This window comes from Pan troglodytes, chromosome 6, assembly GCF_028858775.2.
Source record: "Pan troglodytes isolate AG18354 chromosome 6, NHGRI_mPanTro3-v2.0_pri, whole genome shotgun sequence".
Classification (NCBI taxonomy): domain Eukaryota; kingdom Metazoa; phylum Chordata; class Mammalia; order Primates; family Hominidae; genus Pan; species Pan troglodytes.
The window spans coordinates 62,723,084-62,867,262 of NC_072404.2; the positions used below are offsets into that span (position 1 = coordinate 62,723,084).

At 41.2% G+C, this 144,179-nt stretch overlaps 2 protein-coding genes, 2 long non-coding RNA genes and 5 pseudogenes across 5 annotated transcripts; 4 read left to right on the plus strand and 5 right to left on the minus strand.

Moving 5' to 3' along the window:
* The window catches only part of LOC134810612 (phosphorylase b kinase gamma catalytic chain, skeletal muscle/heart isoform-like), an 8,335-nt pseudogene extending 4,166 nt beyond the window's left edge, over nt 1-4,169 (minus strand).
* Nucleotides 4,170-24,119: 19,950 nt separating this feature from the next.
* LOC107973059 (gem-associated protein 7-like) lies at nt 24,120-24,517 on the plus strand (annotated as a pseudogene).
* Nucleotides 24,518-49,022: 24,505 nt separating this feature from the next.
* On the minus strand, nt 49,023-68,007 carry LOC736971 (zinc finger protein 479). The gene is made up of 5 exons (XM_001135826.7): nt 67,828-68,007; nt 60,568-60,620; nt 54,877-55,003; nt 54,300-54,395; nt 49,023-50,501 (listed from the first exon to the last, which is right to left on the minus strand). Exons 2-5 carry the CDS (start codon nt 60,604-60,606, stop codon nt 49,273-49,275), a joined length of 1,491 nt encoding a protein of 496 aa, XP_001135826.4. The 5' UTR covers nt 60,607-60,620; nt 67,828-68,007; the 3' UTR covers nt 49,023-49,272.
* A 247-nt stretch (nt 68,008-68,254) lies between these two features.
* On the plus strand, nt 68,255-82,018 carry LOC129144568 (uncharacterized). Of its 2 annotated transcripts, XR_008549004.2 has the most exons (5): nt 68,255-68,919; nt 69,281-69,393; nt 71,592-71,685; nt 76,523-76,645; nt 81,793-82,018. It is a non-coding gene; the product is annotated as an uncharacterized LOC129144568 (long non-coding RNA). The 2 variants fall into 2 exon arrangements; XR_008549005.2 differs by lacking the exon at nt 71,592-71,685.
* LOC107975627 (glycerophosphocholine phosphodiesterase GPCPD1-like) lies at nt 75,980-78,521 on the minus strand (annotated as a pseudogene).
* An 11,833-nt stretch (nt 82,019-93,851) lies between the features above and the next one.
* LOC100610730 (beta-glucuronidase-like) lies at nt 93,852-108,327 on the minus strand. The gene is made up of 4 exons (XM_003318430.3): nt 108,040-108,327; nt 106,374-106,559; nt 105,547-105,700; nt 93,852-94,202 (listed from the first exon to the last, which is right to left on the minus strand). The coding sequence occupies exons 1-4, from the start codon at nt 108,166-108,168 to the stop codon at nt 94,066-94,068; spliced, it is 606 nt and encodes a 201-aa protein (XP_003318478.3). The 5' UTR covers nt 108,169-108,327; the 3' UTR covers nt 93,852-94,065.
* Nucleotides 95,380-96,060, plus strand: LOC129135582 (ATP synthase subunit a-like; annotated as a pseudogene).
* Nucleotides 108,328-118,319: 9,992 nt separating the features above from the next.
* On the plus strand, nt 118,320-119,000 carry LOC112209762 (ATP synthase subunit a-like; annotated as a pseudogene).
* A 17,706-nt stretch (nt 119,001-136,706) lies between these two features.
* On the minus strand, nt 136,707-143,466 carry LOC107971823 (uncharacterized). Its single transcript, XR_001714668.4, has 2 exons — nt 142,824-143,466; nt 136,707-142,381 (listed from the first exon to the last, which is right to left on the minus strand). It is a non-coding gene; the product is annotated as an uncharacterized LOC107971823 (long non-coding RNA).
* Between the last annotated feature and the right edge of the window lie 713 nt (nt 143,467-144,179).

Sequence of the window (144,179 nt, forward strand, 5' to 3'; positions counted from 1 at the left end):
AGAGATGGCCCTTCTCTTATTGGGGATCACTTCCTTTAAGAGATCAGCAATCTGGATATGACCAACTCTTCTGCCCTTTCCTTTACCAACCCTTGCTGAATTTTCTTTGATTTCAGAGGTTACCGTTTCTGTGGCTTCCAACCATCCACTAACCTCCATACAGGGATGCGAGATACATTCTCTAAGGATATAAGAAGCACTTAGATGGCTCCATACTTTCTTTGTCAGAAACAGGTAATTACTGGATAGCTGCTAAGAATAGCATCCACTTCTCTAGATCTAACCTTGAGATGAATTATAGCTGACTGGACAAGTTCATCTAGTCTTCAGATTTAAACCACACAATCTAATTCTTCAGATTTAAACCACACAATCTAATTCTTGTTTTAAGTCCCTCTAAAATAGAATTGTTCTAGGGCTCTTGACATAACAGAAAGGCACATTTTCAGACATCTACACTTATATTTTTAATTTTAATTTTAATTTTTTATCTTTTTTATTATACTTTAAGTTCTAGGGTACATGTGCACAATGTGCAGGTTAGTTACATATGTATACATGTGCCATGTTGGTGTGCTGCACCCATTAACTCGTCATTTAACATTAGGTATATCTCCTAATGCTATCCCTCCCCACTCCCCCCACCCCACAACAGGCCCCGGTGTGTGATGTTCCCCTTCCTGTGTCCATGTGTTCTCATTGTTCAATTCCCACCTATGAGTGAGAATATGCGGTGTTTGGTTTTTTATTTCATGTTTCAATAGACTCTACAGTTTGCCCAAAACTACCTCAGAAAATTTAAATATAAGATAAATTGATCTACAGTCATGCATTGCTTAAAAATTGGGATACATGCTGAGAAATTAATTTGTCATTGCGCGAACAACACAGAGTGTACTTACACAACCCTAGATAGTATAGCCTACTACACACTTAGGCTCTATGGTATGACATGATAATATTATGGGAATTTGTCGTATATGCAGTCAGTCATTGACCAAAACATCGTTATGTGGCACATGAATGTATTTTACTATTCAATGTCTAACATCTTTAAAAAGTTTGGCTTATATTTTAAAACCAAAGTGTGATTAGCACTTTGTGAAGTATATATTGCCAAAGATCAATTTAACTATAAATTTTCAATAGGTTCACCTTCCATGCCAAAATTCTTGCAACTCTCAACCCCTCCTCACTACCACTATCAAAGAATACATTGCTATGGAGAGTCACGTGAGAGCAATACAAAAAGAACATTAAAAGAAGCCTAAACTCACACCTGCTTACTTCACTTATTTAAACATTAGTCTTTCTTTTCAGTTATTCATGGATATGTACTGAGCTATGAGGAAAAGCACCTTACATCAGCTAAAGAACCATAAGTTGTTAATGATTTTTAAAGAAAAATTTAACAAAAATATTTTTTGAAATTGCTAACATTTTCAAGACAATGTAAGATACAACCAATCGATAAAACTTCTAAGTGATTTCTTTCAGATTCAGTATGTGTTATTCAATGAAGTAGTAACAATCTAATTTATCAAATCGTATCAAATATCTATTCCAATTACAGCCATTCCCCAGTTGGCTTTATTTTCTAAAATGTTTATTTTCCTACTTATTATTAACATAAAATATTATGCTAGCTCCTGGAGCAATTTGCGTTTTAGCAATGCAAACATTTTTTATATTTACATAGGCAAAGTATGGTCATCATTAGTCTCTTTAAGAGATATATTTCCAGTAGAATTCTACTATTTATGCTTTCACCTGGGATATAGTTTAACTCATGTATCCACACAGTAGAATTTTGTATATTTAGAAAAAAACTTCATGATACTGTAAAGTTTACAATTTTTCTCTGAATTATCTTACCTGCATCCAACAGCACTACTTTAAAAAGCCTTATATGGCCAAGCGCAGTGGCTCATGCCTGTAATCCCAGCACTTTGGAAGGCCGAGGCAGGCGGATCACGAGGTCAGCAGATCGAGACCATCCTGGCTAACATGGTGAAACCCCGTCTCCACTAAACAAAATACAATAAATTAGCTGGGCGTGGTGGCAGGCGCCTGTATTCCAAGCTATTCGGGAGGCTGAGGCAGGAGAATGGCGTGAACCCGGAGGTGGAGGTTGCAGTGAGCTAAGATCGCACCACTGCACTCCAGCCTGGGCAACAGCGTGAGACTCTGTCTCAAAAAAAAAAAAAAAGCCTTATATTTGCGACATGGGGACAAATAAACAATTCCTTATATCTACAACATAACAAACATTTTAAAAATATATTGAATAAGTACATATATTTAACAAAAAATACGTACTGGTAGTATTTTAACATACAAAATTATCAGTAGCTTTGTGTATGTGTTTCTTTTAATGAGTTAAAAAGTTCATCGTTAATGATAATGAGTTTAAAGTGAATTAGGATTTTATGAACAATATTCACTATGATGGATCCTTACATTTTTTGCCAAAGTTGTTCAATAAACATTTTGCTCAAAAGAGACAAAAAGCCTTCCTTTTGTTCACGTACGGAGGCTTACCTCAAGCAGAATCTCGTATTTTAAATATTTAAGAAGGGACATTTTTCTATTCCATTATAAGGCATGTTAACCACTATGGAAAACACTATAGCTACTTTCAGAACTTGTCTTTCGTATTCATATAGTTGATCCTTTAGGATTTTCCTCTAATGGTAGCTAACACCTAGCTACAAATGCCCATTATTTAAAATGGTTTTGTAATACAGCTATGCACTGCATAACGACATTTCAGTCAACAAGGGACTGCATATATGATGGTGGCCCCTAGGAACTGAAAAATTCCTACTGCCCGGTAGCATCTTGATGATCTTGACCCTGAGTAGGCCTAGGCTAATGTGTAAGTTTATGTCTTCGTTTTTAACAAAAAAAAAAGTTTGAAGTGAAAAAAGAAAGAACTTTTAAAATAGAAAAAAGCTTATAGAATAAAAATTATAAAGATCATATTTTTGTACATCTGTTCAATGTGTTTGTGTTTTAAGCTAAGTGTTACTACAAAAGAATCAAAAAGTTTTTTAAAATTTAAGTTATAAAAGTTACAGCAAAATAAGATTATTAAAGACAAATTTAAAAAATAAATTTAGTATAGCCCAAGTGTACAGTGTTAATAAAGTCCACAGTAGTGTACAGTAATGTCCTAGGCCTTCACATTCACTCACCACTCACTCACTGACTCATCCAGAGCAAGCTCCTGTCCTGCAAGCTCCATTCACAGCAAGTGCCCTATACACATATCCCATTTTTAATCTTTTATACTGTATTTTTACTGCACCTTTTCTATGTTTAGATACACAAATACTTAACATTATGTTACAACTGTCTATGACATTCAGTACAGTAACACGCTATATAGATTTATAGCCTACAAGCAATAGCTAGAGCACATAACCTAGGTGTGTAGAAGGCTCTACCATCTAGGTTTGTGTAGGTACACTCTATGATGTTTACAGAATGATGAAATAGCCCAATGACACATTTCTCAGAATATCCCCATTGTTAAGTGACATATGGTGTAATTATGATCTTCAATAATGACAAATTTTTTAAAAGGAGGGCACAGACATGGTTACCAGCTTCCTCACACATCTCTTTTTTTGACCCCCACATAAAAACACCACAGCTTGAGATACAAGCTCAATAGGACAAAGCTACACAATTCGTAGTCACTTACACCACTCTAATAACCAAAAGAAGAAACCAAAACTCCAGCTAATTTACTCCCTGGAATAGGATTAGAGAAGGTAAGCAAGAATAAATTCATCTACCTATTCCTTTTATTAAAGACTGCCCTTTGTTTCCACACAATCTGTAAGTGAAAACTCCATCAAAATGGTTCATTCAAAAAAGTGTCTACTATTAACAAAGCATAACAATATACATTTATGCTGTTGTGCATAGAGAACATTATCCAAATTTTCTACTGAGGAGCCAGGAGAAATTTAATGAAAATGAAACAATATGATTATTGACTACAGAAAGAATACCTTTTTTGGAGAAAAAATATATACTTACTTAGTCAGCTGCCCTTTATTCTTGTTGTTATCAACTCCATTGTAAGTCACAGCTGCCAGTTTTCTGCTTCCATAGTTCTCGTAGTGGACATTGTTAGTAACATCTTTCAAGTCCTGCATGTGTGTTCTGTCATAAATAAACAGCAAGAGTTTGCTTCTATTAATAGCTAGGGGGTATAAAGCTAAAAAAGCTTTAATATAAATTCAAAATTTTACCAAAACAAAAATTTCAGATTTAAAATTAACAAAAGACTATTGTTAAGGAAGGTAGCATTCATCTGTTTTCATTTACACTCAAAGTAGACCAATAAAAAATAAGCTAACTTGACACCAAATTTAGATTCCATAGAGATTTTAAGACCCATAGCAAGGACTTCATGACTAAAACACCGAAAGCAATGGAAACAAAAGCCAAAATTGACAAATGGGATCTAATTAAACTAAAGAGCTTCTGCACAGCAAAAGAAACTACCATCAGAGTGAACAGGCAACCTACAGAATGGGAGAAAATTTTTGCAATCTACCCACCTGACAAAGGGCTAATATCCAGTATCTACAAAGAACTCAAACAAATTTACAAGAAAAAAACAACTCCATCAAAAAGTAGGCAAAGGATATGAACAGACACTTTTCAAAAGAAGACACCTATGCAGCCAACAGACACATGAAAAAATGCTCATCATCACTGGTCATCAGGGAAATGCAAATCAAAACCACAATGAGATACCATCTCACATCAGTTAGAATGGCAATCATTAAAGTCAGGAAACAGCAGATGCTAGAGAGGGTGTGGAGAAATAGGAACAGTTTTACACTGTTGGTGGGAGTGTAAATTAGTTCAACCATTGTGGAAGACAGTGTGGCGATTCCTCAAGTATCTAGAACTAGAAATACCCTTTGACCCAGCCATCCCATTACTGGGTATATACCCAAAGGATTATAAATCATGCTACTATAAATCATGCACACGTATGTTTATTGTGGCACTATTCACAATAGCAAAGACTTGGAACCAACCCAAATGTCCATCAATGATAGACTGGATTAAGAAAATGTGGCACATATACACCATGAAATACTATGCAGCCATAAAAAAGGATGAGTTCATGTCCTTTGCAGGGACATGGATGAAGCTGGAAACCATCATTCTCAGCAAACTATCACAAGGACAGAAAACCAAACACTGTATATTCTCACTCATAGGTGAGAAGTGAACAATGAGATCACTTGGACACAAGGCGGGGAACATCACACACGGGGGCCTGACAAGAGGTGGAGGGCTGGGGAAGGGATAGCATTAGGAGAAATACCTAATGTAAATGATGAGTTGATGGGTGCAGCAAACCAACATGGCACATGTATACCTATGTATCAAACCTGCACATGTATCCTAGAACTTAAAAGTATAATAAAAAAAAGAAAAGAGAAAGAGAAATGGGCATAGGAGGGAAGACTTTCTTCTAGGGCATTTGAGATTGTCAAGCCCAGATGACAGGCACCACCTTTCCACCTTATGCCTCATTAATGGAAATAATGCAAAGCCCAGATCTAAGGCAGAGCTTCCCAACTATGGGCCTGCATCTCAATCTTCACCTTCCAGGAACCAGGCAGTGTCTTCTGGGCTGATTACTTCTAGTTTACCACATTATGATATCCAAATATTATAGCTCCCCTCTCCCTTGTGATGATCATGGAAAATATCAGTGGCTCCAAATTCCAATTATTTCACCTTAGAAAACAAATCTGAGAATACCCCTACCACCAAGCACAGTACCTGGATACAACAGGCACTCAATAAATATTTGCTCAGCCAATGCAAGGATAAATGAATGAAATTCCTCATCCCCGTATTCATTTCTGAATACGTGCTGGTGAAAATCTAGCTCTAAACATCTTTCAGATTTAGTACATTGAGGTATGAAAAAGAAAAAAAAAAAAGACGATGCAAATGAAGTCAGGAGCTGGCACAGAAAGTGCAATCAGATTCTGCTTCCCCTGTAATTAAGAGTGCCCAATGCCGCTGACTTAGGCGATGACAGCGTGCAGCTTGCTTGCCTGCCCTGGGCGCCTGGGAGGGCGGGCAGCCCTCAGGATGCCGCTGCACAACACGTTCGCCACCTTATCAAGAATTCCACAGCCACAGGAAGATTTCTCACCCCGCCATAACCCCCGAGGGCTGCCCTGTGCTGTCACATGTCCCCGCTGCTCAGAGAGGGAAAGCCACTAGGGAGGCCCTCAATGGAAATATTACCCCCTGTCCAGGGTAGCATGGGCTTGATCGCCCCTGATTATTTCTGATCACTGTCACTGGGCCAAGAGCACAGCGAAGTCAAGAAAGAAATGGCCTTATTAGTGAGAGCGCAGCGGTGTGGGTAGGCAGCAGTGGCGTGGAGGACCTGCTTTTGTGAGGGCAGTGAAGAGAGGGGAAGGAGTGGTGTCTTCATATTGAGATATTTTGAGATTCCTGCTTTCTCCACTCACTTCAACTGCCCAAATAGGTTCTGCAGGTTCCGGAAGGTTCTAGAACTTGTACAGGATCGAACCTACAGCTTCTCATGGAACAAACCCAGAACCAAGAAAATCTGGTGGAAATCACCTGTTTTAACTCCTTTGAGGTCTAGACCAGAAATTAAATAGTGCTTAATCTGTTACTTTAAAGAAGCCTAGTTCTAACTTTACCTCAGCTCGCTCCCTCTTTTGCCTAGGATAGGAAGGGTGGGTGCAAATGGCCAGCTCCCTGTAGGTCAGTCTCTTGGAGCCCTAAGTTTCCTGCCACTTCTATGCGCTACAGGCTTTGCCCAGGGTGGGATCCTCAGCCCAGGGACCTTGTTTGTCCTCCGCCTCTTGATGCTGGTGCCTGCTGCCCAGCCACATACCCTCAGATTCATTTTTAAAGAAACGTCAACAGCTGTTAAATGGCAAATGAGCCTTTCAAAGAGGTGGGATGACTTTGAAAAAGGGCTTGAGGACAGCAGTCGACCTCTGACAGTCTTCCCTCAGATGCCCTCTCCATCCCACCCCCTCTCCCTGTCCCCGACCTCCGCTTTCCCAGCGAGCCTGCCTGCTCTTCAGCGCTCCTCCCTGCCCGCTTGTGCTGTCTTAACACCTCCCATGTTGCTTGATTCCTAAAATAACATAGAGGAAAACATTATTTTTTTTTTGAGATGGAGTCTCCCTCTGTCGCCAGGCTGGAGTGCAGTGGTGCAATCTCGGCTCCCTACAACCTCTGCCTCCTGGGTTCAAGTGATTCTCCTGCCTCGGCCTCCTGAATAGCTGGGACTACAGGAGCGTGTCACCACACCTGGCTACTTTTTGTATTTTTTTTTTTTTTGAGACGGAGTCTCGCTCTGTCGCCCAGCCTGGAGTGCAGTGGCATGATCTCAGCTCACTGCAAGCTCCGCCTCCGGGTTCGCCTCCGGGTTCACGCCATTCTCCTGCCTCAGCCTCCCGAGTAGCTGGGACTACAGGCGCCCGCCACCACGCCCTGCTAATTTTTTGTATTTTTAGTAGAGACGGGGTTTCGCCGTGTTAGCTAGGATGGTCTCTATCTCTTGACCTTGTGATCCACCCGCCTCGGCCTCCCAAAGTGCTGGGATTACAGGCGTGAGCCATCGCACCCGGCCAAAAATATTTTTTTAAATAAAGAAAATAAATCCTCAGCTGGGTGCGGTAGCTCACGCCTGTAATCCCAGCACTTTGGGAGGTGGAAGCGGGCAGATCACAAGGTCAGGAGATCGAGACCATCCTGACTAACACGGTGAAACCCCGTCTCTACTAAAGATAAAAAAATTAGCCCGGCATGGCGGCATGCGCCTGTAAGTCCCAGCTGCTGGGGAGGCTGAGGCAGGAGAATGGCGTGAACCCGGGAGGCGGAGCTTGCAGTGAACCGAGATTGTGCCACTGCGCTCCAGCCTGGGCGACCGGGCAAGACTCTGTTTCAAAAAAAATAAAACCCCATAAATCTCCCAAAGCAGTTACTGAAGGATGACCTTTCTATGAAAGAGTGTTCATCTTTATATTATCTTTTTAAATACTAGACAAGAAACTGTAGATTAGCTACTACTGAAGCTCATAAAATCTAAAAGAAACTGCCTTTTAGCAATATTACTAAGGTAATATGTGAGTTTTTATTAATACATAATAATATATTTCAGATCACATATCAAGTTGTTTTTAAACTAGGGAATTTTAGAATAAATTTCTGTTTCTTCAAATTGTCTAGGTGAATGTGGTATTTTGGTTAAACAAATTTTTGTTTATAGCATTTCTATCATATATAAAATCAATACATATGAGATAAATCCACAATACATATGGGATGATGTCATCATTATTAATAATTCAAGACACTGAAGGTACCCTTAGCTCCTCTATGGATATCCTTTACCAATGCAGTGTTCTTGGATATACATGGGGTGGCAATACTCTGTATTGTCAGTCCTCCCTCTTCTCATCATCTATTCTATTTCAAACTTCCTATATCTGCCATCATTCATCTTCACCACGTTACTAAAACTCCCTTCTGGGAGACAAACATAAAGGTGTATTGTTGGCTGGGTGTGGTGGCTCACGCCTGTAATCCCAGCACTTTGGGATGCCAAGGCGTGTGGATTACATGAGCTGAGGAATTTGAGACCAGCCTGGCCAACATGGTGGAACCCCATCTCTATTAAAATACAAAAATCAGCCAGGTGTGGTGGTGGGCACCTGTAATCCCAGCTACTTGGGAGGCTGAGGCAGGAGAATTGCTTGAACCCAGGAGGTGGAGGTTGCAGTAAGCCAAGATCGTGCACTGCACTCCAGCCTGGGTAAAAGAATGAGACTCCATCTCAAAAAAAAAGTGTATTATTGTACATTTCTATCATTCCTTACATCCAGAAAACCCTTACTGTTACTTTACAATCCAGCTTCTTGAATCTCCCCCTTTGTGAATAAAATGTGATATTCAATTACTCTGATTCATATCGTACTGACATTTCCATGCAATTCTCTGATAGTTCACTCCCCTTAGTCCTAAGTCTGGGTTTTCCAAAAATCTCATCTCCCAGACTCTGTCCCTTGATAAATTCATGTTCTCTTATAGCCACAACAGTTACTTCTAAAGCTCTACCACTCCACTTCGGGCACGTCAGGCAAAATAAATAAGCAGGTAGGATCAAGATTTTACAGCATAATTTTGCAGGTAATTTTAAATCTCAAGTCCTGTGAAGGTTACCAAAAAAATCCTATAATAGAGAGGAACATTAAAAAGGAGAAATAAGATATTCACTTCGCAAAATTACTCCTTTGGGATTCTAGTTACTAAACTCCATCTTGCAGTTTGATATGTATGAGTTACTGCCCAGAATATACAGACAGTCCTTCCATCCTGTGCACTGGGATGATCACTTCCACTTCTTCAAATCCAGCTAAAAGCATCACTGCCTCAATGAAGCCTACTCCAGCCAGAACTGTTCACTTGCCTCCTCTCTGCTCATGTCCTATATATTACACAAGCAGAGGTCACCAACAGTATTTTTCATCAACAGTTTAGAGCAGTGCTGCCAAATAAAAATACCATGTCAATCATATAAGCAATTTAAAATTTTCTTAGTAGCCATTTTTAAAATAGGAAAAAGGTTAAATTAATCAATTTTATTTAACCTGATACATCCAAAATATGATCACTGCAGTATACAATCAATATAAAAAAATTATGGAGATTTTTTCCATGCTCAGTCTTAGAAATCGGTGGTATATTTTATATTTGCAGAACATCACAATTCAGACTACCCACATTTCAAAGATTAATAGCCATATGTGGCTACAGGCTGCTGTACTATTTAATAAAAAGTGCATATCTAGAGTCTAGCCCCTTGCTCTATAAAGTGTGATCTACCATCCAGCAGCATCAGCACCACCTGGGATCTTGTTAGAAATGTAGAAACACAGCCCATCTCAGAACTACTAGAAGAACTAAATTTAACAGGATGCCCAGGATTGGAATGCATAGCGAAGACTGAGAAGCAGTCAATTAGATTACATATACCTTGGGAGTCTTACAGAATAGCTATTGCCATTCAACTATGATATGGTATTACCCCACTGACTAATATAGAACACTGTATTTAAATAACAATAGCTTTTCTATGAATCATGTTTTCTCTACACTGTCCAATGCAATTTTCTGAAATGATGAAAATCTTTATATATGTGCTGCATAGAATGGCAGCCACTTGCCACATGTGGCTGTTGAGCACTTGAAATGTATCTGGAGCAAAAGAGAAATTGCATTTTTAATTTAATTAATTTAACTGATGTAAACATTTGGCAAATGACTATCATACTAGATAGTACAACTCCAGGAGAATTGGTTACTATGTCACAGTTTCATCTCTAGGAGAGTCTTAGGACAAATTTGGAAAGTTCTAGTCAAGATAATTCTTCTGATTAACTGTACTTCTTCTTTTTTTAAATTTTATGAAGTCATATTTACCATCTTACACTGGCTAAGGGCAAATTCGCATCTTACCTCTAAGGAAGCATAATAAAAGTTACAACATGTGCTTTGTATGTATTAATATTATTCCAGCTTATCATCAATTAACAATACTAATATCCATACCTGTACAGTCTTTTTAATTCTATGAGAAGGACCTGGGTACTCTGGAGAATACAAATCTGTGAGGAATAATGAGTTGATTAATGTCGACTTTCCCAATCCAGATTCCCCTAAAAGAAATAAGGGAAAATATCTGTTAAACTCACCCATTTTACCCAACCTTAAATATTCAACAGATGCTATAATCCAACTTGCTTTATGCAAGTACTTCTTGGTGAGACAATGAAATGACATTAGAAAATATGCTACAAAGAGTATCTTGTCCTCAGTTTCTTAGCTATCAAATTAGACTCATGTTTCCAAGGATTCTTTTCAGCCTTCTAATTATACCACTTATATTCATTAAAACTAATGTATCTAATAATTTACGTTTTTAACAGTAATGTATTCCCAAGGAAAAAATTCAGTCATTTAAAAAAAATCCAAGATGGATTATGTATCACTGCTTCAGTGAAATAAAGTTTTTCTTTATTAATAGACAATAATGGATGACCAAAAGAAATCATGCAGCTACAAAAAGCAAAAATCTGCTAATACAAAGAATAATTAATCACAATGAACATCTCCATATAAAATTCTAAATCACAAAAAATACTTTCTAATTTAGCCACCCATCAGCCTAAACATAAGGGTGCTTCTCCACAAACCAGAATCCAGAAAAATCTTAGGTAATTACTTTTTCTACTGCTTCTACTCGAGGTAGACACGAAGGAAGCTACGGCATGATTTCCACTCTGATCACATACTCTTTTTTGACTCTCCATGTCTAGTCCAATATACATAGTCTAGTGTATAGTAACTATTATAAGTATAACAAAATATAAATGGCTTCAAGGTATATATAACCTAAGGTTAAAACAAATTAGAAATCATATTATGATAATTAACATGGCACAGAGTTAAAGTATTTATTGTTAATAATTCACTTAGAATAATAAGCATGTTTAGCCTAAGTAACTGATGTCACAATATTTATATGTCTAGGAGGAATTCTTTTTATATTAGCTTTCAAAAGAGATAATAAGATCCTTTCCACATGGTTTGGGCTTACCCCTTTGACTGAGAGCATGCCACTTTTTACTAGATGTAAAAATGCCATAAAGGTCTAAGTCACAGGAAAGTAACACGGGTTGGCCACACCTGATTCTTTCTTAACTCTTACACCTTGAAGGCAGAAAGACTAGAATAAAACCCAAGCATTTGGATGTTACCAGAAATATCTATAATATTTCCTTTTAGAAATATAAATGAAAATTTTAGTATATACAACAATGTTTGGGAAATTAAAAACAAAAGTATGCTAATTAAAATATTAACACTGTACTCAATAAATCATGTTTAGAGGGCTTTTTTCAGTTTTTTCCCTTTTTATTGGTGGTGAGGAGTGGGGGAATAAGACGACGCAGGACAAAGGGAAAAGAGAGAGGAAGAAAAATAAAAGTCTGAAACGTAACACAGTAAAATGTAAAACGGTGGCTACTCTGGGGAGAGTACAATGAGGGTGAGATTTTTTTCTTGGTTTGTTATACTTCTGGGGGCTGCAAACTTTCTTCAACATGATTCTATTATTTTCATAATTTAAAAAGCATTATCGAGTGGCATCAGAAAACAGCAAATTAAAAAGCTCGTAGACTCATTCCCTCACAGAAACACCAGAAACAACCAGAAACTAGTTGAATTAACCTTACAGGACCTGTGAAAAACAGTCAAATGTCTATAGCAACAAAGCAAATGCCCAATTAAGAAAAAAAAAAACATGTAAAACTTTTGTGACATTTTTCTGTGATCTTGTCCCACCCCTTCTGCAGTTTATCTGGGTCCGGAGGAGGCAGCAAACCAACTCCCAATTCATTCCCTTCAAATGGGCGGGAAGAGTGCAGACCTAACTCGTAACATTTTACCCTCTCTGGTTGGCCAGAAGGACTGATTCCTGTCTACCTAACTGGGACCTCATCCGGTGAGAGAAGCAATGGGCGCCATTTAAGAAAGCTGCAAGGCTACACAATATGTTTACACTATAAGGAACTAGAAGAAGAAGAGCAAACTAAACTCAAAGCTAGCAAAAACAAGAAAAAAATAAAGATTAGAGCAGAGATAAATAGAAGAGATTTTAAGAGTAGAAATCGGGCTGGGCATGGCGGATCACGCCTGTAATCCCAGCATTTTGGGAGGCTGAGGAGGGTGGATCACCTGAGGTCAGGAGTTCAAGACCAGCCTGACCAACATGGTGAAACCCTGTCTCTACTAAAAATACAAAATTAGCTGGGTGTGGTGGTGCGTGCCTGTAATCTCAGCTACTTGGGAGGCTAAGGCAGAAGAATCGCTTGAACCCAGGAGGCGGAGGTTGCAGTGAGCCGAGATAGCGTCACTGCCACTCCAGCCTGGGCAACAAGAGTAAAACACTGTCTCAAAAAAAAAAAAAAAAAGAAAGAAAGAAAAGAATAGAAATCAGCCGGGCTCAGTGGCTCATGCCTGTAATCCCAGCACTTCGGGAGGCTGAGATGGGCAGATCACGGGGTCAGGAGATTGAGACCATCCTGCCCACCGTGGTGAAACCCCGTCTCTACTAAAAATACAAAAATTAGCTGGGCGTGGCGGCGCGTGCCTATAATCCCAGCTACTCAGGAGGCTGAGGCAGGAGAATTGCTTGAACCCGGGAGGCGGAGGTTGCAGTGAGCCGGGATCGCGCCACTGCACGCACTCCAGCCTGGCGACAGGGCTAGACTCCGTCTCAAAAAAAAAACAAAAAAACAAAAAAATAGCAATCAACAAAACCAATTGTTAGTTCTTCAAAAGAATAAACGAAATTGACCACTCATAAACTAGATTGAGAATAAAAGAGAGACTCAAATTACTAAAATCAGAAATAAAAGTGGGGGCTGGGCATGGTGGCTGACGCCTGTAATCTTAGAATTTTGGGAGGCCGAGGTGGGGGAACCTTTTCAGCTCAGGAGTTCAAGACCGGCCTGGGCAACGTGGCAAAACCCTGTCTCTACTAAAAATACAAAAAAATTACCCGGTCGTGGTGGCACATGTCTGTAATCCCAGCTACTCAGGAGGCTGAAGCAAGAGAATTGCTTGAACCCGGGCGGCGGAGGCTGCAGTGAGCCGAGATCGCACCACTGCACTCCAGCCTGGGTGACAGAGCGAGACTCTGTCTCAAAAAAAAGAAATAAAAGTGGTTCATGATTTTCCTAGTTAAGGACTGGACTGTTTGCCATCGCCCCACCCCCTGCTTTTTTGAGTAACTTCCCTTTTTGGAAACAGTGATGAAGGTTTCTCCCTTTATTCTAAACAGTGTGTACCTTGTAGTACTATCTGCCATCAAATTTCTAAATGCTTTCTGCTTTTTTAATACTCTTTAAAAATTAGCAAATACATAGTTATACTTTCAGTTAAGATTATATTTTTTCCCATTGGATTTTTTCTTTATTTTTTAAATTCTTAACATTGACTATGTGAAGTAATATACTGTATACCCTGAACTCAGCTATGAGGTATTTAACATATCATGGGATATATAAATAAATTAACTTCCATCAATTCCTAGACTACTTACACTGAAATTATGGACCAAAGCTTTCTAATTCAATTCCCAAGTGGTATTAAAACCAAACTGTATTGTATTTCAAGAAACTTTATCCACGGTTACAAAAGTTTAAAAAGTTATCAAACGTGTGGGAAAACTGCAATTTAAAGATAAATGATTAGGTTTCCTATTTTTTTAAGACCAACTACAATGTGAACCATAACTACACTAACTGGGTGTTCTCTATCAAAGTCAACACTGCAAACAACAAAGGGTATCATCTGGCCAAGAAAAAGATAATTTCTGATTCCAATTCAACACAGCTCCTGTGTAACAGGTGTTTCTCTAGTTCTCAGCTCCACGTTTATGCTTGAGTTATTTCTATGCTAGTTGTAGTTTTCTTTTTAAGTTGCCTCTGGGCAAAGTAAACCTTTCATAACAGATTGAGAACTGTTCCATTTCCTCAACTCTAAGATACAATTTTGCCCCCCAATATTTCTAAAAACAAATGTCTCATAATCAAAATGTAATTGACTGTACTATTTAACCTCCCTCAAATCAAATTTGATGATATGTTTCAGAGTAGATCTTATCTTAGAATCAAGGAAGCAGGAAAATCAAAGCACTTCTTCCCCTAGAATTGAATTCAATTAGAAAAGCCAAATCAATAAGACCTTAATTATTTTGTCCTATAATTGAGAACTTTATATTTAATTCTTAGAACAATTTATTATGAACTAAAGGGATTTCTATTTCCTTGTAAATTGGAAGACCCAAAGAAACAGAAGCCTTTAACACAAACTTGGATGAGAAATGAGGAAAGTAACCAAGACCATCTCCCACCTTGAGGCTCATGAGGTGAAACAAAAGCTCCCGCTTGAGAGAGTTATATGCCACAGGAGAAATGATCCTCAAAGAGGCAAGTTTCATTCAGTGTAAGGAGGCAGAAAAAATGAGTACCAAAAAGTAGTTGAGAACTCAGTCTGCTTTTTCTGGTTCTGTACATAAGGAGCTTGGAAGTTGCCACTCCATTCTAAGAAGTAAAAAACTGAACAGATCTCATCTTTAAGAGCAGGATCCGATCTTTAAGAGCAGTAAGGACACAAGGCAATGATCCAGCAATTGCTCTTCTTGATGTTTACCCAGCTAAGTTAAAAACTTAGATCCACAGAAAGTCTTGCACACAGGTATTTGCAGCAGCTTTATTTATAATTGCCAAGATATGGAAGCAATCACAATGTCCTTCAGTAGTCGAATGGATAAATACACTGTGGTACATCCAGAAAATGGAATATCACTCAGCACCAAAAAGAAATTAGCTAACAAGCCATGAAAAGACATGGACCAATGTATACTGGTAAGTGAAAGAAGCCAGTCCAGAAAGAATACATACTGTATAATTCCGTTATTATAATTCCATAATTATAGTGAGCAACATACTTGCATTTTTGGTTTTCTTACACATCGAATTACTATAAGAGTAAGAACTATGAGGAATAAATTAGATAATATATGTGAAATCTAAGCACAGTGCCTGGTACACATTAAGTGCTCAATAAGTAGTTGCATTATTTCTGTGATTCATTTAAGGAAATTAGAAAGACATGAAAGTTTGATATGACAGAGGCAAGAATATAAATAACAAAAATTTTAAAAATACTTAAGGTAAAAACTTGGAAACAATGGGAAGTCAGCAAATTCCACGTTAAAAGACTAATAGGTCTTTTGGATATGGATAAATCGAGTGCTTAAAAAGTAAAAGTGATTTAAATAATATGCTTAATTGTCAAATATATACACAGAAATTTCTACCCAGAGAATAAACATATTTTTGAAACCTATGGAATACTTAAATAAGCTGATCCTATGTAAGGCTACACAGAAAAATAAATCAATACTGGAACCTACAGATCATATTCTCTGAAGGTAGTGAAATTAAAAATTAACAAAAAATAATGTAATCCATCTGCCTACTTACATATCTCTCTAACTCTTCTTATGTTAAAATTACTCAAATACAAACAAAATGAGTATTACACATAAAAAACTAAGATATGTGACTAAAGTATTCAGAGAAAAACCCATGCTTAAAATAAGCCTAAAGAAAATAACTCAACCATCAGTGTGGTTCTTGGTGAAACTGTAAACTGGTACAGCTTTTCTGAAGAATAATTTGGCAATCTATCAAAATTTAAATCTACATGCCTTTTGACCCAGGGTTTCACTTTCAGAAATGTATATTACAGAAGCATTTATATGTATGCCTAGAAATCCAAGGAACCTAAGCACTGTTTATAACTATACGCATCCATCTTCATTAATAGCTGACTGTATAAATCATGATAAAGATATTTTAGAATACCACATAATTGCAAAGAATATGCAGACAGGAATATATGTACAGTATATTCAGTGACAGGGAAAAAACAGTCACAGAACAGTACTTATAGCACGGCACTGTTTACACACACAAAAAAATTGACATGGGAATGCGTATATAAAAGTATTAAAAAAATGGCAAAAGACTTGCACCAGTTTAATGCTTATCTCTAGAGACAGGACTGGAAATGAAGGCAGGAGAAAAAAGGAAACTCACCTTTTACTAAATGTCTTTAGAATTTAGTTTTTAAAAAATAAAAATGTATATTTTATAAACTTTTCTTTCTTTGGGAGGCTGAGGGGAGGGTAATAATAAAAGGGAATATACCAAGTTTCTAATAGTGTTTATTTCTAGATGGAAAAGGTAGTGAAACATTTAAATTTTCTCTCTTTGTATATCAGTTTTTTTACAAGAACCATAAATTATATAATATTTAATTTTTACTTTTAACTCTTTAAAGGGGTTGATAATATGTTATACTACAAAGAGGTCAAGAAGAATGCCTGAGAACAGGCTACCTGCAAATATAATGATTGGGAGTACTGGGATAAGAGTTAAGAGAAAAATGAGTATTGAGTCCAGTAAGATACTACAGAGCAAATGAAAGGGAAGCATCAGGCGCAGGTTACTGCAGATGCTGACCACTACAGATCCAGACAGCTGTACTGCAGGAATTCTCAATCTTGGCACTACTGACATTTTGGGTTGGACAATTCTTTACTGTGAGGAGTGTCTTGTTCGTTGAAGGATGCTTGGCAGCATCCCTGGCCTTTACCCATTAGATGCCAGTTAGCCTCTCTCCTCCCCAGCTGTGACAACCAAAAATGCTTCCAGACATTGACAAATGTCCCCTGGGGGGCATTTTTCAAATTTTGAATCCCCAAATCATCTAGCACTGATACCACTATGCATGGAAAATAATGACAATGACAGCCAGTAAGTTGTAAATTATTCTGTGTGCCAGTATTTTACAAGCATTGACTTAATTAACCTTTATAATCCCATGAGATTGATACTACAGGTTGTGTATCACTTATCCAAAATGCTTGGGACCAGAAGCGTTTTGGATTTGGGGCTTTTTCAAATTTTAGAATATTTGCATTGCTCATCAGTTCAGCAGCCCTAATCTGAAAATCCAAAATCCAAAAATTGGTTCAATGAGCATTTCCTTTGAGCATCATGTCAGCATTCAAAGTTTCAAACTTCGGAGTATTTGAGATTTCAGATTTTTGGATTAGGGATATTCAATCTGTATCATTATTGTTACCGTTTGGAAACAAAATGAAATAACTTGCTAGTGCCAAATAGTTAATAAGGGGTAATGTCAGTATTTGACACTAGGCAGCATGTTCTACTGCCTTTCTAAATACCCACTCTCATTTATCCATTAAAGACTCTGTCCCCAAATTCCCAAGTACCTTCCTAATCTGGTTAACCAGGTTGGACCATATCTGACATGGGATATTTTACCAGTATCTTCATTAATAATAATACTTAATATTTTTATTCAATAACTATAAGAAAGACACTGAGCTAGGCACTTTACATGCATTCAATGACTGCAATAATTACAAAACTCTGCATAAGATTCTTTACACAATTTTACAGATAAGTAAACAAAACCTCTGAGAAGTAACTTGCCAATGACAAATATCTCTACCAAGTAGCAGAGCTACAGCTCAATCTGAATGGCAAATCTCATGTCCTTAATCATACTATACTTCTCAGACTCTGAGCAGATGAAAGGAACATGCTTCTTGACCTCTTTGTCCTGGCCCACTTAGTCTTTTTTTTTTTTTTTTTTTTTTTTTTTTTTTTTTGAGAAGAGTCTCACTCTGTCGCCCAGGTTGAAGTAAGTGGCACAATCACAGCTTACTGCAACTTCTGCCTGCTGGGCTCAAGTGATCCTCCCACCTCAGCCTCCCAAGTAGCTGAGACTACAGGTGCATGCCACCATGTCCAGCTAATACATTTTTAGGAGATGAGGTCTCACTATGTTGTCCAGGCTGGTCTCAAACTCATGGATTCAAGCAATCCTCCTGCCTCAACCTCCCAAAGTGCTGGGATTACATGTGTGAGCACCAGGGCCACTGTTTTTACTGCACTACCCACAATGAGTTTCAAATGGAAAAGTAAAGGATAAAGCAATTCAAAATTTAGAAGAGGAAGAAGAGAGAAACTAAGTTCAATAGCCTTTAATCTTGTCAGACTGAGTACTTCTACCTACCCCTAGTATCAAATCCCCCATCTGTCCTGAAACTAAATCCTAACCTCTTTAGCAGGCTGAGAAAGATGGAAAAAATAACCTTTTACAAGATATGATAATAGATCTATGTCCTTTCAAGAATAACACTGATTCAGTGAACATTTTTCTAAAGTACTCAGTCAAAACCCATTGAGCAAGCTCATACAGATGAGATATTTGTAGGCTATTATATTGTCTTAATGATTCTAGTATCATAACACAGAGGTTATCAAAATGTCATTCAAATAAGCCTGATAAAATACAGTTTATTTCCCATAAGCAAAGTCACCTTACTCAAATCACTGTGACTGTATGACATTGCTATGGGAGCTCTAAAAGCAAACTATTGTGTAATGAGTGAGCAGTCCTTTTACTTGGTAGCACAGTAAAATATAGCACCTGAGAAATATGAAAATTGTTTGGTAATACTATTCTTCCCTGGAAATTTTTCCTAAGAAGTACCCTGAAGGTGTAAATTAAGTGTATTCCCAATTTTTCTGTGCTTCCTTAAGTATCACATACCCTTAATCTATCTCATTTTTTTTTCAAAAGTACCAATAATTGTGAGAAAGTAGTTGTGTAACTTTGAAAGAGTCTAGGGGCAAAGGTTATAGTAGTCCATTAGAGCTTAAAATTTCCTTGAAATCTCTTATCTCAGTTCCATCAATAAATTCATCTTGTGACCTTGGGCAAACCATAACTTCTGTGTGTCAGCACCCTTATCTATGAAATGCAGATAACAGCAGTACCTACAACAACACAGAGTGGTTGTGAGGAATAAGTGATCTCATTAGAATCATACCTTGGTACAGTGAACACTTCAATATCAATAATAGGTAGTTGCAATGGAATGTATTTTATTACTATTCATGTTTTCTCACAGAAAAAGAAAGGACCCTAGTGTAACTACTAAGAATAAGGGTCAAAGGTGAAGTAGACAGCCTTAAGAAGGGAATAAACATTTGAAACAGGGATGCAGGGGGATGGAGTAGAAGAGTAAGGTTGGCAATTTATTGACACTAAAGGGTACTGGCCTCAAAATAAATAAAAAGGAATGTTGAAAGCAGTGAGGCTCTGCTTGAGTTTGGACATTAATATTAATTTCTACTCACATTTAGTAGATAATATTTACTTCCATAGCAAAATGTCAGATGGCCTATAATTACAAGACAAAATATAGCAGCCTTGTTCTAATAACCTCAAAGTGACTGATTACTACAATTGATCCTTGCTCATTGGCCTTACTAAAGGGAAGGAAGTAGTGTCATTAATGCAAAACAATAGAGAACTATAATCAGTCCTATCAAATCAAACTCTACTTAAACACAAAATCTGTGGAAACAACCCAAATCCAGTGTACTTCTGCATTATTAAGAAAACATTTAAGAATAATAGAGTTCAGAATAATATATATACTGGCTTAAGAAAAAACTACTCAAGATAAAAAGACTATCTGTAACATTTCATATTTCTTCAAACTAATATTTTAATAAACACAATATTTTTTAATGTTCCAAATTAATGTCTATTTTACATTTATTTTGACTTTGAAATGCACTATACATGTTTTGCAACAATGTCATTATCATTCCCTCATTTTACTGCAGCTTAAGGGTAAATAACTGGATTAAAAATTTCTTTGTTCTCGTTAAAACAAAATATAATATTTACAATTTAAGGTGTTACTCTATGAAAATAATGAAACAAGAGTAACTAGAGTCAGTACTACAACACTGTACATTAACCTAATAAGCAGGTTAAAATAACACATCTTTCTTATCTTTGAGGTCTCACTGATGAAAGCCATGTATTTCGTCACTCTTCATGAATGTTAAATTTCAAGCCTAACAATAAAATATTCATCAAATATTTGTTCATAAGGTTTTGAAGAAAGTCACAATAATATCTGTTTATAATAGCTAATGTCAGGTTTCTTCAGGTCTTTGGGATTGGGCTCCTACAGTATTTATAATAAAAGATAATTTTATTATAAATAAAATTTAAAGATAATTGCTTATCTTTGCTTTACTCAGCATCTCAACTTTGTATCCGTTTCTTATTAATCTCTAGATTTTCTGAGACTAAAAGTAGTAGTATCTGACACTTTATAAGTGATCATTAAATTTTTATCAAATAAATGAATGAGGAATGCAAAGATAAGATGTAGTCTTTGCCCTTACAAAGTTTAGTATGGTAGAAGTAAGATATGCAAACAAACAACGAACAAATAAACAAGGCAGAATTTTATCAAGACCATGAATGAGATACCCCAAAGAGAAAGAATTTCAGGAAACTGAGAAATCACACCAGCCTGGAAAGGAGGTCACATTTCAATGAGGCTTTGAAAGATGGAGTATCATTTCAATAAGCATTTCAACTTTCTGGGATATCTGCAGATACAAGGGGCCACTTTTACCATTTTGTAGCAATTGTATAGAAAAGAAAGCAAAGGATTTTTAGAAACAGAATCTTTAAGTCCTTTCAGAATGTTTTACCATGTTAGGGTTGAGGCAAGAGGAAAGCCTCAGAGGAGCTGGTGATAACATTGTGGAGCTATTCTATCTTGTTCCTCTAACTCCTTCCTTCATTTTTCTCCTGGGTTTTGAAATCAATTTTGTTCAAATTCAAATCCTAGTTCAATCACATACAAGTATGTGACCTTGATCAAGATACTTACTCTATTAATTAAATGCACAGGGCTTGACATTTTAAAAAGCACCTCAAATGAAACCTATTATTAAGAGATGAGACAGCAGCAAACTATGGTTCTTAACTAAAATACATATTAGTGTCATCCCAGGAGCTACTTCAAAATAGATGAATATTCCATCCTTGACCCAAAGCCCAGAATATCTAGGCAAGTGTTTCCAGGAATACTTTGAAGAAGCTTCCCAAAATGATTTGAAAGGTAGATAAAATTAAGAAATTCTTATATTCATGTTGTCCTCTCCATAAAAAGAAAATTAAGAAATTCTAGTAAATAAAGGATGACATAGGGCAATATGCCAGATTACATCAACATTTAAAGGTGGCCCATAGGAAAGGATCCTAATAAAGCAGCTTCAACACAACCAGGTAAACCAGGAGGCAGCAGCACAAAAAGTGAGGAAGAGTTTCAAGGAAAAATGGTCAATAATGCCAAATAAGTTAAAGAAAAATACAATCAGAATGCCTTTTACTGACCTTTAATAAAAGTAGTTTTGCATTAAGGGGAGAAGCCAAATGGTGATAAATGAAGTACTGGATGGGAAATTTAAAAGTAGAGGTTTATTTTTTCTTTGCATCTGGCTATAAAATGACGAAAAGATACCACACCAAGATGTTTTGCCAAGGGAGGGCGCTATTCTTTGTTTTACTTTTTAATAAGCTTAATATGGTGAAGATTTAATCTGTGAAGAACAATCCAGATCAGGCGTCCCCAACCCCCAGTCCGTGGCCTGTTAGGAACCGGGCCACACAGTAGGAGGTGAGTGGTGGTGAGCTTTACTGCTGGAGCTCCGCCTCCTGTCAGATCAGCGGCAGCATCAGACTCTCAAAGGAATGCAAACCCTGCTGTGCACTGTGCATGTGAGGGATCTAGGTTGCGTCCTCCTTATAAGAATCTAATGCCTCATGATCAGTTTCATCCTGAAACCATCCATCACCCATCCCCCGCCCCCCCACACACACCCACACACACCCTGGCAGAAAAATTGTCTTCCATAAAACCAGTCCCTGGTGCCAAAAAACTGGGAGCCGCTGGTCTAGACTACATTAGATACCAATCATTTTCAAGGCATCCCATACATATATTGATCTGGAGTTTGCTATAAGACAATTTCATCTCCTCAAAATCTATTGGTATATCCTTTAACATACACACTGATGTGCATGCTAACACTAAAAGGCAAGCTAAATAGGCTCTATATAACCTGGCCCTGCAATTATCTTAAAAGAAGTTTACTTTTTCTAATTACTGTAATTGCACCAGTACTAAGAACTAAGTAACAATTGTGCTGTGTAGCTAGTAGCAAACATTCCAACCAGCTGCTCAATAATTACCTCATTTGCCAATTCAAACAGCTTTCACTTGCTACATGTCGGAGGCTGGGAGGCGCTAAGAGGTATGTTATGATCTTTCTTGCTATACTCAGAAATAAAAGCATTCCTTATACAACCCAGTTCAAGGGGACAGCTTCGTTTTTAAATCATGATGTTACCAGAGAAATCCTTGCAGCCTACTCAGAACATTTTCTTCATGATTTAGAAAATGATTATCCCAATTTTGTAGTAAAAGGTATTGCCTGACCTAGGTTAGGGTCTGCAGCGTTTCATAAGATATATACCAAGTTTCTGTAAGTTCTTTTGCTAAACTGAAAAGAGTTCAAATTGACAGTTTAGATACTGTCTCTGAGCTGTCCCTCAATGTTCCTCGAAATTCTTCCCATTACCTGAAATTCTAATTGATCATTCAATACACATTCCCCCTTAAAAATCAAGTATTTTTGTGAATACTGTTAGTCTTTCAGATCCTGGAATAAGACTTTCCCTCTAATTTCTATTTTGGGCCAGCATTAACTAAGAAAGAAAGAGTTTTAATTTGGAAGAAAATAGGGCTAGTTTTGAATTACATGAATCAGAAAAAGTAGATTTTGCAGAAACATAGCAAAGGGCTCTCTAAAAGTAGAGGGCAACCTACAGCTGGCCATAGGGCACGCTAGAGCGTAAGTAAAGGAGAAATATCAGGAAAAGAGATATTATTTTACCTGGATATCTAATGGATAGAAGAGGGGAAGCAAGGTGTTGATTTATTCTTGATCAGGTAGCATGTTCTATAGAGTGGTTCTAAGATCAGTGTCAAAGATCAGAGGGTTGTAGATATGCAGCATTATTTCTGAGGGCTCTGTTCTGTTCCATTGGTCTATATCTCTGTTTTGGTACCAGTACCATGCTGTTTTGTTTACTGTAGGCTTGTAGTATAGTTTGAAGTCAGGTAGCATCTCACTGATATTTCTTTAAAAATAAATGAGTACTGCACTCATTTATTTTTAAGTTACAACATTCACAAGAAATATAACAATGAAACTGTCATTAGTGTTGTGACTATACTTAATAAAAAGCTGGGCAAAAAAAGTTTTGAAAAGAAGACTTCTGACACTAAAAAAGTTGCAAGTACAAAATTTCAGAATAAAGAACAGTACTTTTTAAAAAATTTCAAATAAGTAATCAAAGGCACATAAATTAAAATGTAATATCTTTGTCTAATACTGAATTAGTAAATACCAAATTTGACATTTAAAAGAGATTTCCGAGCAGCTGCGGACCTCGCCAAGACAATGCAGACTCCACTGACTATTCCTGTGCCCATGCTCCAGTTACCCTGGGGCCCTGATGGCCTCAGCCTTGGCTTTGCCCCGATGGATGCTGGGGCAGTTGAAGCCAGAGGTTCCTGAAATCCAAGAGTGTCCCATACTCAAGAATCGCAGGAATCCCAGGAGCAGTGGGCTCAAGCTGCCCTTCAGGAACGTTACCTCCACAGCATGCTGGCCATGGAGTATCAACAAGTGAGCTTCATTCACATTGTACAACTATGTGCACATGGCTGCCCATTTCAGAACCACCAATCTGGACATGGCCAGCTTCTACGTGTCATAGCTCAGCTGCAGATTCCCATAGGTGAGTAGAGGTGCTGCTCTAATGTAGTGACATAATTTCATACACCTTCAAGCCATAAAGATCTGTGTTCATCTTTCAGCTTGGGTCTAAGCCACAGTATCCCAGGCCTCCCAATTTTCCTGAGCCAGGAAATCTGGCCCTCATGGAGTTACGGGCCCCCTTGGAATTCTGAGCCAAGCTCCAATCAACTCTGGACTCCTGAGACCTCCTGGGTCTAGTCAGTAAAATTCTGCAACTCAAGGAATTCTAGGTCCCATTGGAAGGAATGATTTACCTCAAAGAACTCTGAACTCTCCAGACGTATAGGCCTGATGCCATTTCCTAAAGTCTGAGGCTTGGGGGTGGGGTAATACAGGTGGGCAAATTACAGAGTGGGAAGTTATTTATTGAAGAGGTTGCAAAGTTCAGCCACCCTGAAGATACTCCCCCAATGCTTCTCTCCTCCTAAAGAACCAACTTCTCCAGGAAAATAAAAGAGATTTCCACTCAATACTGGCAAGGATGAGATACATATGGGCATTCACACACTATAGAAACTGTATTAGTTGGTATGACATTTTCAGTTAAGATCCTTTACCATGCCATCTACTTCTAGGAATGAAACACACAGAGAAAAACACTGCAGTAATATTTTAACAATAAAGAAGTGTGTGTGTGGTGGCAGGGGGAGACTTTCCAGGTGCAACAATGGGAGGTAGGCTAAGCTTATGATGATACACCTATAAAAATATTATTCAGCCATTGAAAATTAGTTTTTAAAGTTCTGACACACAGAAATGCTTGCCATAGCATTAGATGAAGAAAGTATACAAAATGAATATGCTATTACAACTATGCCTAAGATGCAGAAAATATAACAAAATTTAACGATGGTGATGTCCTCTTAAAATGCCATATACTCCTTCATATTCCTTTTTTTTTTTTTTTTTTTTTTGAGATGGAGTCTCGCTGTCTCCCAGTCTGGAGTGCAGTGGTGCGATCTTGGCTTACTGCAGGCTCTGCCCCCCGGGGTTCACGCCATTCTGCTGCCTCAGCCTCCCGAGTAGCTGGGACTACAGGCGCCCGCCACCTCGCCTGGCTAATTTTTTGTATTTTTAGTAGAGACGGGGTTTCACCGTGTTAGCCAGGATGGTCTCGATCTCCTGACCTCGTGATCCGCCCGCCTCGGCCTCCCAAAGTGCTGGGATTACAGGCATGAACCACCGTGCCCGGCCTCATATTACTTTTCTAATCAAAAAACATTTTGTAACAAGTCCTAGTTTTTATAGGAAGAAAATTTCAAGCCATATATCTGAATATCTGTTACATCAAAAAACAGGAGTTATCTAAATATCCAACTACATTTCAAACAAATATATAATTCATGTTGATTCAACAAGAAAAGCAAACATCCACATATAAAAAATCAGGCTCAAAATTTCAAACTAAAACTTTTTTTAAAGTTTATTAACTTTTAATAAAAGCAATCCCTAAGATTCTTTCTATCACTGATATTAAATACCTGACACAGTCAAGGGAAAGCAATATACTCAAAAGGTTTGCAAGGAGTAGCATTAATATTCAGCAACTACAAAGCAAGTGCACCCTTCAGACTAAATAGTCATGTGACATAAAAAACTTGAGCACAATATTTACCTGCACAGAATTTAAGAACCCAAGCTACACATCTAAACCATGTTTTAAAAAGGAAAAGAATAAGTTATCAACCATCTTTTAAATCTGACTCTCAGCAGAAAAGAGCTTTGCCCAGCAATCTGTACTGAATTACAAAGAGCACACATTTGCCCCAGATGTTTGTAACCAAAAGAGTTCAACCAAAGCAGAAGTCCAAAGTAAGGATTAATAAAATATTTAGCTTATTAATTGTACATCATTGACTACCATCCCTGCTTTCCTTTTCTTCATTCCTCGTTTTGGATCTTAAAACTAAGTCATGAAAATGCACAAATAAAAATATGTTTAAAATTAACATTTATACAATTTACAGATTTACTAGGTATTTTACATATGTAATATATATACTAAGTACATTCATATACACAATTATCTCAAGCCCTCTGTGAGGCAGGGGTAGTCACTCATAGTGCACAGCATTCCTGTGTAAGTATCTCCACTCTACCACCTTCCCACACCCACAGGTTCTTAGGGAACCCTACCACAGCTCTTATTTATTTATTTATTTATTTATTTATTTATTTATTTAATGAGACGGAGTTTCGCTCTGTCGCCCAGGCTGGAGTGCAGCGGCGGATCTCTGCTCAATGCAAGCTCCGCCTCTCGAGTTCACGCCATTCTCCTGCCTCAGCCTCTCGAGTAGCTGGGACTGCAGGGGCCTGCCGCCACGCCCGGCAAATTTTTTTGTAATTTTAGTAGAGACGGGGTTTCACTGTGTTAGCCAGGATAGTCTCCATCTCCTGACCTCGTGATCTGCCCGCCTCGGCCTTCCAAAGTGTTTTATTTTTATTTTTAATAATTTTTTAGAAATGGGGTCTCACTCTGTTGCCAAGGCTCATCTCGAACTCCTAGGCTCAAGCAATCCTCCTGCCTGGGCCTTCCAAAGTGCTGGAATTACATACATGAATGAACCTGGCCTTCTTTTACTTTTTTGTAATCAAAGTGCAGTGTTTGGCTTAGAAAAGACTAGGTAAGGCTCAGAGCGATAGCTCATGCCTGTAATCCCAGCCAAGGTGGGCAGATCACTTGAAGTCAGGAGTTCAAGATCAACCTGGCCAACATGGTGAAACCCTGTCTCTACTATAAATACAAAAATTAGCCTGTTGTGGTGGTGCACGCCTGTAGTCCCAGCTACTTGAGAGGCTGAGGCAGGAGAATCGCTTGAACCTAGGGGGGCGGAGGTTGCAGTGAGCCGAGATCATGCCATTGCCCTCTAGCCTGGGCAACAAACCGAGACTCCATCTCAAAAAAAAAAAAAAACAATGGCTAGGTAAATATTTGTTGAGAAAAGGAAAGAGATTCGGCCAGGCACGGTGGCTCACGCCTGTAATCCCAGTACTTTGGGAGGCCGAAGCAGGTGGATCACCTGAGGTCAGGAGTTCGAGAGCAGCCTGGCCAATGTGGTGAAACCCTGTCTCTACTAAAAATACAAAAATTAGCCGGGCATGGTGGTGGGCGCCTGTAATCCCAGCTACTTGGGAGGCTGAGGCAGGAGAATTGCTTGAACCTGGGAGGTGGAGGTTGCAGCGAGCTGAGATCATGCCATTGCACTCCAACCTGGGTGACAAGAGTGAGAATCCATCTCAAAAAAAAAAAAAAGAAAAAAAGTTTGAGTAAAATTATCAAGGTTGGCAAATTTACCACTACAAAGGTCTTTCATGGGAGACAGGTTATACCTTCCCAATCTTTAAAATAATTCTAAGGTTCTGTAGCTCAATAGTGAAACAAATAATGATATCCTGGCATAAAACTATCTTTCAGACAAAATCCACCTGCTGTGTATAAAAAAATGTAATAATTGAAAACTTCCTGCCTTGGGAGAGAATAAACCTGATTCGTAATACAAAAACCACTCAATCTACAAACGCGTTGCACAGAAAGATGGACTAAATATAAAGAGGGAACTTCTGACCTCCTTTGGTGCTAGACTGCCTGTAGTCATAGCTAGGCAGGAGGTGATATTATTATCTCATATTTAAAATTATATTTCAGGCATATGTGATACAGTCACCTAAGAAAAAGATGGACCCACTTGACCCACAGTAGTATTTGGCCTCCATGCCCTAGGCTAGGAAAGATTTAGAAATTACCCATTGTGCATAAAGAAAGAGCAGTCTTCCTTGCCAAGATGAAAACTACATAATAAATGAGTCTCCTATGTGAGAATTACATTTCCACCTGTAAAGAAGTTGCATTAACATGTATTCCCTTGATGTCCTTGTCTTCTATTCAGTGCTCAGTTCTTTTAAAATTTAATGTTGACAGACTATGTAGCCTTCACATTTCTGTCCCAACATCTAGCTAATTAAAATTAACTAATGTGATATCGTTTTTACTTCAGTACACCTATCCAATCAATCTTGAGTATATTCAAAACCAAGAGAAAAATTTCTGTAGGTCTGACAAGCATGACTATCCTTACCTCTCTGGGTAAGGTGGCTCACATCTGTAATCCTAGCACTTTGTGAGGCCGAAGCAGGTAGATTGTTTCAGCTCAGGATTCCCAGACCATCCTGTGCAATAAAGTGAGACCGTGTCTCTAAAAAAAATACAAAAATTAGCTGGGCATGGTGGCGCCTATAGTCCCAGCCACTCTAGAAATAGCTACTCTAGAAAATATTTGCAAATTATGTATCTGATAAGGCATATCTGATAAGGCTTTTTCTTTCCATTGCAAGGGTAATGGTGAGGTGGGAGGCTCTGGTGGGAGGATTGTTTGAGTGTGGGTGGCAGAGGTTGCTGTGAGCTGAGATCGTGCCACTGTGCTCCAGCCTAGGCCCTGTGCCCCCCCCACAAAAAAATTGTAACTCTATGCTTAACCTTTTCCATTAGCAGTTTCTACCAGCAAAATAAATCTCTTTTCCATCATCACCAAAGATTTTTCCACATCTTTGCCAACACTTATTCTGGCTGTCTTTTTAAATTGCAGCCACTCTGGTAGGTGTGGCATGGTATCTCATTGTGGTTTTGATTTTCATGTCCCTGATGGCAAATGGTGCTGAGCATCGTTTCATGTGCTTATTGGCCGTATGTTTATCTGCCTTGGCAAAATGTTCATTCAGACCCTTTGCTAACTGTTTTAATTGGGTCATTTTTTAAATAAAATTATTAACTTGTAAGAGTTTAACAGATATGTCTTATCAGAAATGTAATTTGCAAATATTTTCTCCCATTTTATGGGTTGTCTTTTTACTTTCTTATGGTGTCCTGTGAAGGACATACACATATGCTCGTGCTCTCTCTCTCTCTCGCTCTCAAAACTTTTGGACCAAAGAGGGAAGTATAACTGTGATTTATTAAGCAGCCCCATTGAGGGCTAACAGCACATTTCTGACCACTTTGTATGCTGGTGCCAGCCGGGGGTGCCCCAGCGGGTGCTCCCTGGGGTGTCTGCTTCAGGGCTGCTGCAAGGGTGCAGGGCAGGGCTCCTCCAGCTGGGAAACCATGGAATAGTTGGCAGCTGCTTTGTACGTCTTGAGAGACAAAAGAAAGCTCAAAATCAAGAGCAAACACTGGGTTTGCACTGAAAAGAAATATATCATTTCCTTGAAGAGAAAAATTCAAGATGTGAAAAATGGAAGCAAGGAAAGAAAAACTAGAAGAGAAGAGAGATTAGAATACCAACTGCTGTAGATCATTTCGTGTTCCAATTATCTCCAAGTTCCTCCACCTTCTGGGATCACCAGCTGTTTTAACACCCAAAATACATGAAAGCTATGTGTTGTAATCTGTAGGGTAACCGTTAAAAGAACAGGATCTATAACTTGGCAAGAGAGGAAAAAGCCAGGATAGTAAAATATCAATCCAAAAGGCAAGAAAAAAGAGAAAAAGAAACATGCTGGCATATTATTATAATTATTGTATTATTCGTTATTCCTGTTAATTTTTTTACCATGCCTAATTTATATATTAAACTTTATCACAGCTATGTATGTATAGAGAAAAATACATCTGTGGTTTCAGGCATCCACTGAGGGTCTTGGAACATAATCCTTCCCCCAGATAAGGAGGTACTACTGTAATTATATTGTATGTCATATTAAGTATATATTAATTCTACTAGGTAGCAGCCACATTATATATTAATTATATTAAATGTATATCATACAGATTTATTTTAAGGAATTGACCCGTAATAGAAGAGGCTGGCAGGCTGGAGATTCAGGAAAGAGTTGCAATTCGAGTCCAAAGGCAATCTGCCAGAGAATTTCCTCTTGCTTGGGGGAGGTCGGCCTTTTGTTCTATTCAAATTTTTGACGAAAATAGAAAGCAAAGAGTATATTAACTATATTATGCAAACTAAATGCTCCAATTAAAATACAAAAATTATAAAACCTAATAATAAAAAAACCTCAATTATACACTGTTTAAAAGAGACATTTTTAAGCTTAAGGATATAGAAAATTTGAAAATAAAAGAATAGAATAAAATAGGCCATTAAAATACTAGTGTAACACTGATGTGAAAATCTGACAAAGCACACAAAAAAGAAAATAATTTTAACTGCAAAATTTTAAAATCCAAGCAAAGAGAAAGCAGCATATGTTATAATTATATCACAACATGATCAAGTAAGGCATACTTCAAATAAATAACAAAAAAATTTAAACATGGCCCATTATTAGGAAACATACTAATAAATATCCTCACAAAAATAATTCAAAATCTAAAAAGCCATATGATAAGCTTGATGAATGTTGGTTTACAGAACTGATTTTCTAGAAAACAGGTTTATAAAACTGGTTTTCTTTAAAAAGGCAATCTTGAGGAAATAACCCATTTACTCAATTTTTTTCTTTTTTTGAGATGGAGTTTTACTCTTGTTGCCCAGGCTGGAGTGCAATGGTGCGATCTCGGCTCACTGCAACCTTTGTTTCCCAGGTTCAACAGAGTCTCCTACCTCAGCCTCCCGAGTAGCTGGGATTACAGGCACCTACCACCATCACGCCCAGCTAATTTTTTTGTATTTTTCGTAGAAATGGGGTTTCACTATGTTGGCCAGGCTGGTCTCGAACTCCTGACCTCATGATCTGCCCAACTCAGCCTCCCAAAGTGCTGGGATTACAGGCGTGAGCCACCTTTGGGAAGATATCCAGTAGTGAGATTGCTGTTTGAAAGGCAGTTCTGTTTTTATTTCTTTGAGAAATCTCCATAATGTTTTCTGTAATGGTTGTAATAATTTACATTCCCACCAACAGTGTATAAGCATTCCCTTTTCTCTGCATCCTCACCAATATCTGCGGTTTTCTGACTTTCAATTATATACTTATTTTTTATTTTTGTAGATATGTGGGTCTGATGTTGCCTAGGTGGGTCTCGAACTCCTGACGTCAAGTGATCTGCCCACCTCAGCCTCCCAAAGTGCAGAATTATAGGTGCAAATCACCACACCTGACTGTTTTCTGACTTTTTACTAATAGCATGTGCTGGGTGTGGTGGCTCACACCTGTAATCCCTGCACTTTGGGAGGCTGAGGCAGGTGGATCACTTGAGGTCAGGAGTTTGAGACCAGCCTGGCCAACATGGTGAAACTCCGTCTCTACTAAAAGTACAAAATTTAGCTGGGTGTCGTATCAGGCGCCTGTAATCCCAGCTACTCAGGAGGCTGAGGCAGAAGAATCGCTTGAACCCAGGAGGCGGAAGTTGCAATGAGTCGAGATTGCATCACTGTACTCCAGCCTTCGTGACAGAGCAAGACTCCCTAATAAAATAATAATAATAATAATAATAATAATAATAATAATAATAGCACATGCTGTTCTGCAGCATGACCTTAACATTGCTCCCATGGTGAGGTTAGGTCTGTGCTCCCTCCCCTTGAATTCAAGAAGGTCTGTGACTGGCAGAAGTGATTCAAGGTAGGTCATGAAAGGTGACACCATTTCTCTGTGGTCCTCCTGGGATGCTTGCTCTTTGAACCCAGCCACCATGCTGTGAGGAAGCCCAGATCACCGGGAGAGGCCACATTTTGATGTTCCAATCAACAGTCCCAGCGCAGGTTTCAGATGACAGCCAACATCAGTTGCCAGACATGGGACTGAAGAAGGCTTTGCGAAGACTCCAGCCCCAGCCACTGCAACAGCATGAGAGACCCCTAATGACAATCACCTACCTGAACCCATCAACTCTCAGAACCACAAAAAAAAACCTTTTTTTTTTTTTTTTTGAGAGGGAGTCTTTCTCTGTCCCCCAGGCTGGAGTGCAGTGGCACAATCTCGGCTCACTGCAAGCTCCGCCTCCCAGGTTCTTGCCATTCTCCTGCCTCAGCCTCCTGAGTAGCTGGGACTACAGGAGCCGACCACCACCCAGCTAATTTTTTGTAGTTTTAGTAGAGACAGGGTTTCACCGTGTTAGCCAGGATGGTTTCGATCTCCTGACCTCGTGATCTGCCCGCCTCAGCCTCCCAAAGTGCTGGGATTACAGGTGTGAGCCACCATGCCTGGCCTTTTTTTTTTTTTTTTTTTTTTTATAACAAAAAAAGGAGTTTCACTCTTGTTGTCCAGGCTGGGGTGCAATGGTGTGATCTCGGCTCATGGCAATCTCCGCCTCCAAGGTTCAAGTGATTCTCCTGCCTCAGCCTCCTGAGTAGCTGCAATTACAGGCATGTGCCACCACGCCCGGCTAATTTTGTATTTTTAATAGAGACAGGATTTCTTCATGTTGGTCAGGCTGGTCTCGAACTCCTGACCTCAGGTGATCCACCCGCCTCGGCCTCCCAAAGTGCTGAGATTACAGATGTGAGCCACTGCGCCCAGCAAGATTGCTATTTTAAGCGCCTAAAGTTTTGGGGTTATATATTATGCAGTTAGGGTAACTTAAACATCCTCCTTTCCTTCTAGCTTTTTGAATCTCTTACTCACCAAACTTAGTCTCTCTCTGAAGACCTGGTCTGCTTTAATCAATGTTTTCCCCATAGACCCAGCGAGAGGTAGGTAGAGTTATCTTCCTACTCTTCATGGCTGCTCAGAACCCACCACCCGGGTTCTTGCCATTCTCCTGCCTCAGCCTCCTGAGTAGCTGGGACTACAGGCGCACACCACTATGCCCGGCTAATATTTTGTATTTTTAGTAGATACTGGGTTTTGCCATGTTGGCCAGGCTGGTCTCGAACTCCTGATCTTGAGTGATCTGCCCCCCTCAGCCTTCCAATGTGCTGGGATTACAGGCGTGAGCCACTGTGCCCTGTTAGTTTTCATAATTTTTTTTACTTCCCACTGTGGTGGGAGAACTGGTTTCAGAGAAAGCCATCCTGGACAGGTGAGGTGGCCCCACCAGGAACATGTTTCAATCAGGTGTTTTGGAGGCAGTGATGCCCGTGCACCCTGGTGAGAAGGGGCATGGCGTGAACATCAGGAACCAGACTTCACCCTGAAGAAGGAGAGGACACAGGTGGGGCTGAAGGAGCAGTTCTCACAAGTGATCCTGTGGGCACTGGGGCCACACCACGCACCTTGGTGCACAAGTGTCAGTGTGGCTCAGAGTGGGGTGGAGGACTCAGGGTATTAAAAGCATCAAGGAATCCAGGGGAGAGCCACCGCATCCAACTTTACTTTCACCCACAGGCTGATGCAGCCCGAGGAAATGTTACTCCACAACGACCTCAATGATACACACAGAACCTGTTTGCCAGGCCCTTGCCACAAAATGGGGGCTGCCAAGCCTTGTTAGAATACCTGAGACTCAGAGGAAAATAATTTTTTTTTTGAGACAAGGTCTTGCTCTGTCACCCAGGCTGGAGTGTAGTGGTATGATCATAGCTCACTGCAGCCTCTATCTCCCAGGCTCAAGCCATCCTCCTACCTCAGCCCCGCAAATAGCCAGAACCACAGGTGCATACCACTATGCCCAGCTAAGAAAATAATTTAAACACTTAATTAGTTTGTTTATTTATTATTAGTTTTTTTTTTTTTTTTTTTTTTACACAGAGTTCCTCTCTGTCATCCAGGCTGGAGTGCAGTGGCACAATCTTAGCTCACAGCAACTTCTGTCTCCTGGGTTCAAGCGATTCTCCTGCCTCAGCCTCCCGAGTAGCTGGGATTACAGGCGTGTGCCACAACACCCGGATCATTTCTGTAGTTTCAGTAGAGACAGAGTTTCAGCATGTTGGCCAGGCTGATCTCGAACTCCTGACCTCAGGTAATCCACCTGCCTTGGCCTCTTAAATTGCAGGATTATAGGCATGAGCCACTGCACTCAGCCTAATTTAAACATTTTAAAATCTTGTTTAAATTTTGAAATAAAATCTCAAGTTGGTTTTTTAAAAACTCTGTCCGGGTTGTGATGACTCACATTTGTAACTTCAGCACTTTGGGAGGCTGAGGTGGGAGGATCGCCCGGGAGTTCAAGACAGCCTGGCCAACATAGGGATACCCAGTATCTCTAAAAATAATAATAATAATACAAAAATTAGCCAGGTGTAATGGCAGGTGTCTGTGATCCTAGCTACTTTGGAGGCTGAGGCAGAAGGATTGCTTGAGCCTGGAAGGTCAAGGTTGCAGTGAGCCGAGATTGCACAACTGCACTCCAGTCCGGGCAACAGAGTGAGACCTTGACTCAAAAAAAAAAAAAATAGTGCTTAGTGCCACATGCCAGGAACCACAATGACGACAAATCAGAAGGCTGTTGAGTCAGGGCCTACCAAGAGCTAGTGGGGAGTCTGACTGTGGGGACCCTGCCCTTTTCCAAAAGGTGGAGGTGCAGAGAAGCTCATAAGGATCACGGCTTCTCACCTTGGCCCTGAATCCACTCACATCAGCAGCTCTCTGCACAGCCAACTGGACAGCTCACACCAATAAATTAAACCTTCTTATTTCTTGCTGGGCACAGTGGCTCACACCTGTAATCCCAGCACTTTGGAAGGCTGAAGTGAGAAGATTACTTGAGGCCAGAAGTTCAAGACCAGCCTAGGCAACATAGTGAGACCCTGCCTCTACAGAAAATTAGGTGAGAGTGGTGGCATGTGTCTGTGGTCTCAGTTACCCAGGAGGCTGAGGCAGGAGGATCTCTTGAGCTCAGGAGGCTGCAGTGAACTATTGCACTATTGCACTCCAGCATGGAGGACAAAGCAAGATCTTGTCTCATAAAAAAAAAAGAAGCAAGCCAGCAGGTCTAATCCAGACGTAAGAGGAGGGTATTGGCCAGGCACGGTGGCTCACGCCTGTGATCCCAGCACTTTGAGAGGCCGAGGTTGGAGGATCACGTGAGACCAGGAGTGCAAGACCAGCCTGGCCAAATGGTGAAACCCCATCTCTACTAAAAATACAAAAATTAGCTGGGCATGGTGGCACACACCTGTAATCCCAGCTACTCGGGAGGCTGAGGCATAAGAATCACTTGAACCTGGGAGACGGTGGTGGCAGTGAGCCAAGATCACACCACTGCACTCCAGCCTGGGCAACAGAGCAAGACTCCATCTAAAAAAAAAATACAAAAATTAGCCAGATGTGGTGGCACATGTCTGTGATCCCAGCTAGATGGGAGGCTGAGACAGGAGAATTGCTTGAACCCAGGAGGCAGAAGTTGCAGTGAGCCAAGAGCACACTGCTGCACTCCAGCCTGTGTGACAGAGTGAGACTCTAAAAAAAATAAAATAAATTGAATTAAAAAGTTTTATTAATTTGCAATACTGAGTTTGCAAGAAGAGTGAACTGTGGTATGGTGACCAGCACACAGTATTTTAGAGTTCACAGCGTGCTCTCTGGGAAACTGTTTTAGCCAGAGTTGTGGCATCATCTCTGACCACTCACTTTATTCAAAAGACCTAGCTCAAAATGACTATTTATGGAAATCAATTCTAGCCTTGAAATACAAAACCAATGTAGTTCTTAAAGATATTCAAATGAAGGTAATTAAGTTTATTAAAAAGCAATGAAGGGCCAGGCACAATGTCTCAAGCCTGCAATCCCAGCACTTTGGGAGGCTGAGGCAGCAGAAGGATCAATTGAGGCCAGGAGTTTGAGACCAGCCTGGGCAACATAGTAAGACCCTGTCTCTACAAAATAATTTTATTTTATTTTTATTTTTATTTTTGGTTTTTGTTTGTTTGTTTGTTTTGTTTTGTTTTGTTGAGATGGAGTTTCACTCTTGTTGCCCAGGCTGGAGTGCAGTGGTGTGATCTTAGCTCACTGAAACCTCCACCTCCTGGGTTCAAGTGATTCTCCTGCCTCAGCCTGCAAAGCAGCTGGGATTACAGGCGTGCACCACCACACCTGGCTAATTTTTTGTATTTTTAGTAGAGCTGGGTTTCACCATGTTAGCCAGGCTGGTTTCGAACTCCTGACCTCAGGTGATCTGCCTGCCTCGGCCTCCCAAAGTACTGGGATTACAGGCATGAGCCACCGCCCCCAGCCCAAAATAATTTTTAAAATTAGCTGGGCATGGTGTTGTATGCCTGTTGTCCCAGCTACTCTAGAGGCTGGGATGGGAGGATCGCTTGAGGCCAGAAGTTTGAGGTTGCAGTGAGACAGGATTGCACCACTGCTCCCCAGCATGGGTGACAGGGAGAGATTTTGTTTCTAAAATGGAAATAAAGGAAGCAAGGAAGGGCTTCTCCTCCAAACACTACCACTTCATCTTGGGCAGTTACATGATTCCAGGAAACATGGAAAATCTACCTTGAGTACCTTTTTGGATGTATGCTAATGGGAAAACAAATCTCATTAATTAACTCATAGAACGGCTAAGAGGAAAGAATCTGAGGGGATGTGTGGTTTCACTCCCTGATTTTAAACATGAGGAAATCGGGTACGAAAGAGATGAAGTAACTCACCAGGTAGAGAGAGAAGAGCCTCTCTTACCACAAGGGGTCTCTCATTGGAAAATGGGCAAAACTCGTTCCCTCAGCCTTAGAGTTGGTATTTTATAAAGAATAGAAGTTTACATAGCTCACAATTTTAGATTATGGAAGTCCAAGAGCACGCCATTGACATCTGATGAGAATCAGATTTCCACATCACAAAATGGCCAAAGGCATAAGGATGACAGAAAGTGAACATAAGAGAGCTTACTTTTATAATAGACCCAATTTCCTGCCAGCTAACCCACTCTGGAAACAATGACATTAATTCATTCATGAGACTAGATCCCTCAGAACCTAGTATCTTCTTAAAGGTCTAATTTATAATTTTATAACGATGGCAGTTAAATTTCAACATGAATTTTGAAGGGGGCATTCAAACCATAGTGATGTGTTTTTATTATATAATTAAATTATTTGATATTTTAAAAATTATTGATTTGCCATGACTTTTAATGGCAAAAACCGCAATTACTTTTGCACCAACAAAATAATGTCTTTGGTTTTCTTTTCATGCTCTCTTTTCTTGTGTTTTCTTGTTTTGTTTTGTTTGCTTTTGTTGTTATATGCTTTGATTCCCATTTCTTTTCTTTCTTTTGTTTTCTTTTTTCTTTTTTTCTTTTTGAGATAGAGTTTCACTCTCATTTTCCAGGCTAGAGTGCAATGGCACCAACTCAACCTCCATCTCCCAAGTTCAAGCAATTCTCCTTCCTCAGCCTCCCGAATAGCTGGGATTACAGGCACTTGCCACCACATCTGACTAATTTTGTATTTTAGTAGAGACGGATTTTCTCCATGTTGGTCATGCTGGTCTCGAAATCCCGGCCTCAGGAGATCTGTCCCTCTCCGCCTCCCAAAGTGCTGGGATTACAGGAATAAGCCACCGTGCCCGGCCGCTTGATTCCTTTTTCTTTTGTGTGTATAGTACAAATTTTCATTTAGTTACCAAGAGATTTACATAACACATCTCATAGATATAACACTCTAGCTTACGATAATAACAATTCTACTTCGATACATAGAAAGACTCAACAGGTTTACTCTCTTCAATACATGATTTATGTTACACTTTACATTTTTTATATTGTGTATCTCATAATAAATTATTTAAGCTATATGTATTTTGGATACTTTTGTCTTGTAGCTTTTATCCCTAAGTTAAAAGTAATTCATGCACCACCATCACAGGTGTCATTAGTATTTTATTAATTTTTCTTCACCTATACCTAAATGATGATATAATTTAATTCCAATATTTATTTTATATATAATCTCACAGTATTCTAAAAAATTATATTGTTTTTTCTTTGGAATATTATTTTCTTGTGTTCATATGGTTGTATTGCAGATCTTATATTTTGTGTAATAGCAATAATATATTAATAACATAAATAACTTTACCTAGTATCTTTTAAATACTTTAAAAGGTTCTATTTTCATTAGACTTTTACTAATTCTTCTAATGTATTTTTTTGTGGAAATTTACTAATATACATTGCATGCCAATAATTAAAAATGCCAGATTTTCATAAGTTCATAGTCATATTTGAAAACTGTAGTTATTTAAAGAATTATTTTCTGATACATCTATGCTAATATTCCATATTTTATAAGTCAACATGTTTTATTTTTGTTTTTAAGTCCATTATACTGCATTTTTTTCGTACAGGTTTCTTTTGATTATTAAATTGTATTTTTGTTTTTAACATTACATTTATGATGTGGAAGGTAATTTTCACTCTGTATTATTTATAAAAATGTGGTGTTTAACAGGGCCAGGCACGGTGGCTTACGCCTGTAACCCCAGCACTTTGGGAGGCTGAGGCAGGCAGATCACCTGAGGTTGGGAGTTTGATACCAGCCTGACCGACATGCAGAAACCCAGTCTCTACTAAAAATACAAAATTAGCTGGGCGTGGTGGTGCATGCCTGTAATCCCAGCTCCTCGGGAGGCTGAGGCAGGAGAATTGCTTGAACCTGGGAGGTGGAGGTTGCAGTGAGCCAAGATCATGCCATTGCACTCCAGCCTGGGCAAGAAGAGTGAATCTCCGTCTTAAGAAAAAAAAAATGTGATGTTTAACTCAAATATAAATCCCTGGGTTTCACTTGGAGCAAATTTTAAAAAACAAGTATAAGTCAGATATTTCTTATTTTTGTTTGTTTGGATACGGAGTCTCGCTCTGTCACCCAGGCTGGAGTGCAGTGGCAGGATCCAGGCTCACTGCCACCTCTGCCTCCAGGTTCAAGCAATTCTCCTGCCTCAGCCTCCTGAGTAGCTGGGACTACAGGTGCACACCACCATGCCTGGCTAATTTTTTGTATTTTTAGTAGAGATGGCATTTCACCATGCTGGCCAGGCTGGTCTTGAACTCCTGACCTCATGATCCACCTGGCTCAATCTTCCAAAGTGCTGGGATTACAGGCGTGAGCCACCACGCCCAGCCCCGTAAGTCAGACATTTCTATTGCCTATAAAAGTTACTTATGTGATATTTGCGTGTATAAATATTGATCCATTTTCTTTATTAATTATCTTGTTTATTTCTTTTCTCAGGTGGTTGTCAGTGTTCTATTGTCTGGATGAGTAGTCAGAAAGGCAGTCTAAAATTACTGTCTATTTATTGTTTGAATCTATGTTATTGTGTGAGAAAAACACTTGGTATTTGAAGTAATTTTTGAAAAATGCAACTTTTTTTTAGAGTTGTAAATATTTGTGATTAAAAACATAAAATTACCATCTTAAACATTTTAAAGTTATATACTTAAGCTATATGTTTAGTACTTTTAAGTATATTTACATTATATGAAACATATCTAGATAATTTTATCTTTAAAAAGTACAATCTAATGTTCAATAAACTGTCTTCTCCTTCTCTCTTTTCCGCGTCTGAAGAACATCATTTTACTTTCTGTTTTGTCTGTCTCTTTTTGGCTATCTTATTTTAGTCAACATATTTTTTCCTGTGTCTTTAATTTTAACAAATAAGTTATTCTCCTCTCAGTTCAGATTCATCAGGAAATTGAATCATATCCAGAAGAATTAAAACTAAAAGACTAATATGTTTGTTAAAGCAATGCAGGTTGTCATACTAATAAACCCTACAATTTCAAAGGCTTAGCAAAATAATACATTTTCTGCACACACCACCTTCCCCTTTGGTTTACTTCTGGTTAAGAAAACTTCTTCATGATTATTTGGAGATTAGATTTTTTTCTAAATTTTATATCCACATTCTCCTCTTTCTAAAGCCAATAGATCAAAAAAGATGCAAAGAAGACACATTTGCTTTTTATCCACACATCACTTCCAGTCACTATGCTGAGCAGAGTCAAAGTGAGCAGAGCTCAGAATAGCAGTTTTCTGGCAGGACAGCCACTTCTTGGCAAAAAATGACACAATAAAAGCATAAATCTTTCATGGAAAGCTAACATGTTTTTAGCAAATTAAGCATATGCACGAATAAAATTCTTGTGGTAAAATAAAGATTCATTTTGTTGATTCTTATTGAGCTCAGGTAATAGCAAATAAAAAGGCAGCAAATATAGAGCAAAAAAAATTATTTGAAATAGAAATAATGTGGATTAAGATATTCTGTCAATTAAAGTAAAATATTTTTATCTCATACTAATCATCTTACCTATAGTTGTATAATATCAAATGCTACCTTTTATTAACAATTGTACTTCATATAAGTATTCCATTTATTTCACCCTTCTTCACTGTTTCAATGCCTTCTGCACTTCATATCAGTGAAAAACAGGCTGGCTGGTACCAGGAAATGGATGTGGTGCTATTGCTACTTTAAGAGTAATGATGAAGAGCACTTGTCTGAATTGTTCCCATGTGGCAAACACTGTTATATGGTCTAAAGTAAACACATTTATTATTTTCTTCTAAATTTACTGATGAAATACAATTCTCAGCTAAGGAAGACTTGATCTCATTCAAATACATTTTGTGAAATTTGGTTGACATTTCAGTGTCTTTGACTTAAATGGCGTATTGAAAATTTCTATGAATCCAAATAGAGTGTTATACATGAACAGTCTTTTATTAAAAACCTTTCTGGGTTGGGTGCAGTGGCTCATGCCTGTAATCCCAGCACTTTGGGAGGCCGAGGCGGGCGGATCAACTGAGGTCGGGAGTTCGAGACCAGCCTGACCAACGTGGAGAAACCCCGTCTCTACTAAAAATACAAAATTAGCTAGGCGTGGTGGCACATGCCTATAATCCCAGCTACTCGGAAGGCTGAGGCAGAAGACTGACTTGAACCCGAGAGGCAGAGGTTGAGTTGAGCCGAGATCACACCATTGCACTCCAGCCTGGGCAACAAGAGTGAAACTCGGTCTCAAAAAAAAAAAAAGAAAAAAAAAAGCCTTTCTCTTAAGATTCATAAAATTTCTTCATAATCTAGAAGAAATGTGTTAACTATGTTCCCAGTAATCAACTCTGAACACTGAGCATTCTTAGTTCCCAGTATTCACTCTGAGTCATTCAGAAGTATCTTTGTAAGGAGTCAGAAAAACGTGTTTGGGGAAGGGTCACAACATTGCACATAAATGCTTTCTACATGCACCTGTTAGGATCTTAATCTAATTGGTCTATCATTTGCATGGCTAGATAGTTACTGGATCTAGTCATACTATTTTGTGTTTTGCAGATAATGACATCTGTTACCTATAAGTTTCATACAACAATTTGCTCAGCTGAAACATGAATCTTTTGCTAATTTACCCGAAACTGAGGGACTAGATTTGCAATTTCTAATCTTTCAATGTTAGAGCAAAGTAGAGAAGAGTAATGTGTGTATGTGGTATGCATTTTCTTACTTAACTATTAAAATTCTTCTCATATTGCCTTGGACACTTTAGACAGCCACTCAAAAAATATTCCCCACTGTTTTTTTTTAGCCAGGATATTAGATTTCAAAAGGTCAAGGACTTAATAATTGGGCTAAGCCAAAATCTTGTCTTTGCTTCTTTCAAAGAGCATGGCAATTATGCCAAGCCATTGAAAGATGTGGATCTGATGACTTTTATTTGATTTCAAATGTTTTTTCTAATTGCTCTAATTGTCTTATTGTGTTAATCTAAAAGAGAACCTATCTACATAACAACTTATGCATTCACGAAATGTTCATGTTACGATGATCAAAGTTCAATATTGTATTATAGAATAGTAGAATAGTCTAAAATTAGAAAGCCAGATTATTATTAATAAATTCATTATTTTTTTCAACATTTCCAAATGTTGAAATTAAAGAATTGGCAAGGCTTTTTCATGATAAGTTCAATTCTAGGATAGTACTCACTGGTCTGCATGGTATTTTTTTCCTTTTTTTTTGGCAGGAGGGGATGGAGTTTTGCTCCTGTTGCCCAGGCTGGAGTGCAATGGCATGATCTTGGCTCACTGAAACCTTCGCCTCCAGGGTTCAAGCTAGTCTCCTGCCTCAGCCTCTTGAGTAGCTGAGATTACAGGCATGCACCACCATGCCCGGCTAATTTTATATTTTTAGTAGAGATGGGGTTTCTCCATGTTGATCAGGCTGGTCTTGAACTCACAATCTCAGGTGATCCACCCACCTCGCCCTCCCAAAATTCTAGGATAACAGGCATGAGCCACTGCACCCTGCAGGTATCTTTGTCATGAATTATGTAAATCCGAGTTACCAGGATGGTGCAGAAGTTCTAATGCAATCAGAATGAAAATGAATACGGCCTTGTTGGTAGACTATTGGTATCCCAGAGGCTGATCATTGACTTCAGCTGTGTAGACATTGCTTCATAATGCCAGGGAGCCCTTTCAACCAAGTTGCCTTTATTTCCCATTGATGAGGTCATGTTCTGGTCTCTGTTTTTCTTAAGCTGTCCCAGATGAGGGGTGATTATTTCTTGCATAAATGAGATCCCTCCTTTTTCCTCTGCAATGAGATCCTCCTATTCTCCTTACTGAAAGCAATATGTTGAAGGCAGAAATGGAGACAATATACAAATATATACCTTGCCATCTGGCCACCATAAACACTTTACGACATTGCTTACCAAGAAGTTTGATTAATTTCAGGGAAGCAGGGATATTTTTCTATGATGTGCTCTTTCTCTTAAAGCACCTCTGATTAAGTTTAGCCTAATCAAGATAATCTCTCATATGATAAAAAGGAAGCCAATACATTAGTAATATAAATACATGAATACGGTTTTGCCACAGTCACACACATTTTGTGATGCTCAAGAGAAAAGGATTACACAGCAGGTGTGCACTGAAGTGGGAACCTGAGGGTCATCTGAGAATTTTCCCTACCCACCTGAATAGATTTCTAAAATCACCTTTCAGTTGTTTTTGCTGTCTTTCTAAGTAAACAAAGATATCATCTGCAAATAATAATTAATTGAATTGCTTTTCAATTGTATTCATTAAAATAATTATCTTTTTCTGGCTTATATGAAATATTTCTTATTTGTAACATACATTCACATATATACAAATATATAGCAATACAAATGTATCCATTTTCATTTTTGTTAAATTTTTAAAATGGATGTTAAAGGTAATTTCTTTTCTGCTTGAAGTGTTTTTATTGTTTTATTCAAGAGTATTATCTCTGGAGTGAAAGTTGATACTGTTTTAATACTGGCTCTGCTATTGTGAGCAAGTTATTTCTCTCTCTGTCTCTTTTCTTTTTTTTTGTAAATTGAGGATAATAGTGACACCTTTGTTATTAAGTTACTTTGTCTATTAGTGCATTCTCACACTGCTGAAGAACACACCAAAGACTAGGTAAATTATAAAGGAAAGAGGTTTATTTGACTCACAGTTCAGCATGGCTGGGGAGGCCTCAAGAACCTTACAATAATGGGAGAAGGTGAAGGAGAAGCAGGTATCCTTTTCACTAGGTGATGGAGAGCAGGAAAAATTACCACTTATAAAACCATCTAAACTCATGAGAACTCACTCACTATCAAAAGAAGAGCATGAGTATCATTCTGCCTCTGGCCTCTTCCAAATCTCGTGCCCTTTTTATATTTCAAAACCAAACATGCTTTCCCAACAGTCCCCCAAGTATTAACTCAAGTTAGCATTAACCCAAAAGTCTAAGTCCAAAGTCTCATCTGAGACAAGGCAAATCCCTGGTACCTATGAGCCTGTAAATCAAAAGCAAGTTAGTAACTTCCAAGATACAATGGAGGTACAGGCATTAGATAAATTCTCCCATTACAAATGGGAGAAATTGGCCAAAACCAAAGAGCTACAGGCCCCATGCAAGTTTGAATTCCAATGGGGCAGTCATTAAGTCTTAAAGCTCTGAGATGTTCTCATTTGACTCCATGTCTCACATGTGGATCATGCTGATGCAATGGGTGGGCCCTCCTGGCCTTGGGAAGCTCCTTTATGGACTGGATTGTGTGCCTGTGGCTTTTCTAAGTGCACAGTGCAAGCTCATGGTGAATCTGTTATTTAGGGGTCTGGAGTATAGTGGCCTTCTCACAGCTCCAGTAGGCAGCTTCAGTGGGGACTCTGCATGAGGGCTCCAACCCCACATTTCCCTTCTGCATTGCCCTATCACAGGTTATCCATGAGGGCTCTGCCCCTGTGGAAGACTTCTGCCTGAACATCCAGGCATTTTTATACATCCTCTGAAATCTAGGCAGAGGTTTCTAGAGCTCAACTCTTGTCTTCTGTGCACATGCATGGCCAGTACCACATGGAAGCCACCAAGGCTTGAGGATTGCACTTTCTGAAGAAACAACCCAAGCTGTACTTTGGCCCCTTTTAGCCACAGCTGGATCTGGAGCAGCTGGGATGCAGGGCACCCAGCCCCAAGGCTTCATAAAGCAGTGGGGCCCTCCCTGGGCCTCGACCATGAAACCGTTTTTTCCTCCTAGGGTTCCTGGCCTGTGATAGAAGAACCTGTCTCAGATCTTTGACATGACCTGAAGACATTTTCCCCATTGTCTTGGCTGTTAACATTCAGCTTCTCTTTTCTTTTGTAAATTTCTGCAGTGGCTTGATTTTCTTTCAAAAAAAATGGGGTTTTATATTCTACCTCATGGTCAGGTGCAAACTTTCCAAACTTTTATGTTCTGCTTCCATTTTAAAAATAAGTTTCTCATCTCCATCTGAGACAACCTCAGCCTGGACTTTATCATCTATATCACTATTAGCATTTGGGTCAAAAGCATTCAACAAGTCTCTAGGAAGTTCCAAACTTTCCCACATTTTTCTATTTTTTTCTGAGTTCTCTAAACTGTTTCAACCTCTGCCTATTACCCAGTTCCAAAGTCACTTCCACATTTTCAACTGTCTTTATAGCAGTGCCCCACACTACCTGTATTAATTTTCTGTATTAGTTTGTTTTCACACTACTATAAAGTTACTACCAGAGAATGGGTAATTTATACAGAAAGGAAGTTTAATTTACTCACAATTCTGCATTTCTGGGGAGGTCTCAGGAAACCTACAGTTATGGTGGAAGGCAAAGGAGAAGCAAGTACCTTCTTTACTAGGCAGCAAGAGAGAGGCAGAGCAGAAAAAAACACCACATATAAAATCACCAGATCCTTTGAGAACTCACTTACTATCATGAGAACAGCATGGGGGAAAATTACCCCCATATTCCAGTCACCTCCCACCAAGTCCCTCCCTTGAAACATGGGGATTACAATTTGAGATAAGATTTGGGTGGGATAAAATTTTACAGTAACAAATTCAATACAAGTCACAGAATATAGATTTTTTTGAGAATCTCTGAGGTTTCCAGGTTTCTCTTTAATTATCCACCTTATTAAAATAATATTTTTTGTTTCAATATTGTTCTTCTGAAAATGCATGCAAACACACACAAACACACTCACTTGCTACATAACTTTCACATATATATATATATAATTTTTTTTTAATGGTGTCTCACTCTGTCATCCTGGCTGGAGTGCAGGTCTTCCACCTTGGCTCACTGCAACCTCTGCCTCCCGGGACCAAGCGATTCTCCTGCCCCAGGCTCCCTAGTCGCTGGGAATACAGGCACGTACCACCACACCCAGCTAATTTTTTGTATTTTTAGTAGAGATGGGGTTTCATCATGTTGGCCAGGCTGGTCTTGAACTCCTGACCTCAAATTATCTGCCCCACTCAGCCTCCCAAAGTGCTGAGATTACAGGCATGAGCCACAGTGCCTGGCTGATATATCTTTAGAGTAATATATTTATATATATAAGTCTCTGTAAATCAAAACAAAATGTCTGTTTTTGTTTGTCAGCAGAGAGGCCACATGTACAAAAAATATACAAAACAATTTTTAAAAAATATTTAATCAAGACTCAGAAATGTATATTAATTATACTCATGCAATTTTTATGACCATAAAATGACCCTATGGTTAGTAATAATTCAATTGCACATATTAAAATAAAACTGTATAATGAGATTGTAATACAAAGGATAAATACGTGCTCGAGTTGAGGAATACCTCATATACGCTGCTGTGATAATTAACTAATGTATGCCTGTGTTAAAATATCTCATATATGCCATAAGTGTGTATGCACACTATCCACCCACAAAAATTTTTAAAAAATCTAAATAGGGTAAAAAAGAATACAAATTTGATCTATGAGAAAAAAATTATTCTACTTATTTGCAGTTTAAACCACTGGCAGGACAGGCATGGTGACCCACGCCTGTAACCCCACCAATTTGGGGCACTGAGGCGGGTGGACCACCTGAGATCAGGAGTTAAAGACCAGCCTGTCCAACATGGTGAAACCCCATCTCTACTAAAAATACAAAAGTAGCCAGGCGTGGTGGAATGTGCATGTAATCCCTGCTACTCGGCAGACTGAAGGCAGGAGAATCGCTTGGACCCAGGAGGTAAAGTTTGCAGTGAGCCGACATCATGCCACTGCACTCCAGCCTAAGCAACAGAGCAAGACTCCATTTCAAAACAAACAAACAAACAAACAAACAAACAAACAAACAAACAACAAACACTGGCAAAAAAGAGATTACTAGAGATGTCATTCCGCTACATTAACAAATAGTACATTGTTACCATCTTTTACTTAGAACCTTAAAATGGGACCCATTAAATTTGATGACAAATTAACACTTCATTCAAAGCACAATAGTTTTAACACATTAAAAACAACTTTGTTTAATGAAAAAATCAAGTTGACACATAATCTTTAAAAATTTTTTAAATTTATTGCATTTTATTACATAAACGTACAATTGATAAAAAACAATCTCTGCTATCTCTGATGAAACAACTGATCAAATACTTTCACAAACAATGGGAAGAGACAACATGACGGAATCTGAGACTTGAGTTACATTATTATTTGCTTTTCAGAAACTATTTTTTTTATAGAAGAAAGAAGCATACCTCGAAGGTAATTAGAAATCTCCAAAAAATCTACTTCTTTAACATGTATATGGTGCTAGCTTTGGATCTCTTTTACACTCAACCCTCTGATTTCGTGTAATGTATGAAGTTTCAGTGCCTTCATTCTTTCTACTGTGACTCCTCAGATGTTTATATAGACTTAATTTTTGATTTAATATGTTTTCCCCATTTACTGGTTCTGCAAAAATATTTAGTACAAACTGGTGTTTTCTAAGCTGTAGGTTTTGAACAAATGTTTTTCACATTCATTACGTTTAGACTTTCTCTCCAATATAAATTCTCTAATGTTCAACAAAGTTTGAGCATCTTCTTCAGATCTTCAAATTTTTCCTTTAATATAAAATGTGTACAATAAAATCTGTAATGGAAGTAAAGGTACAGCAATCCTCTTTAAGTTTGTATGTTTGTCTTCAGAAAAACTAGTCTTTACTTTAAAGGCCTATATTTTCCAAAAGGTCTTTTTACAGTAATCACATTTATATATATTTTTTTGAGACAGAGTCTTGCTCTGTCACCCAGGCTGTAGTGTAGTGGCTCTATCTCAGCTCACTGCAACCTCTGCCTCCCTGGTTCAAGCAATTCTCCTACCTTGGCCTGCCGAGTAGCTGGGATTACAGGTGCACGCCACCACACCCGGCTAGTTTTTCTATTTTTAGTAGAGATGGAGTTTCACCATGTTGGACAGGCTGGTCTTGAACTCCTGACCTCAAGATCCACCGACCTTGGCCTCCCAAAGTGCTGGAATTATAGGCATGAGCCAACACACCTGACCTATAATCCCTTTATTAAGTATAAACTTTCTGATATTGAGTAAGATGTGACCTGATATTAATGGCTTTTCACATTCTTTGTATTTGTACAATTTTTCTCTAGCATAAATGCTTTCCTGTACCATAAGGTGTGAGAATTTGTTAAAAGTTTTGCCACATTCTTCATATTTGTAGGAGTTTTCTTCAGTATAAATTATCTTACTTACCATAACGTGTGACTACCATTTAAAGGCCTTGCCACATTTAACACATTTCTAGAGTTTCTCACCAGTATGATTTCTCTTTTTTAGAAAAGTTTGAGGTGTGCTTAAATGCTCTGTCACATTTTTATGTATGCAGAGTTTCTCTCCAGTATAAAATTTTTTAGTGAGTAAGCATGGAGAACCAGTTAAAGGGTTTGCCACATTTTTTTCTACAATTGCAGGGTTTCTCTCCAATATCAATTATCTTACATTTATTCAGGTTTGAGGACTTTTTAAAGACATTATCATATTCCTTATTGTGGGGTTTCTCTTCAGTATTAATTCTCTTATGTATAATAAGGGTTCAAGACTAGTTAACAGCTTTACCACATTCTTTGCTTTTGTAGAGTTTCTCTCTAGAATGAATGATCAGACATTATGTAAGGCCTGAGATGTGCTTAAAGGTTTTGTCACTTTTTTTTAATGTTTCTTGGGTCTCTCTAAGTTCTCTTAGGCTTTGGGAGGCTGACAAAGGTGGATCACCTGAGGTCAGGAGTTCAAGACCAGCCTGGCCAACATGGTGAAACTCTATCTCTACTAAAAATACAAAAATCAGCCAGTGTGGTGGCACACGCCTATAATCCCAGCTACTCAGGAGGCTGAGGCAGGAGAATCGCTTGAACCTGGAAGGCAGAGGTTACAGTGAGCTGAGATCATGCCACTGCACTCCAGCCTGGGTGACACAGGGAGACTCCAACTCAAAAAAAATTTTTTAAAATAAATTCTCTTAGGTTCATTAAGGTTTGAGGGTTGGTTAAAGGCTTTGTTACATTTTTTTACATTTATAAAATTTTTGTCCAATATGAATTCTCTTACGTTCAATTAAGGTTTGGAACTGGTTAAATGCTTGGGCACATTCTCTACACTTGTAGTGTTTTTTTCCAGTATGAATTATTTTATGTATTATAAGGCCTGAGGGTGGACTTTGCCACATTATTCACATTTGTAGGGTTTCTCTCCAGTGTGAATTATCTTATGTTTAGCAAGACTTGAATGCCACTTAAAAGCGTGGTCACATTCTTCACATTTGTAGGGTTTCTCTCCAGTATGAATTCTTTTATGTTGCATAAGGTTTGAGGAGCAGTTAAAGGCTTTGCCACATTCTTCACATGTGTAGGGTCTCTCTCCAGTATGAATTCTCTTGTGGTCAGTGAGGGTTGAGGATAAGCTAAAGGATTTGCCACATTCTTCACATTTGTAGGGTCTCTCTCCAGTATGAATTCTCTTGTGGATAGTAAGTGCTGAGGAGCGCCTAAAGTCTTGGCCACATTCTTCACATGTGTAGGGTCTCTCTCCAGTATGAATTCTCTTGTGGTCAGTGAGGGTTGAGGATAAGCTAAAGGCTTTGCCACATTCTTCACATTTGTAGGGTCTCTCTCCAGTATGAATTCTCTTGTGGTCAGTGAGGGTTGACGATAAGCTAAAGGATTTGCCACATTCTTCACATTTGTAGGGTCTCTCTCCAGTATGAACTCTCTTGTGGTTAGTAAGTGCTGAGGAGCGCCTAAAATCTTGGCCACATTCTTCACATGTGTAGGGTTTCTCTCCAGTATGAATTCTCTTGTGGTCAGTGAGGGTTGAGGATACGCTAAAGGCTTTGCCACATTCTTCACATTTGTAGGGTCTCTCTCCAGTATGAGTTCTCTTATGTCTAGTAAGGTTTGCGGACCAGCTAAAGGCTTTGCCACATTCCTCACATCTATATGGTTTCTCTCCAGTATGAATTATTTTATGTGTAGTATGGTTTGAGGAGCAGTTAAAGGATTTGCCACATTCTTTGCATTTGTAGGACTTCTCCCTAGTATGAATTACCTGATGTTGATTTAGGTGTGAAAGCATGCAAAATGATTTGCCATAGTTTTTACATTTGAAATGTTTCTTTCCAGTATATCTTGTTTTATGTCTATTGGAATTTGAAAATTTACCAAAGACTTTGACATATTTATGAGTCTTAAATATTTTGTTTTGGGTAGTTGACAAACATTGGTTAACTTCATTATAACCTCCTTTGTGCACCTCACATTCACCCACACTTTTACAGCATTTTTTAAATTGTAATTTCTCATGTCCACATTTTCCATATGTTCTTGGCATTACTTTTTGGAGTGAATCTTTGATGCCCTGCTCTGGCTGAAGGTCTTGGGTGAAATGGGAATGCATAACTGAAAGACATAAAAAGCACAAGTTACTCCACTTTCTGGACTCATATAAATATATTCTACATGTGAAATATATAAAATTATACAAGGTACATTAGCAAAATGCCATTTCAAAATACCACAGGCCATAATTCCTTCACAGATGTATAAATGTAACAAAATCATAGTGATCAAAATACCTTTGTTGGAAATTTATAAATAAAGTAAGTGTGTGCACCATGTGAGCACAATGTCCAGAGCCATATAGAGAGAAAAGAAAAGTCTGCTACATTTACCCAACACAGCCCTTCCTCATGCCCAGTAGAAGAACATGGTGCCTTTAATAACAGCTTTAAGTCTTCTGAGCTCAAAAGTGAATGTTACAACCACAGAAAGACTGCAGTATGATGGGCAGATGATAGGTGTAGAACGTAGTTACTGACCACTAAGAAGAAATATGAAGAAGTCTTTTAATGGAAAAATAAATACAAATTGCAGACAAAACACATCCTGAGAACATGTTTGTGAGAATCCCAGAATCTCTACCAAAGACAATTGGTGTCATGCTATGACAGGAAGGAGCTGCATTATAAAGATCATGAAAGGTAGTTTTATGTTAGTGTCTAAATCTCAAACAAAGATTACAATGTATATAAAACATGAGGACAACATGGTCCAATCAAAAAAATCAAAAATTTTGAAAAAGCAACTATAAAAATAAAGATGTATATCTTGATTTTTAAAATTTAAGATAATCCATATTATGCTCAATGAGAAAAATGGAAAATCAGACACCTAAATAAAATAAGAAAAATAAGAATACCAACAAAACTTGCAATAATAAAAATAAACAATGTGGAGGTAAAAAAGAATAACTGAAAAAATTTAAAAGTAAGAAAAAAGTATGTAAAAAATGAAGAAGCTAAACAAACAAACTAGGATATACACAAAAAGATCTGCAACACAAATTTAAGCAAAGTTTCAAAAGTCAAAAACCAGAAGATAATCTTGGGAGCTGCAAGATAAAAGTGAGGTATTATTTATAAGCATAGTCCTCTGAGACAACCAGTGAATTTGTAAACAGAAACCTTGCAGGTAAGAAAAGAACTGTGTAAAACGGTCAAAGGCTGCAAAAAATTTTCATGGTGAGAATAATAAAACCAGAAAAAATGTACTACAACATAAAGAAAAATAAAACTCTTCCAGAATGAATAAATGCTGGAAAAGCATATAATCATTGTATGTGCCCTAAATAAAATGCTGAAAAGAGGTCTTTCCACTTAAAATAACATGATGAAAAATATATGTAATCATATGAAAATACATAACTTTCTGAAAAACATATGCATATACAAAAAGTAAAATTCTGTGGCATTATTGTGATGGTGCAGAAAATACTTTTAGTTATTCTTTAAAATTTGAAAAATATAAGCATAAAAATAATCATAAAACACAAAAAGATATAATTAGCAACATCAATAAGAAGTATAGGGTAGATATAATGAGGACAAATTTTTCTATGCAACCGAAGTCATTTTTTACCAGTTTAAAATATACTGTTGTAACATTTAAGATGTTTTACAGAATCTCCAATATAGCACAAAGAAAAAATCTTTATAGACACACAAAAGCAAATGAGTCAATTACTAGCATGAGACAAAGATTGATATTATATAATGGTAAAATGAGTCCATTTACTAGGAATCTATAATTATTATGTCTATCTATATGTACATGCATACATAACATCAGGGCTTCAAAATATATAAAGCAAATATTGACAGAAATGAAGAAAGAAAGAAAATAGCAACACAAAATTATAAACATTAAGACCTCCTTTTCAATAATAAATAAAAAATTTAAATAAAAATCAATTAAAAAAACTGAAAACCTGAAGAATATTATATTGTGTATGAATTTATTTTGCATTGCTATAGAAAATAACCTCAGACTGGGTAACTTATAAAGTAAAAGATTTTTTTGATTCACAGTTCAGTAGACTGTAGAAGAAGTATATGCCAGCATCTGCTTCTGGTGAGGATATGAGGAAGCTTACAATTATAGTGGAAGGCAAAGAAGAACCAAACATGTCACATAATGAAAGATGATGCGAGTGTGAGGTGGAGGAGCCAGGTTCCTTTAAGCAACCAGCTCTCATGTGAATTAATAGAGTGAGAACTCTGTGATTACCAAGGGGATTGTGCCAAGGCATTTATGAGGGATTTGTCTCCATGATGCAAACAGCTCTCATTAAGCCCCACATCCAACAGTGGAGATTACATTTCAACATGCGATTTGGAGGGCATCTACACCATATCACAAACCAAATAGGCTAAACAGACATGTACAGAACTCTCCAGTCAAAAGTAAGTGGATACACAATATTCTTATTTGCACCTGGCGCATTCTGTTAGAACACATAAGTCTTGGTAAATTTCAAAAGATCAGCCAGGTGCAGCGGCTCACAGGTGTAATCCCAGCAGTTTGGGAGGCCAAGGTGGAAGAATCACTTGGGGCAAGAAGTTTGATACTAGCCTTGGGAACACAATGAGACTCCTAGAACTAGACAACAATAATTGAATTACTTGATTTAGAAATGGACAAATGAGCTGGGTGCGGTGGCTCACACATGTGATCCCAGAACTTTGGGAGGCTGAGGTGGGCAGATCACCTGAGGTCAGGAATTCGAGACCAGCCTGACCAACATGGCGAAACCCATCCCTACTATAAATACAAAATTAGCTGGGTGTGGTGGCACATCCCTGATCCCAGCTACTCAGGAGGCTGAGGCAGGAGAATCATTTGAATCCAGGAGGCAGAGGTTGCTGTGAGCTGAAATCACGCCATTGCTCTTGTTGCCTGGGAAACAAGAGCGAAACTCCGTCTCAAAAAAAAGAAAGAAAGAAATGGAAAAATGATTAAACTAAATTTTAATAAAAAAGATATACAAATGGGAAGAAGCATTTGAAAGGTTGCACAAAATTAATAATTTACAGAAAAATGCAAAACATAATCACAATACAAAACAAAATTACCTTACATCAATTAGGATGGCCACTATAAATTTTTTTAAAACACCAACTGTTGATGATGTAAAGAAATTGAAACCTATGTAAGTTGTTTTTTATGAGAAAAAAGACACAGCCATCATAAAAATATCATAAACGTTCTTTAAATAATTTAAAATGAAATTATTATATAATACAGCAATACCATTTATGAGTCTTTATCTAAAATATGCAACACAGTAAAATGAAAACATAAAAGATACCCTGCTTGCATATCCCCCCACAGCAAGTGGGGGGATAACCAAGCCTCTAAATAAATAAATACATATAAAAAATTTTTAAAAACTTTAAAATATATTTCAAGGCTATAGTAATAAAAACAGAATGGCATGTGCAGAAAAATGGATGACCACCAATGAAAGAGAAACTACTATTCTCACACATTTTAGACATGATGCAAAAAAGAAATTTTAATGGTTTAGAGTTTTTCAAAAATATGCAGATATTAGTGTGTCCCCAAAAGCAATGGCAAAGCAGTCAGTTTGCGCAGTCCCTGATAACCTTTAAAGAAAACTTTGGCTCACACTGCGAACTTGAAGAAAGATTATTGAAGCAAAAGTGGAATCCTTAGAGAATTTAACAGCATGAGGCAGGAGGTGTCCCTATGTGAGAGCAAAAGAAAAAAAATGACTTGAGCTTCTCAGAAACTCTTTTCATCAAAGCACAGCTCCCCAGACCACATTTTAAGGACTGGCTGCCTCCTTGATTTGTGTACCTCTCATCTGTCTCATCTGCTTCATTCGCTCTCACCTACCTGGGTGTTTGGCTACCATCTTATTTCTCTTTATATTCTGGGACTCTTTATTTTGCTCCAGACAGGTGATCAAATCTGGCTTAGAGACAGCAATACCTGTTTTATTAAGAAAAAAAAGTAACATAGATCATGCTGAATTCTTTAATTACCAAATTAGTATTATGCTTAGAGGATATAATAGAAAATTCTAGAAAATTAATATTGATCCATAATAGAACTTTCTAAATATTCAGAAAATATTTTAAATTTGTAGGTCCTTAATTTCACTACTCAGTAAGTACTACTGAATCAAAAATTGGTGGCAGCAACTGAATTCTAATGTGTGGGCAACGATATTTTATGCCATGGCATTTTTGGAATTGCCACTAACCTAGAGCAAAAGATACATAAGCTCAGGAAAGGCAAAAGTTCTGGTCAAGATAAAACATCTTGAAGAATTTGTTCTACAGGAATGAATCCCAAGATTTCCTTAAAATTGGAGCTCTAAAATTCATTCATGCAAAGCAGAAATTACCAAAAACATCTTAGAAAAGAGAAAAGAAATACATTAGGAATTATGTATTGAAGTTATCCTCACCCAGGGAGACCAGGTTTCTGTAGTTCTCTAACATCACATCTCTATATAAATTCCGCTGAGCACAATCCAGGCATTGCCACTCCTCCAGAGAGAATTCTATAGCTATGTCTCTGAATGTCAACAGTCCCTGGAAAACAAACAAACAAACAAAACCACTCATGAACACACAAGCACTTACCACATGGCCATAGGCAGAGATTTTTATTTGACTCAAGTTAAAAAAGAGAGTAAAAAGAAGTGGTTCTCACTTATAAGAGTGACTAAAATTATTCAATAAGAAAATTTTTAACACTGAAGTATTCTCTAAATCTGAGAAAAGAGGATAGCATAAGATCCACAATACCACTGTAGATTTGATACTTTTCTGGATGATACATTATAAAATTAAGGGCATCAACATGGACATGTCTTTTTCTTTTCTGTTTTTCTTTTCTTTTCTTTTTTTTTTTTGAGACCGAGTCTCACTCTGTTGCCCAGGCTGGAGTGCAGTGGTATGATCTTGGCTCAGTGCAACCTCCACCTCCCGGGTTCAATCAATTCTCCTGCCTCAGCCTCCTGAGTAGCTGGGACTACAGGCATGAGCCACCATGACTGGCTAATTTTTGTATTTTTAGTAGAGACGGGGTTTCTCCATGTGGACCTGGCAGGTCTTGCACTCCTCACCTCAGGTGATCCACCCACCTCAGCCTCCCAAAGTGCTGGGACGGCAGGCATGAGCCACTGCGCCTGGCTGGACATGTCTATTTTTGAGTGCTATATTTACATCATATAGAATAAGTTGTGTATATTTCTCAGATAGAACAGTCATGATGAGTTGGAAGATACCTCTCAAGTCTTAGTATGTGCAATAAACTAAAGATCTTGTGAGATTTTGTTTCAGGAGATTTCGGAGGAAGTCTGAATTTCTGAATTTTTAGCAAGCTCACCAATGTTTCTAGCCTAGTAAGAATATTTTGTCAAATATCCAATAAACGGCAGAGTCTGGGTTTTTCCCAGTTTCTCTCACCTGTAAATAAAGATAAGAGACTTCATTTTTAAAGACAAATATAAGCAAAAGTCATCTAAAAGGAAAGGACAGCTTCCAGATTAAATGTGATGGTTTATGCACTTCAGCTAGTAAATCTCCTAAGTGTCCTTAATAATTAAGAGAATAAGAATTAACTCTAGAGTAGAAAAAAATGTCATAGAGATCTTGAACCAAGTGAATAAAATTGTTATCAATTTTATTAGGGCACATTTTTATTATGTGCTGATGCACACACAACACAACATCACTGCTGTGGCATTTCTCTCCTCTCAGAAAAGTAAATTATAATCTACATTTAATTTTATTTTATATATATATATATATTTTCTTTTTGAGACAGAGTCTCGCTGTGTCACCCAGGCTGGAGTTTAGTGGTGCCATCTCATCTCACTGCAACCTCAACTTCCTGAGTTCAAGCAATTCTCCTGCCTCAACCTCCCAAGTAGCTGGGATTACAGGTGCATGCACCATGCCTGGCTAATTTTTGTATTTTTTTTTTTTTAGTAGAGATGGTGTTCCACCATGTTGGTCAGGCTGGCCTTGAACTCCTGACCTCACGTAATCCACCTGCCTCGGCCTCCCAATGTGCTGGGATTACAAGCCAAAGCCATTGCGCCTGGCCTAAATTTAATCATAAAGAAACATCAGTTTTATGCAAAGTTGAAGGTGCAGATAACTTCCCTGTTCTGTAATTTTTATTAGTAATTTTAAGTAGTCTTTCTTTAGCACCCTGGAAAGCAAGTATGTCCTAACAGTTTTTTCAGAACTTTCTGTGTAATAAATGCCACCCTGTTTAAATGAGCATTTTCTAAATGCTGTCCTGCATGGAACTAATAGAGCACACAGATGAAACCTCAATATAACATGTTTCATTTTTCACTAATATCCAAAGACAACGGTATTTCCCCAATAGAAATCTTGAGTATCCACACCTTCTAATGTTCAACATCTACAATGGGAACATTTTAAATATCGTAGGTCATAAATTTGTGGTAAGAATTCTGCATGATATACAAGAATCCAAGATGAAGAGAAATGTATAGAATGCTATGGCACATAGAAAAATATTTTTTTCAGAACCCCTTGACTATCATAAAAATCACAAAAAATAGTTGAAACAAACTCATTAGGGATGAACAGCACAAGTACAGAAGTAAAAATTTGCAAGTTCTGAACACAAGGCATTCCAAAAGGCAACAGTGGACACTGCGCTTGATCTAAGACATGCTCACCTGAGAAAAAGTGATTTGTTTCTTTTCCTCCTCTTTCTCTGAAATGTATTTTCAGATAAGATGCTCTGGACATATCAAACCTGCATCTTGAGAATATGACTTTAAAGCACAACCTATTCACCTGCTACCACCACACACACCCACGGGCAGAAAGACTGAGACTTGCAGAAAACATTCACCCATTTTTGTTGTTTATAACTGAAAAGATTTAAGAGCAATGAGAGAACAATGAGCTTCTCCACAACTATTAAAATATAAGTTTCTTTGTCCCTGCCCTCCCCTATCAGACACCAGCAATGTTCTTTACAGTAATGGGAGCATGAACCGCACTGACCTCTTCCTACCAAACTGAAACAGGGCAGGCAGTGCAGACTTCCTTTGTTGCAAAGGTTGAACTAAACTATCCTGAAAGTATCTTGAACCCCTCAAGTTTATAAATCACTTGGTAATCTTGGCCCCGCTCTATGCAACGTGATTCTGCAGGATCCAAAAGGGTCCAGGAATGGGCTTTTACAACAAGTCCCCTGTAAATGCTGATTGCGCTTTCGCAGACACATTATTAGCATTAGCAAGAGAAAGCAGGCACAGCAGAGTCCCTTACACACACCACATTTGTCACAATACTAATACTTCTGCTACAAATAAAAACAACCAATTTCCACCCTGAAATGCTATATTTTTGTTGGCTTTTTTAAGTTTACAGGGACAACAGAAGACAGCAATGTCTGAGTGAATCTGCACCTGGGCAACCTGTACACATGTACTAATAAAATGTTTATTAAGCAGGTACTGTGTGCTCAGGAGCATGTCACAGAACACTGTGCTGGGAATAACACATTTTGTAATTTAATTTTCATAGCACGCTGGGAGTTGGTACTAAGTGCTGAATAATTTTTAGCGTTTGGATTAAGAGCACAGCATTTTTATTTCTTCTTATCTTTCTCATTAATTTTAAAAAGAAAATGTATAGAATAATTCAATATAAAAAAACATGTGAAAGGATGCAATTACATAAAAATGGAATAATCAGCTTCCAAATGGCTATTTTGGAAATAATGAAATTAAGGCAGAAATAAAATTTTTGAAACTAATTACAACCGAAATACAACATACCAGAATCTCAGGGTTAGAGCTAAGGCAGTGTTAAGAATAAAATGCATATCACTAAACATCCACATCAAAAAGTTAGAAAGATCTCAATTTAAAAATCTAATGTTACAATTAAAAGAATTTCAAAAGTAAGAGCAAACCAACTTCAGAGCTCACAAAAGTCAAGAAATAACCAAAATCAGAGCTGAAATGAAGAAGTTTGAGACATAAATGACTATAAAAAGTTCAATGGGCCACTCATGGGCTGTGGCTCGCTCCTGTAATCCCAGCACTTTGGGAGGCCAGGGCGGGAAGATCACGAATTCAGGAGTTTGAGACCAGCCTAGCCAACATGGTGAAAGCCAATCTCTACTAAAAACACAAAAATTAGCTGGCTGTGGTGGCACATGCCTGTAATCCCAGCTACTCGGGAGGCTGAGGCAGGAGAATGGCTTGAAACTGGAAGGCAGAGGTTGTAGTGAGCTGAGACCGCACCGCTGCACTCCAGCCTGGGTGTAAGAGTGAAACTCTGTCTTAAAAAAAAAAAAATTCAAAGGAACCAGAAGTTGATTCTATGTAAACATAATAAGATAGATAAAACACTAGACTAATGGGAAAAAAAGAAATAATTCAAATAAAAACAATTAGAATAAAAAGTAAAAACAAAAACAAAAACAGACGCTTGTGAGGTTGTGGAGAAATTGAATGCTTATATGCTGCTGGTGAGAGTATAAATTTATTTAACCATTGAGAAAAGCAGCTTGCATTTTGACAAAAACCTGAAAACAGAATTACCATTCTCAATCCCGCAATTGGGAATATACCCAGTGAATGTAAGTTTTTCTACCATGAAGACACATGCACGCATATGTTTATTACAGCATGATTCACAATAGCAAAAACAAGAAATAATCCTGTATGTCTTCAATGGTAGACTGGATGAAGAAAACGTGGTATGTAAACACCACGAAATATGATGCACTAAAAGAAAGAACAACATCATGTCCTTTGCAGCAATGTCGATTGAACTGGAGACCGTTATTTTTAGAAAACTAGTGCTGGAACAGAAAATAAAAAAACTGTATGTTGTCACTTATAAGTGGGAGCAAAATAATGAGAACACGTGGACACAAATAAGAGAACAACAGACACTGAGGGTAGAGGTCTGTTCAGGGTAGAGGATCAGAGGATGAAGAAAATCAGAAAACAAATCTGTTGGGTACTATGCTTAGTACCTGAGTGATAACATAATCTGTACACAAAAACTTCATGATGTGATTTTACCTATACAACAAACCTGCACATGTACCCCTGAACCTAAAATAAAAGGTAAAAAAAAAAATCAGCTGGGTGCGGTGGCTCACACCTGTAACCCCAGCCCACTGGGAGGCTGAGGCAGGCAGATCACCTGAGGCCAAAAGTTGGAGACCAACCTGGCCAACATGGTGAAATCCCGTCTCTACTAAAAATACAAAAATTAGTCGGGCCTGGTGGCACACACCTGTAATTCCAGCCACTCGGGAGGCTAAGGCAGGACAATTACTTGAACCTGGGAGGCAGAGGTTGTAATGAGGTGAGATCGCACCACTGCACTCCAGCCTGGAGGACAGAGCGAGACTCCCTCTCAAAAAAAAAAAAAAAAAAAAAAAAAAAGCATTTCTTGGAAATTACTATCTTGAAGAAAATATTCAGGCCTAGGCAACCACAGACTGCCAATTAATCTCTGATGACATAACCAAGAAATTTTCACCTGGATCTCACAAATAAGGAAACTACATAACTGTACCAAACCAATTATTGAATCTGGTTTGCTTCATCATGCCACTTATAACAGACTTTTCTTCAAGTCTCTCCCATGGATCACAACCCACAAACCATAGCTGGGCGCTCTATGATTCTTGAATCACACTTTGATCAGATTCTCATTTTTACAGTGACTCCCATACATCTCTAAAAGGAAAAATGAGGAACTAAGGACCCCAGGACCACAGCTCTTTCCACTCATGAATCTTGCACCCTGAGTCAGGATTCTCCCCTGATGACTTTCCTATCCCTGTACAATCTGGGTGAGATGAGGCGCTGGGAGTGCAGAGCAAACCAGAGAAGCATCCAGTCCAGGGTAAAGCCACTGCAGAGGAAAAAGACAGAAATCCCAGGGTCCCAGGCGCTGGCCCAGGCACCATCTTGCGGCTGGAGGGGACGAGAGCCGAGCTGTGCCAAAGAGGATTTGGGTCGTCAGGCTCTGGAACTGACTGCGAGAAAGTCTGGGACCTGCTACAGCCACTTTCTACCGGTTCCAACCAGCCCCCACCCCTCTCTCACGACGACAAACCCGGCACTCACCATTTCTCGGCTTCCAGGGGGTCCTGGTCTTTTAGCCATAAATCTGCAGATACCTGCAGGACACAAAGACACATAGGCTTGGCCTCTAGGAGCAGAGGACACAGGGCAGTGAAGAGGAGAACTGCAGCTCTGGACGCAGAGAAACACAAAGGACCCGCAAAATTACGGAAGTAGCCTGTTCTTTCCAGCTGCAAGCCTGATTGGACAGTTTCTAGTCCACGGCTCCTGATTGGATAAGGTTTCAGGCCCCACCCTTCATGACCTGAGTGAGGGAATATTTGATCAGACACTGGGCTGAGCGAAGCAAAAATAACAGCCTAGGCTGCAGCCTTCACAGGCAGGGCTTCTTCCTCGATCTGAGCCAGGCCAACTTCAGAGGATATTTGCATTTAACCTTGTGTATAATGTCATATGCATTTATAAATGATACATAATATTTATTCATAAATTGAAATAATGACAATTATTTTAAAATGTAGGATTTTATGACCTTCCTTGCTGCGGATCCTTTGCAGTGATATGGTGTGTCTTTCTGGCTCCACCCAAATCTAATCTCAAATTGTAATTCTCGTCCGTGTGCGGTGGCTCACACCTATAATCCCAGCACTTTGGGAGGCCGAGGTGGGCAGGTCACTAGTTCAGGAGTTCGAGACAGGCCTGGCAAATATGGTGAAACCCCGTCTCTACTAAAAATACAAAAATTAGCCCGGCGTGGCAGCGTGCCTGTAGTCCCGGCTACTCGGGAGACTGAGGCAGGAGAATTGCTTGAACCCAGGGGGTGGAGGTTGCAGTGAGCCGAGATGGCACCATTGCACTGCAGCCTGGGTGACACAGAGAGACTTCCTCTGAAAGAAAAAAAAAATTGTAATTCCCATTTGTCAGGGCAGGGACCGGGCAGGAGGTGATTGGATCATTGGTGTGGATTATCCTCATGCTGTTCTGGTGGTAGTAAGGGAGCTCTCAAGACACCTGACGGTTTAAAAATGTGGCACGTCCTCCCCGGTTCTCTCTCTTTTTCCACCATGTAAGATGTGCCTTGCTTTCCCTTCACCTTCTGTCATGGTCATGAATTTAAGTTTCCCAAGGATTCTGCAGCCATGTAGGACTATGATTCAATTTACTTAAAAAGAAATTACACAGTTTGAGGTATTTGTCTGTAGCAGTGTGAAAATGGACTAATACATGCGGGCAGCCTGAGATTTCAGAAGGGAGGCAATCCTCTGCAGTAAAATATGAGCCACATGTAAATTTTGAATTTTCTAGTAGCCAAATGTTAAAAAGTAAAAAGAAAAAGGTGGAGCCGGGCGCAGTGGCTCACACCTGTAATCCCAGCACTTTGAGAGGCTGAGGTGGTGAACCATCTGAAGTCAGGAGTTCGAGACCAGCCTGGCTTACATGATGAAACCCCTGCTCTACCAAAAGTAGAAAAATTAGCTGCTCTACCAAAATTAGCTGGTGACAGGCATCTGCAATCCCAGCTACTAGGGAGGCTGAGACAGGAGAATTGCTTGAACCCAAGAGGCAGAGGTTGCAGTGAGCCGAGATCACACCACAGCACCCCAGCCTGGCAACAGAGCGACTCTGTCTCAAAATAAAAAAGAAAGAACAGGTGGAAAAACAGTTGGAATTGATTGCAACAACTTAATCAGCCCAATATATCCAAATTATTATTATTTTAATATGTGATTAGCATGTAATGGTTAATAAAGCATATACATTTTTGAAGCTAAATCTTTGAATGTAATCTTGTATTTTACCTTTCTAGCACATTGCAGTTCACACTAGCCACATTCCAGCACCCTGTAGCTATGTCAGACACATCTGAAGCAGAGAAACTGCATCTGGGATAGGTGCTGGGTAAAATGGGGCTGAAACCTACAGGACTGCATTTCCATGAGGCCTGGCTTTCTAAGTCACAGGATAAATGGAAGATTGGCACGAGATCCATTTTACAAAGACCTTGCTGATAAAACAGTTTGCAGTAAAGAAGCCACAAAAATCCACCAAAACCAAGGTGGGAATGAAAGGGACCTCTGATTGTCCTCAGGAATCATTACACACTAATTATAATGCATTAGCACGTGAAAGACATTCCCACCAGCGCCATGACAGTTAACGAATGCCATGGCAACATCAGAGAGTTACCTTACATGGTCTAAAAAGAAGAGAAACACTCAGTTCTGGAAATTGCCCATGCCTTTCTTGTAAAACTCATGAATAATCCACCCCTTGGTTAGCATATAATCAAGAAATAACTGTTAAATATCCTTAGTTGAGTGGCCCACATTGCTGCTCTGCCTAGAGAGTAGCTATTCTTTTATTCCTCTACTTTCCTAATAAATTTGCTTTTGCTTTGCACTGCAGACTCACCCAAAATTCTTTCTTCTATCTTTTTTTTTTTTTTTGTCTTTGAGACAGCATCCTGCTCTGTCACCCAGGCTGGAGTGCAGTGGCACCATCTCGGCTCACTACAACATCTGCCTCCTGAGTTCAAGAGATTCTCCTGCCTCAGCCTCTGGAGTAGCTGGGATTACAGGCATGCGCCACCATGCCCGGCTAATTTTTTTATTTTTAGTAGAGATGGAGTTTCACCATGTTGGCCAGGCTGGTCTTGAACTCCTGACCTCAAGTGATCCTCCCGCCTCTGCCTCCCAAATTGCTGGGGTTACAGGCATAAGCCGGGGTTATAGGCATAAGGCTCTAAATTATTTCTTGTACGAGATCCAAGAACCCAATCTTCGTTTCTGAATTGGGGCCATTTCTGGAAGCTTCTTTTCAGTGAATTACAAAAGGATGATACTAAGGAAACCCGCAACTCAAAGGAAATAGACTGAATTACCAATTGGCTAACTTTTTGAAAGTGGTGGCATACCTGGGTAAAGAATGGGATCGGGTTAGTAGCTCAATTTAGTGGCGTTAGAGTGTCTCCTAAGACAGATAAGATAAAAGGTCCCTTTTAATAAAAGGCAAGAACACTTGAAAAACTTGTGTTTGAGGCGCAACTTAGAAAAGTTAGAGTCTTTCCTAAGATTTAGGGGGTTAGAGGCCCCTCTCAGTAAAGTCCCTCTCGGCTAAAATTAGATTGGGCATTATGGAATGTTAACCATTGCTGTCTTTGTGTTTGTTTTTTTGTTTGTTTTGAGATAGAGTCTCACTCTTGTCGCTCAGGCTGGAGTGCAGCAGTGAGATCTTGGCTCACTGCAACCTCCACCTCCCAGGTTCAAGCGATTCTCCTTCCTCAGCTTCCCAAGTAGCTGGGATTACAGGCGCCCACCACCACACCTGGCTAATTTTTGTATTTTTAGTAGAGACAGGGTTTCACCATGTTGGCCAGGCTGATCTCGAACTCCTGACCTCAGCTGATCCACCTGTCTCAGCCTCCCAAAGTGCTGGGATTACAGGCATGAGCCACTGAACCAGGACTTGTCTTTGTATTAATTTGCCTTGCACTTTTTGCTAATGGCTGTGACTGACAGAATTAGGTGAGTACAGAATCATGGAACATGTGGAGATTTTTCCTCCCTAAAGTGGGAAACTTGAGAGCAGATGGGACTGCAAAAAAGATTCTTTCACAACCAACAAGCAGCCACCTAAACTTTTGATTCAGTGCAATGCTTGGGTCTTTCTCTGGCTTTCCTGAGCTCCTCACCTTTCCTGCCCTGCCATAGGCAATCTCTCTCTCAATCTCTCTCTCTCTCTCTCTCTCTCTCTTTCCTTTCCTATCTTTTCTGTTACTCTGGGCCACCATCTTGCGCAGAGATCACATGTTGAAACTTCTAGTCAGAAGTCCCTGAAACAGGCCAGGCATGGTGACTCACGCCTGTAATCTCAGCACTTTGGGAGGCCGAGGTGGGCGGATCACCTGAGGTCAGGAGTTGAAGACCAGCCCGGCCAACATGGCGAAACCTCGTCTCTACAAAAAATACAAAAATTAGCCAGGGTGGTGGCAGACACTTGCAGTTTCAGCTACTCAGGAGGCTGAGGCAGGGAGAATTGCTTGAACCTGGGAGGCAGAGGTTGCAGTGAGCTGAGTTCACGCTACTGCACTCCAGCCTGGGAGACAGAGCAAGACTCCATCTCAAAAAAAAAAATACCCCCAAAGAAACAAAAAAGAAGTCCCTGAAACAAACAACAACAACAACAACAAAATAATGGATGAAATTTCCCTCTTGTTTTATGTTCTTGGGAGCTTGACCTTGTAGCCATGTGGCAGTATTTTCTCTTGGTTTCTACCATCTGGCATACATAAATTTTGAAATTTATGTTATACTTAACTCTAAAAATGATCTTGAGCAGTTAAAAACCTTTGCAAGCTCAAAATTGGCTGCTGGAGGCTTCTTCTGGGAGACTCCAATGGAGACTGCTCTGTGCTGTAGCTCAGTAGCTGGGCTTTGCTGTCTCACAGTGGCAGCCCGGGTTCAGGGTTCAATTTCTGGCTTAGGAAATGAGTCCTTTCTGATTTGATATCTGTGTGAACATTTGTTGATTCTCTTCCCCTCCACCAACCATCTTGGATTTTCCTTTTTCTGAGCTACCTTTGAAGATTCTAGATTTGTAAAACTGCTTGCCACCTTCTTGAAAATACCTTGTACACTTGTCGTTACCTTCATAACCTTAGTTAAAGCTTATTGGTTTCAGGAGATGCAGGTTGCAGTGAGCCAAGTTTGGCCACTGCACTCCAGCCTGGGTGACAGAGGGAGACACTGTCTCAAAAAAAAAAAAAAAAAAAAGGCTCATTGGTTTCACTTGGGAGGTTATGGTAGTGAAGTTCAAAAGTCAGAAATATTGGCACTTTACATGGCTAAAGTCAAGTAGTAAGAGAATTAAATAATTTTTTTAAAAAAGAGCATCATGGTTAAAAGTCACCTTAATTGTATTATTTTTTAAGATGGAATGCAGCAGCACAATCTTTGCTCACTACAACTCTGCCTCGCAAGACCAAGAAATTCTCCTGCCACAGGCTTCCGAGTAGCTGGGATTACAGGCATCCACCACTACACCTGGCTGATATTTGTATTTTTTGTATTTAGTGGGGTTTCACTATGTTGGTCAGGTTGGTCTTGAACTCCTGACCTCAGGTGATCCACCCTCCTCGGACTCCCAAAGTGCTACGATTACAGGCATGAGCCACCACACCTGGCCCTAAAGTTGGCTTAATTAATTGTGGATATTCAAGCTCTAACAGCCTGGAACTCCTTTGAAAAAACAGAGGAGGTGCCACAATAGGCATTTTCGGTGCAACTCAAAGGAAGTATTGACTCTGATCCTGAAGCTGGGGCATGTGAGAGACTGTAAATTTTATCTCTGAACCTTTTCACAGGTGTGATTGTGTCATATAGTTTCACTCAGTATCTGACTGATTTTTCTCTTTTGCCTAGGCCCGGCCTGCAGTTTAAATTGTGAAATATTCTTAGGTTGAGCACCTAGATAATGTGACTTTCCTGCTTGGGCTCTGCCCTCCCAGGGTGTTGTGACATATCTCTGGGCCAATCACCTAGGTGATGTGACTCTCCCTTTCTGCCTGGGCCAGTCCACAGGGGTTACTGCGAGATATCTTTGGGACCATCACCTATGTTATGTGACTCTTTTTTGCCTTGAATCTGTTTGCAGGAGGAATGGTTACATTTCACTAGGCCCATCACCTAGGTGAGGTGACTGTCTTCTACCTGGAACATGTTTACAGGGTGGATGGTGACATATTGCTTTTCCTAGCACTCAGGAGATGTGACTTTTATTGACAGGACCCTGCCCATAGTAAAAATATTGACATATTGCTGGCCCAGCACCTAGTTGATGTGATTCTCCCTCCTAGTCTCTGCCCACAGGTGGGTGTGACCCAGCTCACAGGTATAACGAAGACTCACATATGTGAACCCAGCCAGTAGAAGAGATTTTAACTCTTCTAGCTAGGCTTAGAAAAACAAGTAAGGATCTGGGCCTTCTAAATGTAGAAAGATCACACAATATATCACACTCATGTATATTCTATAAAGTCTTTGGGTGATGTAAAGAGGGTTAAAACAGGGTCCAGCACTGAGGTAAAATTGTGACTCTTATAGGCACACTTAGTTGACAATTTAAATTGTCTCCCTCACACATTGACAAAACTTATTGGTGAAGTCTTGACTCTCATATGAGGACACGATACACATTAGAATATTGACCATCCAATGTGGATCTGGCCAAAGGTCAGATGGTGAGTCATAGCTGGACTCAGCCTACAGGCGCAGCGATGACTCTTATACCCGGACCCAGCCAGTAGGAGAGGTATTGACTTTCATAGCTGGGCTTAGGCCAAAAAATATAGTTCTGGGTTCTCTAAGAAAACTCACAGGCGATTACCACACACATGCATGTTGTGTAAAGCCCTCAGATGGTACAGAGAGTGTCATAATAAGACCCAGCACAACACTGAGGTTGTGACTATTGGATGCACACTCAGCTGACTGTTAAAATTGTCACCTTTATATAGGAGAGAGCAAAATAGTTCCTGAATCTCACTGACAGATACTGTCCACAGTTGGATCATGTCGGTGTGGATTGAGCCACAGGAGGGATGTTGACCAATTTCTGTAACCAGATCACAGGAACAAAAATGACTCTCCTACCTGGAACCAAAAATAGGAGAGATGTTGACTCTCATGCTTGGGCTTAGGGCAATGGGCGTGATCCTACATTTGGGATTGTAACAAATGCCTGGGCAAGCACAAATGTCTCAAAGCAGATTGTGAATCTCACATGTGCCATATAAAACCCTCAGGTGGTACAGACAGTGTCATAACAGGGAGCAGCAAACAGGTGAGATTGTGACTCTCATATGCACACCTGGCTAACAGTATGAATTGTCACCCTCCCACCTGAACACAGCCTCCTTACAACGTCCTCAATCTCATACTCAGAGGCAGTGAAAGTTGGAATTATGACTCTCATATGTGAACGCAGTCCACAGGTAGCATGGTGATTCCCACACCAACATTCAGCAGCCCTGTGAGGCTGTGGCTCTGCTACTGGGACACTGTAAGTGGGGTTCAGGCTCTCATGCACACAGCCAGTCCACTGTTGAGGTTGTGAGTCAAATACTTAACCATATCTCGCAAGATATGTTGACTGTCATAAGTGAAGCCAGGACATTTGTGGGGTTTTAAATCTTATCTTTAAACCTTTCTGCAGGTGTAATTGTGACATATACATTTTCCCAGCCTCTGATTAATGTTACTCTGTTGCCTGGGCCCAGTGTACAGTTGAGATTGTCACATATACCTGGGCCATGCAGTATATTCAGTTCCTCTTCTGCATGAGAGCTGTCCTCAGGGGAAATTGTAATGTATCTCTGGACCAGTCATCAAAGGAAGTGACTCTCCTTTTCTGCCTGGGTCCTGCCCTTAGTTGGGATTGTGACATATCACAAGACCTTTAACCCAAATGATATAACTCTTTATTCTGGGTTCTAATTACAGAAGGCATTGTGAAATATCTCTAGGCCCATCACCTAGGTGATGTGACTCTTCTTTCCTGCCTGAACCCTGCCCCCAAGAGACATTGTGACATATCACTGGGTCCAGCTTCCAGGTAATGTAACAGTCCTGCCTTGGCCCTGCCCACAAGGGGCATTGTGACATATTGCTGAGCCCAGTACCTAGGTGATATGACTCTCCTGAATTGCCCCTGCACTCAGGGGAGACTTTTGACCCTGCCCAAAGTGGCAATTGTGACATATCTTTGGCCAGCACCCAGGAGATCCAAACTTTGTGCCTGGTCTCTCTCCACAATTGGAATTGGGAAATACACATGGGCACAGCTTACAGGTGGAATGATGACTCATACCTGAAGATATTTTGACCTTTGTCATCTTAGGGCAAAAACTAAGGTCCTGTGTCTTCAACTTGTAGGATGGTCACAGAATATTACAACTTGCATGCACGTTGTATGAAGCCCTCAAGTGCTACAAAGAGTGCCAAAATAGAGCCCAGCTAAAACTGTGGTAAAACTGTGGCTGTTGTATGCAAACTCAAATAAAAGTAAGGATTATCACCCTTCCACATTAACAGAACCCACTGTTGAGGTTCTGAATCGCACACCAAGAGGCAATCAAGTTGGAATTGTGAATCTTATGCATCAATCCAATCGACAGATGAGATGATAACACCAAGTCCAGGATTTAGAACACCTGGGGGCTGTGCTTCCCCTATCAAAACACAGTCTGTTGGTGAGATTTGGGCTTTTGTGCATCGATTTAGTCCACTGTTGTGATTGACTTGCATACTTGAACTCAACCCACAAGAGGTGTTGACTCTTATACCTTTAGCAGGAAAATGTCCCGGCTTGTGAATTTCTGCTATTGACTGGGTCCAGGTATGAGTTTCATTGCTGTTTCTGTGAGCTGGGTTCAAAAATGAGTCACTATCTCACCTGTAGCTGCATCTATATATGACAGTCACAATTCCAAGTCTGGATTGCACTTGAGTGTGAGATTTAGGACCTCACCAGTGAGAACTGTCTATGTGTGAGGGTGACAATTCTATCAGATGGATGTGCATATGAGAGTCACAATCTCACCTTCGTTCTGGGTCCTGTTATGACACTGTATCATTTGAGGACTTTACACAGTATGCCTTGGTATCATAATACACTATGACCTTTATTTAAGTAGGAGACCCAGGACCTTATCTGTTGCCCTAAGCCTAGATATCAGAGTCAAAATCTGTTCTCTTAGCTGGATCCAGGTATGAGAGTCATCATCTCACCTGTGAGCTGTGACCATGTATATGTCGCAATTTCACCTGTCAGCAGGAAGCAGACATGAGAGTCCTATCACCTGGGTGCTGGGTAAGTGATATGCCACAATTCTTACTTGGGCAGGGTCCAGGCAACAGAGGAGAGAGACACATCACCTATATGACTGGCCCAGCAATGAGTGGAAATCCTCTTTCAGTGCAGGGCCTATTCAGGAGAGTCATATCACCTAGTTGCTTGGCCAAGCAATATATCACAATGCCCCCTTTGCACAGGGCCAAGACAGGACAGTTACATCACCAGGGAGCTGGGTCCAGCTACGTGTCACAATTCCTTTTGTGGAAAGTGTCCAGGCAGAAGAGCAGAGTCACATCACCTAGGTGATGGGCGCAGAGAGACGCCACAATGCCATTTGTGGGCTGGGCCCTGGGAGAAGAATAACATCACCCAGTGCTGGGCCCAGCAATATGTTGTGATCCCAACTAGAAAAAGGTTCCAGACAAGAGAGGAGAATCACATCATCATGTTGATAAGCCAAGAGATATTTACAATCCCCCCTGTGCACATGTCCCAGGCAGAAGACTTGAATTACCTTTTTACTTAGACCAGTAATGTCACAGTGCTTCTTCAGGGCAGGGCACAAACAAGATAGGACAGTCACATCATTAAGTGCCAGGCTTAGTGATATGTCATAACTTTACCTGTGGGCAGGGTCCAGGCAGGAGAAGATTTACTTCACCTAGGTGCTCAGTAAAGAGATACATTACAATACCTTTCAGGGAAGTAGCCAGGCAATATAGTCACATCACCTCGGTACTTGGCCTAGTTATAACTCATAAGATATCTGTGTGTTGAGCCCAGAAGGACTATCAAATTACTAAGGTTCTAGGTAGAAGTGCGTGTCACAATTAAACTTGCAGGAAGGCCCAGGAATGAGACTCCCAATTCCACACATTTCCCCACTCCAGGTGTAAGAGTCAACCATTCCTGAGACTTAGGTCCAAGTACATGAGTCACAATCTCAACAGTGGATTGCATCCTCTCATGAGAGCCCCAATTTCTTCTCCAAGCTGTGTCCCAGTAGGGGAGTCACAACCTCAGTGCTGTGCTGAATCCTGGTTGGAGAGTCCCCACTTCACCTGTGGACTGGATCCGTATATGAGAGTCACAATTCCAACTCTTGACTGCCCCTGGGTGTGAGATTCAGAACCTCAATTGTGACTTGTGTACACTTGGATATGTGACGATTTCTACTTTTGGCTGTGTGTTCATACAGGACTCTCAATCTCACCTGTGTTCTGGGCCCTGTTATGAGACTTTCTCTACCACCCACGGGGTTTATTCAATATGCATGGGTGTCATAATCATCTGTGATTTTCATACGAGTAGAAGACCCAGGACCTTACCCATGGCCCTAGTCCTATCTATGAGAGTCAAAATCTCTCTCTTTGGCTGTGCCTATGTGTAAGAGTTATTACAATGCCTGTAAGCTGGGTCAAAGTATATGTCACCATCTCAGCTGTGGGGATGCACGGGCAGGTGCAGTGAGAGTTGAGATGGGAGGAGGGTTGTGATGTCCTCTGTCAGAATGTAATTGTTATTGTTTTGGGGCTGTTTTTAGATATTGTCAAATAAAATAAATTTAGATGTAGGTGAGAAGTAACTTTATCCTAAAGTAATGTTGTGGCTGGGCACGGTGTCCCACGCCTGTAATCTTAGCACTTCGGGAGGCCAAGGCAGGTGGATCACTTGAGGTCAGGAGTTCAAGACCAGCCTGGTCAACATGGTGAAACCCTGTCTCTACTAAGAATACAAAAATTAGCTGGGTGTAGTTGCGGGCACCTGTAATACCAGCTACTTGGGAGGCGGAGGCAGGAATATCACTTGAACCTGGGAGGCGGAAGTTGCAGTGAGCCGATATCACACCACTGCACTCCAGCCTAGGTGACAGAGTGAGACTCTGTCTCAAATAAAATTAATAAATAGTGTTGCAATGGGGGAAGCACCAAATATAATATCTGCAAACGTCTCAAAAGTTAGGCTGAAAAGGGCTGTCATTCATATGCAGGAGCAAGCAAGATTAGAAAGAAGGTGGGAGAGGAGGGCAGAATGGAGGGTGGCAAAATCAACGCAAGATTAGAGAATGTTGCACCCTGAAGTCAGCCTGTTCTTGGGAGGGACATCTTGTATGTTTGCTCAGACTGGAGGTGGGGCAGAGTCCAGGGGTCTGGGGGAAAGAGAGAAACTTAAGCAAAGTTTCCTTAACAAATATTTTATTCTGAATCCTGAAGACAAAATTATTTAATTGTGTGTGAAGAACAATGGGAATGTGGAGTCTGTGAATCTGTGATATCTAAAAGCGGGCATATCATCTCAGTCATAATGGTAAGGATCTTTCTTTGCAGTAAGCTGTTCTTACAGAACACAAAACATTAGGGAGTTTTCTTAATTGTAACTATTTACCAGGACTCACTACCCACCCCGTCTTTCTCTCCCACTTTTCTGTGCTCTATACATTTTTTTCCAGTTGTCATTACCTGAATTGTATTCTTTATAGTAACCTAGTAAACATAGGTAGAGTGTTTTGCCAAGTTCTGTGAGTAGTTTTCTCAAATTATTAAACTTCAGGGAGAAATTTATGAAATCCCATGATTTATAGATACCTGCTTAGGGGTATAGATGGGCCCCTGGTGCTTGTCCCTGGCATGGGCATTGGGGACTATATTGAGGAACTGAGTCCTGAAGTGGTCGGGTCATGGTGACTCTGGATTCTGTCAGAATTGAGTTGTTGAACATCCAGTTGGTGTTGAAGAGTTGGCTGGTGTTCAGCAAATGCCGGATATTTGGTGTGAGAACAAAGACATCACAGCAGCCTTGGCTGGAGGGAGACTGTGGGTCTTTTGGGGAATGGAGACTCTATTCTTCTGCACACAAGCTGTTGCGCTGTGAATTGTCCTGTGATTCCAGGTCTCATCCGGGTTCAGAGGAAACTGAGAACTCAAAGGAAAGCAACTCTGAGGACAGGCTCCTGTCCCCACCCTGTTGCTAGAAAGTGATTCCTGCACACTCACACCCATGCACACTGGGCAGTGATGTAGCCACACTCCTCCCATGACAAGGCTTCACCCTCAGAAATTGTGCTGAGAGAACTTCTCCTTCTAGAGTTTTCTGCCAATAGGCTATGTAAGTGCCGAGAGGACTCATGGCTTATTTTTATGCCCAGATCTTGAATCTGCACCAGTGACCCATTTTCTCCACTAGCCTAGGCTTCTGGGTCATCCATCCCTCCCATCTGCCTGCATGCACACATTTATAAGTCAGAGCTACCCTGTCTGGACCAGTGTCTGTAGCACTAGCCAGTCTTTTCACCAACTGGGTACTGTTCCCTACCCATAGGTTTTTTTCCTTTCCTTTCATTTCCTTCCCTTCCCTTCCCTTCCTTTCCTTTTCCCTTTCCCTTTTCTTTCTTTCTTTTCCTTTATTTCCTTTCTTTCTTTCCCTCCCTTTCTTTTCCTTTCTTTCCCTCCCTCTTTCTTTCTTTCTCTTTCTTTCTTTCTCTTTCTTTCTTTCCCTCCCTCTTTCTTTCTTTCTCTTTCTTTTTCTCTTTCTTTCTTTTTTTTTCTTTCTTTCCGTCCTTCCTTTTCTTTCTTTCTTTCCTTTTCTTTCTTTCTTTTTTTATTTTTTTGAAACAGAGTTTTGTTGTTTTCACCTAGGATGGAGTGCAGTGGCAGGATCTCGGCTCACTGCAGGCTCTTCCTCCCAAGTTCAAAAGATCCTCTTGCATCAGCCTCCCAAGTAGCTGGGATTACAGGCGCCACCACCATGCCCAGCTCATTTTTGTATTTTTAGTAGAGATGAGATTTCACCATGCTGGATAAGCTGGTCTCGAACTCTTGACCTTAGGTGATCCACCCGCCTCGGCCTCCACAAAGTGCTGGGATTACAGGAATAAGCCACCGCGCCCAGCCCCCATAGGTTTTTTTTTTTATAACACCTTCTCTTATTCTGTCTTCTTCTTTTCCACAAACACTCTTTCACAAACACAAGGCCACACCTCTGATGCCTAAATACAAACCCTACTGGAAATCATATGTCCATGAGTTCAGGATAAATTTTTTGGACCTGCTTATTGTAAGCATAAATACAAAATAAAGACAAGACACTTAATCATTCAACTAAAAAATAAAAATGGGAATTTACTTTTCTTTTTTTCTTAAAATGTTAAATACCTTTTACATGTAAATTCTTTCTCTGCTTTTTATCTTTTTTCTTGTCTTTTCCATATCTATGAAATCTATTTCTGTTCTAATTTTATTATTTTTTCTTTTTCTTTTATTTATTTTTATTATTTATTTATTTATTTATTTTGAGATGGAGTTTTGCTTTTGACACCCAGGCTGGAGTGCAGTGGTGCAATCTCGGCTCATGGCCACCTCCGCCTCCTGGGTTCAAACGATGCTTCTGCCTCAGCCTCCTGAGTAGCTGGAATTACAGGCGCCTGCCACCACACCTGGCTAATTTTTGCATTTTTAGTAGAGACGGGGTTTTACCATGTTACCAGGCTGGTCTCGAACTCCTGACTTCAGGTGATCTGCCCACCTCAGCCTCCCAAAGTGCTGGGATTACCGGCTTGAGCCACTGAGCCCGGCCTGTTATTTTCCTTATTTTGCTAACATTGGGATTATTTATTTGTTCTTTTTCAAGTATTTTGTGAATTAAAGTTATGTTTTCTATTTGACATCTTTTCCTTTTTGTTAATATAGAAATATAGCATTATAAACTTCTGATTTAGAACGGTTTTGTGGGTTTTTTTTATTGTATGTTGTTTCTATTTTCTTTTTTCTCATTATACTTTCTGATTTCCCTTTGCTTTTTCTCTTTGACCCATTGGTTGTCCAGGAACATGTTGTTTACTGCCCACATATTTGTGAGTTTTAAAATTTTTCTTGGGCTACTGATTTCTAGTTTTATTAAATTGTAATTTTAAAAACTGATATGGCTGGGTGCAGTGACTCCTGCCTGTAATCCCAGCACTTTGGGAGGCCTAGGCAGTTGGATTACCTGAGGTCAGGAGATTGAGACCAGACTGACCAACATGGTGAAGCCCCGTCTTTACTAAAAATAGAAAATTAGCTGGGCATGGTGTTGCATGCCTGTAATCTCAGCTACTTGGGAGGCTGAGGCAGGAGAATTGCTTGAATCCGGGAGGTGGAGGTTGTAATGAGCTCGGATCACAACATTGCACTCCGGCCTGGTTGACAGAGCGAGACTCCATCTCAAAAACAAAAAAAAAAGAAGTTGCTATAATTTTAATCTTTTTAAATTTGAATAGAGTTTGTTGTTTTTGTTGGCCCAAGATATGATCTATCATGGATAATGTTCCATTTGTGCTCGATAAGAATGTGTATTCTCATACTGCTACATGAAATAGTCTACATATGTCTGGGGTTTGCAGTGTTCCTCAGCGCTATCCAAGCACATTGTTTTCTTTCTAGCTTTCTGTCTGAATAATCTATTGTTTTCAGTAGAGTAACAAAGTCCTCTATTATTGTCATATTTGTTTTTTCTAAAGTTCTGTTTATATATGTTTATATATTTATGTTCTCCAATATTGGGTGCATATATTTTTTAATTGTTAGATCCTCTTGACAAATTATCCTCTTTTTTTCATTTTGTAATGAAAACAAAATCTGTATTATTTTATTTAATATTCATTCTTAAGTTACAGTTAACACAATCTGCTTCTAATCCAAGAAATCCTAGTATAATGTGAAACACATGCATATACATTTAGTAAGACCTTCTACATTTCTAAATAAATTACATGCATGATATACAATAAAGAATACTAATATGAGAATTCAGTACATTAATTTTTCTGCATGGAAATTTAACTACTGTTCCAGACACACATATACAAAAAAACCCACAAAGCAACAGTGTGTAATAGGTAGTGAGAGACACACAAAATAAGCATATTTAAAATGCCTACAGCCATTTTTTTTAAGGCAACAAAATATGTCCAGTCCTTGACATCTTCTCATACTCATTTAGCACCATGGATGCAAGGACCTAACAGTAAACATGTACAACCTCATGCTTAACACTTAAAGCATGCACTGAATTGAATTTATATGTTGTGATCTATTCTACTAAGTATGCAATACATACTTTTTCTTACTAATATTTTATACATTAAATTACCCTGCAGCATCTTGAAATTTTAATATCGATGTAAAACAACTTTTGAAAGATTTATGAAACAAGTTTCAAGGTTCACCTTCAGGCTGGTTTGATTAAGTGGAAAAATGGCAGCAGCCTCAAGGTTCATACTGAAAGAAAATGCTGTTATGTGCATGTCAACCCATGTAAAAAATACCTATATACAAGAAGGCACAAAGATTTGTGCAGTTGGAATCACCAGTGCAAATGCATGCATTTGAGGTACTTATTTTTTCCATGGTCAGGTATAATTATAAACAGTGCTAAAGATTTCAGACCTGATCAAACGAAAAGCTGTAAGTGTAATATGAGCTATTTATATATTTAATTTCAAAGTGCTATGCTTTTAATGAACATTTAACATTATAGATTTATATATTTAGTTTAAAATATTTATATTACCAACCAATACATTTTCTCACTGTAAAGAGACTGACTGGCAATTACACCTGGCTAAGTAATTTAAATAGCATACTTGCAAGAACTGTAGTGAAAGAGTTAAATACTTAATTATTGCTTCGTTGAAATGAGAAGCCCAAAAGGCATAGATCAACGATGCTCAATGATGAAAAATGAATACCCAGAACAGCGGTGCATGCCCCCAAAATGACCTCTGTGCAATAAAAACTAAGTATTCTCCACATTATCAATGCCATTGGCATCCACATGGGTATCAGGCTCCTCACACAAAGATGAGGGAACAAAGTGGCTAACAGTGGGACACAAACAGCCCTTACACTCTGGCAATTCTTGCTTCAGGCATTCCAGTTGCTCCACTTGGTTGTTCAGGCATCCAATCATATATCCTATCATAAAATAGACCATTAACTCCAAGTTCCTTCAATTTTCTTCTCTTTTCGGGATCACTGCTGTCATCACCCCAGCAGAATATGATTAGTCCCTTAGCTTTTGCCTCTTGAATGTAGGATGGGTTTCTGAGCAAGTCTTCAGTATGTGCATTTATCTCCAGTAGATTTTCTTTTCTTTCTTTTTTTTTTAGACGAAGTTTCGCTCTTGTTTCCCAGGCCGGAGCACAATGGCGTGATCTCGACTCACCGCAACCTCCGCCTCCCGGATTCAAGCGATTCTCCTGCCTCAGCCTGCCGAGTAGCTGGGATTACAGGTGCCCACCACGGTGCCCGGCTAATTTTTGTATATTTAGTAGAGACTGGGTTTCACCATGTTGACTAAGCTGATCTTGAACTTCTGACCTCAGGTGATCCACCCTCCTCGGCCTCCCAAAGTGCTGGGGTTACAGGCGCGAGCCGCCGCACCCAGCCTATCCCTAGTAGATTTTCAAACTGTGCAAAGCTCATTGCAATGGGGGTTGTCGGAGATCTGAGGTCCATGAGTTCAGGATAAATCTCAGATTTTCCTTCAGTTAAAAATAATATGGGATATTTGTTCTGCTTTTGCCAAACCATTGTGCAAATATCTGCATCAAATGAAGAAAACACTATTCTCTCTTCCCAGAATTTTCTAAAACAGTTTTTAAAGTTATATCCAAAAACAGATTCATGCCAAAATATGTTGATAAGTTACCATCCCACATTCCATCCCTTTGCTGGCAGATCCATTTTATTTCAATGTTAAACCCTACATCTTCTGGCAAACACTCTAAAACCATCTTACGAGAAGGAAATGCCTGATTTTCTGAAAAGGAATTTTCCTCCTGGACCACAGATTGTTTCCAATCCTTAGATTTCAGTGCAGTCACATGAGTGAGCTTTAACAACTGGAGATGGTCAAATGTTAATTTTTTTTACTGGAATTTCAAATAATTCAAGTGGATCAGCATCAAATTTCTTTTTCATAGTCAAACAACAGGTAAGATCATGATATACCATGGGCACAAAGTCCTTTGAAAGGTGTACATCAAATTCTACAAAGGCTGCACCGTGACTAGCAGCATTTCTTAAAGAAGCAATAGTATTTTCTTTAGCCAGCTGGGCAGTTGTAGTGTTTCCCACACCTCGATGGCCAACATCCAGTGGTATTCTTGGCTTCCAATACTGGAAAATGAAGATTTCATGTCACAACTGTATCCTGGCAATGGCTTAATAATTATATAGTCGACTCTCACTTTGCCTATTGTTTTCCTGGAATTTCTGCTCATGTAGGGAAGAGTAAGAATTCCAGCACTCTTTCCACTCTCAGCAATGGTGGATAATAAGAGACAAGCTGTACCCACACGTCCAGGGAGGGCATCACCTTGAACTATGTGCTCACTGAGATCTTCTTCAAAAAAATCAAAGATTAGTTCCAGGTTATCTGGTCCCATTGTCTGTATGCTGTACTCTGTCCAACGATCAGACTGTAAGCCATAACCACACTCCAGCTGTGAATGCCTGCACTGGAACTCATTGTCACATATTAAGGATATCTCCATGCTATTGGACATTTTGTGAAGTACAGTGGGAGATACCCTATCATCGTCATCTTCCTCCAGGCCCTCTAGTGTCAGCTTCACCCTAAATCTAGATTTTTAAATTTTTTTCTTGGTTATTGACACAGGAGGTTTTTCAGAATAATGCAAACGTAATCTTATTTCAGTCTGACATGCCAGCCATGCAGAATCCAGAGTTTCAACACCACTGTGGATTCCAAATTGTCCATGGTCAATAACAATTTCACTTTCTGACGGGGTTATTGATCGTGGTTGTAGATGAATCTCCCACTTGTGAACTATCACTTGACATGGACCACCGATAGTCTTTGGTTCTAAAAAGTACCCTTTGAAGTAGCAATGCTGAACTGATACTCCTCTACTGAGTAAAATGGTTGCTTTCCATAACATGCTGGCTCTGCTAAGACAGGTTTTAGGGCATTGCCCTCATTCTGATACAATCTTAGCTTCTTCCACCTGTCTCATTCTCTGGAAGAAGAGCCACAGCATTTTGAGGATTCCAGTTTCCCAAAGCATCACAGCTTCCACATATTGCAAAAACTTCTGGTAAAAGAGTTCCTCTTATTTCAAAGGTAACCTGAGAAGGTGTCATTCTGATGGGTTTATTTTATGATGTCGTGCTGCCGGGGTCGCTAGTCCACGGGTCCGCGTCGCCGCCCCGCCCGAGAGAGAGGACCGCGGGCAGAGGTACCGGACCCCCGCTGTCGGTGCCTCGCCAGCGCTCCCCAGGGCGGCCAGTCGCAGCAGGAAGCGGCTACGTTCAAACCAGTTTCAGCTGCTCCAGACCAAACTGCGAGGCCACCCTGTGGGGTGGGGCCGGAGGGCCAAATTATCCTCTTTTTATTATAGAGTGATCTTTGTCTCTTGGGACAGATTTTTTTCTAAAAGCCTGTTTTTTTCTGATATAAATATAGCCACACTTACACTCGTTCAATTATTATTGGTATGGGTTTTTAAAATTCTTTAACCATTAACCTATGTGTGCCCTTAAATCTAAAATAAGTCACCTGTGTGAAGCATACTGTTGATTCTTAAAATCTATTTAGACATTCTGTGAATCTTTTCATTTTCTGCTTTAATAACAGAATATTCTAGAGTTGGTATTTTATAAAGAATAGAAGTTTACTTAGCTCACAATTTTAGATTATGGAAGTCCAAGACCACCCCACTGACATCTGATGAGAATCATATTTCCACATCACAAAATGGCCAAAGGCATAAGAATTACAGAAGGTGTACACCAGAGAGCCAGAGAGCTTACTTTTTTTTTTTTTTTTTTTTTTTTTTGAGACAGAGTCTTGCTCTGTTGCCCAGGCTGGAGTGCAGTGTCACGATCTCGGCTCACTGCAAGCTCTGCCTCCCGGGTTCATGACATTCTCCTGCCTCAGCCTCCCGAGTAGCTGGAACTACAGGCGCCCGCCACCACACCCTGCTAATTTTTTTTGTGTTTTTAGTAGAGATGGGGTTTCACCATGTTAGCCACAATGGTCTCGATCTCCTGACCTCGTGATCCACCCACCTCGGCCTCCCAAAGTGCTAGAATTACAGGCGTGAGCCACCACGCCCGGCCTTTTTTTATTTTGAGTTGTTGCCCAGGCTGGAGTGCAATGGCGTGATCTCTGCTCACTGTAATCTTTGCCTCTTGTGTTCAAGCGATTCTCCTGCCTCAGCCTCCCGTGTGGCTGGAATTACAGGCCTGCGCCACCACGCATGGCTAATGTGGTGGATAATTTTGTTTTTTTAGTAGAGATGGGGTTTCTCCATGTTTGTCAGGCTGGTCTCGAACTCCCGACCTCAGGTGATCTGCCCGCCTCAGCCTCCCCAAGTGTTGGGATTACAGGCGTGAGCCACGACTCCCAGCCTCTTGATTCCTTTTTGTGTATATACTACAAATTTTCTTTTAATTACCAAGAGACTTACATAAAACATCTCATAACAGTCTAGCTTAAGATAATAACAATTGAGCCTCTATGTATAGAGACTCAACGATTTTACTCTCTTCAATACATGATTTATATCACTTTACATTTTTATACTGTGTATCTAATAACAAATTATTTCAATTACATGTATTTTTAATACTTTTGTCTTGTAGCTTTTATCCCTGAGTTAAAAGCAATTCATCCACCACCATTACACGTATCACTAGTATTTTACTCATTTTTCTCCACCTGTAACTAAATAATGATGTAATTTAATACCAATATTTATTTTATATATAATCTCACAGTATTATAAAAATTAGATATTTTTTGCTTTGCAATATTATTTTCTTGTTCATATGGCTGTATTATAGATCTTATATTTTGTGTAATAGCACCCATATATTAATAACATAACATTACCTAGTATCTTTTAAATACTTATTAATTAAAAGGTTCCACTTTCATCAGTCTTTTATTAATTCTTATAATGCATTTTTTGTGAAATTTTACTGCTATACATTGCATGCCAATAATTAAACATGCCAAAGTTCACATTTGAAAACTTAGTTATTTAAAGAATTATTTTTCTGATACATCTATGCTAATATTCAGTATTTTGTAGGTCAACATGTTTCATTTTTTAACTCCATTTTACTGCATTTTTTTCATATAGGTGTCCTTTGATTAATAAATTGTATTTTTGTTTTTAACATTATATTTATGATTTGGATGGTAATTTTTCACTCTGTATTATTTATAAAAATGTGGTGTTTAATTAAAATATAAATTGCTGGGTTTCACTTGGGGCAAATTTAAAGAAACAAGTATAAGTCAGACATTTCTTTCTTTTTTTTTTTTTTGAGATGGAGTCTCACTCAGTCATGCCCAGGCTGGAGTGCAGTGGTGAGATCTCAGCTCACTGCAACCTCTGCTTTCTGGGTTCAAGCAATTCTCCTGCCTCAGCCTCCTGAGTAGCTAGGGCTACAGGGTGGGCCACCATGCCTGGCTAATTTTTGTATTTTTAGTAGAGACAGTGTTTCACCATGCTGGCCAGGCTGGTCTCGAACTCCTGACCTCGTGATCCACCCGCCTCAGTCTCCCGAAGTGCTGAGATTACAGGCGTGAACCACCACGCCTGGCCCCATAAGTCAGACATGTCTATTGCCTATAAAAGTTACTTATGTGATATTTGCCTGTACAAATATTGCCCCATTTTATTAATTATCTTGTTTATTTCTTTTCTCAGGTGGTTGTGTTTCATTGCCTAGATGAGTAGTAAAAAAGGCAGTCTAAAATTACCGTCTATTTATTGTTTGAATATACGTTGTGTGAGAAAAACACTTGTTATTTGAAGTAATTTTTGAAAAATGTAACGTTTTGATACATATAAATATTTGTGATTAAAAACATAAAATTACTATCTTAAACATTTTAAAGTTGTACATTTCAACTATATGTTTAGTACTTTTAAGTATATTTACATTTTTTGAAAGAGATCTCTGGATCAATTTTATCTTTAAAAAGTACAATTTAATGTCCAATAAACTGTCTTCTCTTTCTCTTTTTTGCTTCTGGAGAACATCATTTTACTTTCTGTTTTGTCTGTCTCTTTTTGACTATTTTATTTTAGTCAACATATTTTTTCCCACATCTTTAATTCTTAAAAATAAGTTATTCTGCTCTCAGTTCAGATTCATCAGGAAATTGAATCATATCCAGAAGAATTAAAACTGAAAGACTAATATGTTTGTTAAAGCAATGCAGATTGCCATAGTAATACACCCTAAAATTTCAAAGGCTTAGCAAAATAATACATTTTCTGCTTACATAGACATCCCCTTTGGTTTATTTCTGGTTAAGAAAACTTCTTTGTGATTATTCGGAGATTAGATTTGTAAAAATATTCTAACTGCATTTTCCTCTTCCTTCACCCAATAGATGAAAAAAGATGCAAAGAAGACATATTTGCTTTTTATCCACACATCATTTCCAATCACTATGCTGAGCAAAGTCAATGTGAGCAGAGCTGAGAATAGCAGTTTTCTGGCAGGACGGCCACTTCTGAGCAAAAAATGACACAATAAAAGTATAAATATTTAATAGTAAGCTAATATATTTTCAGCACATTAAGCATATGCATGAATAAAATTATTGTGGTATAATATTCATTTTGTTGATTCCTATTGCGCTCAGGTAATATCAGATAAAAAAACAGCAAATATAGAGCAAAAATAGTTATTTGAAATGGAAATATTGTGAATAAAGTTATTCTGTCAATTAAAGTAAAAATATTTTTATCTCCTACTAATCGTCTTACCTATAGTTGTACAGTATCAAATGCTTTTTATTAACAACTGTACTTCATATAAGTATTCCATTTATATCACCCTTCTTCATGGTTTCAATGCCTTCTGCACTTCATATCAGTGAAAAACAGGCGAGCTGGTACCAGGAAATTGATGTGGTGCTATTACTACTTTAAGAGTGATGACGTGTAACCCTAGCACTTTGGGAGGCCGAGGCAGGTGGATCACGAGGTCAAGAGATCCAGACCATTCTGGCCAACATGGTGAAACCCCATCTCTACCAAAAATACAAAAAGTAACTGGGCATGGTGGCATGCACCTGTAGTCCCAGCTATTAGGGAGGTTGAGGCAGGAGAATCGCTTCAATCTGGGAGGTGGAGGCTGCAGTGAGCCAAGATCGTGCCACTGCATTCCAGCCTGGTGACAGAGTGAGACTCCTTCTCAAAAAAAAAAAAAAAAAAAAAGTGATGTTGAAGAGCACTTGTCTGAATTGTTCCCATGTCGCAAACACTGTGATTTGGCCCAGAGTACACACATTTCTTATTTTCCTCTAAATTTACTGATGAAATAAAATTCTTAGCTAAGAAAGGTTTGATCTCATTCAAACATGTTTTATGAAATTTGGTTGACATTTCAGTGTCTCTGACTTAAATGGAATATTGAAAATTTCCATGAATCCAAATAGAGTGTCATACATGAACAATCTTTTATAAAAACCCATTCTGAGGCAGAGTAATATTCATAAAATTTCTTTATAATATAGAAGAAATGTGTTAACTCTGTTCCCAGTAATCAACTCTGAACACTGAGCATTCTCATTCCCCAGTATTCACCCTGAGTCATTCAGGAAAAATTGGTATCTCTGTAAGGAGACAGGTGTTTGGGGGAAGGTCACAACATTGCACATAAATGCTCTCTACATGCACCTGTTAGGATCTTAATCTAATTGGTCTATCATTTGCCTGGCTAGACAATTACTGAATCTAGTCACACTATTTTGTTTTTTGCAGCTAATGACATCTATTACCTATAAGTTTCATACAATAACTTGCTCAGCTGAAACATGAGTCTTTTGTTAATTTACCCTAAATTGAGGGACTACATTTGCAATTTCCAATCTCTCAGTGTTAAGGCAAATCAGAGAAGAGTAATATGTGTATGTAATATGCATTTTCTTGCATATTAAAATTCTTCTCACATTGCATTGGACACTCTAGGCAGCCACCTAAAAAACAGTCCCTCCTAACTTTTTAGCCAGGATATCAGATTTCAAAAGCTCAAGGACTTAATAATTGGCAAAGCCAAACTCTTGTCTTTGCTTCTTGACCATTTCAAAGAGCATGGCAATTATGCCAAGCCTTTGAAAGATGTGGTTCTGATGACTTTTATTTCAAATGTTTTCTCTGATTGTCTTATTGCATTAATCTAAGAGGAACTATCTACATAAAAATTTATGCATTCAAGAAATATTCATGTTAAGGTGTTCAAAGTTCAATATTCTATTACAGAATAGTAGAATTCTCTAAAATTATAACGTCAGATTATTATTAATAAATTGTTTTTTCAACATTTTCCAATGTGGAAATTAAAGAATTGGGTATGTTTTTTCATGATAAGTTCAATTCTAGGAGGGCACTCACTTGTCTGCATGGCATTTTTGTCATGAATTATGTAAAACTGAGTTATCAGAATGGTGCAGAAATGCTAATTTAATCAGAATGAGAAAGAATTCAGCCTTGTTGGTAGACTGTTGGTATCCCAGAGGCTGACCATTTACTTCGGCTGTGTAGACATTGCTTCATAATGCCAGGGAGCCCTTGCAACCAAGTTGCCTTTATTTCCCATTCATGTGATCATGTTCTGGTCTCTGTTTTTCGTAAGCTGTCCCAGATGAGGGGTGATTATTTCTTGCATAAATGAGATCCCTTCTTTTTTCCCTGCCAGGAGATCCTCCTATTCTCCCTACTGAAAGCAACGTGTTGAAGACAGAAATGGAGACAATATAAAAATATATCCTTTGCCATGTGGCCACCATAAGCAGCTTACAATCTGGCTTACCTGGAAGTTTGACTAATTTCAGGGAAGCAGGGTTGTTTTTCTATAATGTGCTCTTTCTCTTAAAAGCACCTCTGATTAAGTTTAGTCTAATCAAGATAATCTCTCTTATGATAAACAGGAAGCCAATTGATTAGTAACCTAATTACATGAATAATGTCCCGCCACAGTCACACATTTTCTCACACTAAGAGAAAAGGATTACACAGCAGGTGTGCACTGAAGTGGGAACCTGAGGGTCTTCTGAGAATTTTGCCTACCCACCTGGATAGATTTCTAAAATAGTCTTTTAGTTGCTTTTGTTGTCTTTCTAAGTAAACGAAGATATCATCTGCAAATAATAATTAATTTCACTGCTTTTCAATTTTATTCATTAAAATAATGATTTTTTTTCTGGCTTATATGAAGGTATTTCTCATTTATATTATACATTCACATACATACATATATAACAACACAAATGTGTCCATTTTTAATTTTTGTTAAATTTTTAAGAATGGATGTTAAAGATAACTTATTTTCTGTTTGAAAGTGTTTTTATTGTTGTATTCAACAGTATTATCTCTGGAGTCAAAGTTCCTTGTGTTTTAATGCTGGCTCTGCTACTGTGAGCAGGTTATTTCTGTGGCTCTGTTTCTTTCTTTGTAAATTGAGGATAATAATAATACCTTTGTTATTAAGTTACTGAGTGTATTAGTCCATTCTCACACCGCTATGAGGGCATACCCAAGACTAGGTAAATTATAAAGGAAAGAGGTTAACTTGCCTCACAGTTCAGCATGACCAGGGAGGCCTCAGGACATTTACAATCATAATGAAAGGGAAAACAAACATGTCCTTTTTTATACGGTGGCCAGAAGAGAAAACGTGCTGAGCAAAAGGGAGAAAAGCCCCTTATAAAACCATTAGACCTCATGCGAACTTACGCATTATCAAGACAACAGAATGAGGGTAACTCACTGCAGGATTCAATTACCTCCCACCAGGTGTCTCCCATGACACATAGAAATTATGTGAACTACAATTCATAATGAGATTTGGGTGTGGACACAGCCAGACCATATCACTGTGTGAACAAAATTTATTAACACATGTATAGTATTATGGTTAATGCTCAGTACAAATTTGCTATTATTAATGAGATATTTATATGCTGAATTATGTTAATACATGCTTTCAAACAAATATTTTTCCATTACACATTGAGTTTTCCAACCAATAGATAACTATATAAATTACAATTTTGTTCTAAATATGGTATATACATTTAGAATAATAGTATACACAATGGAACATTATGTAGCCTTAAAAGGGGGAAACACTGTCAATTGAAAAAATATGGATAAATTTAGAGGATATTTTGCTAAGTACAAAAGCCAAACACACAAAGAAAAATACTGCATGATTTCACTTATGTGTAGAATCTAATAAAGTTGAAATAACAAAGTAGAATGTGGAAAAATTGGTTATCAGAGGCTGTTGTTGATAAAAGAATGCAAAGTTTTACAGACAGGATAAAGAGGTTTTCAGATCTATTGCACAGTAGGGCGATTATAATCAATGATAATGTAGGTATATTTCAAAATAACAGTAAGTTTTAATGTCTCACCACAAAAAATGATAGGTGAGGTGATAGATGTTAGTTAACTTGACTTAATTAGTCCATATTTTATACACGTATCAAAACATTACACTGTACCACATAAATGTATACAATTTTAATGTGTCAACCAAATATCCCAGTAATACATGTGTTTTTTTTATTAACTTTAAAAAATAGGGCCAGAGAAATAAATGTTTCTTCATATCTTATAATTTCAGGAACAGTATACATGTATTTTTAATTACACATGGCTTATCACTCAATAAAATGTTAATTATCACTGTTCAGAATAACACAATGCTTGCTTTCTTTTTTTTGAGATGGAGTTTTGCTCTTGTTGCCCAGGCTGGAGCGCAGTGGTGTGATCTCGGCTCACTGCATCCTCCACCTCCCAGGTTCAAGTGATTCTCCCGCCTCAGCCTCCCAAGCAGCCAGAATTACAGGCATGTCCCACCACGCTCGGCTAATTCTGTATTTTTAGTAGAGATGGGGTTTCTCAATGTTGGTCAGGCTGGTTGGTCTCAAACTCCCGACCTCAGGTGATCCGCCTGCCTTGGCCTTATGAAGTGCTGAGATTACAGGCATGAGCCACCACGCCTGGTCTTATTTGATAATAGAATACTTTCAAAGACAGACTCTAAAGCAACTGTTTAAAGTAAAATTCTCTCAAGATAAATGATTTCCTTCACTTATAGAGAAAAGTTATTTAAATATTGATTTTAAACTACCTTTAAATTTATCAAGTGAACATAAAAAATTAGTTGGCAAAAAATAATTAAACAAGTAGATCAGAAAACAATTTGCCTCTTTGCCTAATTTTAAAACTGAACAACACTCAGCATTTAAGTGTTTATTATCTGGCATTTCTAGAGTGGTAAAAAGCAGTACAAGATGAGGGATCTTTCTTTAGTATTTATATTCATGCTGTATGAGAATATATGAGAATTTGCCAAAGATAATATTAAAAATATCCATCGACTATTATATTCCCAAACTGACCAATTAAAATGAACACGGTTTGAACCCCCTGGTGTGGACACCTTGTTGTTCCCAGGCTTAACATTGGTTCTGATCTAAAACACTATACAAATCACCAGAGCTAATAAATTTTCTGTACACTCACTATATGCTAGGCACTCTTCTGACACCTTTATTTGTATTAATTGCTTTAATTTTACCAAAAACCTAGGATTTAGGTAGTGTTATCCTTACTGTAAAGATGAACAGTCAAGCACAGAGATGTCAAGAAACTACCTCCAGGTCACACAGCCCATAAGTGTCAGAACAAGGATGCACTCAGAGACCACCAGATATTGAGTTTTAATATTAACCATTATGGCCAGCCCCCTCACACTCAATGTTTTTTTTTCCATTTTTTATTTAACATTTTTAGTTTGAATTTTCTAATTTAGTAGAAATGAAGCAGAATTTAAAAACAACTTTTTTGACCCTTAGATAGTATGGAGAACTTCATTTTGCATTCAAAGTACTCATAACAAAGCCTAACATAAATACTTTGGTTGGTAAACGCTTTCTAACCACGTTATTCCTCTCATTACTTAAGAGTCACTAATGATACTTTTGAAAAATAGCTTTTACACTAAGAGCTACAATGAAGCTGGGTGCAGTGGCTCAAACCTATAATCCTAGGACTTTGGGAGGCCAGGCATGTGGATTACTTGAGGTCAGGAGTTTGAGACCAGGTTGGCCAACGTACTGAAACTCCATCTCTACTAAAAACATAAAAATTAGTCGGGTGTGGTAGCAGTGACTGTAATCCCAGCTACTCGGGAGGCTGAGGCAGGAGAATCACTTGAACCTGGGAGGCAGAGCTTGCAGTGAGCCGACGTCATGCCATTGCACTCCAGCCTGAGCAAAAGAGTAAAACTCCATCTGAAAAAAAAAAGCTAGAATAAGCCTATTATTTTATTTAAAATTTGTGATCTAAATGTACAACCTTATTCATTGAGTGCTCTAAAGTTTCTGAAAGTTTTGAAAACACTAATAAAAGAATACTTTTTCATATGGAATGATTAAAGAATATTGTTTTCTCAGTTACTAAAATGAAACAAATTAGAATTACTAATCAGTCGCTTACAATGTGGTTTTAAATGTTGTTTAATGACCACATGTGTAGTTTCTTTGAGCTCATTTTAACAATTTATTTCTACTGCTTCTTCACTTCTGTTAGAAAATAATTAAAATTTATGTTACTAAATAGGTGTGAATTTTATTTTAATCTTAGTGATCATCTTAAAAGGCCTTGTATACTTACGATCATAGAAACCCTTTTCACTACTTACATTTAGAAGAGAAATAATTGCTTTGCAGTAAACCAAACAGGGCAATTGTTGCTCAAAATGATCAGTGATTCCAACATTAGTACCATCATCTAGCTAGAACTTAGAGATATCTGCATGTTGAAATTGTTTTAACTTACAATATTTAGAAACCATAAATTTCTATAAAGAACTAAAATATGTATCAATGCATTTTCCTCAGTTTTTCTGTGCTGTTTGTTATTTAATTTGTCAGCAATAGCAATAGAAACTCTGCATATTGTGGGTCCAGCAGAGCATGGGACGAGCCAATGCGCTTTAGGGCTTTTACTTTCAGCTTGGGCACCTTTAGTTTCTGGTGCTGATGGCAATGTAATGGAAGACACTGAAAATCAGGTGTTGCCCTCTGTCACATGATTGGTTGTGAACACAATAAACGTCATTGCATGAAAACAACTGAGTAAATGTTTTAACCCAAAAGCTGCCATAGTCTCCAAAATTTTCCCAGAAAAATGACCAAAATGTTGGCTACACTTAGGTGACTAAGAGTGAAAACTATAGACTGTGAACCTCACCCACTCAAAAATAATCATAAAATAATGGAAAAATCTCTCAAGATTGTAACATTAATATGAAAAAAGAAATATTCCAAATTTTAAATCCACAGAGCTCATTTTATTTGCAACATTTAACATTCACACTAAAAAATACATGATTCTGCATGAAAACATAAGTTGTGCTATAAATATATCATAAAAATTACATGTAATAATTATCCCTTAATATTAACTCTCTGGTAAGTTTAATTCCTAAGATATATTTTCTAACTAATTTTGTGTATGCTACACTTTGTCTTAGAATCTAATAAAAAATTTTTACTAAGACAGACAGTGCTTCCTGATTTAATCTTCTCACCTGTAGACAGTGTATGCCTCTTATCTCAATTAACTGATCTGGAAGTTACATCGACAAGCTATAAATAAGCTCAAACTCCCAAGTTTAACACAGTTTTTCACCATATTAAAAAATTCCAAACTTCTCATCAGAACCTACAAAGTACTGTGTGAAATGACATTGTACAGAGAGAGCAGTGAGAAAGCTGTAGCCATAGCACAGAAAAAAGGGGAAGAGCTGTGATGGACACATCATTTGGACAGACACAAACAGACACAAAACAAAAGATAATCAGAAAATTTAAAAAGCAGAATTTTTATTTAAATTCAGAGGCAGCCTGGGAACAGATGTCCTCTGCACATGCAGAATCAATGTTATATTTTCACCATGAATATTTTCCATCTGTGGCTGAGAGTTACAAAGAAACTTAAGCAGGAATAATTACGGCTGATTATGAAGCATCTAGGACACAGATAGCCCTGTCTTACATTTGTGCCTTAGTCTCTTTTTACACTGCTATAAAGATACTACCCAAGCCTGGATAATTTATGATGAAAGGAAGTTTAATTGACTTACAGTTCCACATGGCTGGGGAGGCCTCAGGAACCTTACAATAATGGGAGAGGGTGAAGGAGAAGCAGGTATCTTCTTCACTAGGTGGCAGGAGAGAGGGAAGGGAGGAAAAATTACCACTTATAAAACCATCTGATCTCATGAGAACTCACTCACTATCATGAGAAGACCATGGGTATCATTCTGTTCCTGGCTCCTTCCAAATATAATGCTCTTTTTATATTTCAAAAGCAAACATACTTTCCCAACAGTCCCCCAATGTCTTAACTCATTTTAGCATTAATGCAAAAGTCTACACACATCTGAGACAAGGCAAGTCCCTGCTGCCTATGGGCCTGTAAATCAAAAGCAAGTTAGTTACTCCCAAGATACAATAGGGGTACAGGCATTAGATAAATTCTATTTCAAATGGGAGAAATTGGCCCAAACCAAGGAGATACAGGCCCTATGCAAGTTTGAACTCCAACGGGTCAGTCATCAAATCTTAAAGGTCTGAGATGATCTCATTTGACTCCATGTCTCATATGTGGATCATGCTGATGCGAAGGGTGGGCCCTCATGGCCTTGAGCAGCTCCTTCATGGACTGGAATTGAATGCCTGTGGCTTTTTCAGGTGCACAGTGCAAGCTCATAGTGAATCTGGCATTTTGGGGTCTGGAGTATAGTGGCCTTCTCACAACTCCAGTTCGCAGCTTCAATGGGGACTCTGCATGAGGGCTCCAACCCCACATTTCCCTTCTGCATTGCCCTAGCACAGGTTCTCCATGAGGGCTCTGCCCCTGCAGAAGACTTCTGCCTGAATACAAATTTGACCTATGGGAAAAAAAAAATTCTTCAACTTATTTGCAGTTAAAAACCACTGGCAGTCCAGGTGTGGTGGCTCACACTTGTAATCCCAGCACTTTGGGATGCCGAGGCAGGTGAATCACCCGAGATCAGGAGTTCGAGCCCAGCCTGGCCAACATGATGAAACCCCGTCTCTACTACAAATACAAAAATTAGCCAGGTGTGGCGGCATGTGCCTGTAGTCCAGCTACTCGGGAGGCTGCGGCAGGAGAAACACTTGGATCCAGGAGGTGGAGGTTGCAGTGAGCCGAGATCGCGCCATTGCACTCCAGCCTGGACAACAGAGCAAGACTCCATCTCAAAACAAACAAACAAACAAAAAACACTGGCAAAAAAGATATTACTAGAGATGTCATTCCCCTACACTAATAGTATATTGTTACCGTCTTTTACTTAGAACCTTAAGATGGCAAATTAACACTTCGTTCAAAGCACTATAGTTTTAACATATTAAAAACAACTTTGTTTAATGAAAAAATTATGTTCACACATAATCTTTAAATTTTTAAAAAATTTATTGCATTTTATTTACATAAAGGTACAATTGATAAAATAATTTACTACTAATATTCAAGCGTTTTCCTCTCACTAGAATTCAGAATATTACTCTGAACACCTGCCTTATACATCACTAAAACAATGTTAAGTCAACAACAAAGAGCCTCTCCATTTACATTTTCATTATGCATCTTACAACTTAATGTCCTTACTCTTCCATAGAAAAGTTCATGAATAATGGACACCTAATAAAAAACTATCTCTCATATCTCTGATGCAACAATCACACAAATACTTTCACAACGGGAAGAAAGAATCAACATGAAGTAATCTTAGACTTCAGATACATTATTATTTGCTTTTCAGAAAATCTAATGTTTTTCACAGAAAAAGAAGCATACCTCGAATGTAACTATAAATCTCTAAAAAAATCTACTTTACAATGTATATAGTGTTACCTTTGGACCTTTTTTACACTCAACACTGATTTAGTGTAACGTCTGAAGTTTCAGTGCCTTCATTCTTTCTATTGTGAATCCTCAAATGTTTATATAGACTTAATTTTTGATTAAATATATTTTCCCCATTTACTAGATCTGCAAAAATATTTAGCATAAACTGGTGTTTTCTAAGCTGTAGTTTTGGTACAAATGTTTTTTCACATTCATTACATTTTTAGACTTTCCAATATAAAGTCTCTGATGTTCAACAAAGTCTGAGCATCTGTTTCAGGGTTTTCCTTTAATATAAAATGTGCACAATAAAATCTGTAATGCAAGTAAAGGTACTACAATCCTCTTTTTGTAATGTTTGTCTTCAGAATAAATAGTCTTTAAAGACCTATATTTTCTGAAAGGTCTTTTTATAGTAATCACATTTATAATGTAATCACATTTATAATGGATAGAGTCTTCCTGTCACCCAGGCTGTGGTGTAGTGGCTTGATCTCGGCTGACTGCAACCTCTGCCTTCCAGATTCAAGCAATTCTGCCTCAGCCTCCCGAGTAGCTGGGACTACAGGCACATGCCAACACACCCAGCTAATTTTTGTATTTTTAGTAGAGATAGGGTTTCACCATGTTGGCCACACTGGTCTTGAACTCCTAACCTCATGATCCACCCACCTTAGCCTCCCAAAGTGCTGGAATTGCAGGCGTGAGCCACCACACCCGGCCTTTAATGCTTTTATTAAGTATGAACTTTCTGATATTAAGATGTGAGTGGATATTAATGGCTTTTCACATTCTTGTATTTGTACAATTTTTCTCTAACATAAATCCTTTCTAGTGCAATAAGGTGTGAGAATTTGTTAAAAGTTTTGCCACATTCTTCATAGTTGTAGTTTTCTTCAGTATAAATTATCTTACCTACCATAAACGTGTGACTACCATTTAAAGGCCTTGCCACATTGAACACATTTCTAGAGTTTCTCACCAGTATGGTTTGTTTCTTAGAAAAGACTGAGGTGTGGTTAAATGCTCCATCACATTTTTTATGTATGTGGAGTTTCTCTCCAGTATAAAATTGTTTAATTAATAAGGATGGAGAACCAGTTAAAGGCTTTGCCACATGTTTTTTCTACAATTGCTGGGGTTCTCTCCAATATCAATTATCTTACATTTATTCATGTTTAAGGACTTTTTAAAGACATTGCCATATTCCTTATTGTAGGGTTTCTCTTCGTATTAATTCTCATGTATAATAAGGGTTCAAGACTAGTTGAAAGCTTTACCACATTCTTTGCTTTTGTAGGGCTTCTCTGTAGAAAGAATGATCAGATATTGTGTAAGGCCTGAGATGTGCTTAAAGGTTCTGTCACATTTTTAACCCTTGTAGGGTCTCTCTAATACAAATTCTCTTAGGCTTTGGAAGGCTCAGGCAGGTGGATCACCTGAGGTCAGGAGTTCGAGACCAGCCTGCCCAACATGTTGAAACCCCATCTCTACCAAAAATACAAAAATCAGCCAGTGTGGTGGCATGCACATGTAATCCCAGCTACTCAGGTGACTGAGGCAGGAGAATCAATTGAACCAGGAAGGCAGAGGCTGCAGTGAGCCAAGGTAGTGCCACTGCACTCCTGCCTGGGTGAAAAAGTGAGATTCCATCTTTAAAAAAAATTGTTTTTAAAAATAAATTCTCTTAGGTTCATTAAGGTGTGAGGGCTGGTTAAAGGCTTTGTTACATTTTTTTACATTTATAAGATTTTTGTCCAATATGAATTCCCTTATGTACAATAAAGGTTTGGAACTGGTTAAAGGCCTGCTCAAATTCTCCACACTTGCAGTGATTTTTTTTCCAGTATAAATAATTTTATGTATTATAAGGCCTGAAGGCTGGACTTTGCCATATCTTCACATGTATAGGGTTTCTCTCCAGAATGAATTTACTTACAATAAAAGTGAGCACAAATTAAAATCTTTGCTACATTCCTTACAATTGTAGGGGTTCTCTATCATGTGAATTATCTTATATTCAGTAAGGATTGAGCATTGATCAAAGACTTATGACATTCTTCATATTTCTAGGGTTTCTCTCCAGTATGAATTCTCTTATATTTAGTAAGGTTTGAGAACCAGTTAAAGGCTTTACCACATTTTTCACATTTGTAGGGTGGCTCTCCAGTATGAATTCTCTTGTGTCCAATAAGATGTGAGCTCTGGTTAAAGGTTTTGGCACATTCTTCACATTTGTAGCATTTCTCTCTAGTATGAATTTTCTAATTTTTGGTAAGGATTCAGCCATGCATAAAAGCTTTTCACATTCTTCACAGTTGTAAGGTTTCTCTCCAGTATGAATCCTCTTATGTTGAGAAAAGTATGAGAACCAGTTAAAATTTTGCCACATTCTTCACATGTGTAGGATTTCCTTCCAGTATGAGTTCTCTTGCATTCAGTGAGATGTGAGCCCTGGTTGAAGCCTTCGGCACATTCTTCACATTTGTAGAGTTTCTCTACAGTACGAATTCTCTTATTTCGAATAAGGTTTGAAAACCAGTTAAAGGCTTTTCCACATTCCTCACATTTGTATGGTTTCTCTCCTGTATTAATTCTCTTATGTTGAATAAAGATTAAGCACCAGTTAAAAGCTTTGCCACATTCATCACATTGAAAGATTAACATTGGTTAAGTCCACTATAACTTTTTTTCTGTCCCGTACACTAACCCACGCTTTTCCAGTCTTTTAACTTTAAATTTTCAATGCCATAGCTTTCATATCTTCTCATTATCACTTTTGGGAATAAATGTTTTATGCTCTGCCCAGGCAAAAGGTCTGGAGTAAAATGAGAGGACACAGCTAAAAATAAATAAATAAATAAATTATACCACTTATTAGACTCAGGTAAGTATACTCTATGAATACAAAATATAAAATTATACCAAGCACAATAAAATGGCATAATACCACAAGCCCAAATTCCTTAATAGACATATAAACTTAACAAAAATATATTGACGAAAATGCCTTTGTAACAGCTCTAAAAACCAGTTAAAAGATTGCAGTGCCACAGAGGAGAATGATGCCAAAAGCCACATAGAAGACAAAAGAACATTTGTTACATTTACCCACCACAGCCATACCTCCTCCCCAATACAAAATAATGCCTTTAAGTGTAAACTCTCGACTCCTGGCTTCTCTCTCAATAGTGAAAAAAAAAAATAGTGGCACATGTGTCCATACTTCTGGCTTTGAGGAGTCTTTCCAAAGACTGGTTTCTGTCTACCGTGACATAGAGTGCTGAAAGAAATGGTGCTATACTTTGAATGTCAGGTTGGTGTCTATGAGACAAAAGGTAAATGATTGTTACAGCACAGAGAGACTGTAAGACCACAGACAAACAGCAGGTGTACCAACTAATTACAGGCTCTTCAGCAGGAACATGGGCAAATCCACATAACCCAATAAACGGAACACAAATCTAGGGAAGAGACATCTTAAGAACAGGTTTGAGAAATTCTCAATATCTAGCCTGGCTCACTTTGGGAGGCTGAGGCGGGTGGATTGCGAGGTCAGGAGATCGAGACCATCCTGGATAACATGGTGAAACCCTGTCTCTAATAAAAATACAAAAAAAAAAAAAATTAGCCGGGCATGGTGGCGGGCACCTGTAGTCCCAGCTACTCAGGAGGCTGAAGCAGGAGAATCGCGTGAACCTGTGAGGTGGAGCTTGCAGTGAGCTGAGATCGCGCTTCTGCACTCCATCCAGCCTGGGTGACAGAGTGAGACTCCGTCTCAAAAAAAAAAAAAAAAAGCTACCCCAGTGTTAACCTTTTCAGTTAAAGGCTGAGAGAAATCACACCTCTCTACAGTGAATGCCTCAACTAGATACTTCCACATGACCTATTATTATTATATCAACAATCATAACTTTATTCTCCGTTATTCAATTACAACTACCAAAGTTCATTTACCACACACCCCCTACACCAAAAATAATCAAAACACAAAAACCTAACAACCCTTGAGAACTAAAATGAACGAAAATCTGCTCACCTCATTTACTGCCCCGACAATCCTCGGTTTAACCGCAGCAGCACTAATCATCTTGTTTCTCACCACACTGCTTCCAATCTCCAACTATCTAATCAATAACTGATTGATTTCTATTCAACAATCACTAGTTCAACTTGTTCTAAAACAAATAATAATCACACATACTATTAAAGGATGAACCTGATCCCTTATACTAATATCCCTAATTCTCTTTATTGCCTTAACCAATCTCCTTGGGCTTCTACCCCACTCATTTACACCAATTACCCAACTATCAATAAATCTAGGTATAACAATCCCCTTATGAGCAGGCACAGTAATCACAGCCTTCCACTTTAAAACTAAAAACTCCTTAGCTCACTTCCTACCACAAGGCACACCCATACTACTTATCCCTGTACTAGTAATCATCAAAACCACTAGTCTACTTATTCAACCAATGGCACTAGCTGTACATTTAACAGCCAACATTACAGCCGGTCACTTACTCATACACTTAATTGGAGGAGCCACACTAGTATTATCAATTATTAACCTTCCCACAGCTTCAAACACCCTTATTATTCTAATTCTATTGACCACTCTCGAATTCGCTGTGGCCCTTATCCAAGCTTATGCCTTTATGCTATTAGTAAGCCTTTATTTATATGACAACACATAATGACCCACCAAACACACACCTATCATTTCGTCAAACCCAGCCCTTGGCCGTTAACAAGGGCTCTCTCCTCTCTCCTAGTAACATCCACCTTAGCTATATGATTTCACTTTAACTCTATTACTCTTTTAACCTTAGGCCTACTAAACAATACACTGACTATATATCAATGGTGACATGATAATATCCGAGAAAGTACATTTCAAGGCCACCATACAACAATTGTCCAAAAAGGCATCTGATATGGAATAGTCCTATTTATTATCTCAGAAGTATTTTTCTTTGCTGGACTCTTCTGGGCATTCTACCATTCTAGTCTAGCCCCAACTCCAGAACTAGGAAGACACTGACCCCCAACAAGCATTTCTCCCCTTGACCCTCTGGAAGTACTCCTCCTGAATACATCTATATTACTTGCATCAGGGGTTTCAATTACTTGAGCCCATCACAGCCTAATAGAAAATAATCGAAAACAAATAATTCAAGCACTACTTATCACAATTACCTTAGGTATTTACTTCACCCTCCTACAAGTCTCAGAACACTTTGAGGCTCCCTTTGCTATTTCTGATGGAATTTATGGCTCAACATTCTTTACAACTACAGGCTTTCACGGACTTCACATCATTATTGGATCAACATTCCTCACTATCTGTCTCCCCTGCAAATTAAAATACCACTTTACATCTAGCCATCACTTTGGCTTTGAAGATGCCACCTGATATTGACACTTTGTAGATGGAGTATGACTATTCTTGTATATTTCTATTTACTGATAAGGATCTTACTCTTTTAGTATAAACAGTACCACTGACTTCCAATCATTTAGTTTGGACGACATCCAAAAGTGAGTAATTAACCTAATACTAGCCTTAGTAGTCAACACCCTATTAGCCCTATCACTAACAGTTATTACATTTTGGCTCCCACTACTTAATATTTATATAAAAAAAATCCAGCCCCTACGAATGCGGATTTGACCTGTTATCCTCCGACCACATTCCCTTCTCCATAAAATTTTTTCTAATAGCCATCACATTCCCCCATTTGACTTAGAAATCGCCCTACTACTTACTACCCTTGCCATAAGCCCTTCAAACAAGCAATCTGACACTAACAAACAGCACAGCCCTTATACTAGTTATCATTTTAGTCCTAGGGTTAACTGATGAATGAACTCAAAAAGGATTAGATTGAACTGAATTGGTAGATAGTTTAAGCCAAAATAAATGATTTCGACTCATTAGATTATGATACAACATATTTACCAAATGCCCTCTATTTATATCAATATCATATTAGCATATACCATATCACTTCTGGGGATATTAATCTATCGATCCCATCTGATAGCATCCCTACTATGCCTAGAAGGAATATTATCATTATTCATCATAAATACCCTTATACCTTTAAATATATATTTCACCGTGGCATTCATAATACCCATTACCCTCCTAGTATTTACAGCCTGCGAAGCCGCAGTGGGCCTTGCCTTACTAGTTTCCATCTCCAACACCTATAGCCTAGACTATGTATATAACCTAAATTTACTTCGATGCTAAAAATTATTATTCCAACAATTATACTGCTACCAATAACATGATTCTCTAAAAACTCAATAATCTAAATCAATTCACAGCCTAATCATTAGCTTCATTGCCCTATTATTTATTAATCAATTCAATGACAATCTATTCAACTTCTTATTAACTTTCTCTTCTGATCCACTGACATCACCTCTCCTAATCTTAACAGCCTGACTACTACCTCTTGTAATTATAGCAAGCCAGTACCACCTCTCCAATGAGTCACCCCCATGGAAAAAGCTCTATATTTCCATATCGATTACCCTACAATTTTCTTTAGTCATGGCATTCACAGCCACAGAACTAATTACATTTTATATTCCCTTTGAAGCTACACTTATCCCTACCTTAATTATTATCACCCCCTGGGTAACCAACCAGAACGCCTCAATGCAAGCTCATATTTCTTATTTTTTACACTAGTGGGATCTCTTCCCCCTACTTATGATACTTATTTATACTCAAAATACCTTAGGTTCACTGAACATGATAATAATATTTAACATCCAAGAACTATTAATCTCCTGATCAAATAACCTTATATGATTAGCATGTGTTATGGGTTTTATAGTAAAAATACCCCTATACGGACTTCACGTATGACTTCTTAAAGCTCATGTAGAAGCCCCTATTGCAGGCTCAATAGTACTTAGAGCAGTTCTCCTAAAAACAGGCAGCTACGGCATAATATGGCTTACCCTTATCCTCAGCCCCCTGACAGAATATACAGTCTACCCCTTCCTCATGTTATCCTTATGAGGGATAGTTATGATAAGCTCTATTTGTCTATGACAAACTGATCTAGAATCACTTATTGCATATTCTTCCGTAAGCCGTATAGCACTTATTATTATGTCTATCCTCATTCAAACCCCCTGAAGCTTTACCGGTGCAATTACCCTCAAAATTGCCCATGGACTTCCTTCGTCCTTACTACTCTGCCTAGCAGATTCAAACTATGAGCGAATCCATAGCCAAATCATATTACCCTCTAGAGGGCTTCAAACACTACTCCCACTAATAGCCTTTTGATGACTTAGAGCAAATCTTATTAACCTTGCCTTACCCCACACCATTAATCTAATGGGAGAACTCTTGGTAATGGTGGCTTCACTCTCCTGATCAAACATCACCATTATGCTTATAGGACTTAATATTAATCACAGCCCTTTATTCCCTATACATACTTATCACAATACAACAAGAAACACATATTACATGAATAGCATTAAACCTTCCTCTACACGAGAAAATATACAAATACACATACACCTTGCACCTATTCTCCTATTATCCCTAAACCCTAAGATTACTATAGGTTTTATAACCTGTAAATATAGTTTAATCAAAACATTAGATTGTGGGTCTAATAATAAAAGTCTGCAACTTCTTCTTTACTGAGAAAGTATGCAAGAACTGCTAACTCATACCCCTGTGCCTAACAACATGGCTTTCTCAAGTTGTAGAGGATAAGAGCTATCCATTGGTCTTAGAAACCAAACATATTGGTGCAACTCAAAATAAAAGTAATAATCACGTATTTTTCCATTACTATAATAACCTTAATCTCCTTAACCTTACCAATTACTACCACCTTAATCAACTCTCACAAGAACTTGGATCCATATTATGTAAAAATATCTACTGCATGCACCTTCACCATTAGCCTCATTCCCACAACGTTTGTGTATATAGACCAAGAAGCCATCATCTCAAACTGACATTCAGTAACAATCCAAACCCTTAAACTCTCACTAAGCTTCAAACTAGACTACTTCTCCATAAAATTTATCCCAGTAGCACTATTTGTCACCTGATCTCTTATAGAATTCTCGATATATAAAATCAGATCCTAACATTAATCAATTTTTCAAATATTTACTTATTTTCCTCACCACAATATTAATTCTAGTTACCGCCAACAACATTTTTTCAACTTTTTATCAGATGAGAAGGTGTAGGAATTATGTCTGGTTTTACTAACTGGCTGATGACACGGCCGAGCAGATGCTAATACAGCAGCCCTCCAAGTGATTCTGTATAACCGCATTGGCGATATTGGCTTCATTTTAGCTATAGCATGATTCCTCTCATCTTACAATACATGAGAACCTCAACGAGCATTTATCCTAAATCCTACCCCTGATCTGCCATTAATTGGCCTTCTCTTAGCAGCAGCGGGAAAGTCAGCTCAATTTGGCCTCCACCCCTGACTTCCTTCCGCCATGGAAGGTCCAACCCCAGTCTCAGCCCTACTCCACTCTAGCGCTATAGTTGTAGCAGGAATTTTACTGCTTATCCACTTCCACCCCTTAATAGAAAATAATATGTTAATCCAAACCCTTAAAATGTGTTTAGGGGCTATTGCCACCTTATTTACAGCAATTTGTGCTCTAACACAAAATGTGATCAACAAAATCGTAGCATTCTCCACCTCAAGTCAACTAGGCCTTATAATAGCCACAATTGGCAAGAATCAACCACACCTAGCATTCCTACACATTTGCACCCACACCTTTTTTAAAGCTATATTATTTATAAGTTCAGGATCCATCACCCATAACCTCAACAAAAAACAAGATACCTGAAAAACAGGAGGACTATTTAAGACTTTACCCCTTACTTCCTCCTCCCTTATTGGCAGCCTAGCACTTACGGCTATGCCTTTCCTCACAGGCTTTTACTCTAAAGATCTCATTATCAAAAGTGCAAACACATCCCTATACCAATGCCTGAGCCCTCTCTACTACTCTTATTGCCACCTCCCTAGCAAGTATCTATAATATCCAAATTATTTTCTTTGCTCTAATAGGACAATCCCACGTCCCAACCCTAATCAGCATTGACAAAAATAACTCTTCCCTAATAAACCCAATTAAATGCCTTATAGTCGGCAGTATCTTCACTGGGTTTCTCATCACCAATAGCATTATCCCTACACTTCATCCTCCCGAACAACAATATCACTCACCTAAAACTCACAGCCCGAGGTGTAACCATCCGAGGACTCTTACTGGCAATGGAACTTAGTTTTATAACTAATAATCTTAAGATAACATATCCATTACAAACATTCAGCTTCTCCAATATATTAGGATTTTACTCAATCACAATTCACCATACAACCCCTCACTCAAACCTATCTACAAGCCAAAATCTGGCATCACTTCTGCTAGACTTAATTTGACTAGAAAAGTCCATGCCAAAGACAAATTCACAGACCCAACTCAAAGCCTCCATTACCATAACTACTCAAAAAGGCCTAATTAAATTTTATTTTTTCTTTGGTTATTCCATCCTTCTTAACTTTACTCTTAATTATCTAATCTATTACCCAGAGTAATTTCAACTGCCACATAAATACTAACAATGTTCAACCAGCAACTACGAACAATCAACACCCATAATTATATAAAGCACCCGCACCCACAGAATCCTGATGCATTAACCCTGGCACCTCCCCCTCAAAAATTATTCAACTTCCCACACTAATAAAATTAACTATGATGACCACCCCATCATACTCACCATTCACCAAAGTAACAACAACTCTATTAGTAGCCCCAATAATAAAGTTTCTAAAACATCAATACTTGATCCTCATGCCTCAGGGTATTCCTCAATAGCCATCACCACAGTATAACCAAAAACAACCATCATCCCCCCCAAATAAACAAAAAAGACTATTAGTCCCATAAAAGCCCCACCATAATTCAACACAATAACACAACCTACAGCACGACTAAGAATTAACCCTAAACTCCCATAAATAGGAGAAGGTTTAGAAAAAAAACCTACAAATCCCATAACAAAAGAACACTTAATAAGAATAAAGCATATGTCATTATTCCCACATGGGTTATAGCCATGACTAATGATATGAAAAACCATCACTGTACTTCAAGAACACTAATGACCATTACATGTAAAACAAACCCACTAATAAAAATCATTAATTACTCATTCATTGATCTCCCCACACCATCTAATATCTCTATATGATGAAACTTCGGCTCACTTCTTGGTACCTGTTTCTGGCCATACACTAGACACCAGATACCCCAATTGCTTTCTCTTCTATTGCCCATATTAACCGAGATGTGGACTATGGCTGAAGAGTCCGCTGTTTTCACACTAATGGCCTTTCAACATTCTTCATCTGCCTCTTCCTACACGTCGGCGGAGGCTTATATTATGGGTCATTCGTACATTTAGAAACATGAAACACTGGCATTATCCTCCTACTCACAACCACAGCAACAGCATTTATAGGCTATGTGCTTCCATGAGGCCAGATACCATTCTGAGGCGCTACCGTAATCACAAACCTACTATCAGCCTTCCCATATATTGGAACTGACCTTGTCCCATGAATCGAAGGTGGATTTCCAGTTTACAAAGCCACTCTTACACAACTCTTCAACTTCCACTTCATCTTACCTTTCACCATAATAGCCCTGACAATTCTCCACCTTTTATTCCTACACGAAACAGGGTCTAATAACCCTTCAGGAATTTCATCACATTCTGACAAAATCACCTTCCACCCTTACTACACAACCAAAGATATTCTAGGTTTAATTTTTCTCCTCCTCATTTTAATAATTCTAGTACTGTTTCTGCCTGACCTCCTGAGCGACCCAGATAATTACACCTTAGTCAACCCGCAAATACCCTGCCCCACATAAAACCACACTGATACTTTTTATTTGTATACACAATCTTACGATCCATCCCCAATAAACCAGGAGTCAATATCTGTTCTGAACCTTAGTCACCGACGTATTCACACTCACATGAATCAGAGGACAGCCAGTTGAACATCCTTTTATTACCATCGGACAGATAGCATCTATGATATATTTCTCTATTATTCTTGTTCTCATACCACTCACTGCCCTAATCAAGAATAAACTACTTAAATGAAACTGCCCTTGTAGTATAATCCAATACACCAGTCTTGTAAAGCAGAAATGGAGAGTCCCCTCCCTAGGGCAACTCAGAGAAAAAGCATTCCCACTGCACCATCAACACCCAAAGCTGAGATTCTAATTAAACTATTCTCTGTATTCTTTTTGGCACGCATTTTTACTACTATGTAATTACTGACCATCAGCACTAATACATTAATTCTTTTATGTACTTCGTGCATTACTGCTAGTCCCCATGAATATATAGAACTATCAATGCTTGATTGTACACAGTACATTCACAGATTGTATGACATTACAAGCTTGCTCCACACGCATATAAGCAAGTATTAGCAATTTCTTAACTATCGTATATAATACTACACTTACACATAGAACTAGTTCCATATGGATATCGACCAGTACTCAAAATTCTTAATATTACATAGTGCATTCATTGGTTCATTGGACATAGCACATTTCAGTCAAAACCACCCTCCCAACATGGTTATCTCCTACTAAATTTTAGTCTCTTAGTCTACCAACCTCCGAGAAATCATCATCCCGCTTGGATGTGTTACCCTCCTTGCTCCGGGCCCATAATACTTGGGGTTGACTATACTGAAACTATACCTGGCATCTGGTTCTTAGCTCAGGGCCATAAAACTAAGATTGCCCATACGTTCCCCTTAAATAAGACATCTCGATGGACTAGTGACTATCACCATATTAACCAGACACGGGAGCACTGTCATGCATTTGGTCTTTTTAACTTTTGGGGATGCTATCACTCACCATCGCGAAAGGCCTTGTCCCCTTGCCATCAGCTGTAGTCATACTTGGATTTGATTTCCACCAAACCAATTGTAGAAATCGCACCTACTCCTCATGTGCTCCACTCGACTCAGCCTCCCAAAGTGCTGGGATTACAGGCGTGAGCCACCGTGTCTGGCACTTTTTTTCAATTTAAAAAAAGATTTTTTTGACCAGGCAGAGTGGTCACACCTGTAATCCCAACACTTGGGGAGGCTGAGGTGGAAGGATTGCTTGAGCCCAGGAGTTCAAGACCAGCCTGGTTAACATAGGGAAACCACTTCTTCCCTAAAAATACAAAAAATTAGCCGAGCGTGGTGGTGTCTGCCTGCAGCCCCAGCAGCCCCAGCTACTTGGAAGGCTGAAACGGGAGGATTGCTTGAGCCAGGAGTTCGGGGCTGCAGTAAGATACATCTTAAGGCAGGGTAGGTAGTCAAGGAAGCGAACACGTCCTTGAGATGTGCCAATCATGGTGCTGAGATATGTGACATGTGAACAAGCATGTACAGTTACTGTGCATACGCAACCAAAGGACAGCCCAAAACGTGCTTACACCTCTTCCCAGCTCCTTAGGAATTCACCATGGAAGACTCCCAGAAAGGGAGTTTCGCCAGTAATAATCAGTGCTGTCTCATTGCTACGAGCAGCCTGCCCTGAATTCTCTCTCAGGGTGAACTGTGTATTTTGCACTTCACTATTTTTTTTGAGAAGGAGTCTCGCTCTGTCACCCAGGCTGGAGTGCAGTGTTGCAATCTCAGCTCACTGCAACCTCCACCTCAGAAGTTCGAGCAATTCTCCCATCTCAACCACCCGAGTAGCTGGTATTACAGGCACACGCCACCATGCCAAGCTAATGTTGGCCAGGCTGATTTGAACTCCTCAAGTGATCCACCTGCCTCAGCCTCCAAAAGTGCTGAGATTAGAGGGATGAGCCACTGTGCCCGGGCTATTCTGCACTTAACTTCCAAAATACTTTTTTCTTTGCAATAAATTGCTCTATGCTGCATCACCTTTGCTGTGTGATTCTTGTTTAAATTCCTATTTATTTAATTTTATTTATTTATTTGAGACAGGGTCTCACTATGTTGCCCAGGCAGGTCTCGAACTTTTGAGCTCAAGCTATCTGTCCACCTTGGCCTCCCAAGACAGACATTAACCACCGCACCCAGCCTAAACTCTTTTAAACTTGGAACTGCAGCCCCAAAACAGCTGTCAATAATCTCGCCACTGTACTCCAGAATGGGCGACAGTGTAAGGCCTCATCTCAGAAAAAGAAAAAGATATATTTAAAACAAGAAAAGAAAACTTTAAAAATCCTTACACTCTGGGATGCTGAGGCGTGTGCATCACCTCAGGTCAGGAGTTCAAGTCCAGCCAGGCTAACATGGTGAAACCCTGTCTGTACTAAAAAAAAAATACAAAAATTAACTGGGCATGGTGGCAGATGCCTGTAATCCCAGCTACTCTGGAGGTTGACACAGGAGAATCCTTTGAAACCAGGAGGCGGAGGTTGCAGTGAGCTGAGATTGTACCACTGCCCTCCAGCCTGGTCAACAGAGTGAGACTCTATCACAAAAAAAAAAAAAAAAAAAAAAAAAAGACAGGGTCTCCGTCTGTTGCCCAGACCAGAGCGCAGTGGCGTAGTCGTAGCTCACTGCACCCTTGACCTCCCAGGCTCAAGTGATTCTCCTGTTTCAGCAGCTGGGACTACCAGCACACATCACCATGCCTAATTTTTTAATTTTTTGTGGTGATGGTCTCGCTGTTGCCCAGGCTGGTCTTGAACTCCTAGCCTCAAGTGATCCTCCTACCAGGGCCTCCTTGCAAAGAGCTGAGAGGACAGGCACGAGCCACTGTGCCTGTTCCCCCAAAGCTGCCTGTTCCTTGAGCATGATGTGTAGCAAGGGGAGCTGGAGTGAGAGCAGCACCGTGGGGAAGGGACAGGACAGCCGCCCTGAGCTGTGTGACGTTAGGCCAAACTCCTCTTCTCCAAGCGAGGTCAACCAGACAGGTGATTTCAGGAGCCCGTGTCTGCTCAGATAGGCTGGATTTTAGCTTTGTAGGTGGATGGGAACCTGTGGGGGTTTAGAGATGCTGGGAGCACCTTTTTCCTGGGAGAGCTTTCCAAACAGGGAACAAACAGAGCCACTCTGGGCCCCGCGGAGGGAGGATCTTACCAGAAGCCCTCACCACTGTCGTGCTCCACACCGGTGGTGATGGTGATGTCATTGATGTAGGTGGTGGGTGTCGTGTACAGAAGCACAGACCACTGCAGTCCTGCGTAGTTGAAGAAGTCAGTCTGTGTTCTGGACAAAACAACCCTTGGGATACCTAGGGTGTGAGGACTGTGGTTCTCTGGGCCCTTGCCCTGGGTCCTTTGACTTCAGCTCACAGGCCTCCGCAGCCTCCCCAGATCCAGGGCCTCCACTCTGCGAAGGCCACCCTGTCCCTAGCAGGAAGACCACAGGGTGGGATGGGAAGGTGGGTGCGTGCAGTGGAGACAGGATGGTACCCACTTGGAGGTGTTGGTCATGTAGCAGATGGTCCCTGGTGGCAGGGACCCCCCCCTCTTGGGGTTGAGCATATTACTGATGTTGATTAGTGACGCAGAGGCAGGAGGGCAGAGGCCCCACCTGGACCAAGCTGCTGATGTCAGCCCCTCATGCTCTAACGTGTTGACACCATTCACCCACTGCAGACACAGGAGATATGGGGAGGGGGTGGCAGGTCAGCGCATAAGGAGAGGCCCTGCTATTGGGCACTCCCTCACATAACCTGCAGCATGGGGCTCAGGGGCCTGCCAGGCAGATGGGAAGAATGGCATCCCGATGGGGTAGATCAGGCCACCTATCCCCCTACACAGGACATAGCCCCCAGGGCAGGGCAGAGCAGGGACCCCCACCATCCCACGCCAGAAGACAGGCTGTGGGTGGCTGCTGGGGGTCCCATGCTGGTCGGCAGCCATGCCCACCCACCCACCCTGCCTGCTCCTGGCTGCACTGACCACGATGTCATAGGAGTGGGCACTGCCAATCCTCAGCACCACTCTTGTGCACAGGTCCTGGGTCCATTTCTCCAGCAGGGTCACCTCCCATTCGTACAACATCCAGCTAACAAAATGCCGCAGGCGCCAGTCCTGGCCAATGTCGTTGAAGCTGAAGGGAACCAGCACGTCCAGGGTGGGGCCTGACTGCGGAGAGAGGGGCCAGGCTCAGCTCCTAGGTCCCCAAAAAGATCTGGGGCCAGTGTGCTGCACAGCTGTGCCCCCCCAGGCCTAGCGCAAGTCCTGACATACAGCAGGAACCCTTGGTGGAACGTACAGATAACTTGCTGCAACAGGTCAACTGCCAGGGCGGTTTGTGCATCTGGGCCAGTGGGGCCAGGAGTTCCTCCTCGGGAGTGGATGGGGCCCAATATCTCCCGAGACAGATGACCTACTGCCTGTCACAGGGAGGAAGGCTGGTTGGGAGGATGGGGGAGCTTTGCTTAGGACACTGTGAGTGGGGCGCACGCTAGCACACAGCCCTCTCCTCTTCCTCCTGTACTGAATGCCGCAAAGTCAGAAAAAGAGAATGTAGAATGGGCAAACGCAGCCCAGACCTCACCTCGTCCCATTTCTCTACTGACCACATCCAAGTCAGAAGGGGAACAGGGGTGGCGTCCTTGGCCTGATGTCATGTCCTGTCCTCTATCTGAACCTTGAAAACCAAGGGACCTTCCTGCCTCGGCAGAGCTGACCTCAGAACGTCTAAACTGTCCCCTCCTCCCAATCCCCGGGCCCGGCTCTGTGCAGCACATGCCGCTCTGGCTAGATGAGTGTGTGGGTAATCAAAAGCCTGTAATCAGCGCTTTGGGAGGTCAACGTGGGAGGATGGCTTGAGGCCAGGAATTTGAGACCAGCCTGGGCAATGTAGTGAGACCCTGTATCTTAAAAAAAAAAAAAAGTTTTTTCGGTGTTTTTTTTAAACGGAGTCTCACTCTGTCACCCAGGCTGGAGTGCAGTGGCGTTATCTCGGCTCATTGCAACCTCCGCCTCCTGGGTTCAAGCGATTTTCCTGCCTCAGTCTTCCAAGTAGCTGGGATTACAGGCATGAACCAACCACACCTGGCTAATTTTTATATTTTTAGTAGAGGCAGTGTTTCACCATGTTGGCCAGGCTGGTCTCGAACTCCTGGCCTCAGGTGATTTGCCCGCCTGCACCTCCCAAAGTGCTGGGATTACAGGAGTGAGCCACCTAGCCTGTCCAAGGTTTTTTTCTAATTAGCCAGGCGTGGTGGCCCCAGCTAACTTGCAAGGCTGGGGCAGGAGAATCACTTGAGCTCAATGGATTGCGCCACTCAGCTCCAGCCTGGGTGACAGGGCCAAACCCAGTCTCAAAAAAATTTACAAATTAAAAATAAACATTAAAAAGGACACTGCCCAGGCTCACCCTTCACCTCAGGAGGGGGCTCTGCAGGGGCACTTCCTCCTCTTCCCACCTCCTCTGCCTTGGTCTTCCCGGTTTCCCCGGGTCCCCATCCACTAGTCCCGCTCCAAGCCCATTGACCTTTAACCTCCTTTGGGCCCCCAGCTCCGGGATGCCCAGGGGAAGGAGCCTGCAGGGGGCTGGGGCTCCTCTCTCCCACTGCCGGGCTTCCGGGCGCCTCCAGGCCCTGCCCCGAGTCCTCACCTCCTGCAGCGGCCGCGGGTACCACTGCTCCTTAAAGCCCTGGCGTCGGTTGTCCAAATCGGCAGGGAGGCTCCAGAGGCCACCCAGCTCCTTGGGCTCCCGCGACGGGCTCTCCTGGGGGTACAGCATCCCGCCTTGCAGTGCCAGCGCACAGCAACAGCAGCCCAAACGCCGTGCAGGCCACACCTGTCCACTAGGTCACGCTTTCCACTCCACTGCTTGGCCACCGTCTGCAGGGCTAAGAGCAGTGCAGGAGGCGGCTGCGGACAGGTCGCATCAGGTACCTGAGACGATCCGCGCCATCTTTGCTGAGGGCGAGTGCCAGGCCTAGAGGGGCGGGATGGGCCTGGCGCTGCCCAGTGGGGCCTGTGGCTGGAACCCCGGGCTAGGCCTTTGGGGAAGCGGGACCCTCACCCTCAGCCCCAGCCAAGAAGGGCAAGGTCGGTTCCCCACCCCAGCACAGTCTGGACGATCCAGGGCTGCAGGCCAGGACAGAACCCCTGAGATCGGTGGGATCCCCCTGTTTCTTCAAGGAGCACCTTCTCTTGCTTTCCACAGCAGGAATTTGAGCAGGCCACAGCAGAGCCTCTTCCATGCCTGTTGGATGCAATAGAGTGAGATTCTACCTTGGGAGGCCAAGGTGGGCAGATTGCTTGAGTCCAGGAGTTCAAGACCATGGCAAAACCCTGTCTCTACTAAATATACAAAAATACTAAATACCAAAATACAAAAATTAAGACTAGGCATAGTGGCTCACACCTGTAATCTCAGCACTTTGGGAGGCCAACGTGGGAGGATCTCTTGAGGAAAGGAATTTGAGACCAACCTGGGAAACACAGTGAGACCCCCATCTCTACAAAAAATATAATTAAGGCTGGGCGTGGTGGGTCATGCCTATAATCCTAGCACTTTGGGAGGCCAAGGCAGGCAGATCACAAGGTCAGGAGTTCGAGACCAGCCTGGTCAATATGGTGAAACCCCGTCTCTACTAAAAATACAAAAAAATTAGCTGGGTGTGGTGGCATGCGCCTGTAATCCCAGCTGCTCGGGAGGCTGAGAGAGGAGAACCACTTGAATCCAGGAGGCAGACGCTGCAGTGAGCCGAGATCACGCCACTGCACTCTAGCCTGGGCCACAGAGGGACACTGTCTCCAAAAAAAAAAAAAAAAAAAAGAAGAGAAAAAAGAAGAAACGAGCAGCCTGGTAGGAAGATGGGGCAGCCCTGAAAGGCTCGGTGAATGTACCAGTCTGAAGCTAACACTCCGCAGATCTGGGATGCTGCCCTCCAAGATGTGGTACACGCTGACAGCTTTCTTTTCCCTCTTCCTCCTCCTCCTCATTTAAAGGCAGGAGCCAGCGTGCCTGGCCGTTTATTCCTCTTCCTCCTCCTCCTTTACAGGCGTGAGCCATCACACCTGGCTGTTTCCTTTTCCTTCCTCTCTTCCTCTTCCTCCTTTACAGGCGTGAGGCACACGACTCTGTTTTTTCCTCCTTTGCAGGCGTGAGCCACCATGCCTGGCTGTTTCCTCCTCCTCCTCCTCCTTTAACAGGCATGAGCCATGATGCCTGGCTGTTTCCCCCTCCTCCTCCTTTACAGGTGTGAGCCTCCGTGCCTGGCTGTTTCCTCCTCCTCCCCCTTTAACAGGGATGAGCCACGGCACCTGGCAGTTTCCTCCTCCTCTTCCTTTACAGGCGTGAGCCACCACACCTGGCTATTTCCTCCTGCTCCTCCTCTTTTACAGGGGTGAGCCACCAAGCCTAGCTGTTTCCTCGTCCTCCTCCTTCTCTTTTACAGGCGTGAGCTACCACACCTGGCTGTTTCTTCCTCCTCCATAAGCATGAGCCACCTCGCCTGGCTGTTTCCTCCTCCACCTCCTCCTCTTATACAAGCATGAGCCACCGTGCCTGTCTCCTCCCCCTCCTCCTCCTCCTCCCCCTCCTCTGGCATGAGCCACCTCACCTGGCTGTTTCCTCCTCCTCCTCCTTTACAGGCCTGAGCCACCAAGCCTGGCTATTTCCTCCACCTCCTCCTCCTCCTCTTTTACAGGCGTGAGCCACCACACCTGTTTCCTCCTCCTCCTCCTCCTTTTACAGGCATGAGCCACCACACTTGGCTGCTTCCTCCTTCTCCTCCTCTTTTACAGGTGTGAGCCACCGCGCCTGTTTCCTCCTCCTCCTCCTCCTCTTCCTCCTCCTCTACAGGCGTGAGCCTCCGTGCCTGGCTGTCCTCTTCCTCTTTTAGAGGCGTGAGCCACCACGCCTGGCTGTTTCCTCCTCCTCCTTCTCTTTTACAGGCATCAGCCACCATGCCTGGCTGTTTCCTCTTCCTCCTCCTCCTCCTCCTTTTACAGGTGTGAGCCACAACACTTGGCTGTTTCCGCTGCTGCCTCCTCCTCCTCCTCCTCCTCGAGGTGTGAGCCACCATACCTGGCTGTTTCCTCCTCCTCTTTTACAGGCATGAGCCACCAGGCCTAGCCGTTTCCTCCTCCTCCTGCTGCTCTTTTACAGGATGAGCCACCACACCTGGCTGTTTCCTCCTCCTCCTTCTCTTTCACAGGCATGAGCCACCACACCTGACTGTTTCCTCCTCCTCCTCCTTTAACAGGCATGAGCCATGACGCCTGGCTGTTTCCTCCTCCTCCTCCTTTACAGGCGTGAGCCCCACACCTGGCTATTTCCTCCTCCTCCTCCTCTTTTACAGGGGTGAGCCACCATGCCTGGCTGTTTCCTCCTCCTCCTCCTCTACAGGCCTGAGCCACCTGCCTGGCTGTTTCCTCCTCCTCCTCCTCCTTCACAGGTGTGAGCCACCTCACCTGTCTGTTTCCTCCTCCTCCAACTCCAACTCCTCTTCTGCAGGCAGGAGCCATCACGCCTGGCTGTTACCACCTCCACCTCCACCATCACCTGCACCTCCACCTGCACCTCCACCTGCACCTCCACCTCCACCTCCACCTCCACCTCTTCCTTTACAGGCGTGAGTCACCTCACCTGGCTGTTTCCTCCTCCTCCTCTTCATTTTATTATATTTATTTTTTAGACAGAGTCTTGCTCTTGTCAACCAGGCTAAAGTGCAATAGCATGATCTCAGCTCACTGCAACCTTCCCCTCCTGGGTTCAAGCAATTCTGCCCCAGCCTCCCAAGTAGCTGGGATTGCAGGTATCCACCACCACTTCCAGCTAATATTTGTATTTTTAGTAGAGACGGGGTTTCACCATGTTGGCCAGGCTGGTCTTGAACTTCTGACCTCATGTGATCCACCCGCCTTGGCCTCCCAAAGTGCTGGGATTTCAGACATGAGCCACTGTGCCCAGAATAATAATAATAATAATAATTATTATTATTATTATTATTTGAGACAGAATTTCACTCTTCTTGTCCAGGCTGGAGTGCAATGGTGTGATCTCAACTCATTGCAACCTCCACCTCCCGGGTTCAAGCGATTCTCCTGCCTCAGTCTCCCACATAGCTGGGACTACAGGCATATACCACCATGCCCGGCTAAGTTTTTGCATTTTAATAGAGACAGGGTTTCACCATTTTATTCACACTGGTCTTGAACTCCTGACCTCAGGTGATCCACCCACCTCAGCCTTCCATAGTGCTGGGATTACAGGCATGAGCCACCACGCCCACTCTATAATTATTATAATAATATCTGTCATGCTGATCTGTGACCAGTGATCCTTGATGTTACTATTATATTGGTGCCAAAGTAATTGGGGATTTTCCCACTGAAGGTAATGGGACTAGGCCAGGTGCAGTGGCTCATGCCTGAAATCCCAGCACTCTGGGAGGCCAAGGTGGGTGGATCATCTGAGTTCAGGAGTTTGAGACCAGCCTGACTAACATGGCAAAACCCTATCTCTACTAAAAATACAAAAATATTAGCCAGGCGTGGTGGCGGGCACCTGTAGTCCCAGCTACTCGGGAGGCTGAGGCAGGAGAATTGCTTGAAACTGGGAGGTAGAGGTTGCAGTGAGCCAATCGAGCCACTGCACTTCAGCCTGGGCGACAGAGCGAGACACTGTCTCAAAAAAAAAAAAAAAAAAAAAAGTAAGATCAACAATGGAAGCAGAGAGAGACCTGAAGATGCTACACCACTGGTCTTGCAGATGGAAGAAGGAACTACAAGCCAAGGAATGCAGGTGGCCTCTAGAAACCGGAAAAAACAGGGAAATGGATCCTCCTCTAGATCCTGGATGCCACTTGATTTCATCTCAGAAAAACCAATTTTAGACTTGTGACGTCCAGAATTATAAGATAACACATATCACGTTGAGTCACTGAATTCATGGTTTAGGCCAGGCATGGTGGCTCATGCCTGTAATCCCAGCACTTTGGGAGGTTGTGGCAGGTGGATGGCTTGAGCTTAGGAGTTGAAGACCCCATCTCAGTTTTTAAAAAATAAAATAAAATTATTTAAAAGTTTGGTTTCTCTTTTTTCTTTTTTTAGGAAGGAATCTCACTCTATTACCTAGGCTGGAGTGCAGGGGCATGGTCTCGGCTCACTGCAACCTTTGCCTCCCAGGTTCATGCGATTCTCCCACCTCAGCCTCTCAAGTAGCTGGGACTACAGGTACATGCCACCACACCCAGCTAACTTTTATATTTTTAGTAGAGATGAGATTTCGCCATGTTGGCCAGGCTGGTCTTGAACTCTTGTGACCTCAAGAGATCTGCCTGCCTCGGCCTCCAAAAGTGCTGGGATTACAGGTGTGAGCCACCATGCCTGGCCAAAATCATTAAAAAAATTTTTTTTTAAGTTTGTGGTAATGTATTACAGCAGCCATAGGAAGCCAGTACTGAGCTTTGGTGTAAATAGATGGTAAAAGACAAAGGAAGGGGAAAAGATCAAGCCAGCTGATAGCAGAACAGGGGAGGCAAATGTGAGTATTAGCTCAGTCCTGGAGAAGAGCTATGCAAACCCTGGATCTCCCTGAACTAAGACAGGTTCGTTCCTTCTGGTGGGGTCAGACCACATGTGTTCACGTTCATGGGTGACAGGCACTGGTCAGCTGATTGTGGTTTGGTTAGGCAGAAATCTTTTTCCTTTCTCTTTTTTAGAGACAAGGTCTCACTCTGTTGCCCAGCCTGGAGTGCAGTGGTGTGATCATACCTCCCTGCAGCCTCAAGAACTCCCAGGCTCAAGGGATCCTCCTTCCTCAGCCTCCTGAATAGCCAGAACTGCAGACATTCACCACCACAACTGGCTAATTTTTCATTATTTTTATTTTTTGTAGAGAAAGGGTTTTGCTATGTTGGCCAGGATGGCCTCCTACCTTGGGATCAAAAGAGCCTTCCCTATCAGCCTCCCAAAGTGCTGGGATTATAGGTGTGAGCCACCATACCCAGTGACAGGAACTTTTTAATGCAATTGTCTAAAAACAGATTTCCCACTTAGAATGGGGTGTGCCCCATCAATGGAGTCAGTAGAATTGTCACCACAGCAATCTTCTGGTTCTCTATTCCAGTTCTCCTTGTGTTATAGGTAGTACAATGATTATTTTAATACTATCTGCTGTTTCACGGACATAAGGCCTTCCTTCATTTCTGAGAATAGATTTTTAGACACTCTCTCTGGATCAGCAATTCTGGAGTCCCTCTGACTGCTCCTTCCATCATGACCCCTAGCCATAATATGATTTATCTCTACATTAGCAGAAACTAACGGAGCCCCTTTTGACCTAACAGAAGGAGAATCAGTTAGTCTCAGGTTTCAACGTCAAATATACCGCAGGTCCATTTGCCCTCTTCTTCATAGCAGAATACATGAAAATTATCGTAATAAATGCCCTAACTACTACAATTTTTCTAGGAACATTACACACTATGTATTCACCAGAACTCTATGCTACATATTTCATTACCAAGACCCTCCTCTTAACCTCCCTATTTTTATGAATTCAAACAGCATATCCCCGTTTCGGCTACAATCAACTCATACACCTCCTATGAAAAAATTTTCTACTACTTACACTAGCATTCTGTATATGACATATCTCAATACCCATCCTAATCTCCAGCATCCCACCTCAAATGTAAGAAATACGGCTGACAAAAGAATTACTTTGATAGAGTAAACAATAGAGGATTTCAACCTCTTATTTCTAGAACTATAGGAATTGAACCCACCCCTGAGAATCCAAAATTCCCCATGCTACCTATCACACCACGTCCTAAGGTAAGGTCAGCTAAATAAGCTATCAGGCCCATACCCGGAAAATGTTGGTTATACCCTTCCCGTCCTAATTAACCCATAAGGTCAACTTATTATTTTACCTTACTATTTTTACAGGTACTCTTATCACAATGCTAGGCTCACACTGATTTTTCATCTGAACAGGCTTAGAAATAAATATATTAGCCCTCATCCCAATCTTAATTAAAAAAACAAACCCCCGCTCTACAGAAACAGACACTAAATATTTCCTTATACAGGCAACCACATCTACAGTCCTCATAATAAGTATTCTCTCCAATAACCTGTTCTCCAGACAGTGAACAATAATAAATACTATTAACCAATTTTCATCCTTAATAATAGTAACAGCCTTAGTAATAAAACTAAGGATAGCCCCTTTTCACTTCTGAGCTCCAGAAGTAACGCAAGGAACTTTCCTAACATCCGGTATACTCCTCCTCACATGACAAATCTAGCCTCTATTTCAGTAATACATCAAATTTTTCCATCAGTAAACACGAACATCCTCCTATCTATCTCAATCTTACCTATTACAGTGGGCAGTTGAGGAGGACTTAACCAAACACGACTACGTAAAATTCTAGTCTACTCCCCAATTACTCATATAGGTTGAATAACAGCAGTACTAACATACAACCCAAACATTACCACTTTTAACCTATTTACTTCATCTTAACCACCACTGTATTCCTAGCACTCAGCCTGAATTCAAGCACCACAACCCTATCACTATCTCACGCCTGAAACAAATTAACATGGTTACTATCTATAATTCTATCAATTTTATTATCCCTAGGAAGTTTACCTCCATTAACAGGATTCCTGCCTAAATGAATCACCATTCAAGAGTTTACAAAAAATAAGTCTTATTATCCCAACCATTATAGCTATCATAACTCTACTCAATCTGTATATTTACATACGCTTAGTTTACTCCACTTCAGTGACAATATTCCCCACATCCAATAATATAAAAATAAAATGGTAGTTTGAAAACACAAAACCCATATTACTTCTCCCCCCACTTACCATCTTCTCTACCCTCCTCCTACCAATCTCTCCACTAACGCTACCTATAATCTAAAAATTTAGGTTAAGTAAGACCAAGAGCCTTCAAAGCTCTTAACAAGTGAATTATACTTAGTTTCTGCAAAAAACCTAAAGACTGCAAAACTGTATTCTGCATCAATTGAATGCAAATCAATCACTTTAATTAAGCTAAGCCATGGCTAGACTGTTGGGACTTAAACCCATGAAAATTTAGCTAACACCTAAACACCCTAATCAACTGGCTTCAATCTACTTCTCCCGCCTTTGGGGGAAAAAAGGAGGAGAAGCCCCAGCAGGATTGAAGGTGCTCCTTTGAATTTGCAATGCAACATGAAAATCACCTCGGGACTGCTAAAAAGAGGCCTTGACCTCTGTCTTTAGATTTACAGTCTAATGCTTACTCAGCCTTTTTACCTTTTCTCACTTCACCTATGTTCACCAACCGTGGATTGTTCTCATCCAACCATAAAGATATCGGGACATTATACCTGCTATTCGGTGCATGAGCAGGGATAGTGGGTACAGCCTTAAGCCTCCTTATTCGAGTGGAACTGGGCCAACCAGGTACTCTACTAGGAAATGATCAAATTTACAATGTCATCTTTACCGGTCATGCATTTGTCATAACTTTCTTTACAGGAATATCACTTATAATTGGAGGTTTCGGCAACCGGTTAATCCCTCTGATAAGTGGCGCCCCCGACATAGCATTTTCCCGGATAAATAATATGAGTTTCTGACCCCTCTCGCCCTCTTTCCTACTATTACTTACATCCACTGTAGTAGAGGCCGGCGCTGGAACCGGCTGAACAGTCTAACCCCTCCTTAGTAGGAAACCTAACACATGCAGAAGCCTCTGTAGATTTACCCATCTTCTCACTCCATTTGGCAGGTGTCTCTTCTATTTTAGGGGCCATTAACTTTATCACCACAATTATTAACATAAAACCTCCAGCTATGTGCCAATGCCACACACCCCTTTTCGTCTGATCAGTCCTAATTACAGCAGTTCTCCTACTCCTTTCTCTCCCAGTCCTAGCTGCCGGCATTATAATACTGTTAACTGACCACAATCTTAATACTACTTTTATCGACCCAGGTGGTGGAGGTGAATCCTATCGTATATCAGCACTTATTCTGATTCTCTGGTCACCCCGAAGTCTATATCCTCATCCTACCAGGCTTCAGGATAATTTCCCATATCACAACATACTGCTCTGGAAAAAAAAGAGCCATTTGGGTACATGGGCATAGTGTGAGCCATAATATCAATTGGCTTCTTAGGGTTTATTGTATGGGCTCACCACATATTTACAGTAGGAACATATGTAGATACATGAGCATACTTCACCTCAGCTACTATAATTATTGCTATTCCTACTGGTGTCAAAGTCTAGCTGATCGGCTACACTACATGGCAGTAACATCAAATAATCTCCCACAATACTCTAAGCCCTGGGATTTATTTTCCTTTTTACAGTAGGAGGTCTAACCGGCATTGTACTAGCCAATTCAACACTAGATACTGTTTTACATGACACATATTATGTTGTAGCCCATTTCCATTAAGTCTTATCAATAGGAGCCGTATTTGCTATTATAGGAGGCTTTGTCCACTGATTCCCCCTTTTTTCAGGTTATACGCTTAATCAAATCTATGTTAAAACTGACTTTGCCATCATATTTAGAGGTGCCAATTTAACTTTTTTCCCCCTGCAGCATTTCCTCGGCCTATCCGGTATGCCTCGATGTTACTCCAATTATCCCGATGTATACACCACATGAAATATTATTTCATCCAGAGGCTCATTTATTTCCCTAACAGCAGTAATGCTAATAATTTTCATGATCTGAGAAGCCTTTGCTTCAAAACGAAAAGTTCTAACAATTGCACAACCATCTACCAACTTAGAATGACTGTATGGCTGTCCACCACCCTATCACACATTCAAAGAACCAACCTACATGAAGACCTAAGTGAAAAAGGAAGGAATCGAACCTCCACAGACTGTTTCAAGCCAATCCCATAACCTCTACAAGTTTCTCGATAAGATATTAGTAAAATTATTTCATAACTTTGTCAAAGTTAAGTTATAGGTTAAGCCCTATATATCTTAATGGCCCATCCAGTTCAATTAGGTCTTCAAGACGCTTCATCCTCTACTATAGAAGAACTACTTACCTTCCATGACCACACTCTTATAATTATTTTCCTAATTAGTTCCCTGGTTCTATACATTATTTCTCTAACACAACAAAACTAATTCATACTAGCACCACAGATGCCCACAAATTAAAGACTGTCTGAACTATCTTGCCTGCCATCAGCTTAATCTTAATTGCCCTCCCATCCATATGTAGCCTGTATATAACAGATGAAATCAATAACCCCTCTCTCACTGTTAAAACAATTGGACATCAATGGTATTGAAGCTACGAGTACACAGATTCTGAAGAATTAAGCTTCGATTCTTATGCTTCCGACAGCCGACTTAAAACGAGGAGAACTTCGACTCCTGGAAGTCAATAACTGAACAGTCGTCCCAAGAGAAATTCCCATCTGCATGTTAATCGCACCCAAAGCTCTCCTGCACTCATGAACTACTCCCTCACTACGGTTAAAAACAGATGCAATCCCTGGATGCTTAAACCAATTTGCCTTACCTGCTACATGACCAGGCGTCTACTATGGACAATGTGCAGAAATTTGTATAAAACCACAGTTTTATACCTATTGTTCTAGAATTAGTCCCATTAAAAACTTTCAAAACTTGGTCTATATCTGCACTATAATATCACTGTAAAGCTACCCCAGCGTTAACCTTTTCAGTTAAAGACTGAGAGAAATCATACCTCTCTACAGTGAATGCCTCAACTAGATACTTCCACACGACCTATTATTACTGTATCAACAATCATAACTTTATTCTCCATTATTCAATTAAAACTATCAAAGTTCATTTACCACACACCCCCTACACCAAAAATAATCAAAACACAAAAACGTAACAACCCTTGACAACTAAAATGAATGAAAATCTGCTCACCTCATTTACTGCCCCGACAATCCTCGGTTTACCCACAGCAGCACTAATCATCTTCTTTCCCACCACACTCCTTCCAACCTCCAACTACCTAATCAATAACCAATTGATTTCTATTCAACAATGACTAGTTCAACTTGTTCTAAAACAAATAATAATCACACATACTATTAAAGGATGAACCTGATCCCTTATAGTAATATCCCTAATTCTCTTTACTGCCTTAGCCAATCTCCTTGAGTTTCTACCCCACTCATTTATACCAACTACCCGATTATCAATAAATCTCAGTATAGCAATCCCCTTATGAGCAGGCACAGTAATCACAGGCTTCTAATTTAAAACTAAAAACTCCTTAGCTCACTTCCTACCACCAGGCACACACATTCCACTTACCCCTATACTAGTAATCATCCAAACCATTAGTCCACTTATTCAACTAATGGCACTAGCTGTACATTTAACAGCCAACATTACAGCCGGTCACTTACTCATACACTTAACTGGAGGAACCACACTAGTATTATCAACTATTAATCTTCCCACAGCTTCAATCACCCTTATTATTCTAATTCTATTGACCACTCTCAAATTCGCTGTGGCCCTTATCCAAGCTTGTGTCTTCATGCTATTAGTAAGCCTTTATTTATATGACAACACATAATGACCCACCAAACACACACCTATCATTTAGTCAAACCAGCCCTTGGCTGTTAACAGGGTCTCTCTCAGCTCTCCTAATAACATCTGGCCTAGCTATTATGATTTCACTTTAACTCTATTACTCTTTTAACCTTAGGCCTACTAAACAATACACTGACTATATATCAATGGTGACATGACATTATCTGAGAAAGTACATTTCAAAGCCACCATACAACAACTGTCCAAAAAGGCCTCCAATATGGAATAGTTCTATTTAATATCTCAGAAGTAATTTTTTTTTTTTTGCTGGGTTCTTCTTGGCATTCTACCATTCTAGCCTAGCCCCAACTCTAGAACTAGGAGGACACCGACCCCTAACAGGCATTTCTCCCCTTGACCCTCTGGAAGTACTCCTCCCGAATACATCTGTATTACTTGCATCAGGGGTTTCAATTACCTGAGCCCATCACAGCCTAATAGAAAATAATCGAAAACAAATAATTCAAGCACTACTTATCACAATTACCTTATGTATTTACTTCACCCTCCTACAAGTCTCAGAATACTTTGAGGCTCCCTTTGCTATTTCTGATGGAATTTATGGCTCAACATTCTTTACACCTACAGGCTTTCACGGACTTCACATCGTTATTGGATCAACATTCCTCACTGTCTCCCCTGCCAACTTTACATACCACTTTACATCTAGCCATCACTTCGGCTTTGAAGCCGTGGCCTGATATTGACACTTTGTAGATGTAGTATGACTATTCTTCTATATTTCTATTTACTGATGAGGATCTTACTCTTTTAGTATAAACAGTACCATTGACTTCCAATCAGTTTCGACAACATCCGAAAAAGAGTAATTAACCTGCCCTAGCAGTCAACACCCTATTAGTTCTATCACTAATAGTTATTATGTTTTGGCTCCCACAACTTAATATTTATATTAAAAAAATCCAGCCCCTACGAATGCAGATTTGACCCATTACCCCCCACCCACATTCCCTTCTCCATAAAATTTTTTCTAGTAGCCATCACATTCCTCCTATTTGACTTAGAAATCGTACTACTACCCTTGCCATGAGCCCTTCAAACAAGCAACCTGACACTAATAATCAGCACAGCTCTTAATACTAGTTACCATTTTAGTCCTAGGGTTAACTCATGAATGAACTCAAAAAGGATTAGACTGAACTGACTTGGTAGATAGTTTAAGTCAAAATAAATGATTTTGACTCATTAGATTATGATAGAACATATTAACCAAATGCGCTCTATTTGTATCAATATCATATTAGCATATACCATATCACTTCTGGGGATATTAATCTATTGATCCCACCTGATATCATCCCCACTATGCCTAGAAGGAATAATATTATCATTATTCATCATAAATACCCTTATACCTTTAAATATACATTTCACCCTAGCATTCATAATACCCATTACCCTCCTAGTATTTGCAGCCTGCGAAGGCACAGCGGGCCTTGCCTTACTAGTTTCAATCTCCAACATGTATGGCCTAGACTATGTACATAACCTAAATTTACTTCAATGCTAAAAATTATTATTATTCCAATAATTACACTGCTACCAATGAAATGACTCTCTAAAAACTCTATAATCTGAATCAATATGACTATTCACAGCCTAATCATCAGCTTCATTGCCCTATTATTTTTTAATCAATTTAATGACAATCTATTCAACTTCTCATTAACTTTCTCTTCTGATATGCTGACATCACCCCTTCTAATCTTAACAGCCTGACTACTAGCTCTTAGAATTATAGCAAGCCAGTACCACCTCTCCAATGAGTCACCCCCATGGAAAAAGCTCTATTATTTCCATATTGGTTTCCCTACAATTTTCTTTAATTATGGAATTGACAGCCACAGAACTAATTATATTTTATATTCTCTTTGAAGCTACACTTATCCCTACCTTAATTATTATCACCCCCTGAGGTAACCAACCAGAACGCCTCAATGCAAGCTCGTATTTCTTATCTTATACACTAGTGGGATCTCTTCCCCCTGCTTACTATACTTATTTATATACTCAAAATACCTCGGTTCACTGAACACGATAATAATAATATTTAACACCCAAGAACTATTAATTTCCTGATCCAATAACCTTGTATGATTAACATGTATTATGGGTTTTATAGTAAAAATACCCCTACATGGACTTCACCTATGACTTCCTAAAGCCCATGTACATGCCCCTATTGCAGGCTCAATAGTACTTGCAGCAGTTCTCCTAAAACCAGGCAGCTATGGCATAATACGGGTTACCCTTATCCTCAGCCCCCTGACAGAATATACACCTTACCCCTTCCACATGTTATCCTTATGAGGGATAGTTATGATAAGCTCTATTTGTCTATGACAAACTGATCTAAAATCACTTATTGCATATTACTCTGTAAGTCATACAGCACTTGTTATTAAGGCTATCCTCATTCAAACTCCCTGAAGCTTTACCGGTGCAATTACCCTCATAATTGCCCATGGACTTACTTCAACCTTACTATTCTGCCTAGCAGATTCAAACTATGAGTGAATCCATAGCCGAATCATATTACTCTTTTAAGGTCTTCAAACACTACTCCCACTAACAGCCTTTTGATGACTTATAGCAAACCTTACTAACCTTGCCTTACCCCCCACCGCTAATCTAATAGGAGAACTCTTTGTAATGGTGGCTTCCTTCTCCTGATCAAACATCATCATTATGCTTATAGGACTAATATATTAATCACAGCCCTTTATTCCCTATACGTGCTTATCACAACACAAGGAACACTTACATATTACATTAACAGTATTAAACCTTCCTCCACACAAGAAAAGGTGCTAATACTTACACACCTTGCACCTATTCTCCTATTATCCCTAAACCCTAAGATTATTATAGGTTTTATACCCTGTAAGTATAGTTTAATCAAAACATTAGATTGTGGGTTTAGTAATAGAAGTCTGCAATTTCTTATTTACTGAGAAAGTATGCAAGAACTGCTAACTCATGCCCCCATGCCTAACAACATGGCTTTCTCAAGTTGTAGAGGATAAGAGCTATCCATTGGTCTCAGGAACCAAAAATATTGGTGCAACTCCAAATACAAGTAATAATCATGTATTTTCCCATTACTATAAATTTAATCTCCTTAACCTTACAATCACTACATTAATCAACTCTCACAAGAACTCATATCCATATCACATAAAAATATCTACTGTATGCACCTTCACCATTAGCTTCATTCCCACAATGTTTGTGTATATAGACCAAGAAGCCATCTTCTCAAACTGATATGGAATAACAATCCAAACCTTAATCTCTCACTAAGCTTCAAACTAGACTACTTCTCCATAAAATTTATCCCAGTAGCACTATTTGTCACCTGATCTATTAGCGAATTCTCAATATGGTATATAAAATCAGATCCCAACATTAATCAATTTTTCAAATATTTATTTTCCTCACCACAATATTCTAGTTACCACCAACCTTTTTTCACAACCTTTTTCAACTTCTTGTCAGATAAGAAGGCATAGGAATTATGTCTTTTTTTACTGATTGGCTGATGACATGGCCGAGCAGATGCTAATACAGCAGCCCTCCAAGCAATTCTATATAACCACATTGGCGATATTGGCTTCATTTTAGCTATAGCATGATTCCTCTCATCCTGCAATACATAAGAACCTCAACAAGCATTTATCCTAAATCCTTCCCCCGACCTTCTTCCATTAATTGGCCTTCTCTTAGCAGCAGCGAGAAAGTCAGCTCAATTTGGCCTCCACCCCTGACTTCCTTCCACCATGGAAGGCCCAACCCCAGCCTCAGCCGTACTCCACTCTAGCACTATAGTTGTAGCAGTTTTCCTGCTTATCCACTTCCACCTTTTAATAGAAAATAGTATATTATTCCAAACCCTTACACTGTGTTTAGGGGCTATTGCCACCTTATTTACAGCAATTTGTGCTCTAACACAAAATGTGATCAACAAAATCGTAGCGTTATCCACCTCAAGTCAACTAGGCCTTATAATAGTCACAACTGGCATTAATCAAGCACACCTAGCATTCCTACATATCTGCACCCATGCCTTTTCTAAAGCTATATTATTTATATGTTCAGGATCCATCACCCATAACCTCAACGATGAACAAGATACCTGAAAAACAGGAGGACTATTTAAGACTTTACCCCTTACTTCCTCCTCCCTTATTATTGGCAGCCTAGCACTTACGGCTATGCCTTTCCTCACAGGCTTTTATTCTAAAGATCTCATTATCACAACTGCAAACACATCATATACCAAAGCCTGAGCCCTCTCTACTACTCTTATTGCCACCTCCCTAACAAGAGTCTATAGTATCCAAATTATTTTCTTTGCTCTAATAGGACAACCCCACTTCCCAACCCTAATCAGCATTGACGAAAATAACCCTTCCCTAATAAACCCAATTAAATGCTTTATAGTCAGCAGTATCTTCCCTGGGTTTCTCATCACCAACAGCATTATCCCTAACTTCATCCCCCCAAACAACTAAAACTTACAGCCTTGGGTGTAACCATCCTAGGACTCTTACTGGCAATGGAACTTAGTTTTATAACTAATAATCTTAAGATAACATATCCATTACAAACATTCAACTTCTCCCATATATTAGGATTCTACTCAATCACAATTCATCGTACAACCCCTCACTCAAACCTATCTACAAGCCAAAACCTGGCATCACTTCTGCTAGATCTAACTTGACTAGAAAAGTTCATACCAAAGACAATTTCACAGACCCAAATCACAGCCTCCATTACCATAACTATTCAAAAAGGCCTAATTAAATTTTATTTCTTTTTTTATTCCACCCTTTTTAATTTTACTCTTAATTATCTAATCTATTACCCCAAGTTTTCAACTGCAACATAAATACAAACAAACAGTGTTCAACCAGCAACTACCACCAATCAACACCCATACTTATATAAACCACCAGCACCCGGAGAATCCTCACAAATCAACCCTGGCCCCTCACCCTCAAAAATTATTCAACTTCCCACACTAATAAAATTAACTATGATGACCACCCAATCATACTCACCATTCATCAAAGTAACAACAACTCTATTGGTAGCCCCAGTACTAAAGTTCCTAAAACCTCAATACTTGATCCTCATGCCTCAGGGTATTCCTCAATAGCCATCACCGCAGTATATCCAAAAACAACCATCATCCCCCCAAATAAATAAAAAAGACTATTAATCCCATAAAAGCCCCACCATAATTCAACACAACACAACCTACAGCACCACTAAGAATTAACCCTAAACCCCCATAAATAGGAGAAGGTTTAGAAGAAAAACCTACAAATCCCATAACAAAAGAACACTTAATAAGAGTAAAGCATATGTCATTATTCCCACATGGGTTATAGCCATGACTAATGATATGAAAAACCATCATTGTACTTCAAGAACACTAATGACCATTACATGTAAAACAAACCCACTAATAAAAATCATTAGTTACTCATTTATTGATCTCCCTGCACCATCTAATATCTCTATATGATGAAACTTCGGCTCACTTCTTGGTACCTGCTTAATCCTCCAGATCCTCACAGGGTTATTTCTGGCCATACACTACACACCAGACACCTCATTTGCTTTCTCTTCAGTCGCCTATATTAACCGAGATGTGGACTACAGCTGAAGAGTCCACTATTTTCACACTAATGGCTCTTCAACATTCTTCATCTGCCTCTTCCTACACGTTGGCGGAGGCTTATATTATGGGTCATTCATATATTTAGAAATCTGACATAGTGGCATTATCCTCCTACTCACAACCACAGCAACAGCATTTACAGGCTATGTGCCTCCATGAGGCCAAATATCATTCTGAGGCGCTACCGTAATCACAAACCTACTATCAGCCTTCCCATATATTGGAACTGACCTTGTCCAATGAATTGGAGGTGGATTTCCGGTTGACAAAGCCACTCTTACACGATTCTTCGCCTTCCACTTCATCTTACCTTTCACCATAATAGCCCTAACACTTCTCCACCTTTTATTCCTACACGAAACAGGGTCTAAAAATCCTTCAGGAATTTCATCACATTCTGACAAAATCACCTTCCACCCTTACTATACAACCAAAGATATTCTAGGTTTAATTTTTCTCCTCCTCCTTTTAATAATTCTAGTACTGTTTTCGCCTGACCTCCTGAGTGACCCACATCATTACACCTTAGTCAACCCCCTAAATACCCTGCCCCACATTAAACCACAGTGATACTTTTTATTTGCATACGCAATCTTATGATCCATCCCCAATAAACTAGGAGGCGTACTGGCCCTTCGATTATCCATTCTCATTCTAGCAGTTATTCCTGCCCTCCACACATGGCAAACAACAAAGCATCATATTCCGCCCATTAAGTCAGTATCTGTTCTGAATCTTAGTCACCGACCTATTCACACTCACATGAATCGGAGGACAGCCAGTTGAACATCCTTTTATTACCATCGGACAGATAGCATCTATGATATATTTCTCTATTATTCTTGTTCTCATACCACTCACCACCCTAATCGAAAATAAACTACTTAAATGAAACTGCCCTTGTAGTATAATCCAATACACCAGTCTTGTAAAGCAGAAATGGAGAGTCCCCTCCCTAGGACAACTCAGAGAAAAAGCATTCCCACTTCACCATCAACACCCAAAGCCGAGATTCTAATTAAACTATTCTCTGTATTCTTTTTGGCGCGCATTTTAACTACTATGTAAGTACTGACCATCAGCACTAATACATTAATACTTTTATGTACTTTGTGCGTTATTGCTAGTCTCCATGAATATATAGCACTATCAATGCTTGATTGTACACAGTATATTCTCAGATTATATGACATTACAAACTTGCTCCACATGAATATAAGCAAGTATTAGCAATTCCTTAACTATCGTACATAATACTACACTTACATATAGAACTAGTTCCACATGGATATCGACCAGTACTCAAAATGCTTAATATTACATAGTACATTCATTTGTTCATTGGACATAGCACATTTCAGTCAAAACCACCCTCCCAACATGGATATCTCCTACCAAATTTTGGTCTCTTAATCTACCAACCTTCTAGAAATCCTCATCCCACTTGGGCATGTTACCCTCCTCGCTCCAGGCCCATAATACTTGGGGGTGACTATACTGAAACTATACCTGGCATCTGGTTCTTACCTCAGGACCATAAAACTAAGACTGCCCACATGTTCCCCTTAAATAAGACATCTCAATGGACTACCGACTATCACCCTATTAACCAGTCACAGGAGCACTGTCACACATTCGGTATTTTTAACTTTTGGGGATGCTATCATTCACCATCACAGAAGGCCTGGTCCCCTGTCCATCAGCTGTAGTAGTACTTGGATTTGATTTCCACCAAACCAATTGTAGAAGTCACACCTACTCCTCAGGTGATCCACCTGACAAGGCCTCCGAAAGTGCTGGCATTAGAGGCGTGAGCCACCGTGTCTGGCGTTTTTTTTAAATTTAAAAAAAGACTTTTTTGGCCAGGCACAGTGGTCACACCTGTAATCCCAACACAGGAAGGCTGAGATGGAAGGATCGCTTGAGCCCAGGAGTTCAAGACCAGCCTGGGTAACATAGGGAAACCACTTCTTCCTTAAAAATACAAAAAAATTAGCCGGGCATGTTGGTGCATGCCTGCAGCCCCAGCAGCCCCTGCAGCCCCAGCTACTTGGGAGGCTGAAGTGGGAGGATTGCTGCTCTGGAGCTCTGCCCCCAGCTCATCCCAGGATCTGCTCCTCCTCCCTCCTCAGGACTCAGGTGCAGCATTGCAGAGGATGTTTACTGAGCACCTGCTATCTGCCAGGCACTGTGCTAGGTGCAGGGGATCTCGCAACAAACAAAATTCCTGCTTTTATGGAGCAGACATTCAGTAAGTGGAGAGGGATAAACAAATCAGTGAAAGGTACGAATGTCAGCTGCTAATCCATGCTACGGGGAGACATTCAGCAGGCTTGGGGATAGGAAGTCCCAGGTATGTGGGAGGGTGTGTTAGCTTCCTGTGGTTGCTGTGACAAATCACCACCAACCTGATAGCTTCAAACAACACAGATGGACTCTCTCCTAGCTCTGAAGGTCAGGAGTCTGCCATCAGTTTCACTGGGTTAAGTCGAGGTGTCAACAGGGCTGGCTCCTGCTGGATGCCCTGAGGGCAGGATTCTTTGCATTTTCAGTGTCTGTGTTTCCTTCCTTCCTTCCTTCCTTTCTTCATTTCTTCCTTTCTTTCTCCCTTCCCTTCCCTTCTCTTCCTTTCCTTTCTTTCTTTCCTTCCTTCCTCTCTTTCTTTCTCCCTTCTCTTTCTCCTCCCTTTCCTTCCCCTTCCCTTCTTCCCTTCCATTCCCTTCTGTTCCCTCCCTCCCTCCCCTCCCCTCCACCTCTTTCTTTTTTTTCTTTCTCTTTGTTTCTTTCCTTCTTTCTTTCTTTTTCTCTCTTTCTCTCTTTTTTTTTCTTTCTCCCTTCCCTTCTCTTCCTTTCCTTTCTTTCTTTCCTTTCTCCCTTCTCTTTCTCCTCCCTTTCATTCCCCTTCCCTCCTTCCCTTCCCTTCTCTTCCCTCTCCTCCCCTTCCCTCCCCTCCTCTCCTCTTTCTTTCCTTTTTTCTTCTCTCCCTCTCTTTCTCTCTTTCTCCCTCCCCTTCCCTCTCCTTCCCTCCCTCCTTTCCTCCCTCCCTCCTTCCCTTCCTTTCCTTCCCCTTCCCCTTCCACTTCCCTCTTCCCTTCCTTTCCCTTCCCTTCCCTTCCCCTTCCTTCCTTCCTTTTTTTCCCCTCTCTGTCTTTGTCTCTTTCTTTTTTTTAGAGATGGACTCTCGCTCTGTCACCCAGGCTGGAGTGCAGTGGTGCAATCTTGGCTCACTGCAGCCTCTGCCTCCTGGATTCAAGTGATTCTCCTGCCTCAGCTTCCCAAGTAGCTGGGACTACAGATGCACACCACCAGGTCCAGCTAATTATTTTTGTATTATTAGTAGAGACAGGGTTTCACCATGTTGGCCAGGCTGGTCTTGAACTCCTGACCTCAAGTGATCTACCCGCCTCGGCCTCCCAAAGTGCTGGTCCGGCCTGTATTTTCTTTTAAGCCCCTCATATTCCTGGGTTTGTGGCGCCTTCCTCCATCCTCAAGCACATGATTCCAGTATCTGCCCTGTTGCTACAGCTCCTTTGACTCAGACCCTCCTGCCCCACTCTTATAAAGACCCCTGTGATTACACTGGTCCCACTCAGGTCATCCAGAGTCATCTTTCGATCTCAAGATCCTTCACTTAACTACATCAGCAAAGCCCCTTTGCAATGGACATGCACACAGGTCCCAGGGGTTTGAATGTGGACACATATAGGGGGCCCTTGTTCAGCCCCCTATGGAGGGTGGTTGTTGATTTTCTGTAAGATGGTCAGGGAAGACCCTGCTGAGAAGCCACCATTTAAGCCAAGACCAGAGGAGCTAAAGCTGTGGGCCAGGATGACGTCGAGGGTGGAGCCTTCCAGGCAAAAGAACAATGAGTACAAAGTCGGCAACAGGTGTGCTGGCATGTTCCAGGAAAACCGGGGAGGGAGCCACAGCTGCGGCCAAGTGAGGAGAGGAGCAGTGGGAGATGAGGTCAGAGAAGCCTTGGGGACAGAAGCTGTGGGCCTCAGTGGTTATCATGAAGCTCGGGGTTTTACTCTGAGTATGTAGGAGCCATGGAGGGTTCTGAGCAGAGGAAGCACAAGACCCGACCTAGGTTTCACAGGCTTCCTCTGGCTGCTGTGTGGAAAATAGGGAAATGGGGCAAGAGTGGAAGAAGGGAGGCCTGTCGGGAAGCTTTTGCGCAATGGCCCGGGTGAGAAAGACTCATGGCTTGGTCCAGATGCTGGGATGTGTCCCCCATGTCGCCTTTCACAAGCAGCCCCACTGCCTAGGGGGTTGCCTGCTGAGAGCTCACAGCTGAGACCCTCCCCAGAAAATGCCCCTGGCTGACAGGAGCTGCTTTGCCCAGTCACCCTTCCTGAGGTCCCTCCATCTCCAAAGACTGGTGGTAAACACAGGGGTCTAAAGATCCAGCCCCTTGACTCAATTCATCGCAGTTCTGAAGGGCCATCTTCACTGCAGACTTCCTCGAAGGATGGATTGCAAAGTCATGAGTAGAGCATGCGGGGCTCAGGCGACTATCTATATGTCTCTCTATATTTTAGGATCGCTGTCTACATTAGCAATTTGTTTAAAAATATATTTCAAAATTCCTGGGCCCACGTGAGGTCTAGTGATTTATCCATGAAGGTATAGAATAAGGGATAGAGAAGGGGTACTTATGTGGTTTATTGTCCAACAGATCGTGTGAAAGTTTTTCGTCATGTCCAGGCACCACCTCTTCCTGGTCAGGCCCATGTTATATATGAGAACAGTGGAACAAGTCAAAGGCAAAGCAACACGTCCCCCTGTAAAAACTGTCAGTGTAACCGTCCACTTCCGTATCTGTCCAGTCACTTAACAAATATTGTCCAGTCACTTAACACCTTTAAACACAGGCCGCTGTGCTGGTGTCTGGGACACAGCGGTGAGTAAGAGCCGTCTAATCTCACGACACTCTCAGGAAGTTCCAGTCTATGAGGATGGACAGCATGCAGGTCAACACATAAACATCATTCAGACTGTGAAAAGTACAACAAAGGACACAGATTGGGATATGGGATAAAGAGTCGTGGGGGTGGAGCTACTGTCTCATTTTGGGTGGTCTGGGAGGGCCTCTCTGAGGAGGTGACATGTGGGCTGAGTCCTGAAGGATAAGAAGGGGCTGCAACGGGTGATTTGAGGGAGCAGTGTACTAGGTGGGAGGAACAGCAAGTGCAAAGGCCAGAGATCAGGCAGATCAGAGATGAGGCCAGGGTATCTAAGAAGTCAGGAGAGTGCTAAGAGATGGGGATGCAGAGACAGTGTCAGGTGAAATAGAAAGAGAAGGGAGCCAGGTGTGATGGCTGACACCTGTAATCCCAGCACTTTGGGAGGCAGAGGTGGGCAGGTTGCTTGAGCCCAGGAGTTTGAGATCAGCCTGGACAATGTGGCCAGACCTCATGTCTTAAAAAAAACAAAAACAAAAACAAAAACAGATGTGGCACATGCCTGTGGTCTCAGCTACTGAGGAGGCAGGAGGATTACTTGAGCCTGGAAGATTGAGGCTGCAGTGAGTCAAGATCATGCCCCTGTAATCCAGCCTGGGTGGGTGACATAACAAGAACCTGTGTCCAAAAAAAAAAAAAAAAAAAAAGGAAAAAGAAAAGAAAAGAAAAAAAGGAGAGGGAAGAGAATTGTCACATTTTATTGCAACGACAGTTTTATTTAAAATATTTTCTCTCCCCTTTGAGTCCAGCCTGACACTCAGGAGATGGGGAGAGCCTTCCTCTCATTCTGCCTCAGGAGGAGCTCCAACCTGCTCCCTTCAATCTCCATCAGCTCTGGCAAGCTCTTGGGCTCTGCTGGCTGTAACACTGCTCCCTGTTTACCAGAGGCTTTCGCTGGCACATTAAATGTATCACTCAGACTCTGAACTAGATCGAGCCACAGAAAGCTTTGATTCATGGAGCTGCTGGTCCCCATTACCACAAGATATACATTCTTTCTCTTCGTTAAGGAATTAAGGTGCCATATTGAAACTTTAGTCTGTAAATACAGGTAAATAAAACATGATTACAGAAATCATTTTCAATAAAAATTCATCTTGAGCTTAAGTTTCTGCCTTACTGAATTCATCTTTTGAGAGTGGGTGGTTGTGCCTGCTGCAGATAATTGTGACCCTGAATAGCTGGACCTGTGTTCACTGTGAACCAATGTTTCCTCTGAGAGCCCCAAAGACCCTGAGTGTGAATCGCCTGAGTGGGTGGGGTCTCTTACCCTGTGAGTCCTCCCACCAGGGCCCCATCCTTCCACCCATCTTCCCTAGATCCTGTTTCCCTTGAGGTCTGAGCTGGGGTGCCCAGTGAGGGGTCATCCTTGCTGTGAGATAAAACCAAGGGGTGACTCCCCACCCCCATGCAGGGCCCTAGAGGGTGTGCATGGCTTCAACCGTCTGACCAAGGACAGATCTGACTCCCTGCTCAGGGCAGCAGCTGGTGGTTCATTCAGCCCCAGCGGCATCTCAATGGGGGTAACGTAAGGGGCACAGAGAACCGAGGATTGGGTCTGATGGGATTAAACCCCCAACTGGTGTCCCTGTGTCTTCTCTTTCCTGACACCAGGCACCAAGAAGAAACAGCCCCAAACACACCCATCAGTGAATTCTGAAGGGTGAGCTGGGGGCCAGGCGGCCTTTGAAGGCTCCACGTGGGTTTTGGGCTTTTGCTTTTTGCAGCAGCAAATCCACTGCTCTGGGCTGGGAATTGGTGTTTGCTAAATGCACAGGTGGTCTGGAGTGATGTTTTCCTTCTTCAGCAAAGTAACACATGCTCCTTACAGAGAGTTAGACATACAAAGAGGCAGGCATGTTTTTTAAGGATGAGTTAAACATTCAACAGGTTCTCGGGCACTGAGTGAAAGGTCTCCCCGCAGGTCAGCCCCTCAGCCTCCCAGTTTCTTCTTGGAGAAGCCAGTGCAGGGCCCCGCGGTGGGGGCTGGTGGGTAGGAGGCTGTCTCAAGACCCCAGGAGGCGATTAGAGGGTCTCAGTCCATTTTGATACCTGTGCTCAGGAGTTGCTGGCTTGGACTGGACTCCTGGCAGCACCCAGTGAGAAAGGGACAAAGCAGGCTGTGACTCTGGCCGTTTTCTCCTCTGTGATTATGATTCCTTTGCTGTACCCCCTCTTTCTGGCCCATCCACAGAGCACAAACCCATCTTTGCTGGCTGACATTTCCCTGCTCCCTGAGGCTGGGTGTGCACCCTGGGGGTGCTCAGAGAGTGTCCCTGGATTGATTTCAGGGCCCTCACTTCTCGGAGGAGATGTCATTCCCTGCAGAGCTCCATTTACCTGCTCTGAGCACTCCTTGTCCTGCCCAAGGACGTGCTCTCTGGTTTGGCTGGAATGAATGACCCCACCATGCCAACTCTGGGATTCAGGCAAATCAGAGCTGCTGGGCACAGGCTGCGTTGTCCAGCTGGCCCTGGTGTTTGTACTGAAACACAGCTATGTGCCCACTGGTTGGTGCAGAGATACTGTCTCTATCCCTATGGAGACCCCGTGTTGGCACCCCAAGATACAGCAGCACAAGGGGCACAATTGCTGGCCCAGCAGGAACTTGGGGACCCTACCCTCGAGCTACGGTCAGTGTCCACGATGACTGGCCAGCCGCCAAGTGAACAAGAACATGGGGGTGGGCAGACATGCTGTGGCCTCTCAGTGCTGGGTGTGTGAGTGGCCGGAGAGGGCGTCTGAGATGCCCCAGGTGTCTTCACACCCAGACCAGGGTCTGCCAGACCCTGATAGCCCCAAGAGTCCTGACCAGACCCCCAAAGTCCAACCCAACATGCTGGGAATGACCATCGGTGCCTAGCAGGCCCTGGGCAGCTGGGGAAGGGCCGTCACCTCAAATGTTCCACTACCTGGCTCCTCCTCTTTCCTCAGGGACCCGAATCTGCCCATTGGGCAGAGGTCCTCACACAAAGGCTGGTCCAGGCAAAACAGGACCACATTGCCAGGCGGCCTGTCCTTCTCCTCTCCACATTCTGTGCTCTGATTACAGAAATGACGGGCTCATGGCCAGAGATGCCAAGCAACAGAGAAAGAGAATAAAATTGAAAATAAGAATCATTCCCCATCCTACACCTACACAGGGCTGTGTTTTAAATAAATAAACTCCTTGATTGTGTCTGTGTGGAGGCCTGAGGTCCTGTAACTGAGATTGTTTTCTCTCTTTTTTTTTTTTTGAGACGGAGTCTCACTCTGTCGCTCAGGCTGGAGTGCAGTGGCGTGATCTTGGCTCACTGGAGCCTCTCTTTCCCGGGTTCAAGTGATTCTCTTGCCTCAGCCTCCCGAGTAGCTGGGACTACAGGCTCACACCACCGCACCTGGCTAATTTTTTGTATTTTTCATATAAATGGGGTTTCAACATGTTAGCCAGGATGGTTTCTATCTCCTGACCTCATGATCCGCCTGCCTCAGCCTCCCAAAGTGCTGGGATTACAGGTGTGAGCCACCACGCCCAGCCTGATGAGTGAATTTTTTGGTGCCCCCTTAAACTTCATGCCTCCCTTGCTGGACCCTGATAATCCACAGATGAATGCCTCCCTCCCCTGCCTCGCCCTAGTCCCCATCCTGCTGATAGGTCTCTGGTCTCTGCTCCTTGATGACATCAGGGGAAGTTTCCCTAGGGTTTTGGCCACTTTGATTTATCATAACAGATTTGTTAATAATGAAAGGAATATAGCAGGGCCTGGTGGCTCACGCCTGTAATCCCAGCACTTTGGGAAGCTGAGGTGGGCAGATTACTTGAGGTCAGGCGTTCAAGACCAGCCTGGTCAACATGGAGAAACCCCGTCTATACTGAAAATAGAAAATTGGCTGGGCGTGGTGACATGTGCCTATAATCCCAGCTACTCAGGAGGCTGAGGCAGGAGAATCACTTGAACCTGGAAGGCGGAGGTTGCAGTGAGCTGAGATCACACCACTGCACTCCCGTCTGGGCAAGACTCTGTCTCAAAAAAACAAGAACAAAAACGAATGGAATAACTCGTGTTTAGGTGTTACAAAATCCAGGCCAGACAAATCTAAACTTTTATCTCATACCCATCTCCTAGATTAGTCCTTTCTTCAGCTCAAGTTCAGCCTAAGCCTCGAGAGTCCTTAGTTGCGGGGGGAAGCACCCGCTCTTTTCCCCACCTTTGTTCTTGTTTTTTCTCTGCTGGCTCCTGTGGGGTTGGGTGCGTTCAGAGGTAGTGACAGGCTAAAGGTCTTCGGCTTTTTCATTCTGTTGATGGGTGAGTTCCAAATACTAGCTTTCTCTTGTAGGATATTTCATTTATTTATTTGCTAAAAATATTTATTTAGAACACACCATTCAATTCATGTGCCGGACACTGTTCTGCCACTGGGGATAGGGTGATAACTGAGATAAACAAAAATACTTGCCCACATTAAGCTCCTATTCTAGGGAAGACAAAAAAGAAAGAAAATACACTTGTACTTAGCACATTAGAAGTTTCCAGTTACTCTAAAGAAAAATAAAGCAGGCCAGGCGCGGTGGCTCACGCCTGTAATCCCAGCACTTTGGGAGGCCGAAGCAGGCGGATCACGAGGTCAGGAGATCGAGACCATCCTGGCTAACATAGTGAAACCCTGTCTCTACTAAAAATACAAAAAATTAGCTGGGCGAGGTGGCGGGCACCTGTGGTCCCAGCTACTTGGGAGGCTGAGGCAGGAGAATGGCGTGAACCCCGGGGGGCAGAGCCTGCAGTGAGCCGAGATCGCACCACTGCACTCCAGCCTGGGCAACAGCAAGACTCCGTCTCAAAAAAAAAAAAGAAAAATAAAGCAGGGTGGACTCAGTGACTCATGTGTGTAATCCTTGCCCTTTGGGAGGTCGAGGTGGGAAGATTGCTTGAGCTCAGGAGTTTGAGACCAGCCTGGGCAACATGGCAAAATCCTGTGTCTACAAAAAAAAAAAATTTTAGCTGGGTGCGATAGTATGTGCCTTTGGTCTCAGCCACTGGGGAAGCTGAGGTGGGAGGATTGCTTGAGCCTGGGAGGTGGAGGTTGCAGTAAGCCAAGAACACGCCATTGCACTCTGGCCTGGGTGACAGAGTAAGACCCTGTCTCGAGAAAAAAAAAAGAAAAGAAAAAAGAAAAACAAGAAAGCAGAGATGGGAGCAAGCAGGGAGGGGCTGGGGATGGGAGCCTCCCTGAGCTTCCACAGTTCTTCCTGCCCCTCTGCTGTCTTACTGGGCACAGGCCACCTGGGGGTTATGGTTGTTTTGCACCAACCTAATATCTTGTTCTTGCCAACAGTCGAAGGCCAATTGAGGCTTCTCTGTCTTCCACAAGGAACAGCATTGGCCTAAACCTGCAGGCACCATTGCAAAGGGGAGTCAGCTCAGGTAAACCTGTTGGTGAAGCATGATTCCAGTGTGGGGACACAGAGGCTGACATATCTTGCTGCAGGTGATTTAATGTTGGGCCTCAATATTTCACTCCCCCTGTAAGAGTATGACACATCCACATCCTTACCAGGGCCTGAGGGAGGATGGAGAGACGTACCCATCCCACAGGTATTGCTCGTGGCTGGAAGACTTGCTTATGCCAATGAGATTTTCATAAACATGGCACAGGCAGAGGCCTGGAATGTGTCTGCACTGCCAGGCCTGCCCTTTAATGCTCTTGATTTTTCCCACGAGGTGAGTGTGCCCCAGGGAACATTGGCTCTGGCTGCAGGATGAGAGGCATGTGGAGCACGCAGGGTTCCAACCCTCAGCCTGGAGTCAAGCCCAGACTAGATCAGCCTAAGCCCAGCCAAGCCACGGGTGCAGGAGTGAAGAGCAAATGCTAACTGTCCATGACATTGACTTTCAAAGGGGAGTGTCATGTTACGTGGCTCATCCCAGCAAAAATGAAGATATTTTTCTATCAGTCAGTTGGTAAATGATTATTGACAATGTGCAAGGAAGGTGGAGTGATTGGAGTAGATTTGGTCCCTATTCTCATGGAGCTTACTTTCTAGAGGGGAAGACAGAGGATGGGTGAATAAATATAAACTATTCTATTAGGTTGGTGCAGCAGTAATTCTGGTTTTTGCCATTAAAGGTAATGGCAATCAAAAGCGGGGAAGAGCTGGTGCTGCAATTCATTAAAAGTAATGACAAAAACTGCAATGACTTCTGCACCAACCTAATAGAATAATTACAAGTGTGCAAAACGTTGTAATGGGAAACTTCCAAGTGCCATGATAGCATCTAGCTTCCTGGAGTCAGGAGATCGGGGTTTTCAATCTAACCAAGATTAAGTCCAAGTGGTGGGGGCAGGCGGGGGGGGCGATATTTCAGTGGAGACTCCAAGGATGAATGGAAATTAGAAAAGTGAATGCGCATGGTGAGGGGGGAAGTGTTTCGGGCACAGGGAACAGCATGTGCAAAGGCCTAGCGGGGAGGACATTGTGTGTTAGTTGACCTGACCAGCAAGCTGGAGCTGAGCTGGTTGAGAGGACGATGGGGAGCCGGGGAATGGCACTCCACACAGAGGGCACAGCAGGGGCAAAGGCCCGGAGTCAGGCCTGAGCCTGTGTGGTTTGAGGAAGTGACAGAGGCCTGTCTGGCAGGAAAGTAACAGCAGAGGGGAGACCCTAAGGTCAGGGCAGAGGGCAGGGCTGTGCTGGGCACTGTGGGCTGGGGATGGAAACTGGCATTTATGCTCGGGTGATAGGAACGTGTTAGAAGATTTTAAGGAGGGCAGTAACATTTGGGGATAATGTGTATTCTAGCAATCTCAACCAAATAAATTCATAGTTTGAATGTTCATAAGACTTCTGCACAGGCAAAGGGAAAGATCGTTTCTAGAGCTGTGAGATAAGATCATAGTAAAAAAGAATTACTAAGTTTTAAAGTTATTTCAAATGGTGGATTTCCATCTTACAATTGAATATAAGTAGATTGCAAGGTTGATGGAAAGTAGCAAAGCTTCCAGACTTGCGTGAACAGAAAAGAAACATCAATTTGAAAGAAAACATTTATTTATTTACTTCCTCTATAGTTTTCCTGACTGCTACATTTCATAAGAAGGGATTGTTTATGAGGGTCAAGGAGCTGGAGGCCTGGGGAGGAGCTGGTGTTTTTGTTCAAGTCTGAGGGTCCTGGAGCTGGAGCCCAGGGGAGGAGCCGGTGCTACCACTGATGTCTTAGGGTCGTGGAACTGAAGATCCGAGAGGAGCTGGTGCTGCTATTCTAGCTTGAGTCTCGTGGAGCTGGAGACCCAGGGAGAAGATGGTGCTGCTGTTCTAATTTAAGGATCGTGAAACAGAAGACCCAGAAAGGAGCTGGTGTTGTCGCTGCTCAAATCTGAGGGTGTTGGAGCTGGAGCCTGGGGGTGGAGATGGTGCTGCCTTTGAAGTCTGAGAGTCATTGAGCTGGAGGTCCAGGAAGGAGCTGGTGCTGCTGTTCTAGGGTGAGGGTGGTGGAGCTGCAGACCCAGGGAGGAGAGGTCTTGTCCTAGTTTCAGGGTTGTGGAGCTGCAGACCCATGGAGGAGCAATGCTGTTGTAGTTCGAGGGTCAGGAAGCTGGCGACTCAGGGAGGAGAGTTCTTGTTCTAGTTCGAGGGTCATCGAGCTACAGGCCCAGGCAGGTGCAATGTTGTTGTAATTCAAGGGTCAGGAAGCTGGCGACCCAGGGAGGAGAGGTCTTGTTGTTATTTGAGGGTCATGGAGCTGCAGACCCAGGCAGGAGCAATGTTGTTGTAATTTGAGGGTCCGGAAGCTGACGACGCAGGGAGGAGAGGTCTTGTTCGAGACTGAGGGTCGTGGAGCTGCAGACCCAGGCAGGAGCAATGTTGTTTTAGTTTGAGGGTCCAGAAGCTGGCAAACCAGGGAAAAGAGGTCTTGTTCTAGCTAAGGGTCGTTGAGCTACAGATCCAGGGAGGAGCAGTGTTGTAGTTCGAGTCTGGAAGCTGGCGACCCAGGGAGGAGAGGTCTTGTTGTTATTTGAGGGTAATGGAGCTGCAGACCCAGGCAGGAGCATTGTTGTTGTAATTCGAGGGTCCGGAAGCTGGAGACCCAGGGAGGAGAGGTCTTGTTCTAGTTTCAGGGTCGTGGAGCTGCAGACCCATGGAGGAGCAATGTTGGTGTAGTTTGAGGGTCAGGAAGCTGCCGACGCAGGGAGGAGAGGTCTTGTTCGAGTCTGAGGGTCATGGAGCTGCAGACCCAGGCAGGAGCAATGTTGTTTTAGTTTGAGGGTCCGGAAGCTGGCGAACCAGGGAAAAGAGGTCTTGTTCTAGTTTGAGGGTTGTCGAGCTACAGACCCAGGCAGGAGCAATGTTGTTGTAGTTCGAGGATCAGGAAGCTGGAGACCCAGGGAGGAGAGGTCTTGTCTTGTTCTTATTTGTGGGTCGTGGAGCTGCAGACCCAGGCAGGAGCAATGTTGTTGTAATTTGAGGGTCCGGAAGCTGGAGACCCAGGGAGGAGAGGTCTTGTTCGAGTTTGAGGATCATGGAGCCGCAGACCCAGGGAGGAACAATGTTGTTGTAGTTCGAGGGTCCTGGAGCTGCAGACCCAGGGAGGAGCCATGTTGTTTTGAGTGTCATGGAGCTGGAGATCCATGGAGGAGTTGGTGCTGCCTTTCAAGTCTGGGAGTCATTGAGCTGGAGATCCAGGGAGGAACAAGTGTTGCTGTTCTAGTCTGAGGGTAGTGAAGCTGGAGACCCAAGGAAGAGCCGGTGCTGCTGTTCGTGCCTGAGTGTTGTGGAACTGAAGAACCAGAGAGGAGGCGGTGCTGCTGTTCTAGTTTAAGGGTAGTGGCGCTGGAGATCCTGGGGAGAGCCGGTGCTGTCGTTTAAATCTGTGGGTCCTGGAGCTGGAGCCCTAGGCAGGAGCTGGTGTTGTTGTTGTTGAAATCCGAGGTCATGGGGCTTGAGGTACAGGAAAGATCCGCTGCTGCTGTTCAAGTCTGAGGGTCATGTAGCTGGAGAGTGGGGAGGAGACAGTCTTGGTGTCTAGTGTGAGGGTGGTGGAGCTGTACACCTGGGGAGGAGCTGGTACTGCTGTGTAGTTTGAGGGTCATGGAACTGGAGACCTAGGGAGGAGCCAGTGCTACTGCCATTTAAGTCAGAAGGTTGTGGATCTGGAGTTTTGGGGAACAGCCCGTGCTGCTGTTTAACTGTGGGGAGGTTCCTGTGTGTCAGTTGAAGTTTGATGGTTTGGGAGCTGGAGAACCAGGGAGGAGCTGGTGCTGCTGTTCTAGTTTGAGGGTAGTGGAGCTGGAGATCCCGGGAAGAGCTGGTGCTGTGCTTTAAATCTGTGGGTCCTGGAGCTGGAAAACTGGTGGGGAGCTAGTTCTGCCATTCATGTCTTAGGGTCGTGGAGCTGGAAATCCAGGGAGGCAGTGGTGCTGCTGTTCTAGTTTAAGGATCATGAAGCTGGAGACCTGGATAGCAGATGGTGCTACCATTATTCAAATCTGAGGGTCATGGAGCCGGAGCCTTGGGGAGTTGCCGGTGCTGCCTCTCAAGTCTGAGAGTTGTTGAGCTGGAGATGCAGGGAGGAGCCTGTGTTGCTGTTGTAGTTTGAGGGTCATGGAGCTGGAGACTCAGGGAGGAGGGGTGCTGTTCTAATCTGAGGGGTGTGAAGCTGGAGACCCAGGGAGGAGCTGGTGCTGCTGTTGTTTAAGGCTGAGGGTTGTGGAGCTGGAGACCTGGGGGTGGCTGGTGTTGCTGTTGTTCAAGTCAGAGGGTCATGGGGCTTGAGGTACAGGGAAGAGCTCGTGCTGTGGTTGCAGGTTGAGGGTCATGGAGCTGGAAATCTAGGGAGGAGCCACTGCTGCTGTTCAAGTCTGAGGGTCGTGTAGCTGGAGAGCGGGGAGGAGGTAGTGTTGGTGTCTAGTGTGAGGGTGGTGGAGCAGTAGACCTGGGGAAGAGCTGGTGCTGTGTAGTTTGAGGGTCATGGAACTGGAGACCTAGGGAGCAGCCAGTGCTACCGCCATTTAAGTCAGAGGGTCATGGATCTGGAGCTTTGGGGAACAGCCCATGCTGCTGTTTAACCTTGGAGGGATCCGGTGTGTCAGTTGAAGTTTGAGGGTTTGGGAGCTGGAGACCCAGGGAGGAGCTGATGATGCCATTCTATTTTGAGGATCGTGGATCTGGAGACCTTGGGAGAGGCTGGTACTGCTGTTGTAGTTTGAAGGTCGTGGAACCGGAGACAGGGGAAGGAGCCGGTGCTGCTGCTGTTCATGTCTGAGGGTTGTAGAGCTGGAGACCCAGGGAGAAGTCCATACTACGGCTTTTTAAGTCTGAGGGTCGTGGAGCCTGAGACCTGGGGAGGGGCCAGTGCTGCTGTTCAAATGACTCCTTCCTGGGTCTCCAGCTCCATGACCTTCAAACTAGGACAGCAGCAGCAGATCCTTCCAGGGTCTTCCAGCTCCATGACCTTCACACAAGAACAGCAGCACCGGCTCCACCCTGGGTCTCCAGATCCACGACCCTCAAACTAGAACAGCAGCACTGACTCCTCCCTGGGTCTCCAGCTCTACAACCCTCAGACTCGAGGAGCTGGAGACCTGGGGAAGAGCCAGGGCTGCTTTTCTACTTTGAGGGTTGTGGAGCTGGAGACCCAGGGTGCAGCAGCTGCTGCTATTATAGTTTGAGGGCCTTGGAGCCAGAAACTTTGTGAGGAGCCGGTGCTGCGTTTCAAATCTGAGAGTTATTGAGCTGGAGACTCAGGGAGGAACCGGTGTTGCTGTTCTAGCCTGAGGGTAGTGAAGCTGGAGACCCAAGGAGGAGCCGATGCTGCTGTTCTAGTTTGAGGTTAGTGGAGCTGGAGGTCACAGAAAGAGCTGGTGCTACTGTTTAAATCTGTGGGTCCTCAAGCTGGAGCCCTGTGGGGGAGCTGGTGTTGCTGTTGTTCAAGTCTGAGCATAATGGGGCTTTAGGTACAGGCAGGAGCCGCTGCTGTTCAAGTCTGAGGGTCATGTAGCTGGAGAGTGGGGAGGAGGTAGTCTTGGTGTCTAGTGTGAGGGTGGTGGAGCTGTAGACCTGGGGAGGAGCCGGTGCTGCTGCGTAGTTTGAGGGTCATGGAACTGCAGACCTAGGGAGGAGCCGGTGCTACCGCCATTTAAGTCAGAGGGTCATGGATCTGGAGCTTTGGGGAACAGCCCGTGCTGCTGTTTAACTGTGGGGAGGATCCAGTGTGTCAATTGAAGTTTGAGGGTTTGGGAGCTGGAGACCCAGGGAGGAGCCGGTGATGCCATTCTATTTTGAGGGTCGTGGATCTGGAGACCTGGGGAGAGGCCGGTACTGTTGTTGTAGTTTGAGGGTCATGGAACTGGAGACAGGGGGAGGAGCCGGTGCTGCTGCTGTTCATGTCTGAGGGTTGTAGAGCTGGAGCCCCAGGGAGAAGTCCATACTATGGATTTTTAAGTCTGAGGGTCATGGAGCCTGAGACCTGGGGAGGAGCTGGTGCTTGTGTATAGTTTGAGGGTCGTGGAACTGGAGACCTAGGGAGGAGCCGGTGCTACTGCCACTTAAGTCAGAGGTTCGTGGATCTGGAGCTTTGGGGAAGAGCCCGTGCTGCTATTTAGCTGTGGGGAGGATCTGGTGTGTCAATTGAAGTTTGAGGGTTTGGGAGCTGGAGATCCAGGAGGGAGCCTATGATGCCATTCTATTTTGAGGGTCATGTATGTGGAGACCTGGGGAGAGGCCGGTACTGCTGTTGTAGTTTGAGGGTTGTGGAAGTGGAGACAAGGGTAGGAGGCGGTGCTGCTGCTGTTCATTTCTGAGGATTGTAGAGCTGGAGATCCACGGAGGAACCAGTGTTGCTGTTCTAGTCTGAGGGTAGTGAAGCTGGAGACCCAAGGAGGAGCTGGTACTATTTTTCATGTGTGAGGATTGTGGAGCTGGAGAACCAGAGAGGAGCCGGTGCTGCTGATCTAGTTTGAGGGCCGTGGAGCTGGAGATCCCGGGAAGAGCCAGTGCTGCCGTTCAAATCTGTGGGTCTTGGAGTTGGAGTGCTGGGGTGACCCGGTTCTTTCATTCATGTCTTAGGGTCATGGAGCTGGAAACCCAGGGAGGCGGCGGTGCTGCTGTTCTGGTTTAAGGATAGTGAAGCTGGAGACCTGGACAGGAGCTGGTGCTACCACTGTTCAAATCTGAGGGTCATGGAGCTGGAGCCTTGGGGAGGTGCCCATGCTGCCTCTCAAGTCTGTGAGTTGTTGAGCTGGAGATTCAGGGAAGAGCCAGTGTTGCTGTTGTTGTTGGAGGATTGTGGAGCTGGAGGCTGAAGAGGAGCTGGTGTTGCAGTTCAAGTTTGATGGTCGTGGAGCTGGAGACCTGGGGAGGAGCTGGTGCTACCACCGTGTAAGGTGAGGGTTGTGGAGCTGGTGGCCCCAGGGAAGAGCCAGTGCTATAGTTGAAGTTTGAGGGAGCTGGAGACCCAGGGAGTAGCTGGTGCTGCTGTTCTAGTTTGAGGTTTGTGGAGCTGGAGCCTTGGTTGGGAGCCAGTGCCACCTCCCAAGTCTGAGAGTCATTGAGCTGGAGATCCACAGGGGAGCTGGTGCTGCTGTTGTAGTTTGAGGATCATGGAGCTGGAGACCCAGGTGGAGCTGGTGCTGCAGTTGGAGTTTGAGGGTCAGGGAGCTGGAGATCTGGGGAGGAGCCAGTGCTGCTGTTTAAGTCTGAGGGTCGTGGAGCTAAACATGGAGCCAAAGTTGGGGAAGTAGAGAGAGTTACAGGATGACCCTGGAAACGGTGATGTAGCTGTAGCCCAAGCAAGCTAAGCTTGGGAACTTCTCAATGCTAGTGATGAGTGCATTCTTTTTCCTCTTATACAGTTTGGATTTCTTTTCTGTCTCATAAGACAGAAAGTTCCTGATTAATACCCTTAGGAATTGAAAAGCTTAAAAAAACTAAAGGATGTTGGTAATAATAATAATAGGAATTAAACCATGATTATCCTGGCTGACAGAGACAAAATCACACACACACAATATATATCTTTCAATCAGTTAGTAAAATAAAAAATAAATGGAAAAATAGACCCAAGCAAAGCTATAAAAAGTTGTTTCATGGAGAAGCAATGGAGGACGGAGATTAATCTGAGAGTTGCTATTAATGGAGAAACTGAGAACTTACCATTTTTCCCGTGAGGTTTTGGTGTAGAATGATATTGTGTGAGTTCTGGCAGCTGAGTCACTTCACACAGCCCGGTGATGCAGTAGGTGTCACAGAATGACCCTCTCCCAGTTGGTCCTGCCTCTCTGCTACGATGAGTGCGGCCTCTGATCCCCAACAGCTGAATGTGTCTTGAGACCAGGCCCATGAGCACAAGGGTTTCCATGGTGAAGGTTCCTGGATGGAACACTGTGGATGTTCCTAATGTTCTTTCCTGATGTTCATCTGCCATCTTGCTATTTAATGCAATGTCTTCTAAATATTGAATAGAAAAAAAGCATTTGTACAGTATGGGCAAAGTATAAAGAATATCCACACACTGGACACACAGACAGGGAGGGGCACCCACAGCAAACTCCTTTTGCCTGGGAGCAGGTGTTGTCCTTGAGTCCTGTGTCGCCTGTTTCTTCCTCCACCTTGGCCTGTAGGTGATCTAACCTCTGCCTGACTCTCCGACTCCATCTCCCCTCCCACTCCTGTTCTTTCTAACAATTATGTTACAGCCTCAGTGAACGTGACAAGGACCCTGAACTTAGTAAAGACAGTGGCTTTACTAAGACAGAGGTTCATTCCTTTCACATGAAAGTCCAAGCCAGTCGGGTGATTCTTCTTTGTGCATTTTTCAGGGTCTTAGGCTACTTCCATCTTGCTGCTCTGACTTTCTTAGGGTGTAGCTTCCCCCACAGTGTCCATCCTATCTACTGCCAGTGAGCAGGGAGGGGAGAAGAGAATATGAGGACACAAATCTTCCTTCCTCTAAAGGCAGTTGCTGTGCACTGGCCTCATGTGCATTGGCCACTGCCTGGTCACGTGGCCACTACTTGCTGCAAAGGATGCTGGGAAGTTTTCATCCTGGATGCCAGTGCCCACCTGGGTGACTTCTGAAGTTGAGGGAAGAGGGGACATGAAAGAGAGTCACTGGCTCTTCCCACTGTCATGCACATTGCTCCAGTCTAGGGCGACCCACTGCCTCAGCTTGCTCAGGACTGAGGGGGCTGGTGGGGCACAGACCTTTCAGTTTTATAACAGGGGCAGTTCCAGGCAAATCATCCCAGCTTGGCTGAGACTCAGAAGTTTCCTGGGACGTGGGATTTCTAGTGTTAAAACCGGGAAAGTTCTGGGCAAACCTGGACAAGTTGGTGCCTGCCATGGGGCCTTTGCATCTACTGTTACCCCTGCCCGGGATTCCCTTTCTGCAACTCTGTGCGGTGCTCACTCCTCTTCTGTTGAGGAAAGGCTGCTCTCTGGGTGCCCCCCGGGTGCCTGGTCTGCTGTACTCAGCACTACATGCTTTGTGAAAATCCCTCCATGCTCTTC

Excerpts from the sequence above, each read along its gene's own strand:
- LOC736971 (XM_001135826.7), bottom strand. The coding sequence starts at position 60,606 with ATGGCTAAAAGACCAGGACCCCCTGGAAGCCGAGAAATG. Across the intron at positions 54,396-54,876 it reads CAGAAACCTGGTCTCCCTGG|GTATTGCTGTCTCTAAGCCA; the intron begins GTGAGGATAACT and ends TTAATAAAACAG. Across the intron at positions 50,502-54,299 it reads GATGGTAGCCAAACACCCAG|TTATGCATTCCCATTTCACC; the intron begins GTAGGTGAGAGC and ends TATGTCTTTCAG.
- LOC100610730 (XM_003318430.3), bottom strand. The coding sequence starts at position 108,168 with ATGCTGTACCCCCAGGAGAGCCCGTCGCGGGAGCCCAAGGAGCTGGGT. Across the intron at positions 105,701-106,373 it reads CCCACTCCTATGACATCGTG|GTATCCCAAGGGTTGTTTTG; the intron begins GTCAGTGCAGCC and ends CTCACACCCTAG. Across the intron at positions 94,203-105,546 it reads GACAGTGGTGAGGGCTTCTG|CTGTGTCCTCTCATTTTACT; the intron begins GTAAGATCCTCC and ends ATTTATTTTTAG.